This window comes from Castor canadensis, chromosome 4 (genome assembly GCF_047511655.1).
Source record: "Castor canadensis chromosome 4, mCasCan1.hap1v2, whole genome shotgun sequence".
NCBI classification, from domain to species: domain Eukaryota; kingdom Metazoa; phylum Chordata; class Mammalia; order Rodentia; family Castoridae; genus Castor; species Castor canadensis.
In genome coordinates, this window is record NC_133389.1 from 65,918,120 (window position 1) to 66,040,015 (window position 121,896).

Below are 121,896 nucleotides of genomic sequence, written 5' to 3' on the forward strand. Positions count from 1 at the left end.
TCAAAAGAAGCACACTGCATCAGATGTGGATGACTCTCCACCAAACCTAGGCCTGGATTGAGTAATCCTTCTCTTTACATGTTATCACATGCTGATACCTTTGACTCCAGTGCTTGCCTTCACTAGGCTCAATCATATGCTAATTTTAAGAACAAAGCCAATTATTGGGTTTATGGTCAATTACCTATGTTCAGCATCTCTCAGCTTGCTTGGGGACGTCCCCATTACAAGGGTACAATCAGGAAACACGAAACTATATTTTGTCCTGAAAGAGATAATGCTTTGTTAACTTCTGACATTACTAATAGGATACCTTTAATTGGCCTATCAATCAACCTTTTGGTCATTCTAGACATAAATTTATATTTTCAAATGATGCTTAAGTAAGACTATCACTACAAAGGGTAGAATAAATGCCCAAGTATGACTTTACCCACCTTTTGGGAGGGCATATTCCTCTGTTGTGGGACAGACTTATGTGGCTTTCTCCTGGCTATGGACACTTAACTTTTAAGGCTTCCTTTTGTTGGGAACAACATAATCGTACTAAAATGAATCTGCCAAATGACATTCATCACTTTGCATTACAACTTGTTGAGTCCTGTACTTCTATAGCAAATTTTAAAACCTCTGATTAATTCAGAACTGGTTGGGAACAACACCCTGGCATTGATCCGGTAGCACGTACTGGGTCTCAATGTCTCTGTGAAACCAATCTTTGGCCTCAGCTCTTCCCACCCCCATTAACTAGACCCATCTACTTTGGGTTCCCCCAGTGAAATAAGGGGCCCAAAGGGCTATGTGTTAAATGTTTGGTCACTGGTTTTGGTGCTGTTGGGAGGTGGTGAAACTTAAGCAGTGGGGCCTGGTAAGAAGTTAGGTCACTAGTGGTGTGCCCTTGAAGGAAATATGGGATCCCAGCAACTTCTCTGTCTTTGCTTTCTGGCTACCATCAAGTAAGCAATTTCTTCTGCCATGTGCTCCCACCACGATGTGCTCCCACCACAATGTGCTCCCACCACAATGTGCTCCCATCATGATGTACTATCTTACCACAGACTCCAAACTAACAGGCCTACTGTCTGTGAACTGAGACCTCCAAAACTGTGAGGAAAAATAAGAGTTTCTTCATTTTAAGTTAATTATCTCAGGTGTTTTGTAACACCAGAGCAAAGCTGATGGGCTGGGGATGTAGCTCAGTAGTTTAGTGTTTGCCTACCATGCATGAGGCCCTAGGCTTGATCCCCAGAACCACACAGTTAGACACAGGGGAATGTTTGATTCACCCTTGTTATGCCTCCTACCAACCTTCCACTTTTAAGGGCTAGATGTGTTTGATTGATGTTTCAGTGGCATGACCATTGACTTTCTGTGTTTGTCCATTCTTAAAGAAATGATTGCCTTGTAGAAGTAAGGCAGAATAGGGAAGTACAGGTTGGTCAGGAGGAGGTAGAGACTGACCAGATAAAATGACATAAAAGTCCTACTTAGGACATGCCCAAGTCCTGCACAGGACGTGCCCAATTCAGGAAGCATCTGGTGGAGGATTCCAAGATGGCGACTAGAGGGAGGAAGCAGAAAGCATGCCTCCTAAAGTAAAATCTTGGAGAGACACTGGAGATACACCTTACAGGGAAAACCACCGAGAAGAGGCAAAACTTTGACTCCTTCACACCTCCATTCAGTGCATAGCATCTCTACTTCACATTAAACGGAGAAACCAGGAGGGCTCCCACGCTGCCACCAGATGGCAGTGCCAAAACAGCTTGGGAAGATGTGGACCAAAGGTGAGCTAAGTGGTATGCAGTACTCCCACAGACAACCTTGGGCCAGATCAGCATAGCCCCCTGGACAGACCGACCTCCATCCAGGGAAGAAAGAAAAAAACTGAATAATAAGCAATAACAACAAAAAAGGCATGTAGCAAAGATGGCGGGGTGCCCTGAGCACCAAAGATGGGGGAGGGGAAATCCCTCACAAATAAGCCGGCTGGAGAAGGCAGGAGCCACAGCACCCACCCAGCAACCTTGGAGCAGGAAAGCTTGTAAAAGTGGCGGTGGGAGGAAAACTCCACAGGAGAGGGGGGAAGACCCACTTCCCACATGAGCTGTAAATAAACAAGCCGGCCTGAGAAAGCTGGTGCAGTGTCACGTCCCCCAGTGTGCTTGGAAAGGGGAAAGCTTGTAGCAGTGGTGGTCGTGCCCAGGTTAACTCTAAATAAGCAAATCCTGAGAGGCTAGGTGAGTGTTAAGCTCACTCCTGAGATCTGCATGAATAAAGTCTCCAGCAACAGTAGGCTGACAACAGTAGGCAGGTGAGCCACAGCCTCAGATAGCCATTCACAGACCTGTCTCCAGACTCTTTTTTTTTTTCCTCCTTTCCTTTGATGAAACAACCACTGAACTACACCTGCATGCTAAAAAACTTACTGAAACTGTATTGCATTTGAACTTGGGACATTTTGTGGTGTTTTTTTAAATTTTGTTTTGTTTTGTGTTGTTTTGTTTTGTTTTGTTTGGTTTGGTTTTTTTTCCCCTTTGATGAGACAATGAAAGAACAACTTCTGAGACACCATCTCCAGGATTGGAGGCTGAGGGACAAACACCAAAATTATTATGACTGAAACTATTGCATTTGAACTTGGAGATTTTTTAATATTTTTTTAATTCATTTTTTATTTTTTATTTTTTTCAGTCCTCTCTCTGTCTCTCTAATGCCTGTTCAGCTTACTGTTGATTAGTACACTATCTCTCCCTGTTTATATCTTTGAAGCTTTTTTTGTTTCTTTTTCTTTTTTTCTACTTGTTTGTTTATTTGTTTTTCCCTATTTCTTTAACTTCTTTGCTTTCCATCTCCTCTCACCCTTACATTCTAAATATCACCATTGTTATTATTACAAGCTAGAAAATACTTAATTGCACACAGTACAGGGACAATAACAACACCAAGGGCAATGACAGGAAGACAGAAAAAACAGGGAAACCAGTTTCCCCACAGCAAAAAATTAGTACAGGGACCAGAGGGAAATGAAGAAAACAGGTACTCAGATCCAAACTCCAACAAAATGAAGATAAACTATGCCAAAGGACCCAATGAAGCTCACAAGAATAATCTAAAAAAAAGAAATACTACAGGTAATCAATGAGAATTTTATAGAGATGATACTGGATATGGTCAACCAAAATGTACAGGAGACACTCAAGAAATTCCAAGACAACAAAAATAGAGAATTTGAAAAAGCAAAAGAAGAAATAAAATAAACCATAGAAACACTGTATAAACACCAAAGTGAAACAAAGAACACGATTAATAAAGAGATAAATGAACTCAGAACAAAAATACACAACATTAAAGAGGAAATGACCCAGGATATGGAAAACCTCAGAAAGAAGAGTGAAACAGAATTGCAAAACAAAACGGAAGGCCAACCCAGCAGAACAGAATAAACAGAAGACAGAATCTCAAAACTTGAAGATGAAATGGTAATTAAAGGAAAAACCGAAGAACTATTAGTTAAACAACTCAAGACCTGTGAAAAGAAAATGCAAGAACTCACTGACTCCATCAAAAGACCAAACCTGAGACTCATGGGCATTGAAGAAGAAGAGGTGCAAGCAAAGGGAATGTGTAATATATTCAACAAAATAATAACAGAAAATTTCCCAAATCTAGAGAAAGTTATTCCCATACAGATGCAAGAGGCCTCCAGAGCATCAAACAGACCTGACGAAAATAGAACTACCACACAACATATTATCATTAAAGCAACAAATACAGAGACCCGAGAAAGAATACTGAAGGCTGTAAGAGAGAAAAAACAAATAATATACAAAGGTAAACCCATCAAAAACACAGCAGACTTCTCAACAGAAACATTAAAAGCAAGAAGAGCTTGGGGTGAGATCTTCCAGGCACTGAATGAAAATAACTTCAACGCCAGGATACTCTACCCAGCAAAACTATCATTCAAAATAGATGGAGCAATAAAAGTCTTCCATGATAAGCAGAAACTAAAACAATATGAGACCACAAAGCCACCACTACAAAAGATTCTTCAAGGGATTCTGCACACAGAAAGTGAAACCCAACTTAACCATGAAAGGACAGGCAGCACCAAACCACAGGAAAAAAAAAAGCAAGAAAGTAGTGTGTAACCTCAACTTAAGTACACACAATCAAACCTTCAAACAACTAAGACAACTAAATGACAGGAGTCACCACATACCTATCAGTACTAACACTTAATGTTAATGGACTTAATTCCCCCATGAAAAGGCACCATTTGATGAAATGGATTAAAAAAGAAGCAACAAATTTGTTGCTTACAGGAGACCCATCTCACTGACAGAAATAAGCATAGGCTTAGGATGAAAGGCTGGAAGAAGATTTACCAAGCCAATGGCCCCTGAAAACAGGCAGAAGTAGCAATACTTATCTCTGACAAAGTAGACTTCAAACCTACATTGATCAAATGAGATAAAGAAGGACATTCCATACTAATAAAAGGGGAAACAGACCAAAAGGAAATAACAATTATCAACCTATATGCACCTAATGTCAACACACCCAATTTCATCAAACATACCCTGAAGGAGGCTGAAGGTGTAGCTCAAGTGGTAGAGTGCCTGCATTGTAAACGTGAAACCCTGAGTTCAAACCTAAGTCCCACAAAAAAAAAAAAAAAACATACCCTGAAGGACCTAAAAGCATATATTAACTCCAACACAGTGGTCGTGGGAGACTTTAACATCCCATTATCATCAATAGATAGGTCATCCAAACAAAAAATCAATAAAGAAATCCTAGATCTAAAATATACAATAGATCAAATGGACCTGCTTGATTTCTACAGAACATTTCATCCAACTTCTAAAAAATATACATTCTTCTCAGCAGCCCATGGAACCTTCTCCAAAATAGATCATATCCTAGGGCACAAAGCAAGCCTCAGCAAATATAAGAAAATAGAAATTATACCATGCATTCTATCTGATCACAATGCAATAAAACTAGAACTCAACAACAAAAGTAAAGACAAAAAACATGCAAACAGCTGGAAACTGAATAACTCATTGCTTAATGAACAATGGGTCACTGATGAAATAAAAGAGGAAATTAAAAAGTTCCTGGAAGTCAATGAAAATCAAAACACAACCTACTGGAACTTATGGGACACAGCAAAGGCAGTCCTGAAAGGAAAGTTTATAGCCCTGAGTGCATATATTAAAAAGACTGAAAGATCCCAAATCAATGACCTAATGATACATCTCAAGCTCCTAGAAAAACAAGAACAAGCAAATCCCAAAATAAATAGGAGAGAAATAATAAAAATAAGAGGTGAAATCAATGAAATAGAAACCAAAAAAAAAAATACAAAGAATTAATGAAACAAAAAGTTGGTTCTTTGAAAAAATAAACAAGATCAACAGACCCCTGGAAAACCTGACTAAAATGAGGAGAGAAAAAACCCAAATTAGTAGAATCAGGAATGCAAAATGGGAGATAACAGCAAACACCATGGAAATCCAGGAAATCATCAGAGACTACTTTGAGAACCTATATTCAAATAAATTCAAAAATCTTAAATGGACAGATTTCTAGATACATATGATCATCCAAAACTGTCAGCAAGAGGATATTAATAAACTGAATAGATCTATAACACCAAATGAAATTGAAGCAGCAATCAAGAGTCTCCCCAAAAAGAAAATCCAGGACCTGATGGATTCTCTGCTGAATTCTATCAGACCTTTAAAGAAGAACTGACACCAACCCTCCTTAAACTGTTCCACAAAATAGAAAGGGAAGGAAAACTGCCTAACACATTTTATGAAGCCAGTATTAAACTTATCCCAAAACTAGGCAAAGACACCTCCAAAAAGGAGACCTATAGGCCAATCTCCTTAATGAACATTGGTGCAAAAATCATCAATAAAATAATGACAAACTGAATTCAACAACACATCAAAAAGATCATTCACCAAGACCAAGTAGGCTTCATCCCAGGAATGCAGGGCTGGTTCAACATATGAAAACCAATAAACGTAATAAACCACATTAACAGAAGCAAAGACAAAAACCACTTGATCATCTCAATAGATTCAGAAAAAGCCTTTGATAAGATCCAACATCATTTCATGATAAAAGCTCTAAGAAAACTAGGAATAGAAGGAAACTACCTCAACATTATAAAAGCTATATATGACAAACCTACAGCCAGCATTATACTTAATGGGGAAAAACTGAAACCATTCCCTCTAAAATCAGGAAGTAGACAAGGATGCCCACTATCTCCACTCCTATTCAACATAGTACTGGAATTCCTAGCCAGAGCAATTAGGCAAGAAGAAGGAATAAAAGGAATACAAATAGGTAAAGAAACTGTCAAAATATCCCTAGATCCATGTATATCACCCTATACCAATATTAACACAAAATGGATCAAGGATCTTAATATCAGACCCCAAACTCTAAAGTTGATACAGGAAAGAGTAGGAAATACTCTGGAATTAGTAAGTGTAAGTAAGAACTTTCTCAATGGAACCCCGGCAGCACAGCAACTAAGAGATAGCATAGATAAATGGGACTTTGTAAAACTAAAAAGCTTCTGCTCAACAAAAGAAATGGTCTCTAAACTGAAGAGAACACCCACAGAGTGGGAGAAAATATTTACCAGCTACACATCAGACAAAGGACTGATAACCAGAATATATAAGGAACTTAAAAAACTAAATTCTCCTAAAACTAATGAACCAATAAAGAAATGGGCAAGTGAACTAAACAGAACTTTCTCAAAAGAAGAAATTCAAATGGCCAAAAAACACATGAAAAAATGCTCACCATCTCTAGCAATAAAGGAAATGCAAATTAAAACCACGCTAAGATTCCACCTCACCCCTGTCAGAATAGCCATCATTAGCAACACCACCAACAACAGGTGTTGGCAAGGATGCGGGGAAAAAGGAAGCCTCTTACACTGTTGGTGGGAATGTAAACTAGTACAACCACTCTGGAAAAAAATTTGGAGGCTACTTAAAAAGCTAAACATTGATCTACCATTTGATCCAGCAATACCACTCTTGGGGATATACCCAAAAGACTGTGACACAGGTTACTCCAGAGGCACCTGCACACCCATGTTTATTGCGGCACTATTCACAATAGCCAAGTTATGGAAACAGCCAAGATGCCCCACCACTGACGAATGGATTAAGAAAATGTGGTATTTATACACAGTGGAATTTTATGCAGCCATGAAGAAGAACGAAATGTTATCATTCACTGGTAAATGGATGGAATTGGAGAACATCATTCTGAGTGAGGTTAGCCTGGCCCAAAAGACCAAAAATCATATGTTCTCCCTCGTATGTGGACATTAGATCAAGGTCAAACACAACAATGGGATTGGACTTTGAGCACATGATAAAAGCGAGAGCACACAAGGGAGGGGTGAGGATAGGTAAGACACCTAAAAAACTAGCTAGCATTTGTTGCCCTTAATGCAGAGAAACTAAAGCAGATACTTTAAAGCGACAGAGGCCAATAGGAAAAGGGGACCAGGAACTAGAGAAAAGGTTAGATCAAAAAGAATTAACCTAGAAGGTAACACCCACGCACAGGAAATCAATGTGAGTCAATGCCCTGTATAGCTATCCTTATCTCAACCAGCAAAACCCCTTGTTCCTTCCTATTATTGCTTATACTCTCTCTACAACAAAATTAGAGATAAGGGCAAAATAGTTTCTGCTGGGTAGTGAGGGGGTAGGGGGGTAAGGTGGGGGGGTAAGGGCGGGGATGGGGGAAGGGGGGAGAAATGACCCAAACATTGTATGCACATATGAATAAAATAAAAATTTTTAAAAAGTAAGGAAGCATCTGGTTGGGAACATCCTTGGATCCCCTTTTTGTGGTCAGTTCAATGGCCACTGCATCATGATAATGGAGAGTTTTTGCACAGAGGGGAAAGTTCCAGAACTAGTGCTTGTGCTGAGGGTTGGGGAACCTGTGCTCAGATGACATTTGAGTCACAATTCATAGATATGGACTGCCTCTCATGCATGCGATTGTAACAATGCATTATGGGTAGGAACATGTGCAGTCAAAAACAAGTTATGTAACATTCACCTGTCAATCAAAGCTGTCAGTCCTAAGAGGGACACCCCACTCAAGTTCCTTTTCAGTCCCCCTTCAGCCCCAGCTTCATTTTTTTAATTTTATTATTCATATGTGCATACAATGCTTGGGTCATTTCTCCCCCCTGCCCCCACCCCCTCCCTTACCACCCACTCCCCCTCCTCCCTCTCCCCCCTACCCCCTCAATACCCAGCAGAAACTATTTTGCCCTTATTTCTAATTTTGTTGTAGAGAGAGTATAAGCAATTATAGGAAGGAACAAGGGTTTTTGCTGGTTGAGATAAGGATAGCTATACAGGGAGTTGACTCACATTAATTTCCTGTGCGTGTGTGTTACCTTCTAGGTTAATTCTTCTTGATCTAACCTTTTCTCTAGTTCCTGGTCCCCTTCTCCTATTGGTCTCAGCTTTTAAGGTATCTGCTTTAGTTTCTCTGCGTTAAGGGCAACAAATGCTAGCTAATTTTTTAGGTGTTACCTATCCTCACCCCTCCCTTGTGTGCTCTCGCTTTTATCATGTTCTCAAAGTCCAATCCCCTTGTTGTGTTTGCCCTTGATCTAATGTCCACATATGAGGGAGAACATATGCTTTTTGGTCTTTTGCAGCCCCAGCTTCATTTTAAATTACAACATAAACAGGAAAATCAGGCCCTGGAGCTTCTTCGCTCAGGTGCTCGCTCATCCTATATGGGAATGTATTTCCACTTGCAATAAATTTATACTTTGCTTGCTATATCTGTGTGTTTTGTCCAATTCTTTGTTCAATTCACCAAGAATCTGGGCCATTCACACCTAAGAGGTGCCCAGACCTCCCAGATGGTATCAGAAGTATTAACTAAACTAGTAACAGTAATCATGTTAGTATTATTATTATTACTTTTATTCTTTTTATTGTCTGTATTCTTATAAGGTCCTGATACATTGTGTAACTCACTGTTTACTACTTCTCCTGACAAACTAATAATCACACGATGTCTAGAAGCAATCAATCATCCTCACTGGGTATCTGCAAATGAAGTATATTGAGATATTGCCTCAACCCTGCTTCCTGACTGCCTTCTTCCTAGAGTAGCCTTGCACTCTTCATCTGCAGTAACCTCTTTCCCCTCCATGGGAATGAGCCTTGCCAGCTGTGAGGGGCCGGACCTATACAAAGCAACTTACAATCTGAATATTGATATCAAAGCTTTTCCTCAAAAAGGTGTGATCAGAATGCGGGACTATAAAATTAAAAGGGAAAAATCATGATTAAAACAACTTTGAAAGAGTTTTTCAAAACTGAGTCCAGAAGCCATTAGGGAAACAGGACTTATGATATGTCGTAAGGAAACATGCCTGAAATGTGAATTTTTGTCACCTTCACCCCTGACTACGGGCATCTGGAACAACCAGGTAGTTAGACTGTACCCAGGCATTTAAGGTGCTTATCAAGAGGAAATTGGGAGCTGGGAGCTCGTGGCTCACGCCTGTAATCCTAACTACTTGGGAGACTGAGATCAGGAGGATTTTGGTTCAAATGGGCAAATGGTTTGCAAGATTCCATTTCCAAAATAACCAGGGCAAAATGGATTGGAGGTGTGGTTCAAGAGGTAGCGTGCCGGCTTTGCAAGCGCAAAACCCTGAGTTCAAACCTCACTCCCTCCCCGCCCCCCAACACAAAAAGAGTATTAGACTCTGATTTTTTGAAATTTGGTTTATACATTCTTTATCTTCTATCAGACATGTAGCCCCTGTTATGTGTCCTCTCTTTTTTCTTAACATTCGATAGTTTTCCACAGAGGAATTTGCGCCACTTTGCAATACCTCCACACTGCTTGTCCTTCCCCGCCTTCTTTAAAACACTGATTTGGACCTATCTTCACAAATGCAATTCCTAAGACACCAAGTAAAGTTCTTCGTTTCTGAGTTTGATTTTTTTTAAGATGGCGTCTTGCTAGGTTTCTGAGGCTAGTCTGGCGCTCACGATCCTGCCTCAATGCTCTGAGCACAGTTGCTGAGTTTGAGTTGATCAACATTAGCACTGCTTTGTCAATGGCCTGTGTGCAATCAGGCTTGGGCAGGTTAAGAACAAGCAAGTGCATGAGGAATGGCCCAGATGAGGCCCAGTGGGGCCTCAGCCCCACTCCTGCTGCGTGGCCATCCTTGTGCACCTCATTTCTATGGCCTCAGAGGGACCAATTGACTGGGGATTCATGTTTGAGTGCCTTGAGTTTCACTAACATTTATGCTCTGATTGATTGACTGTGAGTGGTCACTATTGATGGCCACTTGATGTGACAGTAATTAATTTTCAGTCCAGTTTTCTCAAACTGGGGTCCTTTGATGCTTTCTGTTAATACATTCAACGCTCCATACAGGACCTCTCATTCGAGAAACACTCTTGGGTGACTTTGTGCTTCTACCCCACTCTGAGCCCAAGGCCTGTTTTTGGTTTGACCTCCAACTCCTATCATCACTTCCCTCAGGAGAGGAGGCCTTAGTCTAAAACACAGTGATTAAATGTGTTTCCCAATTTCATGGATTTGGATTTTCTGTGGGGACTCCCAAACACCAGTCATCTTAACCCTCAACAATGGTGAGAGTTGAAATCATAGCAGGAGTAATAGAGAAATTAAATTTCAATCTTCTGTGCCATTTTAAAAATCATCAACAGTAAGTCTGGCTGTGACTGAGATAATAAAGGCATTAAGAAAACTCTGACTACCAACCGAGTACCATTAGAAACGACTAGAAGTTGATGAGATGGTATGATGAGCTCAAGGTTTTCCAGGGAAGGGCAGCTGACAGGCGGCCAAGTGGCCACCCAGCTTATTATTTTATGGAATTACCTTGGCTTCAAGTCTGTCCCCCTGGCTTTGCCACCCCAGAGATGTCACCTTGTGAGGGGCCTGGACTTCATTAGGGTTATGGTCTTACGATAACCAAACTTACCAAACACTGAGCTTTGTGACCAACTGGGCCCATTTGTGTGTTGAAAAAAATCACCCAGAATTCTTCCTACCTTGGCTTGTAGATTTTTTGCCAGAGGAAGAAAGCTTATGTGAATGTCAGTTAGTGAACATGGAATCAAAATTCATCTCAAATGTTTCCTTGCACCAGGTCCTTTAACCATAGGCCATCTCTGTGACAGGGATGCTCCTGTCACGTAAGACAGACACTTCCTTCGGGGCCCAGCACTGCCACATTCCAGTTAGTATCAACCTCCTGATTGATGCTTTCTTTCTTAGTCTTATTTAAGACAACTAGATTTTTCTAGTGTTTCGTTTTGGCTAAGGAGCCATTTTGTCTCTACCGTCATGTGATGTACAGTTCCGTTTCCATAAAGTAGCAGTGTTCTCTCTTTTCCTAAGTCCTTCGAGGTCATTTCAATAGCGTTTCCATATATTATCTGCAGTAACTCCAGTGAGTTTGACCATGGCCATGGCATCTTCTCCCACAACTGTCTCATACTTGTTCTTTCCTGTTGCAGAAGGTTTTGAGCATGTACTATTACCAAAAATGGACAATTTGGTCTTTTTTTTTTGCCTTATTTTTCTTTCAGTGCTGGAGACCAAGCTCAGGTCCTCACACTTGCTAGGTAAGTGCTCTTCCACTAAGCTACATCCTCAATCCCCAAAATGTATAATTTGAAAGCATAAAAAGAATAATGGTCACATGCATTTGAATATGCAAACATATTTTTTTGAGATGGGGGTCTTACTATAGTCCAGGCTGGCCTCAAACTCATGAACCTCCTGCCTCTGCCTCCTGAGGACTGACATTACAGGTGTGTGCTGCCACACCTGACTAAATAACATTAAATAAAAAATAATAAAAACTTCATTCATTTATTTTTTTCATTCACTGGGTGCTGAAAGAATCAACTATCATCTATTCTGCACTAAGTGTATATAAACTGTATTTCAGAACAACTTCGTAGCAAATTAGGCAAATTCCTCTTTACAGAAGTATCCCAACTAATAACTACAGGAGGAAATGGAGTTAGAAATTTATTATGTTGCTCCCTAAAAGGAAATGATAGCTTTTGTTGGAAGTATACTTTGTAAGAATGGACCAGACTGGGACGAACTGCATCTACCAATCAGTCTTTATGTTTTGTGGTGTGAGGCATGGAAGCAAGTCCTCTATCACAGAACTACACCCAAGGCCTCTCACTGTTTTAAGATTTGCATTTTATCTTCAATGTCAAAGCATGTTATCATTACATACTAAAATCTCTCCATTTTACCCTGCCTTTAGTTTTACTTCAGAAATGAATATATAATTCCCACCAACATTTCTCATATCAATATCTTCCTCATCATTGGCTGTCCAGAAGTCATTCCTGGAAGGCGCCTGAGTAAAAGGTCATACACAAGATTCCCTGAACTCTTATGATCATTTCCAAAGTTAGTTCTATTGGATTTTATATCACATTTTATTCACATGAGCATCTAAATGTGGTATCTAATTTTCTTCTAGCATAAAGTATTGCTAGACTTTAAAGAAAAAAATCCTCTGGTATGTAACCAAAAAGAACCAAGTGGCTTACAAAGGAAGGACAACTAGGTTATAATCAGCATCAGAAATGTATTTATTTGGGTAGTTTTGGGTTGATAATTCTCAAGTGTACTCTCTCAGTATGTAGTTTCCAATATTTTTATTTTATTTCAGGAAACTTTCTTGATTTATAAATTGTAGTGTGGATTTCTTCTTTGGGAGTCCTTCTATCTGTATGTTGGACCTTCTTTGTCTATTTTCAATATAGTCTGTTTCTCTTGAACTTTTTTTCTTTATATTTGAGACAGGATCTCATTATATAGTTCAGGCTGGCCTAGAACTCAAGATCCTCCTGTCTCAGCTTCTTGAGTGCTGGAATTACAGGCATGCACCACCACTCCCAGATCTTCAGTCCTTCAGTTTCTCTTTCTTTTCAATAATCTTTCTATTTCAAAAAGTTTTTAAATTCACAGAAAGTTCCAACAATATTAAGTTCCCATATGCTTTTCTCTCAATTTTACATTAGAATGATACAATCTTACATTAGAATGAGAAGTTTGTCACAATGAATGAATGAATATTGGTCAATTATTATTAACTAACACCCATTCTTTATTTAGAATTACTTATTTTTCTGTTCCAGAAACCTCCCAAGGACACCACATTACATTTTGTCATAACATTTTGCTTTTTTAGGGCTCTTCTTGGATGTGAGTTTCTCAGACTTCCCTTGTTCTTGGCAACCTTGCTAATTTTGAGTATAGCGGTCTAGTATGCTCTCAGTTGGGATTTTTCTGGTGATTTCCTCATGATTAGCCTGGGGTTATATACTTTTGGGAGGGAGACCATAGAGGTTAAATGCTATTCTTACCAGATCAGGCCAAAAGTACATATTATCAACATGGCTGGTGACGATAACCTTGATCATCTGGCAGTACCTGATGTATTTTTATTTTAATATAAATAAGAAAAACATTTTGAATATTTGAATATTAATGAATGTTCAAGTGCTAGATGCTGTTTTAGTACTTCAGATGCATCATCTATCCTTATAAACAACCCTATGAAATACAGAGTTTTACAGACCAAAAAATGGGAAGGTAGAAATTTCACACACAGACTGAGTGTGGTGGCTCATGCCTGTAACTCTAGTTACTTGGGAGGTGGAGATCGGAAGCATCACCAGTCAAGGGCCAGCCCAGGCAAAAAGTTTGCAATACCCAATCTCAACCAATAAAAGCTGGGCACAGTGGTATGAGCCTGTCCTCCCACTACAAAGGAAGTATAAATAGGAGAATCACAGTACAGGTCAGCTCAGGTACAAACGCCAGACTCTATTGCAAAAATAACCAAACCAAGGAATTAGGGAATTGCTCAAGTGGTAGAGCACTTGCTTAGTGAGCATGAGGCCTTGAGTTCAAACCCCAGTACCAACAAAAGGAAGGAAAAAGCCTCCAATATTTACTGCAACTGAAAATTGTAGTGAAATATGCATGATGTAAAATGACCATTTTAACCAATAGTTGCACGGTCGCGTGGCTTTGGTACATTCCATTCTTCTGCCACCATCTCTGCCATCCACCTGCAGGGCGTTTTCATCTTCTTCATGATATCCTTCATCCTTCGTGTGCATCATGACCTTTCCGTCTCTCAAAGGTTAAGTGTTGTGTGTGTGTCCGTCCTGTGTAGGGCATCACCTCCACACTTTTCAGGGACAGGAATAGTATGGCCTAGAATCTTCTCTGCATGGTTGGGTCTAGAGGTTGCAAATGGCAGAAAGGCCTCCACATTTGTGTGTGGGAGTGAAGTCCACCCCAGGGGTGGTTGTGATGTGAGGTGTGGACCAGATGAAACAACCAGATTTCCAGCTGGCTTCAGCTACTCGCTTCGCTTCTTCCCACTGAGAACTGATGCTTGGGAGATTGCCAGAGGCCCAACAGTTACACAGCAACCAGGGAAACTTCTGTAGGTGCTTCAGGCTGGGACCTTGCTGTCATCTCCTCACAAGATCACTCAGCAGGACCATTGCCTGTCTGAGAGATCAGGGCCTCAGACAAGTGGAATTTTTTTTTTTTTGGTGGTGCAGAGGCTTGAACTCAGGGCCTCATGCTTGCTAGGCAGAGGCTCTACCACTTGAGCCACTTGAACAGCCCTTTTTTTGTGTTGAGTATTTTTGAGATAGGGTCTCTCAAACTATTTGCCAGGCTGGCTTTGATCCTCCATCCTCCTGAGCTCTGCCTTCTAAGTAGCAAGGATTATAGGTGTGAGCCACTGGTGCCTGGCCTTCCATTTTGTTTTGACAGAATTTTGCTATGCAGTCCTGGCCGACCTGCATTTTTTGATCCTCCTGCTTCAGTTTCCCAAGTGCTAGGATTACACACATGTACCACTGTGCCTGGCTGCAGTGGGATATTAAGGAAACCAAAATTTCAAGGTAGTTAGTGGCACAAGGCTCTAGCTTTGCAGACAAACCTCCATACACAGAACAATGATGGGGGGAAATCAAAGTGTTTGAGATTGTCTGAGTTTCTCCCTCACTCTTTATGTTTTAAAGTTATTCATGTTAAATTCCAATTTAACAGTTTTTGTGTCAATATAGATATTCATTAACCTGACATTTTATCATTCAAACATCCTCAAAGCCAGTTATGAGTACCAGAAGCACAAGCAAATTAATATTAAGAATTACTTATCTATTTTAGTAACTAGCCAAGCAAATTTTTGGGAAATAATTTCTTTTGATTTATACAGTTTTTTTTTAAACTGCATGGGTTCTACAAGAATTGATGTAGAACATGATGACACTTGCACTTAGGGGTCGCAGTACTCATCTGTGACCATCTTGTATTTCCCTGACATCTATTACTACCCTGCCCCAGTCCTGATCAGAGTTGCAATATCACCTAAGTTTTTCTTATAGGAGAAAATGCAGACCCATCTTAAAGAATTCAGTGCAAGAGTCTAAATCTTTCCATGGAGAAAATGTAGTTTATGCATTCTTCCAACTCCATGTCCTGGGTTTCAGCTCTAGTCTCAGAGATATTAAGATACTTCCCTGTGCTACCTGGGCCACCAGATGGGAAGAGACACTGAGTTACTTCACGCCTATCCAAACACACTCAGCAGACATTCTGCTTCCTGCTCAACTTGGCAAAATAGGGCTGCAGATTTATTTTTACTGCCCACACTAGGTTGTGTGTGTGTGCGTGTACACGTGAACTCCGTTTTAACATAGTGGGAATATGCTCAGTTGACACACTTCCTTGTAGCCATGCCTGTGGCCAAATTCTGGCAAAAGAGTTGTAAGCAGAAGCAGCCCACCAACTATAGCGAAGCCTTTCTCATGGAAGCTCGGTCAGCCACGGGGCACTGCTCTCCTGGAATGTGAGCGTGGTAACAAGAGCCCCAGCAGCTACCTTGGACTTGAGGGAATAATGAGAATGTGAACCATGTATGGTAGAACAGAAAGCTAGAGTGTCAGCCCCTGAGTTGCCCCATCAGCCCTGACCTACGCATAGGTAGGGTTTCTATCTTGGGTAGGCCCGTATGTGGGTAACAGCCAGGACAGCTCCTGTCTGTCACACTACGTGATCCCAGTCGATTTCCACGTCTCAGGTGGAGGCTGTTCCTCTGTATGGAGGCAGTCCCAATCCACTCTTCTGCCACTGTCACAAATGGCTACCAGCTTCCTGTAGCGAGAAAGTCATAAGACCTGGTGTCCACTAAGGGGACTTCACTGGTACCTGCATCAGGAGACTCATTCTGAGCAGCAGCAAGCCTAAGCCTGCTTCCGTTCCTCTCCTCTTAGGACTGGAGAATGCGGGTCTTCTCCACTCCCTGTCATCTCACCTATGTCCTGCCATTGTGTTTCTGGTCGTCTTTCCATCCACTGAGTTGGGCCTGGGCATCTTTGCAGGAAGCTGCATCCAGGAGGTGACTCCATGGCTTGGCGGGCAGCCCCAGGGGACGTCCCCAGAGCTCAGAGAGCCTCACCTGTCCTGGGCCTCTCTCCACTTGCTCTTCTCTCTTCTAGGATCTAAGCAGTAGTGCGGCTCTGCAGCTCCACTTGCTCAAGGGCATGCTTCCTTCTTTTTTTTATTAGATACTCATTTTCTTAATTTCAGTAATTTCGTACATTCTTGCTGATTAACACCAAGAATTTCTCCTTCTGCAATATGAATGATCTTCCTTTTGCTCAGCCCTGTCCACTATATCTGTCCACCACCTGTCACAGGACTGTCTCCACCTTTAAGAGTCCTTTGTCCCTGTAGGAGGAAGTTCATTCTGGGTTTTAACTGGGAGACAGATTAAACCCTCACTGACACACGTAGTGTGGATGGAGCAGCCTGAGTAACGCTGGGTAGCTAATAGTTGAAACTTGGGTGCATTGTAGCGATCTGAGTAAGGATGGGGTAGCCATTGCCCCTCAAATCAAGAGCCCTGAATGCAAGTAAAAGTTCCACATAAATGCAAAATCTGTATCTCTCAGTCAGCTCCATGACTTCTAATGTCTACCATCTTTCTGTATCTCGGTTGTGTCCACCTCAGAAGTTCATTTCTGAGTTAGACAGTGAACTCATAACAATCTCGATACTAATGTAGTATAACACAATGCAAGTTCACTTCTCCTCCTCATTCCTTCTTGGTCCACAAAGGTTGGCAAAGGACTCCAGTTGATAGACACCAAGACCAGTAGACTCTACCACCTTGTAGCTAAACTATGGAGACCACCAGCTTCCTAAATTGCCCTGGGAGAGACAGGAGAATGGTGCCTGGCTGTTCACACTTCATACTGCACTGTTAGAACCCATGCAGGCTAAATAGTGATGTTAAGGCACAGGAAGCAGAGCCAGGAGCTGAGAATAAACACTGTAGTCCTAGGTAACGTGAAGTCTCCCACTTCCCACGGCACTGCAGCAGCTGGTCACGCCTTCAGCCTTACACTGGCCATTTGCTGGACCTCTGGATAAGCACGCCGTGGGTAATTATCTCAGGGAAACATCTGGTAAAGCTCATCCTTGGACTAAAAGGAGATCCTGTTAAAGGAAAGTATGTGTCTCCTAGTGGTGGACTTCTAGAAGAAAGCACCTGGCAGACTCTTGAACTTCCATCACCTGTGTCAACTGAGAAGGCTTGGTCTTTGGGAATCCCAAACTTTTCAGTTCCAGGAACATAGAAGATGCAATTAGAGAGGGTTGTCACAGCAACGATGAACACACCAGATGGTCAAAACAAAGAAGTACACACAGAGAAGAGTAGCCGTGTACCCTTAGACGGACCTGAGCCTTGTAGATGTGCCTCACGCATTAGAAAGACATGGTGCTTCTCCTGTGCCCACAGGACCTCCTGGGAGGTGCTTTCCTGTGCTGCTAAGCAAAACTGCATAAACTTCTCGCCTAACTAATTCTTCCTTGAATTCTTTTCTGTGATGATGTAAAGAACTCAGTTGACATTGGGGACACAACACGGCACACTGTCACAAGATCACAAACTGGGTTGAAGTCATGCTGCCTGGGAACCTCCCTGGGTTTGAACTGATTTCGGTTCCAGCGATAGAACATGGCTGGGCATCGTGGTGTATGGCTGTAATCCTAGTACTTGGGAGGCTGAGGCAGAACAGTTTTAAGATCCAGGCCTGCCTGGGTTACATAGTGACACTCTGTCTCAAACCAAACAAAAACAGAAAGTGGGAAAGGGAAATATTTGTGGGAAACAGTAGTTGGAAAGGAATAAAAGCCATTATCACCACCCCCCAAACTAGAACTGAAATAAGAGTTGTTAAAGTTACAATTAAGTAGTCTTGTAGTCACTTGAAGTTTTCTTTTTTTTTTTTTTTTGCTTGTTTAAGATAGTTGAAATAAGTTCTTTTTTTTTTTTTTTCATTTTTCTTTTATTATTCATATGTGCATACAAGGCTTGGTTTATTTCTCCCCCCTGCCCCCACCCCCTCCCTTACCACCCACTCCACCCCCTCCCGCTCCCCCCCTCAATACCCAGCAGAAACTATTTTGCCCTTATCTCTAATTTTGTTGTAGAGAGAGTATAAGCAATAATAGGAAGGAACAAGGGGTTTTGCTGGTTGAGATAAAGATAGCTATACAGGGCATTGACTCACATTAATTTCCTGTGTGTATGTGTTACCTTCTAGGTTAATTCTTTTTGATCTAACCTTTTCTCTAGTACCTGGTCCCCTTTTCCTATTGGCCTCAGTTGCTTTAAGGTATCTGCTTTAGTTTTCTCTGCGTTAAGGGCAACAAATGCTAGCTAGTTTTTTAGGTGTCTTACCTATCCTCACCCCTCCCTTGTGTGCTCTCGCTTTTATCATGTGCTCATAGTCCAATCCCCTTGTTGTGTTTGCCCTTGATCTAATGTCCACATATGAGGGAGAACATACGATTTTTGGTTTTTTGAGCCAGGCTAACCTCACTCAGAATGATGTTCTCCAATTCCATCCATCACTTGAAGTTTTCAACTTTCTATTTAGAACCTATTCTTTCCCCTCCCTCCCTGCCTTCCTAGAACTGGGGTTTGAACTCAGAACTTCACACTTGCAAAGCAGGCACTACTAACTGAGCTAGCCCTCCAGTCCATTTTGCTCTGATTATTTTGGAGACAGGGGGTCTCCCAAACTATTTGCTTAGGCTGACCTCAAACTGAGATCCTCCCAGTCTCAGCCTCCCAAATTGCTAGGATTTCAGGCATGAGCCATTGGCACCCAGGTAGAAGTGATTATTTTTCCATACAGACTATTAGTTTTATTCCATCTTCATACTGGTTCCTTTTCCTTTCTTTTATTCCTCATTTACTCAGTGCACAACTGACAGAGTTCCACACCTAGCTCTCTCCAACCTCATCTGCTCCTCCAAGCAGCAAGGTTGTGCCACACACGCTCCTCCCTGAGTGTGATTTCCCCCTTGCTTCTGTAGCTCACAGTTTTCTTCCAACAAGGAAGGTGAATGCTTCTTGCCTCCTCTCCCTTCCAGCAGCTATGTGACCTCTGCTTGGATTGCCACTACAGGCCGCTCAAGAGGGTGTCCTTGGGAACTTCCCTTCCCACTGATGAACTTTTGGGGAAGTGTCCCTATGGCCTTGATCTGGAGACACTGGATGTGATGTTTGACTTTGGGTGTCAATTTGACTGGATCAAGGAAGCCATGGGGTGGTACATGGATGATTCTCAGTGCATCAGTAGTTGCTGAGGACCCCTCCCCCGACCCCTTCTGCTGGAAAGGAAACTTGGCGGCTTGGCATTTGGCCAGAAACCCTGGGTGCTCTTGGTGTGTCTGGATAGTGTTTCTGTACTGTTGTGAGAGTTGGTGGACTGAGAGGAGATGTGTCCACAGTGTGGGTGGGCGGTGGCATCTGTTCAGCTGGAGGTTTGGATGAAACAAGGTGGAGAAAGCAGGAGTTTTTGCCCCATTGAGCACTGGGTGCCCCTTTCACCTACCCTGGGCCACTGGAACTTCAGGTTCTCTGTCTTTGGGCTCTTGCAATCTCACCAGTGTTCCCCCAGGTACTTCAGGTCTCTGGCCTCAGCTTCCCTAGGGCTGAGATCCTAAAACTTGGACTGCACTATGTGGGCGACTCCCGTGGCGCTCCACCTTGCAGACAAGCCCTCTCACCTCTCTCTACTCAGACCTTCCTGGCTACCCTGCCTTTACCTCAGCTTTCTCCCACTGTTCAGAGCCAAGCAGAAGTGGGTGAATTTTGCTCTTAATCACTTGCATTTAAGCTGTCTCATGCCACACGCTGTCTGGTTTATGCCTAAGAAGAGTCAGCTCCTTCCTTCCAGGGTCACTCACCCTACCAATCCCAGCAGGACAAGAGCTGCAGCACTTCAAATGGGCTAGAAATTGTCACAGAGCTCCATCCAAGCCCCGCAAGATTGCATTAGTCTTCTCATTCAATTAGTTAAGATGCAGTGTTCTTGAAAGTGGTAAGGTCACGCTGAGCAGCAGGCTCAGCTAAGTTAGAGCTACTTCCTTGGCCTCCAGAGCCAGCTTGGGAGCACGGGCCTCTGATTCTTCCTTGCCCTTGCTCTTCTCAAACTGGAGGATTTGGTGTCATTCCAAAAGCACATTCAGTGCCCAAGAATCTCCGAGTATCTCTGTGGCCTTGAGTTCTGTAAGATCATCTTCTCACATCTCAGCAGGTATCTACTTATTTTTGTCGTGGCACCAAGGACAGTTTTAATTGTGTACCTGCTTGTTTACACGTCTACTGTTTTCTCACACGCCATGTTCCCCTCATCAATGACCATCTAGTCCCTTACACAGTGCCTAGCTTTATGAACAGTCAATAAACATACATCCAACACGAGTAAGGAATATCGCATCGATTCCAAATGGCTGGGATTGCTGCAAGTGAAGATGCCTGTGAAAGACAGGCAGGAATAGCCAGACGACACAGGGCACAAAGTTTGTGAGGCATTAGCTTTTAAAATGAAAGCAAAAATGCTTAGGGTGCCATTAGAGAATCTTGAGGAAGGTTAAGCACTAGGTCTTTAAAAATCTCATGGGAAGCTGTGCAGTGATTTGGTATAAAGGTGCCAGCCTCACACAGGAGGAAAACCCACCCACATCACATGGCTTAACCAAGGTGAGGCAGTGGGAGGCTGCCAGTGAGCAGGATTAACAGGCCTGGGTGACCACACCCCATATGGAGCCTAGGTGGAGTACATGAGGAATTTCAGGTTTCCAGGGAACACAAGAGGAAAATGAAATATGTTCAATTTCAGAGGTAAAGGAACATATGCAATGACCAGTCAGGGAGCTGGTTTATAACTCTAAAGGGAGGCCTGGCTGAGTTTAAGAAGTTGCATGTAATCAGCACAGAGGTATTAGGTACAGACTTGCACCAATGTGTTAAAATTAAAGGCCCAGAGAGTTGGGGATGTAGCTCAGTGGCAAAGAGCTTGCCTAGCATGCATGAGGCCCTGGGTTTGATTCTAGTACCATCAGAAAAAAAGAAAAAATCAAAGCCCCAAAGATGGGGTTTTTGGAAGCTCCAGTGTTTTATCATTTTTGTGGTACTGGGGTTTGAACTCAGAGCCTTATACTTGCTAGGCAGGCATTCTACCCCAGCCCCTATTTCTTGTGCGTTGGGTACTTTCAAGATGGGTCTCTTGCACTATTGCTTGGGCTACCCTTGAGCCTCTATCCTCCTAACAGTTGCTTCCCGATAGCTAGGATAACAGGTGCGAGCCACTGGTGCACAAAGTCCAGGATTTTTAAGAGTCAGGCACAACTGAGGTGAAAAAAACTAAGAGAGGTCTTATGGAGTCTAAGGAGAAAGCTTCAAAGGAATTCCTAGTATTACTGCCAGGAAGTCATATACGGGAAGAGTGACAGCCTTAGTTGATGAGCTAGTTGTACAAGTTACCATGACATTTCTGGCCATTTTGGGAGTGGCATAAAAAGACAACAGGTAACAAGCTCATGGGGAAGCCAGGAGACAGAGGCAAGTAAGGAAGATAACTCTTTCCAGCTTTGCTGGCATGATGGGAAATCAGTGTACTACACTACTTTGTACTGTAATAAACTTTAGGAGTTTACTTACTCCTAAAATGGACCCAGAAAATCTAGCATATAAAGCAAAAAAGGCAAGTTATCTAAGTATTTAGAAGATTAAACAGGTGTCATTTGTGAATGGCATTGTAAGAATTACAGTTGGCAAAAACAACTGACGAGTTATTACACTCATAAAGTGCTGTTCATGTAACATGGAGGCTTGAGTGTCTCCGGACACCAAAAATATTGCCAATAATTTGACAACTGATCCATACACTGCCCAAATCGATCAGTTGGTTGTCCAATTAGATGGCAAAAAAGCCAGAGTCTCATTCAGGAGCCTGTGGCCTCACTGTAATAGGAAACGTTCCAAAGAAACACAACTTCCAACAGAGGAACAACTCTGTAGTTTTAAAAACTGCATTGAATTGCTGTGCTTATTTAAAATTAACTTTGACCATAAGGCAGTAATACTATCTAGATTGGTATTTTCCCAAACGACAAAAAGGAGTATCTTTTCTGTTGTTGCTTTCACCTAACCAACACTACTTGGGACAGAGTGGTAACTAAAAAATCCCAAAGCAAGTGACCAACATTTTGAACCAATTTCAATTTAAGAATCAACCACTAGTTATAAAAATCTGAGTGAACCCAATAAGAAAATATTTGAATCACAGCTGCCCTAAGACAAAGCACACAAACAGTCTATTTAATAAAAATATTTAATGCTGCCAAAAAGTATAAAAATACAGTAGGAATGGCAGTACAATTACAAAGTAGTCTTTCCTAATTTATTTCTTTTACAACTTTCTACATTTCATACACGCATTAAAAAACACTTAACAATACATCAAATTAAAGGGTTCTGAAAGTCTTCTGCTGGTGGGTGCTCTTCGTTCCCTGGATGTAAAGTTTACTTTGTAAACAGACAACTGTGAGGCAATCTACAGGTTTAATAAGCCTCACTTCAGTCTCCGGAGTGGGCTTCAGATCTTGCTTTGCACATCAAAGGTTCAAAATTTATAGCTGCAGAATATTCTCAAGTCATGAATATTTAGGTGTCTGTCAATCTTGGCCTAAAACATAAAATAAGAAGTCATCTATTCAATTCGTATTTACCAAACACACAGACGTACACTGATACACACAAACACAAAAGGACTAACAATGTGCTAAAAAGGCAACCAAAAACCATTCCACCATGTCACACTCAACCACACTAAAGTGCTTCGCTGTTATTTTGGTAAAACTGCTGAAGTGCTGGATTTCCCAATAGAATTAGTGGTGTGAGACTTCACTGAAAACACCATTAACTCATCTTCTTCTTCAAGAATTACTAACTGAACGTTTTAGGTCATCTTGTTTTACTCAAGAAATGACCTAGTAATTAGGTATTGATAGCCTCAAAAGTTTAGCAAGACTATATGGTATATGCTAGACTTACCAATACTTAGGAATTCAATGCAAAAGTCTAATCCAATTTGGACTTCTACTGTCCAGTACTGCTAAAAAACATTATCAGCATAAAGTATGGACATAAAATTGGCTTATATTTTAAAGCAGATTGTTAGCAGACAGGTCCTGATGGACACTAGTGAGTATAGCTACAGAATTAATTGACAGGATACTTAAGCTACTATTAGTGTAAAAGAAAACACAGACATGACTGACAGATTTGTTGTATTTAATGCCAAAAGGTAAAAATATATGAGCTTAAACAAGCAACAGACAGAGGGAATGAGTACTGTTAACGGCAGCAGTGTTTTTGATGCTATTTCACAATTACTTGCAAACAACTAAACTTTGAAGGTTAAAAGCCCCAAATCTAAATGCTTGTCACTATCGCACCTCTATATGTATAAACAGGAAATACAACCCAGATCCACACTATTTGGCAAAACATTTAATCAAAATTCCAAATACTGAGAATCAGGCTCCTTCCTCTGAAGGAGGGCATAACTGACCTGAGCACCTCTGGTGGCCTTTCTGATTTTCAAACACTGATGAAAGTCATCAAGAAACCATCTCATTAGCTGTATGTGTGTCAGAAAGCTACTATGAATGCTTACTCCAGGGATCTCCAGACCCTGAACCTAAGGGTCTGGTCTTCACTGCAGCAAAACAATGTAACAATTCCCATGCATTTAGAATCCGTCCTTACAATAAGACCTATGGAACTGAGTGAGACAATGCTTTGGTTCAGAGAGTATTCTGGTATTCCATTATTTCTGTTTCAGTGGTACTTCAATCCCATTAAGTATTTTTTTCTACACTTGAAAAAATAAAGATTACTTTAGATTTTAACAAATAAGTGGTTGTCTATTATTTCCCTGCTTAAATATATCTTTAAATATTCTTTATCACCACGGTGTGACACAGAGGCTTGGAGTTGTGGTTATCTCAGTTCTGTCCTGCAGGGGCTGTGCCATGTTGGGCAAGTTATTCTTGACTCAGTTGTTCTATCTGAAGACGGGAATGATGCTGTTGAGCAGAGGAGGCTTGCTGCTTAAGTCTAGATCACGTATTTAAAGCAGTTCAACATACACCGTTGTTGTACTTTCCTAGTGGTGTGTTCAAGAATGGCCACTAACCAAGGAATTATTACAAAAACCTAAAGACAGTGAATTTTTTTGGTAAGTATCTTGGGGGGGGGGTTGTAAAAGGATACAATCATTAGGAGGGACAACTATTTTTAACAAAAGACCTTATTTGTAATACTGTAAAGACAAATGGGCTACTTTTTAGAAAATTCTAGTGTATTCACATGAATGGATTTGGCTTTTATTTACTAAAGCAAAAGCAAAGCAAGTGGAATGAGCACTCGCGGTGCTTTCCTTGGCATCCTTGCACACCGCCAGCGGCTCCAGACTGGAGTGTGTAAAGCTGCGTGTGCCCGTGCCTGCACACCTCAGACTGCAGAAAGTCAAACGCATCATGTCGCTTTTGCCACCGTTTTGCCACTACACATTCACACCAATCTACTGAAATGAAAAAAGGCTAATTGCAAACTTCTCTCAGATGAGTCATGCAAGGCCATTAAGAGAGAGGCTTCCTCTCCTTAACTTGCCAAACTCAAAGTATTTATTTAAAAACTAAAAATTTTTTTTTCAGTATGGAGGTTGGAACTCAGGGCCTTACAATTGCTAGGCGGGTGCTCTATCACTTGAGCCATACCCTCAGTTCTTTTTTGCTTCAGTTATTTTTCAGGTAGAGCCTTGCATTTTTGAACAAGGCGGATCTCAGACCAGGATTCCCCTATTTATATCCTCTCACATAGCTGGGATTACAGATAGGTACCACCACCCAACTGCTCAATTGAGATGGGCCCTTTTTCACAACCTGGCCTCGAACCTTGGTCCTTGTGATCTCTACCTCTTGAGTAGCTAGGAATAGCTGGAATTACAGAAATGAACCACCACACCTGGCCTAAGTTTTTAGGCTTTTAAAATAATAATTTAAAATATCAACATCAGGTGCCTAAAAAAATCTATGTCAAATTACAAAAACTATAAAGAAGAATTTTTTTTTGGTAGGTTTGAACTCAGGGCTTAGCATTTGCAAAGCAGGTGTTCTATGGCCTGAGTCACACCTGCAGTCCTAGAAAGAATAATTTTGATGCTTCTTAAAAATGGTCTCTGTAAAGAAAAAAATTCCCATGTAATTTTTAGCAGCCCAAGCTACATAATTTAACACAATACTAGATAGTATCAAAGGAGTCTGTAAGTAATATTCTGACTAACTCTGTAATTCCCAATCTAAAAACCAAGAGTCCAAAAGACAGGAATTCTCCTTCTCCCATGGGACTGCCCAGACATTGTCAGGCTCTTCGAAATGTCTTTATTGTCAGCTAACACAAAGCCTATGAAAGCAAGTAAAAGCATCTCTGTCATGCCAGTCACTGCTTACGCCTGGCAATGCTCTGTGCTGGGATAAAGAGCACATAACAAGACAACAGGGTTGGCTGTGAGAGAGGAAAATGCCCCCATATCTGTAAGGGACAATGGGTCCTTCCAGACTCCACGAGTCAGAAGAGGTCACCGTTTGAAGTGTGCAGCAAGAGCTCTGGTGCAAAATGGCTCAACGTGTCCTTGGAGCAAGGGGAATGTGCTACATGTTCAGAAAATCTCTGCTGCTGAGGGGAAAAGATGACCGTACTCATCCCATTTCCTACATGTTTCCACTTTAAAACACTACCCAACCCCCAAATTTGCAGGAACAATGAAACAGCTATGTTAGAGCAAGGTCTGAGCCAAAGGTGTGTAATAGGGACTAGGACTGGGGGTGCCTTGTAGAGCAAGGATCAAGTAATAACACAACCTGAGTTTCTTCTACTATTAATACACATTTAATGGAACAAGAGATAGCTATGGAGACTCAGTGCTCCTGTTCCATGAAAACTGCTCTGAAGATAGGTGTGAGGAAAAATGGTATCAAACCCAAACAACTGACCTGGGGGGAAAGGTGAATGAAACAGGTCAGCTCCAGAGTAAATCATCCAGGCAATAACCAAGGCCTATCTTTCATGTCATGAGGAGATCAATTTATTATGAGGAAAATTACTACATTTCTACTTTTCAAAATTTTATTTATGAGATTCTATGTCCTTATCACCTAAATAAGTCAAAGCCAAATAAAGATTTCTTAACAGTAAGAGACTTTATTAGCTGTTGATGTATAAATGAGAATGCAGAACAGACTGCTGCTCAGCACTTAGTTCCAAAACTGTGGACAGATGCATCAAGTTCAGCCAGACGAAGGAGGACCTCAGACACCCTTCCTTCCTAGAACACAGCAGACTGCGCAGAATCTATACCCCACCTATGCAGTCTACTCACTCAGGACCCATGTGTGGACCTGCTAGGAGAAAATATAAACCAGTGTTTATATCTTGAAAGGCTTGAAATCTTGCCTAAACATAGAAAGAAACAGAGTATATTGGCTTAAGACTACATTTTTTTTTTTTAAGTCTCTTTCAGATTTGTATTTGAAAGTTGGGTACAGTGGTGTGCACCTATAGTCCCAGTTACTCAGAAGGCTGAGGTGGGAGGATCACTTGAGTCCAGGAGTTCAAGGCCAGCCTGGGCAACAACATAGTGAGAAATTGTCTTTAAAAAAGAAAAAAAGGATTTGTATCTGAAAGTAAAAATCAAGGCAGTCTAGATTTTTACAATAATCTGGCAGGCAAATTCAGGTATATAGGCATTCATTAAAAAGTACACAATGGCCAATAAAAACATTTTTAATACCATCAAATTATAGTTTCTACTTACATATAATCTAGCCAGAGGTATTTTTCTAAGAGGGAAATCAGTTGCAGTCTTTCTTTGAGAATGATCTAACTCTAAAATTCACTACAAATGAGATTTTTCAAGGATAGCACCATGAAAGGATATAGAAACGGTGAGTCTCAGGTCGACCATGGCTTAACAGTAACTATACCTGCCCCGTCAGCATGTTGTGAGGATTAAAAGGGACAGCACCCGAAAGCACTCAGCACACGCTTAGCACACAGCAAATGATCAATAAATGGTGGCCCCGCCACTGTGACTGATGCTGAAAGCAAAAAAGGAGTTGACATAAAAACCGGAAGTCTGCTCCATGTCACCAACTACTTTTTAAACCTCTCTGTATCTTCTGATACATCAGTTCTACATTATTTAAGACAAAGAGCACGAACACAAGTATACACAAGACTAATGCAAGAGTCACAACCCCTTTCTCTGACACACCTGTTAAGCCAGAGCTCTGTTAACAGAAAATGATTAATAGGCTGCTGCTTCTTTTTTTTAAAAAAACTTCCTTTCTCTTTTCACTGTTCATTCTTTAGTAGAAATATTAAAACATAATGAAATGGACCAAAAACACAGGAGAAAGGACCAAGAGGTAGAAAACTGAGAAAATATGCAAAATCTCTGCTAAACACGAGAAATGGTATTTATGTTCTCAAGTTCTTCATGCATTTTTACGTTGCGTAAAAAAACAACTCTAAGAATGCAGAAAATAGATATCAATGTCATCTTATACATGGATAAATTAAACATGGAAATTTTTATTTTTATATTCTTATGTATGTGTTAACACAAATCAAAATGAGCAGTAGGTTAACATGAAACAATATTTGGCTAAACTTGGAAAGGAATATGTAGTTGTTGGTGTGGCCAGTGAACACAGCATTAAACCAAAGGTTATTAAAACAGTTGATAAACTGCTACTAATAAACCAGTTTATAGCAGGGATGGATATGAATGATTCTATTCTGAAAACAAACTCTTTTAAAAAAATCTTTTCCACTCTCTTAATCTACTCAAAATACGTTACCTATTTAAACTCAAACTATACAATTGATTTTTAAAATCTTGTAATTAGAAAATACAATGAAGACTTACGGATAATATTTTTTAAAATGCAGAACCCATCAAGGACCACTAACTTTCTTCCTCAGACTATTTCTGGAGAGGGTGGAAGCCACATGCATCGGACTCTGCGACTAGCAAAGCTCACATAATAAAGGACTGGGATGACGGTCCACGGACACTGCCACCAACTGCTATGTATTAGTACTTGTCACCCATGAAAAAATTGGTACAACCATACAATTAACAAAACCGTAACACTGTTTAAAGTTTCCACTGTCAACACCATCCTCAAAAATGCTCAGAGGAGAAAGACAGACTGGCCCTTAAAGGTGGCCACTGAGTGTTCACTACCTTGTATGTGATTTAAAAAGTAGATGGCATCACATACTACCAAGAAGGACAAAAGTAGATAAAAAAGCAAGGCTCAAATGCTAAAGAACAAGCACAGCCACCCGGCAAAGGAGCCGGACAGTCTTATCAGTGTTTGTTTCCTGAAAGAAGTCTTTATGTTTTTGCTTAAATCAAGGCTATCTTTAATTGGAAATTTAACAAGGCCTGACCACCTTTGACTTGCAGGGTAACATACCATATTTTAGCAAAGCCAACCAAATGCAAATTGGAAAGAAAAATTTTAAACCGGTAACAATCTAAAGTGTAAAGGTCTCGATGCCTAAACACAGGCTTAATGCCAACAGATAAGGAAATGTGCCTCTTACCTCCTTTCCATTTCAAGGTTATAGGACACAGTAATACTGAATCAGGACACAGGCACATGTTATGTAAGTCTTATTTAATATGTAGTACCACCTACATCCTGCTTTTATATTTTCATCATGGGTTAATACATTCAAGACTACTCAAGTCAGTTCAAAACATCTATCTATACCAATGGTTTTCAAACTGCTTTTAAATGTAACTGTCTCCTTTAAGATAGTTAAGACTTATGCAGAAATTTTTCATGGCCTATAAAAGAGACAAAGCAGAGATACTGTGGTTAGTAGCTTGGGATCTTTCCACCACTACTTGGTGACCTTCCTGGAAATCAAATGGGTAGAGTTGGAAAACCACCGAAATGTGTCCTTACAATTAAATTTTTATCATCTACTTAAAGCTTAAGTCAAACAAGTCAAACACTGAATGGAATGCTGGGATTTGAAAAAGGCTAGCATTCAAATGAGCAGTTAAATTCATTACACAATATGCTTTAAAATACTCATTAAGAAGTTAAAAGGACAATGTAAGGTTTGCACATCATTATACTATTTATTGAAGTAGAAAGAACTTGGAAATTTTTTACTTCAAAACTTCAGCGCAATGAACTGAAATCATAATCAAATGCTGTTTCTTTTACTTAACACATCTTGATTTACCCCAATTATAAATTAGGGTAATTACATTGAAATTTTCATGAAAAAAATGAACAGTGTGAGTCATGCATGGGCTTTACAGAATCCAATTTCTTTTCTTTTTCTCTTTTGAGACAGGATCTCACCGTGTTGCTCTCAGGCAGGCCTGGAGCTCACTAGGTATCTCAGGCTGGCCTAGAACTCACAATCCTCTTGCCTCAGCTCCCAAGTGCTGGGATCACAGGTGTGTGCCACCACGTCCAGCAGAAACCAATTTCTTTACAACGTCTTGGACCAACTGTTACTTCACTATCCCAGTAAGGAGAATTTTCCTTCAGAGATATATTTAGGAAAAATTTCTTTCTTTGTTTTTCTTTTTAAAATAGGGAAACTTTAAAAATAAAGGAAATGCAAATATGCAGTAGAAATTGCTTATTCCCAGTTTTAACTGCTCATATCAAACTTCTCTTTAGGAAAAGGGAAAATGTATCCAGTATACAATTGAATCAACATACAATTCTTTTTATGGTAACAGATTTTCAAATTGAGCTTTTAAAAAGTACATTTAACTACAAAAGTAACATTAAATAGGTACTTATAAAATAGCTTTACCCTGAAATGGTTAGGCATATAAAGTGTTGATGCCCATATCAACAGTACATTATACATTACACATTAAAGGTCATTTTCTTTTCATTAATAATGTAGATAAAACCACAATATTTATTGCTTAAGTCAAATGCAGGTTAAAATCCAGATAGCCTCCAAAAACTTATGATAAAGGATTTCTCAATGTTGATCAGGTGGAATATTATGTTTAACATATATGAATACAGTTGCAAAGTGTACCAGTTTTCGACAAGCACAGATGTCTTTATTTTAGAGCCATTTACAGTTTGGGTTTCAGAGGAACCTGCAGTGAAGAGTCCTGAGGTGCTGGGCTTGTGACTGTAAGTGTCACTTATGTGGCTGATGTCTAGTCTACTGCACCGTTTTGGGGACGAGGCATTTGCTGCTAACAGACAAACCCTTGAGGTTAATGCAGCACTGTCAGCTAGCAGTGCAGAAGCTTGCTGGGCAAAACTGTTTGTTTATAGGACATTGTGCTGAAAAAACAGCGTCCAGCCAACCAAAGCGCCAACCAAAATGACTGACACAAACCCCATCTTAGTGAGAATAGGTTGCCAATATAACCACCTTTTTCTTTTTCGTTCAGTCTCATTTAGCCTCTGTTTCATCTGCTGCACCTTCTGAGCTGTGGTAGCCTTTCTGTCCTCTCGAATGCGTTTCCGAAGAATACTGTGAATAGATAAGAACAGGTGAAAGAAGTGTATGCATGGCAAGTCTTAATTATTCTAACACAGAGAACCCGGGCACCAAAACACCACACACATCCACGTAGCTTTCATCTCAAACACTGAAATAAAAAAGGAAAAAGCCTCAATGTCCCAAATGCAACAGAGAGGGTCTCTGATAATTCAGCAACAATTTCTGGTAGCTTTGTATTAAAAAACACTTTAATAGTGACTGTCAGCTTTCCTTCTTTCTTCCTTTGCGAACTATCCAACAGAAGCAGGAGGGAGAAGATAGGAGGTTCTCTAGTTTCTGGTCCGCTTTTGTGCTTGCATTTGATGATTCACAAAGACCTTTGATAAAAACTATCTTTGGTACTTCCATGAATACTGTTTTGAGCACCCAGTCTTGTGTTTGCCCATACATAGTTCTAGCTCCCATTTTTCTTCTTCAATACAGAATTTTGTTTCAATAGAAGCTCTCTGACTCCCAAGGTACTCAGGGACTACATAAAAAAAGAACTGCCAATGGCAACATGCCAGAAACTACTAACTACTTCTTCCCTTTAAAAAAAAAAAAACCTCACAAAATCCATCTCTTCTTTTCACTTATTATGCATGCTATGTCATAAGTCTAACCAATGTTCTGGTCCTTCCAGTCATGTTTCTAAAGCATAGTCCTGAATGCATAGCTTGAGTAAAAATCTCACCCGCCTCTTCAATGTCTACTACATTAGCAGACAATTTTTTCCTAGTCAAAATATTTAACCTGAATTGAACCATAAGAAATAATGATTAGAGAAATCTAAATTAAGGAGAAGTTTAAAAGACAACAGGTCAAGTGAGAGGGGAAAAAACTGAGGAACAAGTCCAGTATACCAAAAATTCACATCAATCAGATGCAATGGGTAACCCTTGATTAGATTCTGAGTTACTTTTTTTACTTTGTTTTGTTTTTTGAGACAGGGTCTCACTATATTGTCTAGACTGGCCCAAAACTCACTATGTAGCCTAGATGTGCCCCAAACTCACAGGGCTGTCCCTTAAGTGTTGGAATTACAGAGGTCCACTAATACTCCCAGCTCTGAATTATTTTCTTAAACAGCTACCGAGGTTGAGATCATGAAAGTGTTCTAAATTCTGGTAACGGTCACATAATTTTGCAAATATATTAAAATTCATCAAATCCGAGATTTAAATTTTATTTAGGCCTTATGCTTGCTAGGCAGGCACTCTACACTTGAGCCATACCCTCTACTTTTTTTTTCATTTTTTTGCTTTACTTTTTGCCTAGGATGTGCCTCATACCTACCACCCATGCTGCCAGTGTAGATGGGACTATAGGCATACACCATTACACTTGGCAAATGGAATTTAAATGAGTGCACTTTATGATATATAGATTGTATTTCCATAAAACTGTTTCTTTGAAAAGCGGTAAGGCAGACTTTTTAGACAACTAGAAAAATATGGGTATGTGTTATACATTAGAATATTTTATCAATGCCACATTTCTTTGGTATATTGGAGCCTTCAGATATTACTGACAGGAATATGGTACAGCTGCTGTAGAAAACTTTCTAACAGATCCTCAAAACATTAAACGTGGAGTTACCACATTACCTAGCAATTCTACGTCTAGCTATATATTCAAGAAAACTGAGAAGCATGTGCATGTAAAAACTTCTAATATACACCTTTGTTCTTGCCCATTTGTTTTTTTTTTTGTTGTTGTTGTTCTCCAAATTTGTTCCTCACTAAAAAGGAAAACTTTTCTTTTCTCTGGTTCTCTCATTTCTACTGTTCTTTAATTCTCCCCCGTCTCATCCCTGTAAGCCCTACTACTCTTATCTCACAGAATTTAATTTATAGTAAGCAATTCATAATTTACTAATAGCTTAGTATTTTGGTGCTCGTTTTATCCTTATATTAGCAACTTGAGGACTATGTTTTGCTTATCTTTGTAAGTAGAATGGCATTTTCACATATTCCTGTCTTTGTGGACTCCATCTGAGTATTACTATCTTGATTTGTAAAAATTATTACTCAGAAATCACTCTCTGAATTGAAAATTCACTGTGACAAATATGCACGTATCTGCTAGGAAAAACATAAAAGCATTAGGGTTCAAGTGCAGGATATCTATCTACCTATCGGAGTTAGCTTTCCATGAATTTGCTTTTGTTAGAATCCTGGGGATACTAATCACAGTTCAATTTATAAGGAATCTTTAACATAGTATTTCATTTTTTATTTTCATTACAGTATAGAAGGCAATTATAATTTGTACCTAAGTCATTTTATTGTACTGTCATTTACCATATAATAAGTTCATTAAGTGATGATTACATAATTAATGCTTCATAAAAGTCTAAAAAGGTTTTTTATGATATTTGTGGAAAAGTTGTTGATTTTGGTTGGGTTGAGAACAGATTTTTTTTCATTTCACATAATGGAATAGAAGTTCTTGATTTCCAAAAAGGCACTGTATAATTCAGAAATGACTATATATAAATACCAAAGTATGGCTTTATTTGGCATAAGAACACAATTCCAGAGAAGGATGGACTACTGTCAATTTGCGGCATAGTAAAATCTTTTTTACCTAAGGAAATTATATCCACGTAATAATCCATCAACTGAAACCTGGCCAGGCATTCTTATATATTTATACAATGCAGGCCACAGACCAACAGGAAATGTCTCCTGTGGACCCCTGTCTGTGGAAGGTTATATGGAATTCCCCATGGTCACACATGCAGCAGGCTTTTTGTGCCAACACATGATTTGGCAGGAACACGCTATACTACATAAATACATAGGAGAAGGGTACAGTGACTAGACTTTTCAAAGATCCAAATTACTTATTCTCCACTCAGTAATTTGGTTTTATGGGTTGTACTGTAATTGAGAACACTGGCTGCCAAACTTAAAAGACTGCAATATACAGTTATGAGAAGGGGGGTGGATATAAGGAAAAGGTAGGGTAGGAGGGTGAATGTGGTGGAAATAATATGTACATATGTATGTAAATGGAAAAATGAGACCAGTTAAAACTATTCTGGGAATGGGGGTAAGGAGTGAATTCAATTATGACATATTATAAGAACTTTTGTAAATGTCACAATGTATCCCCAGTATGACAATAATAAAAAAAATTTTAAGTAGTTTAAAATACTATTTGTGGTATTTGGATATTTTCATTTTAGTCTATTATATTTTCACCTTTAAAAAATACTTTATAACCTAATAAATCCATGTACCCATGATTACATGATTATGGGACTGAACCTTCAATTTGAAAAACATCACTTTGGAAGAGACTCAATAATAAAAATGAATAAAAGAACAAACTGTGTTCTATACCTGTGAAATCTAAAATTCCTTTGATAAGATTTTTATTTTATTAGGGTCTCCCATACAAAGCTATCTATCTATTAGTGTTAGAATTTATTGGGACTAGCTGGGTATGGTAGCATACACCTGTAATTGCAGCACTTGGGAGGCCAAGATAGGAGAGGATTGAGAGTTTGAGTCCACCCTGGGCTACATGGTGACACCCTGTGTATTAAAAAAAAAAAAGATTCCAAAATTTATTGGATCTGAGCAATGAAACTTTAAAGGGTAATCTTACTACATGTTTTTGGATCTAGCTCTCCCCCTTTTTATATATTTCTACAATCTTTCTCAACCAGCCATCTCTCTTAGAATCCTTCCTCTTCTGCTAGGCCCTCCCTTCTCTGCTTTCAAACACCAATCTTATCTACCTCAGAGAAAAAGAAAAAACAAAACAAAACAAAGAAAACAACACGTGAGTATATGTGTATGTACAGACCACATAGCCACTCCATTAAAAAACAAAAACAACTTTCAAAATCTCTCTAAATCCTGAGTGGTTTACTAATTTCCTCTATATGGTAAGATCTGGACAAGGAGAAGCTTTTAAAAACAGAACACTTCTGAAATACTAAGGACCTAATACAGCCATCAAACATGTTTTTCCTAATTCTGCACATAGTACTGGCCAAAAGGAAAAAACAAAACAATATTAGGAATATGAATCTTAGAGATGAATCTTATTATTTAAAAAGTGCAATTTAAAACTATTATTTCCTGACTTAAAAGTATTATTGAAAAAGGAACACATAAGCTGGGTGTCCCTGGCTCATGCGTGCTATCCTAGCTATTCTGGAGGCAGGTATCAGGAGGATCATGGTTTCAGGCCAGCCGAGGCAAACAGTCTGTGAGATGCTATCTTGAAAATACCCAACACACTGGAGAACATCATCTTAAGCAAAGTTAGCCAGGCTCAGAAAGCCAAAAATTGTATGTTCTCCCTCATATGTGGACTTTAGATCTAAAACAAATGCAGTAATATTATTAGACATGGGTCACATGCTAAGGGGAGGACACACACAGGAGAAATAGGGAAAAGTAGGAAACCCAAAACTTCAAAGTGTTTGATGTCTCCACTGCAGAGGAGCTAATACAGTAACTTTAAAGCAACAGAGGTCAATATGGGAAGGTGACTGGCAAGTAGTGAAGGTCAGGTAGAGATGAATCAATTCGGGTTGTAATACACTTGTGCATGGAAGCAATGCTAGGAATCTCTTTGTGCAGCTATCCTTATCTCAACTAGCAAAAATGTCTTTCTTATTATTGCTTATGTCTTCTCTTCAACAAAATTGGAGAAAAGGGCAGAACAGTTCTGCCTGTGGAAGCAAGGGGGAGTGGGGAGGAGAAGGAGGGGGGTGGGAAGCAGGGGGGAGAAATGACCCAAACAATGTATGCACATGTGAATAAATGAATTAAAAAAAACAAACAAACAAACTAAACTACCCAACACAAAAAAGGACTGGTGGAGTGGCTCAGGTGGTAGAGTGCCTGCTTAGCAAGCATGAGGAGGCCCTGAGTAGAAACCTTAGTACTGCTTTAAAAAAAAAAAAAAAAAAAAAAAAGGAACAAACAACCAATGTTTCCTTTTACTTGTCCAAAACTACTAAAACCATAATAGGGAATACCACAGCTAAGATTTGACACATATTCAAATATAAAAACACATGTGTCACACACTAAAATACACTAGCTTTTGTAAAATTTCAGGTATGGTAATTTTTTTTCTTCTGGTGCTGAGGACAGAGCCCATGCTAAGACTGAGTTCTACCACTGAACTACACCACAGTCCCAGGTATGTAATTTTTATATTAGTGAAGCTACAATGTACGGCAAACCCTGATTACTTTCATGGCACACCCCAAGATCCCAATCTAACAAAATACGACTAACCATAAAATTTCCCACAGTAAAAATTATATTTCACAGAAAGAAAATAAAGTAAGTTATTTGGACACAGAAGAGAGGAAGAAAAAGAGCTCAATCACTTTGCTGAGTGACTTACATTTAAGATACCAGCTTCCTCATGTGTGTGTGAGAAAACTGGGAGCCCTGAAATGTAGGGTTTTAGTTTAAAAAGTTTTGAATACTTTATACATTCATGTGAATTCAAAAATCAAAGAGTATAAAAGGGTATTTTAAGAATTTTTGGAGGAAAAGACTTTCTTCCTTCAGTAATAGAAATATGTTTTTTATTAAAGGCACAGTGATAATTATAATTAAAGTGCCAACATTCAATAATTGTACAAATAAAAGACATTCATTCATACCATTTATTTTCTGTACCATACTATTTATTTCAGCACCTTATTATATTAACTTCTGAACTCAATTAGTATTGTTTCTTCAAGCGGTTTTTAAGTATTGGCTTTTTGAAAAGCTGAAAGCTTTTTGAGAATAATCATGTCACCACCACACACTACCTAAAAACCCTTACACAATATAGTTATATTAATTCAATAAACAAAGGGCCTGTATTACTTCACACCCACTGAATTTATTAAAACAAAAAAGCCTCATTTTTCTAAGTAGGAAACTTACCTCTCATTGTTCTCTTCTATAGTATCTTGCAATTTAGAGGGAAGTCCTGTGCACCGGTCACCTGTCAGTTTTTCTTCTTCTGGACCTATTCTGTTCCCATTGTACTTTTCAGTCATTATTTTGTTTGGCGAATGATCAAAAACAGGAGATAAGTCTTCTTTAGAAAGTTCTTTCCATCGTTTCTAGGTAAGCATGAGAAATGAAAAATAAGTACAAACACTAAAAAAATTTTAGTTTTCCTTAAATCAAAAGGATTTATGAATTGAAATTATTCAAGTTAAGTATACCCTATGGTACTAACAGACGAATGAAAATGGGAAAAAAAAAGGACAAATGCATTTTACTGTACTACAGTTCTTATAGCTATCCTTAAGTTCAAAAATAATTTTAAAATAAAGCATTTAAAATGTATATTCATCAGTATACAGCTGTATGCAATCATCTTAATAAAATTTAGTGGACTTTTGCCTACTTGACACATCTTACACTAGGATTTCACTAAAACGTTAGTCTAAGATTTTAGTCAAAATTAACTTTTGTTTTCCCCCTAAGATAGGGTCTCACTAGGTAGCTACCTCAGCCTCCCTAATGCTGAGATTACATGTTTGCACCACAACACCTGGCTTGCTTGACTCAATCCAGTCCTAATCCACAGGTATGCAACACTAGTGTAAAGGCTAAAATGGCCTTTGAATATAATCTGGTACCTTTCTTTTCCTTGCCTCTGTGCAGTCTAAGCAAGAATCAACACTGAGATCTCCGAGCAGGTTCTTTATGATACCAAAAGACTTTAACCTGGTTGTTTCCACCAGGCACACTAGCACACCTAAGGCTTCAGAGTTGAAGACAACAAAATGCAGGATTCAGACCAAGATGAAGAAAAATTTCAGCATTAGGATGTTATCACCTACTTGGGGAACTGTGGTAGTTAATGAGCTGGTGTGGGCCGAGCCTGGCATCATGTCTAGCAGAGGTTAAGTTTCTTGTGTCGTCACTGCCACCATTCATAGGGGCAGTCGGAGGAAGAAGTGCAAAGTGTATCTGGGCACCTGATGAAAGCAGTGACCATTATATTGGCCCAGAGAAGGAACAACCTAAGTCCTGGGACCATGGTCTCTCAAGCCTTTATGGGCTGGGGACAAAGACACCATCTACCACCTGCCATTAACTACAGTGCAAGCAGTAACAGCAATGGGAGCCAATGGCTTTTATCACCGCTGACTTTGACACTAGCCTCAAATGTCTTGGATAGATGGAGGCAGACCCCTTGACATCTTTTCCTGGAAGCAAGGAGTCTTGGATCTAATTAAAAAGGAATACTCTATTTACTCCCAGATGAGCATAATGATTTTAAATGAGATATAATGCTACAACACTCACTTCCCTGAACTTACAAAACATCTGCTCTGGAATTACTTTTGTACAAAATGGTACTGTTAAAAGCAATCCTTGTATATTTAGATTAAATTAAAAAAAAAATCTGAGTTGGGTGTGATGGCACATGGCTGAAATCGCAGCAGCACTGCAGAGGCTGATGCAGGAGCATTTCAAATTCAAGGCCATTCTGGAATTACAGAGTGAGACCCTGTCTCAAAATAAATACATACATACATACATACATAAAAATAAAAATCCTTTTATATTTTCATATAACAGAGGAACTGAAAAATGCATTTGAACCACACTCCACTCAGAAATAGCTATTTTTACTCAGCTGCATAATTCATGTATCTCTTTTTGTCCTATAACGGTTGATTTACAATAGTTGGAGAATGTGCTATTCTATAATTTGCTGTGTCTGGAAGACAGTGAGTAGCGGAGTTTCGTTCAATTTGGCAGGAGGATGGAGAATGTGGAGATATTGAGTCTGAGGTGAGGCTGGAAAGGAAGCAGACCTTAAGGAGAGAAGTCTTGAAATTTAATGAGAAGTAGTGGGTGGAAATAAATAATCCCTAGCTCTGATTGGGCTTTAACCATGTCCAGAAACAGCACTGTGCCAACAGTTAAGAAACAACTAAACAATGACATGTTTTCTCTTTAGATAGCCATGTCCCTTTTCTTTCTTCTCGTTACCTGCTCTCGATAGTACTTTTATAATGAAAAAGACACAGGTGCAACATACTACACTATGTGCTAGTGCTTCAACTATACTAGTTCTTAGGCTTCCTAAGAACCTTAGGAGACAGCACTAATATTACACTACTTTTACTGAGGAGATAGCCTACAGAGCTTATGTGAGTTGCCCAAGGCAAGGGAGCTAACAAACAACAGGGTTAACATGTTAATCCAAACAGTCTGGGCTGGCTATACTATGAACTCCCCATAATGGCCTGGGTCTCTGAAAAACTCACCAATTTCAGTCACTGGATAACTTTTTTTAAAAAAGTACCTAAAAAGGACCGGTGGAGTGGCTCAAATGGTAGAGCATCTGCCTAGCAAGTGTGAGGCCCTGTGTTCAAACCCCAGTATCCCCTATACCTGGAGGAAAAAAACCATACAGGTGCAAGTATTACATTGAGCAGGAATGTGGTGGTGCACACTTGTACATACCTGTAATACCAGCACTCAGGAGGCTGAGGCAGAAGAATCATAAATTCAAACTGAGACAGGACTACAACAGCAAGTTCCATGCCAGCATAGGCTACATAGTGAGGCCCTATCTAAAAAAACTAACAAAGTGTTACAGTGTCTCCAGTATTTATGCTGCTCAATTTTTGAGGTTTCCATTTTTCATTGAGACCTAGTTATAGCAACTTGGCCTTATACTTGAACAACACTCAACAATGTCAATAAATGAGATAATGCCAAAAAATAAGTGTTACTGGACCATTTCCCAGAATAAGCAACTAATTCAGAATCTGTCAGCAAGAAGGGCATCAGCAAAGGGGGTGGAAGATATTTAATGCTAGTGAACTAAAACAACTACAACAATGTCATCATTCTGGCATGACTTTGTGCAGCAAACCCACTCACATTTGCCTTCCCTGTAATAAGCAAGTGAGCAGGCACTCCTGAGTCACCTGCCTCAGCTGTCACTCCTGATGGGTGGAGCTAAGCTACAACCTCACTCAAGTTCTCATGTTGAAGCCTGCCTCAGTTTCATCTTTCTTTCGAATTCTATGCTCATGCTGAACCATACACCCATGTGTGACATAACACATACTGCTAGGGGCATTGCCTCACACAATGCCAGAAACTCCAACCTTGTCCATTCTTTCACTGAAGAAAGCAAAGTGATGAGAGTAATGTGATGCAATTATACTTGAAACTGGTCTAGTTTGTTAAAAGTTTATCATTTACATTTAGGTAGTATCAAACTCCCAGCTAGGGCTCTTACAACATCAGTTCTGAATTGTCAAACTAGATTATTTACTCTGGGAGGATTACTGTCGTTACCAATACTGGCAATGTGTGGTAATACTAACATCTACCTTATGCCAAGAGGCAATTAGATATTACCTGTGTTCATCTAGGCAGGTCAGGGTCACTGGAAGTCTTTAGTAAATGAATACATGGTTATAATTCTATTACATACATTATAGATTTAAGATCCAATCATTTTAGATATGTAATATTAATAGCTCTCCTCTGTCCTAACAGTTCCTATATCACTTTTTATCCACTTATGGAATATCGTCACAGAAAACCCAACAAAAAGATATATCTGATAATGAAAATATCCCTCACATCATATAAATCTAAAATAAAAATGAAGGAAAAGACAGATTGTCCCCTGTAGGAAAAAGTGCCAGAGACAAAGAAGGATCACATGTGTCAAATACTATTGAATAGGAAGACAGTTCCCCTAAGAAAGGAGAGAAAATGATATGGTATATCATTTTCCAACTTTGTTGGCACTTATTTTTGAGTATCAATGGTAAATGCACTAATTAACAGATAAATATTTTCAGAATAGATTAAAAAAACAAGACTCAACTATATAATCTGCATTAATAAACTACCTTTAAAAATATACATAGATTAGGAGTAAATGAATGGAGAAAACCATACCATGCTAATACTTAATGAAAAGAAAGCTAGAGAAGCTATATTAACTTCAGACCAAGAAAAGTTATCAGGAAAAAAAAGAGGGGCATTATATAATGACAAAGAGGTCAATTCTCCAGGACAACATGAAAATCCTTAACATGTATGCACCTAACAGGAGAGCATCAAACTATGTGACAAAAAAAGTGATAGGACTGCAAGGAAAAATGGATACATTTTTATGGCTGGAGATTTCCAGCTATTAAATTTTTCTCTATCAGAAATGGGCAGATCAAGCAGGAAGAAAATCAGTAAGGGCAGAGTTGAACTCAACAATATCACCAATCATATAAAGACACCTACCAAATACTTCATCCAACAACAGAACAATAGCTGATGTGAAATATTCACCAGGAGAGACCACACTGTAGGCCATAAAATACATGTTAACAAATCTAAAAAACAGTGCCTACTCTTAGAGCTCAATGGAATTAAACTAGAAAGATAAATCCCCAAATAGGTAGAGATTAGAAACACATTTCTAAATAACACATAGATCAAACAACAAATCTTAAGATTTATTTATATCTACATTGCAGGTTCAGGTAATGGGATCTGAACTCAGGCCCTTGTGCTTCTGAGACAGGCCCTCTACCACTTGAGTCATGTGTCCAAACCCTTTTGCTTTCAGGATTTTTCTAATAGGATCTCACGTTTATGCTGGCTCTAGCTGGGACCACAATCTTTCTATTTATGCTTCCCATAATAGCTGGAAAGACAGATGCATACCACCATGCTCAGCTTTTTATTGGCTGAGATGGGGTCTTGCTGACTTTTTGCCTGGGGTTGGCCTCCTAAGCAGCAAAGACTACAGGCATGAGCCACTGTGCCCAGCATAAAAGAAATATTTTTAACTAAATGCAACAAAAGTTTTGAGATGCAGCAAAAGCAGGGCTTAGAGGGAAATTTACAGAAAAGAAGATCTAAGATCAGTAATTTAAGCTTTTACCTTAGGAAACTAAAAAAAGAAAAAAATTAAGTAGCTAGAAGAAAAGAAATAGTAAGAATTAGAGCAGAAATTGATGAAAAAGGAAGTCAATAGGGAAAAAAAAAAAAATCCAGAAAACCAAAAGCTGTTTCTTTGAAAAGATCAATAAAATCAGTGAGCCTTAAGTGCAAAGAAAAAACAGAGAACACAAATGGCCAATATCAGAAATGAAAGAAGGGTATCACTATAGAACCCATAGACATTAAAAGGATAAAGGTATATTAAGAACTCAATTTGCTAAAACTCACACAAGAGATAATCTGATATATCTATTTTTAAAAATTTGAATAAGTAAGAACCTTCCAAAACAGACACACTAAATCCCAGATAAATATACTGCTGCATTCCATTCTACTAAACATTTAAGGAATACATATATACAAATTTGCTACAATCTCTTTCAGAGGACAGAGACAGAGAGAACGCATCCTAACTTATTCTATGAGGCCAACATCACCCCAGTACCAGAATCAGAAAGACTACTATAAACAGTTTTCTGGGGACACACAGACTCAAGATTCCATCCCCTTCCCTCCCCCAGCCATTGTTTAATGCCCACACTATAAACTCCCAAGAGACAAAGAAGAGTCTTTTCATAACTGCATACCACATTCTTACATGTCAAACAAGATGCTTTTGGAGGCTATAATTATATTGTAGTATAGTAACTTTAGATCTTTATTCTGTATTAAAGTTTTATGATTTAGGATTTTAAGGAAGTTTACTTTTCTTAAGTTTTGTTGTAAACTAAGGTTCAAACACAGCAGTGTCCAATGAAATACAATGTGAGATACATATATATATTATTTTAAAATTTCTAGTAGCTACTCTAAAAAATACTCATTTTAATAATGCTTTTACTAAAGACACTACCATTTGAACACAGTGAATATCTTTAAACTTATCAGCATACTTTACACTTTTTTTCTGTACTAAGCCGTCCACACCCACTGTGCATTTTGCACTATTAAGTACATCTTCATTCAGACTAGCCATACTCCCAGTACTTAACCAGGCATATGCTTAGTGCCTATAGTATTAGACAGTAGAGTTCTAGGAGGAGAAAACAGAGAAAAGTATCTCCAGAGTATGTGTAGCACAGCATACTGCATAGTGTCTGGAGAAAAAAGAACCACAGTTAGGAAAAACAGGTCCATATTCCTAGAACACACATGCTATGATCTGAATATGTTACCTCCAAAATATATGTTGAAATCTACTCACAAGTGGTATTAAGAGGCTGTACCTTATACTCTGGTTTTTCTTCACATTGCATAAATCTTTCACCTTTTACAAAAGAGGTGAGGCCTTCAGGAGGTCATTAGGTTACAAGGGATCTTTCGTCATAAGTGGGATCAGTGCTCTTATAAGAGGCCTGAGGAAGCCTGTTTGGTCCTTTTACCATGTGAGGACACATACAGATGCCATCTATTAGGAATGAGCCCTTTCTAGACACCAAATCTACTGGCACCTGTATCTTAGACTTCCCAGCCCCCAGAACTATGACTAATAAATATCTGTTATTTATAAATGACCCACTCTAAGGCATTTCATCATAGTGACAGGAATGGACTGAGACAATGTATGTACATTTGGGATGAGTCAATGAGGACTTCCACTTTGTACATGAAATACTTTCACATTCTTTGAATTCTTTCATAGCCAGCATGTCTGCATTCATTATTTGTACTTCTTTTTTTTGCAGTACTGGAGCTTGAACTCAGGGTTTTCACCTTGAGCCTCCACCAGCCCTACTATTGCAAAGGGTTTTTTGAGATAGGGTGTCATGGAACTATTTGCCAGAGCTGGCTTTGAACTGTGATCCTCCTGATCTCTGCCTCCTAAGTAGCTAGGATTACAGGCATAAGTCACTTGCACCCGGCATCATTATTTGTATAATTTTAAAAAACCAAGAACAAAAAAAACCCAACCACACTGCATATATCACTTCTGTGGGAAGTTAACCCCTTGGAAAGGTTAACAGGTTTTTCTGATCCACAAACCTGAAATATAAAGAGACATTTCCAGTGTTCTATCTGGAACAAGAACACAGAATACCTTACTATACCAGATAAACTGATATATTAAAAAAAAAGAAAATCTTCCTAGTTAATAAAAAACTGCACTGTCAGTATAAAGATAACACAAAAAAGAATGTCCAGCTGGGTGCTGGTAGCTCATGGCCATAATCCTACCAACTCAGGAGGTAGAGATCAGGAGGATCATAGTTCGAAGCTAGCAAATAGTTCCTGAGACCCTATCTTGAAAATACTCAACACAAAATAGGGCCAGCTGAATGACTCAAGAGGTACAGTACCTGCCTCGTAAGTGTAAGGCCCTGAGTTCAAACCCTAGTACCATTAAAAAAAAAAAAAAAAAAGTCCTAAACCCACATCTCTGTAATGGAAAAGATCCTCAGAGTAGGCATACATATTTTCTAAAACTAAAGAAAGAAAACTTCAAATAAAATTTAAAAGGAGTGAAGGATATTATCCAAAGGACAGTACATTTTTCCTTAGCTAATTTCAATCAGGAAATAAGTAATGAATGGCAACAGGTTTCAAAGGTGTGTGGGAAAACAAACCTAGTGACTCAGGAGGCACAGATCAGGAGGACTGCAGTCAGGGCAAATAGTTCCCAAGAACCTATCTCAAAAAACCCATCACAAAAAATAGGCTGGTGGAATGGTACAAGGTGAAGGCCCTGAGTTCAAGCCCCAGTACTGTAAAAAGAAAGAAAAAAAAAAATCCTAATCTTAAACATCTGAGGTAACTTTTACTTTATCTAAATCACTGGCAAAGTGATCTCAGCAAAGGCAGTGTTCCTAAAGCCTGATTCTCAAGCAGGTCGTGTGCTTTAGCTTTCTGCATACTCAGTGTTTTGGCACTGAGTAACAATGTTTCTTCATAAAATCTTTCTTTAACGCTATTTAAAGACTTGAACAAATCTTTTACATAAACTTTTACTTATACTTAGTCCTTTATGACACCAATGGTCTGACCTGAGTTATAAAAGATGCTTATTCAGAATTATTTCTATATGGGCTAGTAATCATACAGCTAGCAAACATGTAAGAAACAATGAAAAGAAAGTCTATATACTTACATTATCTATTGACTTATGGTACAGATTGAGTATCCCTTATCCAAAATGTTTGAAACCAGAAATGTCTGAGATTTCAGAGGTTTTTGGATTTGGGAATACTTGCATAGGCTTCACTGGTTGAACATCCCTAATTCAAACATCTGTGTGACTCAAGTAGTAGAGTACCTTCTTTGCAAGCATGAAGCCCTGAGTTCAAACCCCAGTCCCACCAAAAAACAATATACTAAGAAGAAGAGAGGAAGAAAGGAGAGAAGGGAGGGAGGAAGGTAGGTCAGCAATGAAGCCACCTCTGCTGGGCATTAGTGGCTCATGTCTGTAATCCTAGCTACTAGACAGGCTGAGATCAAGGCCATCCCAACTGGATAGTTCTCAAGACCCCATCTCCAAAATAACCAAAGCAGAATGGACTGAAGATGTGGTTCAAGTGAGAGAGCATCTGCTTTGCAAGCATGAAGCCCTGAGTTCAAACCCAAGTCCCACCAAAAATAAATTCATAAATAAATCTGAAATGTGCCAAAATCCAAAACTTTTCAGGATCTTGTAGGTCATGGATTTCAAATCCTCAAATCTCAGATGCTCAACCTAAATCTACTTATGACCAATGTTATGTAGTTAGACCAGAAAGGACATGAGAGGCTGTTGTTACTTCTGTTTCTATTTTACATTTTGCCTTAGTTCATAACACAGATTTCTGATACTCAGTCTTTTGAACTTACTGTCTGTAAATGTGCAATTAAGATATCTTCAGAAGAATAAAACCAGGAACCAGAAAAACATAGAATTCCACTAGTACTTCATCATGTCTGACTTAAATACTAAAGTTATTCATTGTTACAAAGGGAAATATCTAATAACCAAAGTTCCCATAGAAAGGTTTTTTTTTTTTTTTGCTTTACTATTTTTCAAGTAGAGTCTTGCATTTTTGATCATGTCAACCCCAGACCATTATGCCTACCAATGGCCTCCTGAGTAACTGGGATTATAGGCATGAGCCACTGTGCTTTGTTCCCATATCAAATTTTTAATGGGGCAAAAGTTCTTAAGTTTTCTGGTTTATTTCAATGATTAAAATGTTTAAATGCTTCCTTGATGTGGAAATTTCAGTTTCTTCAATGAAATCTTGCTCTCACCAGGACTTTTAAGTAACACACAGGATCTAACGTGAGGCTGAGTATACATGAGTTATGTGAGTCATGAAGTTTACCTGTATATTTGAATCTCCCTTTATACACTTTGCTCCTTCTATTATGGCCATGTAAGAGAATCTGAGTTGATCTGGCGTCTGAATAAGTCCCATTCGATACTTTCTCATATTCAGTAACACTTGTTTAATGTTAATATCATCTCCTTTTTCCATCTGTAAGAAAGGTAAAAATAAGTCAAGCCTTTTGCTATTAGAATCAGGAAAGCAATATAAGATCACAGCTAAGACTTTTGCCATGCATTTGCTCCACCTTAAGATACTACCCCAATCCACTTATACTTCTCATACCTCAACTGTTCACGTAGTAAATGGAGGACTTTTGATTCTCTAGCTGATATACAACTGACTCCAAACCAATCATATTATTATTCACTCTGGCCAACAACTGATCAAAAGAAGGACTTATGATCAGTTCTGGCTAATGTAAGGGTAAATCCACTGTTATTAGGTTTTTTAAGGTCTTTTTGCCCAGTGCCCTTCTGTCCTCTTCATGTCTACCCTATAGACATGATGTCTGGATGTTCAGTGGCCATCTAAAAATGGTTTAAAAGAAGGTCAGAAAAAGCCTCAGCCCACGTATCACTGCTGAGCTACTGCTACAGAACCCTGGTCTACTGACTGGTTTAGAAACCGTCCTGCACCGTAAAGGAAGAAAAAACAGTGGTCTGGGAACAGGTATAAACACATAACGCAGTTTTAGCTTGCTGTCTCTTTTTTAACAACTGAACCTAAGGCTATGCATGTGCTAGCCAAGCATTTTACCACTAAGCCCACACTCCCCACAGCACACACATGCAGTTTTAACATAAATCATTAACGAAACAGAAACCAGATTTCAAAACATGACGATGTTCCCTTTAATGCAGCAATCCAAGTTTTGATTAAACTATACCATGCACAGGCAGAATGGTAATCAACTGTTCCTAATTTTAGCTTTCATTAGAGATACAATATCTGAAATGCACTAACAGTATCATGTATTGATCAAGAATCCTGTTAAAGTATGTGCATTTACCAGGAACAACCTTGTATTACTTTACCTCAGAATTTAACTTTGTGCTAGCAGTCATGTTAGAAAGTGTAAGAACGCTGAGATCAGTGCGATGAAGCCTAACTACATTTTACAGGGATAGCTAGGGACTAATGGAGGAAGGAGACAACACAGCACCTTCAAGTCAATGTTAAGAACACAGTCTACTAAACAAGTTTAGGAAAGCAGAAATTAAATACAGGGAATACTGAAGGAGTAGAAGATGTAGAAATCAAGGCAAAAACATCACTGACGGGCTTGATTCTATAATAAAAAGAGAAAAAGGCAGAAGTTGAAAGGGAAAGGGGCATCAGGAAATAAGACGCTGGCTTATGTCCTACAAAAGGAAAACTGAATGCCCCAAAAGGAAAAAAAAAGGGCTTAAATCCAGGCTGTAGTTGAGAACAGTTCTTGAAATACATTGCATTTGGGTGACCATGAAGGAATCTGGGGAGTAAAAACAATACTGCCCTAACAGTACTTAAAAATACCATTAACTCACTTAATTTTCTTTTAGAAACTGCTACAAGGGAGAAGGAATTCAATCTTATATGTGAATTCATGTTTCAAAGAGAAGGAGGCTATTTATTACATCTGTAATATTGAAGCTACCAGAAGGGTTTTTTTGTTTTGTTTTGTTTTTTTGGTGGAACCGGGCTTTGAATTTAGGGCTGAGCACTTGCTTTGCAAGCCGCTTGAGCCACACTTCCAGTTCCTTTCTCTCATTTTTTGAGTCAGGGTCTAGCTATGTATTCCAGGCTGGCCTTGAACTGATGATCCTCCTGCCTCAGCCTTTATGTGCTGGGATATAAGAAATGTGCAACCATACCCAGCATTGTCTCTTTTTTTCCATCCTGAAGAAAAACTTTTTGGGGATCTTTGGAACCACCTTACACACATCCCCACAAGTCATGAATAAAAGGCAACTGAAAGAGTAGAAATGAAAGTTTTAGGTTTTCCAAAAGAAAGCAGAGGTTTACTTTTAAAAAATTTAGTTCTGGCCTAGCTACTCAGGAGGCAGAGATAAGGAGGATCACCATTCAAAGCCAGCCCAGGCAAATAGATTGTGAGACCCTATCTCAAAAAAAACCCATCACAAAAAAAGGGCTGGTGGAGTGGCTCAAAGTGTATGCCCTGTGTTCAAACCCCAGTACTACAAAAAGAAAGAAAAATTTAGTTCCAGATATGTCATCAGAGCTTACTTATGCCAATACAAACAAATTAAAAAAAAAAAAAAAAAAAAAGCCAAAAAGAATGACATGTGATCACAAGCAACACTTACCAGAACAAGACAGGTGTCTACCAGAGAGAAGGTGCCAGAGCGCCCAATGCCTGCACTACAGTGGATCACCGCAGGCCCATGGTCAGGGTTCAAGGAGCCAGATTCTCTCACTTTAAACAAGAAATTGAGAAATGAAGCTGGTGATTCAGGGACTCCAAAATCTGGCCAGGTAGTATAATGAAAGTGAGATATTGTTCTGGTTTCACCACTCTAAAAATTGAAAACCAAGGGAGGACAAGTTAGCTTTAATATTTTTCTTAAAAAAAAAAAAAAAGTGCTTCAGAAAGATCATGTTTTGCCTAATGCTTTTAATCCTATCTATGGGCTGTTTGTACCATGATTTCACACTTGGTTTCTGACAATCACATGTACAAATTAAAGATTTTCTTTACAGGAATTTGGAATATGTTAATAGCTAACATATAAAAAACATTAATTTGGAGACCTATTCTGAGCTCTTATCAACTCAGTTCCTATGACAATCCTATAACTCATTTTCCTGATGGAAAAACTGAGGCAAAAGTAAGTAATCTGCCCAAAGTCGCAGTGTGAAGACAGCAGAGCCAGGGTTTGAAGCAGCAGAATGTAGCATCTGCATTCTTAACTACTAACTTGTGCCATTCATGCCATCAATCTTTTCTTTAATTCACGTATCACAATATGTGGATTCCTTTTCTCTACCTTAAAAATTTCTACCATAATTTCACATTATTTAAAAAAAGACTTGTAAGCCTTATGCTATAATCTCCCTTTGTATGATTTATCTTTTAGAAACTGCTACAAAGGCACAGCAAAGCAACTCAAGAATTAATTTAAAGGAACCATCTTTTACATTTTTAATTGAAATTGCTCCTCTAATTGCTGCTTTTCTCTATGGTGATAATCTCCAGTGCTAAATCTGTTTATATGCTTTGCTGATGTGCTAAAATGGTTTACCAACATGCTAAATGTTTCCTGTCTCTTAGGCCTGCCTGGCACTCACTATTACTTCCTGTATATTCCTGAAGATCTTTATTTCTGACTCATTATGAAAATGTTCCTTAGCTTTCTGCCAATTGTCTTTTGCCCTAAGGAACACTTCTGTAGCTTACACTCTTCATTTCTGTAAAAGAAGCACTGATCTACTAACATATTTTTGTTCAATTTTTTAATTGTATTGTGGGACACTTCTGAAGGGAGGAGGTTTAGAAGCAATATTTAAAAACCTTCATAGCTGGAGATTATTACCATATCATCTTGGTCCTTAAAAAAACTTTTTAAAATTACAAGTTCACTTTCATTAAAAACAAAAACAAAGAACAAAAAACTTCTCTTGGGCAGGGGATGTTGGACTGCTTGCCTAGCATGTATAAGACCCTGGTTCCATCCCCAGCACTGGGAGTGGGGTGAAAGATTTCTAAATCCTAGAATCAGATATATATAGCTTAACACTGAGTGCAGAAATTACAAAGAAAAAAAAAATCCTACATACTTTAGTATTTATTTACTTATTTAATTATTTGGAGAAAGGGTCAAAATCTCATTTTTTTTGCCCCCCCCCACAGTAGTAGAGATCAAACCTAGGGCATATTAGGCCAGCACTCAATCACTGAGCTACTTCCCCAGCACAGGGTCAAACTCTCAATCCTCCTGCCTCAGTCTCCTAAGTGCTAGGATTATAGAGGTATACCACCATGCCCAAGTATGACTTTATGTTTAACATCTACTTTTAATAATCTCAAACATATTGTGATCAATAGGTTCTCAATGCACTGAAGGCATTAGACTTGTTAGTAATTAAAATGATGACTGTGATTTCTAGATTTCAAAACATTTCCTTTCCTTTTATTTTTTTTTTTTTGGAGCTGGGGATTGAATCCAGTGCTTCACACATGCTAAGCATGCATGCTCTACCACTAAGCTACATTCTCCAACCCCCCAAAACACTTTCTTTTAATTTAATATTATTTTTTGAGACAGGCTCTCAATATGTTGCCCAGACTGGCTAGAACTTGAGATCCATCTGCCTTAGCATCTGAGTAGCTGGGATTACAGAAAACAAACACCCTACCTACCCAGCGTTCCTTTTAAATTGTGAATTTGAGTATGCCAAGTGAAAGAAGTCAGACTCTAAAGGCTATACACTGCATGATTACATTTATATGACATTCTAGAAATAGCAAAACTAATGGAACAGAAACCAGATTAGTGGTTGCCAGGGGCTGGGTATGAGAGATAAGGTTAGCTATACGCAGGCAGCATAAGAAAAATTTTTGGGAGGTGATGGAGGAATTCTGTATTTTATTATGGGTCGGGTCACAGAACTGAGTGCATTGTCTCAAGTCATACAACTACATACACACACATACACAAATCAATCTTACCGTAGGTAAAGAAACATTCCAAATTAAGAAGGCTAAATCAAACTGGGGGCTGGAGGGTCACGCCTGTAATCCCAGGTACTTGGGAGGCAAGATCAGGAGGATCATGGTTCAAAGCCAGCCTGGGCAAATAGATGGCGAGACCCTATCTCAAAAACAACCCATCACTAAAAAGGGCTGGTGGAGTGGCTCAAAATGTAGACCCTGAGTCCAAACCCCAGTACTGCAAAAAAAAAAAAAAAAGCTAAATCATAAGTTCTATCTACCTACCTACCTACATACCTGCCTATTTTTGAGATAGGCTCTTTCTATATAGCCTAGGCTGGCCTTGAACTTTCAATGCTCCTGCCTCAGCCTCCTGAATGCTGGGATTACAGGCATGCTCCACAATGCCTGACATGGCTTCCCTTTAGAAAACCGTAAGTGGACAACCATCACAGCAAATAGTGACGCTGGAATGGAACAATAGGGTTGATCATTGATTAGCCCAGAATATAGTCAACTCAGTCATGATATCCCCTTTCTAATGTAGCGTAAGACTCTGGTACATGTTTTTAACCTCACTTTTTTCCTTACTGACAACTGCCCTACTATGGCCATCAGTTACCACACAGTACCGATCATCTGCAGCAGAGCTGGACTTGGTCTGTATGAGCCTGACTGAACTAGGTCCACTGTGGACCAGTCAAGTTCCCTGGCCCTTGCTTGTGGTTGGTATGTGGCTGTGCTCATCAGACTCTGGTCCAATGTTCCTATCCTGTGCTATGTTCAATTATGATCATTACTTCCTGGCTCTAAACATATAATAACCCCACATTCCTGAGCAATGGCTTGCTTTTCTTTTGCTTATGTAATTTTGGCTCAAGACTAGTGGTGTTTTGATTTTTTAAAAATTCAGGTCATGCTGTCTGGGATACTTGAAGCCAGTTCCCAGAACTGCTTATGATTACTTGTATAATACAGTCTTTCCCGCTAATAGATTTTTGAAAATCAGTGTTCTTGTCCTACAGAACCAGACTAAAGGACCTTTTAAAGCAGTTAATTTTCATTAATTTACTCTTATTTCAAGATCAAAAAAACATGGCTCACAAAAAACATACAATTCTGCGTTTACAAAGAATGATACCAAGGACCAAAACCCGTATGTTTGCTACTCTGGTATAGAAATGCTCATTTGCATGACTGAATCTCTTTTCCTTTTTTTCATGTGGGGAAAAAAATGAGAGGGGAGAAAAAGGGGTTGCCAAAGGATCAAGAGCTAAAACATAATTCACCTTTATTTCAAACAAGACATTGCAACCTTTGACAAGCCTGTCATGTCAAAACTATGGAAACATCCTTTTTCTCACCTCAATCACAAAGGCACACTAGTTTTTCTTCTCTGATTCCCAGCAGTCTCTCCCATTCCTTTCTTAAGGTTCCACCTTGCTCATACCACACCTGAGTTGCATCTCCAATTACAATTATGTGGCTGACCCTGCACACACCCTTCCACACAGGCTCACCAAGTTTTCTTTCTAAAGTTGCATTTTTGGATACCACATTATGCACAAAAATGTCAGTGGCTTGATATTCCTTTTAATGCAAAATTCCATTTCAATTTTTTGAAGGAAAGTCCTGAATGTAAAGTCTTTGAATACAGATGCCAAATTTGCTACACGTAGAGGTCAAGAAGTTGGGTAGGTATATGGCACTGGGGAGAGCTTTAGGGCCTACAGCAATTTAAGTACATGTCCTGTCTAGAGCAATTTATTAGGTTAATATTTACTATAAATACCTAAGATTATAAATTTTCTACTTGTTATTCAAAAGTCTGTATACAGTTGTATGGCTCCAGGCCCAATTGTGGTCACATTTCAGGTAACAATTATGTTTCTAAAAGACTCTCACCAAGCCCTACTTTTGTAATCTGTAAACAGAGTTAATGATAGTACTTACCTTATGAGGCTGTTGTGAGGAATAAATGAAACAATGAATGTAAAGTGTTTATGCCTACATGTGGCAAATGCTTAATAGATACTAGCTATTTCTAAGACAAAAATTATACTCACTAATTGCCCTTGTTGTAGTCCATAAAAGCTCCAATATTTGTAAAATTTAACACATTTTAAACCTTTCACTGAATAGTTAGTTCCTTTACCCCCAAAGAGTAACAAAGTCTGTCAACCTTATCCCCTAACCAGATGTCAAATTTGTATCCTCACTATCACTATCTTAGTTCGGCCCCCTCATTCATTTTTGTCAGGATCATTATATTATCAGAGATACTGTATTTACTGACTATAATCCATTTGGAAAGACGGACACAACTCACCATATCAGGAGTGCAGGAAAACCTAGGCATAGGCTTGTATTCTAAGCAGAAGGAAAAGCAATATACAGAGGCAAGGGTCTCTTAGGAACTGACCTATTTGTGATGTCTAAATCTTTTAGCAGGAGCAACTGATGTCTGCAGGGGAAGGCAGACAAGGAGGCAAGGGCTGGGCTAGGCAGGGTCACGGGAATGCTTCTGTAATGGATGGAGCAAGATTTTTAGAGATGTGTAGAAGGATCACATCTGTGCTCTAGAACATTCACTCAGGTGTAGTGTGCTTGACAATGTATCTGGTGTGGTGGTAGAAAAAGAGTACAAAAGGCAGCAGATAAGAACCCTACCCATGGGGAGTTAAAATCTTGCTATGAAGTCATACACATATACATACTGAATAGGCCAGAGAACTATGATACATTCATCTGTAATAGCTATGACTCTTCTTACATTTCTTTCTGTGATTAAATTTTATCATTTTATAGGCTGAGAAGAGAGAATGATACTCTGTGTTGGCTAAACTGTTTAAACTATTTTGAACCAAATCCCATCTGGATATCATAATAATTAGACACTCATCCTGTTTTGGGTAAATCAACAGAAACAGCAAAATAGATGAGTCAGCATCATGATAGTACTCCTGGAACTTGATAAACATAAAAGCTGGCCAACATATTACTGAAAATACTGAATGGCAACAAAAAAGAAAAATCTGAATGAGAAGTATCTATATTATCATATACTTTAAAAATCCCTCAAAATTATCTTCCTAGCTTAAGTCCAGGACCACTCTGGACGCAGACAGAATCTCTGCCTTAAGAGGCAAAAGTTCCAACTCTCAGCTGTAAGTAAAAACACAGCTCCCAGTACATACTATTGCTGCTCCATTACACTGTAGCTCTCTAAATGAGCAAGGCCCACTTAGACTAAAGCTTTGGCCCCACACTTATTAAAAGATACAAGTCTGATTCCTTTAGAACAAATCAGTTTTCTTAAGCCCAAAGTAGCTCAAGGAAAATCTACAGGACTGGGATAATAGCTATCATTCCTAAAACACCATCACTTTCTATCTTCTTTTCATTGCTCCTGTGGTTCTTTCTTATTCATTACTATTACAAAGGAAACACAAATGTAATTAACAGCTAGTAACTGTGGTCCCAATATATCTTGGGCACTGCCAAGTATTAACTGGCTCAATCATTACAACAACCCTGTGAGGTAAGTACATCATTATCATCATTTTACAAATGAAGAAACTAAGGCAGAGTGAAGTAAAGTAATTCAACTTAGCAAGGAGGCAGTCAGGATTTAAACTCAGGCAATCTGATTCTAGAGTCAGTCTGGTTTTAAGAGCAATTCTGTCTCAAACAAAGAAATGCTACTCTATGCACTTAACATTCCTAGGGTTTCTTTTTTTTTTTCTTTTGGTGGTACTGAGACTCAAACTCGGGGCCTCATGTTTATTAGGCAGGTGGTCTGACATTTGAGCAACTCCACCAGCACATTCCTAGTTCTTAATCAAAATTACATAAACTGTTTCTATTTTATCATAGCAGATCCTAAATATAGGCTAATTAAAAAATCCAACAATCATTTATTTGATTATATCACACAGTTGCTAGCCGTGAAAATACAGTGATTGACTAACACACATGATGGCCTCAACTTCAGAGAGAGACTTGGGAATCAAGCATCTTCCTTTGTAAGCATTCACATCTTTTGAAAAAGACTGATCTTCATTCACAATTTAGGAGACCTGCATTTGACTTCACTCTGCCAGCTATTAGACAGGCACTCTGTCTATGGAAAAAATTCCTAACGCATTTTAAGATTTTTTTTTTTTAAAGAAAGAAGTACGTGATAAGACTATTCAGGATTAAAAGATTAAAAGATATGCATATAGGTCAAAGTGTTTTGCAACATAAGCACTGCATTTTATTATTTTTTTGAGGTATAATCAACTTACTTAGGGCTTCTAATAGCAAGATACGCTACCACTTGAGCTATGTCCCCAGTTCTTTTGTTATTCATTTTGTTTTTGAGATAGGGGCTTCATATGTTTGCCCAGGCTGACCCTGAACTTGAGATTCTTCTGTCTCCAACTGAGTAGTTGCGATTTCAGGTATTCCTGGTTCTCCCTATGTAGCCTTGGTTGGCCTGAAACTTGTGATTCTCTGGCCTCAACCTCCTGAGTGCTGCAATTATAAGTATGCACCATCACAACCAGCTTCAAAGAGTTACTGGTATATCTCAATGAAGTTTCTATGACACAGTAAATGAAACAGTTGGTATAAAATAAGTACAGTAGTGGGAATTTATTTTAAAAACCTTGTAGGGCATGGTAGCTCATGCCTGTAATCCCAGCTAATAAATAGGCAGAGAATAGGAGAACCACAGTTCAAGGGCAGCACAGGCAAAAACTTAGTGAGACCTCAAATCTATCAATAAATTTGGGCATGTTTCCAGCTCTGTGAGAGGCTGTAGGTAGGAGGATCGCGGTCTAAGGCCAGCCCCAGGCATATCTGAAAAATATCTAAAGCAAAAAAGAGCTGGAGGCATGGCTCCAGTATGAGGCCCCGAATTCAAACCCTAGAACCACAAAAAAAATACTTTGTAATTCTTAAGCCTTTTTAGGTGACCGAGAAGATCATATAGTAAGTTTATTCATGGATGTCATGAGAAACTAGAAAGAAGAAAAACCAGAACCTGGGCCTCAAGTACACATCATCCAACTGTGCTTACTCTGTAGTGAAAGACAGTGTAGTATTCTAAGAGATGAATCAACCAAGTATTTCTACACATCTAAAATGTACATATTTACAAACATGCACATATCTTCTCTAATCTATAAAGCCTTTTATTTGTGGTCACATGTTAATCACTTAATGGTTAGTTAACTAAAATGCTATTTCACTTTAAAGACTAGATATATTCATAAGTCATCCTGGTCAAATATTTTCCTATTTTTCTAATTATCCTAGTTTCTATTAGAATCTAATAATCACTCTCATCCCTATTTTCTACCTTATTCTAATTGTAGCACAAAGAAAGCAAAGGAAGTAAATGGGAAAGGAGGGAAAAAAATATCCTGATTCTCAGCTTGACATCAGTAAGTTCACAAGTCACCATGTGTAGTGTCAACCAAGAAACAAGGAACAATTCATGTATTTCTGGAAAAATATCAAAGTAAATATTCTTAAGCTCATATGCTATATTTATTTAACCATTTTTCCCCAATTCAATCAGGATACTTCTCTGTGTGGTAACTTATTTATAATAGTTTAGTGGACCATTTTCTTGACTACTGTGCTACTCTCAACAGTAATAAGTACCAGGAGCTACTGTCTACTGGGGTGTATTCTGCATGGATGCTTTGCATATATACCTTCATTTGTTCACCATGACAGTCTGGAAAGGTAGGTATGATCATGCCCATTTCATTGATGAGGAAAGGCTTAGGAGGATGAAGGACCACACCTCTACTAAGTAGCAGAGCTAGGATTTGAATCCAGGTTTCCCTAATTCTCCAGCTTTCTCTTAATCCTCAAGTTTTGTTGTTTTGGTACTGGGGACCAAACCCAGGGCCTTGGATATGCTAAACAGGTACTATACAACTCAACTACATTCCCAGCTTGTCATATATATATGTATATATATATATTTTTTTGGTGCTAGGGAATGGAACCTAGGTAGGGCCTTAAGCATGCTAGGCAAGTACTCTACCAATGAGTTATATACCTGCACCCCCTCCAAGTATTTTTAATTTTCAATCCTCAAATCAATCCAAACTTTGGAATTATTAGTTTTTAGGGTGTCTTAAGAGTTCTCAAAGCTACAGCGTACAGGAACACAAGGTAAAAACAAATGCTTATGAACAGATACTATGACAGATGTTATCCAAGTGTGTATGTTGTATCAAACTCCAAACCACCATATAAAGTCCAAACTTTTGGGCAAGAAAAGTCTTACATTGATATTTTCTAATTGTAGTAGATGTACTGTATAATATGACTTCACGTCTTCAGACAAGAGCTTCACACTGAATCCTGTTTCCTTAAACAGCATCTCTCGGTCATCTGTTGGCCAGTACTGTGCACATTTAACCTAAATTTAAGAATATTAGTTTATAGGTATTATGAGACCATAATGGCTAAAACAGGAAGATAAACCTTACATATACATGCTATACTTCATTCACTTTGTTTCCAAAAGTATCAAACTCCTGCAAGAATCTTATCTTCAAATAGCACTGAAAAGGTTTTATTTCACAAGTATTTTCCACAATTCACCATGCATTTCCTATTAAAACACTACATATATCTAGAAATATTACACGTTTACTTACTGAATTTAAGTCATTTAGTAATTTACTAAACTTAAACCAGGGGAAAGGAATCAGAAATAACCCTTTAAAAAAAATTTTTTTTGCAGTCCTAGGTTTGAATTCAGGGCCTATACCTTGAATCACTCCACCAGCCCTTTTTTGTGATGGTTTTTTCGAGATAGGGTCTCGCGAACTGTTTTTGGCTTTGAACCCAATCCTCCCGATCTCTGTCTCCTTAGTTGCTAGGATTACTGGCATGAGCCACCGGCGCTCAGTTAATTTTATTTTTTAACCAAGATTGTTACATAGGTTGAGTAACCACTATGAGAAATGCTGAGACCAGAAGTCTTTTGAATTTTGGAATATTTCCATGTATAATGAGATGGGACTCAAGTCTAAACACAAAATTTATTAATGTTTCATATATACCTAATATATACGGCCTAAATGTAATTTTATACAATATTTTTAGGGCACCTGTCTTTTGACTGAGACCTGTCACCTGAAGTATGGTATAGAATTTTCTACTTTTAATATGATGTTGGATCTCCAAAGCTTCAGTTTTGGAGGTAGTTCAGATTTTCAGGTTAGGGATACTCAACCTGTTTAGGAGAACAACTGATATGAGATTCAAATTTGTGACAATAGAAGCACTTTCCCCAAAGCTAAATTATTATAACAACAGACTAAGTGAGGCAAGATTAAACAGTTATTTCAGTAGAAGAAAGTACCAGAAAAATATCTTTTTTTAAAAAAAATGGCCATTTCTCCTTTCCCTCATCCTACAAACAATAAAAATGCCTCTAAAACCAATCCAAATAAGAGTATAAATAAGAATTAGAACTACACTCAGAAACAAGGTGATCCAAAACAGAAAAGAATTAATAAATAAAAGAAGAAGTTGTTTCAAAAATGAAGATTAAACTAAAATGAGGAGTGAGCCTGGTGCTGGTGGCTTATGCCTGTAACCCTAGCTACTTGGGAGGCTGAGATTGGGAGGATCATAGTTTAAGGCCAGTCAGGATAAATAATTTGCTAGATCCCATCTCCAAAATAACCAGCATGTGGCTCAAGCAGTACAGTGCCTGCCTTACAAGCACAAAGTCCTCAGTTCACACCCCAGGCCTATCAAAAAATAAGTAAATAAAATGAAGAGTGAATAAATACAACACACAATACTTAACTGAACAAGGAGGAAACTTTTAAAGCAAAAACAAAATGAAGAAAGATAAATAGGACTAAAGTTCAAGAATGGGACAAATATAAAAGATACAGAAAATTCAACATATGTATAACAGGAAGACCAAAAACAAGCAAGGGAAAAAAAATACTAACAGCTATGATTTAATATCTATTTCTTTAAAAAAGAAAAAATATTTGAAAACATATGTTGAAAGGGCAAACTATGCACCTGTAAAAACAGACCCAGAATGACCAAACACTAAGACATATTTCAGAAAATTAATGATATTTGAAGAAGGTGGGGTGAGGGGGGAATCCTTGGCATAATGTAGGCAAAAAAGAGTAACAGACTTATAAAGGAAACAAAATAAGATGCCCACTGACTCTGATAGTAATTTGTAATGCCTTAGGAAATGAAGAAATACATTTAAATCAGTAAATGAAATAATAAATATTTGGGTTGTTCAAAGAAAAGCAAATGTGAGCTAAGAGTTTTATACTCTGCCAACTGACATTTAACTATTAAACCAGCAAACTGTCACTGACAAGAAATCAGAGACTATAATACACACAAAATCCTTCCTTAGGATTCGCTTAGAATAAGCACGAGAACAAATGAACACATATCAACAAAGACTGTGATGAATATTAAATACACACAGTTGGCCCTCCCTTATTCATGGGTTCTCCCAACCTCAGATCGAAAAAACTTGGGGAAAAAAATGCATCTGTACTGAATACATACAGACATTTTTCTTGTCACTACTCCCTAAATAATACGGTACAATAACTATTTACATAGCATTTATTTTGTAGTAGGAATTATAAGTAATCAAGAGATGATTTAACGTATAAGGGAGGCTAGGCATAGGACCTGTGCTATGGGCTAGGGGCTGTAGAACCAATCTCCCACAGATATGAAGAATGATTGAATCTACATGCAAAAGTAAGATTTAAAGAGGAATGTAAGAGAAAGACTATAGTATGTTATTTTTCAATAATTATTTTGGTAGGAGAGCTGATGGTGTTATTGCAACTGGTTTCTATATGATATAGGATGAAGTAAATGACTCACTATAAAATGTTCTACATCCTTCATGTCTTTGCAAACCAGGATTCTTGGTATGAAAAAAGGAGCAGATAAAAGCTACAGTTCTGAATCTGAATTGGAAATATCAGTATGAACTCTTCAGATAACGTTATCTTAACACACATTTTCTCCTAGTTCTGTCCAATAAAAAGCCTTAAAAGCAATGTAAAAGCTAGTAGCAATAAATATCCTTATTCCTGTAGTTCTCTTGAAAATCATTGTCCATTAAAAGAAACAGGCTCCTCAGAGCAATGGCTGTTCCAGGTGTGGGTTAGTGGTGAGCCTGCAGTCACTGCAGAGAAAGCTATTAAAAACTCTGAGTTATATGTTAAAAGGATACACGGCCTAACCTGAAGAGACTTCTGCTTGGCAATAAAGGAATGACTTAATCGCCAATAAGGTAATATAGTGCAAAGGAGTGAAATGACCTAACATATTTAAGTCCATAGTAATCTAGCCTCTCTTAACACTCACTGTCCAACCCTGCAACTCCCCCCAAAAGCAAGAAACAAACAAACAAAAACTCTAAAACTGGTCATTGGTTAAGGATACTATGGAATAAACTCTATTTTGAAAACTGCTTTTCTATTGTGTGTAAAACTAGTTAACTAACTGGAAAGTTTCTTTTTATAAAAAGTAAGTATTCCAACAAAACTAGAAAAGGAAGGCTAAACTAAAATATCAACCATTTGTGTGCCGGTATAATGGTTCAAGCCTGTAATCCCATCTACTCCAGTGGAGGGATGAGCATGGTTTGAGGTTAGCTGGGGCAAAAAGTTAGTGGAGATTATACTAACAATAAACTGAGCATGATGTGGCACTTGTCTGTCATCTCATCTAACTGGGATGCTACAGGTAAGAGGAGGGCAATCTGAAATATAACTGAAGCGAAAAAGGGCTGGTGGCAGAGTATCTGACTAACAAGTGTGAGGCCCTAAGATCAAACCCCAGTACCACCAAGAAAAATAAAAAACAAAATCACCATTTGTAAGCCTAAACGAGGTAAACATCGACCAATAGCTGTTATGGTCATAAAAAGAAATAAGACACCACGGGCCTTTTGATGAACAAAACATTACCTATGAATGATAATAATAATAAAACCCAAATCTTATTAACCATCTAGATCCACTCTATATAGGTATGAATTCTAAATTTCAGTGGCAGTCTTATTCTATTAATAAAGTAACTGTATGTCAAAGTAAGGGGGATGAAATTTACAAATCATCTAGTTGGAGGCTATGAAAATGCACTATAAATAGCTATATCAACACTATTGGAAATTCTGGTATGTCAATGCTACTTCAGATTAGAAAATTTGTACCATCACTGATGAATTTAGAAAAATTGTAAGAATCAGAAATCCAAAGAAGTAGAACAGTACAAGATGGTAAAACTGGAATATACCTTAGTGACAATTCTTTCTAATTTGCTTGTTTGACAGAAAAGGAATCTAAAGATAGAGCAGTTAAAAGTTTTCATCAAAGTTATACCAGTAATTGGTACTGTGCTTAGACTGCAACTTAAAATTTCAACAAACTTGTGCTTGCCCATATCTATTATCTCACGACCACTACATTACAGCCAACTGCAATTCACACAGATTAAAAAAAGACTATTTTAATCTTTGAAAATTTCCAACACTTTGATAATAACATGAAGATTCTAATAAAGCCTAAGGATTATGAAGAATTACATATCACTACTAGTCAGTATTTATTCCAATCGCTACATCAGCGATTAGTGATCTGCAACTATTATAAAAATATAATAGTTATATAAATTATATTATAAATAAATATAATATTATATAAATATAAATTAAGGTAAGAAAGGAAAAGGATACATTAGTGCTTCTAGTCAGAAACATCCTCACCACTAACCTTTAGCAATTAAAGACCCAAACTAAAGAATGAATACTCCCTGCTGCAATGTAAACCTTTATGAGCTAATGATCATATGCAGTACACCAAATTGCAAATATTAAATATTACTCACCGATTCTTTCTCCACAATTCGGTTTAGCATGACAACTGCTTTGGTCTTTTGTTGCCAAACCATGAGCCAGAAGTGGCAACATGTATTAGGAAGTGGACCCTATAAGAACAGAAAAAGAACAGGTCAGGGAAAGGAGCTGGAAAAGAACAAGGTTTTGAGGCAAACCTTCCTCAAGGATGTTGCTGCTATATACAAATACGATACAGCCAGTGGATTGTGTTGCAACAAATAAATCCAGACTTTAAATCTACTGAATTCAAAATCCAGTTTGTTAAGATTTTAGTTGTAAATACTCAAAACTTTTTACTTACTTAGGTAGAAACGGAATTTTTTAGGGTAGCTTACAGAGTTGAGGGCTGGAGAACTAGGCTCAGGTAGGTACCAAGAATTAAAGTATAGGCAAGATTCTTACCCAAAGGCTGCCAACCTGGGACACTGCTCCTAATAATTCACTATCATCAACTTCCCTATGTTGGCACTACCAAACAAAGGTGGCTATAGTATTCACGCATAACTCATAAGCAAACCAACTCAAAATCATGAGTAGATGCATCTGGTTGGTCATGTTTCAGCTGCAAAGGTTGTAGGCAAAGGAAATTTCTCTCTCCTTCACCCTCTATACCAGAAAGGACCTATCTCATGTGGATCAAAGAAGATAACACAGGAAAAGATACCAGCCCAAGTCAACTACAAAAATTTCTAGAAAAAAATGGAAATCATGAAAGAAAGTACTGAACTACTATTACACTATTAATCTACAAAAAGCACAATATATTGAGCCTCAATAGCAGATGGGCTGGTGAAGTGGCATAAGCAGTAGAGTGCCTGCCTAGCAAGCATGAGGCCCTGAGTTCAAACCTCAGTACTATAAAAAAAATAATAATAATAGCAGAGTTAAAAGGGGGTTGTAATCCGTATTACAATGGTGCCGCGGGGGAAGGAAATCAAATCATATATACTTCCAGGACCTTTATGTTTTGCTTAATGATAACATAGGGCAAAAGAAAAGACAAGACAGGAAAAGGTCATACCCAAATTAACTTTTTTGGTGGGAGTGGGGTAGGGGCTGAGGATGGAACCCAGGGTCTCATGCATGTTTGGCAAATGCTCTACCTCTAAGTCACACCCCCAGTCTAAGTAATTTTAAATGAGCGAAGGCTGAAATAAATGAAGTAACAACATGCAAGCAACTCACAAGCCAGTGTAGCAGAGTGGTGAATATTAGGGAGTCAAAGTCAAGATGCTGGGGGCTAGGGCTGCCCAGAGCTACAGTCCCACATGAAACAAGGGGGTTCAAATGGTTCTAGATTGAAATCATCTTTAGGATAGGTGGACTCGTAGGTATATAGCAGGTGCTCAAAACATATTGCTTAACTAAACAAGGTAACTCTAAGGTTAACTTGTACAAATGCTGGAAATGTATTGAGAATCCTGAGAAATTGCAATCTTATGTTCAAGGATACAATTTTCTTCATTTCAAGGTGTCTATCTATTGCTTAATCTATTTCCAAAACAAAAAGAGCAATGAGAAAATTCCTAGTAAATAAATGTCTTTTTCTTTAATCTTAAAATAAAAAGCATGAAGCAATTCACTGGTAAAGGCACTCAAGTGTGATGCACATGTACTCTAATTCCATCAGTGTTTCTAAAGACTAACAAACATGAATCAGTTGCTATGTATAAAGAACATACAGTTTTTAATCAGAAATGAATCAAGATTCATTTCTCAGCTCTTATACTTAGTAGCCATGGAACCCATTTTTTTTTTAAATCCACAAAATGGATATAATATACAAAGGGGATGACTTAATAAAACCTAACATATCATAAAACTCAGGGGAAAAAATTAATAAACAAACAAAGAACAATCAGAACAACAGAGGCAGTGAACATTCAACATCTCTAGCTTTCTCAATCCTCTGAACTGTTTTCTGAGTATGCGTTCTGTTCCAAGCAATGTGCTAGGTACAAGCACAAAAGCATGACTGAGATGCAGTCTTAGCCCCCAGTAAGCATACCGAGGGGATAAGAAGTACTGCATGACTACTATCAAGTGCCACAAGGGTTACAGCTAACCATCAGGTCACAGGAACAGAAGGGTCTAGGAGAGAAACTCTAGCAACCAGAAAAAGGAGAGTCCTGACAAAGAGACACAATATAAATGGATGGAGGAAATAATGGTCCATTAAGGCATTCCCAGAGTAAGGCAAGGCACATGAAAATTTAGGGCTCATCTGGGAAAAGATCAACAGATCAGTGAGGTGGAAGTGGAGGTACACAGTAGGAAGCGACACCTACAGAGCTGGAGATGATGGTGACAAATTGGAAAGCATTCCTAGATGATGAGGGCAGCTTTAATCCAGATGAGAAAAATAGGAAGGGAGCTGGCTTTTTTTCAAAAAATTAGATACACAATATGCAGATTTTGAAATCCAGATTAAAATATCCAGTAGAGACCTGGGAAATATAGGAAAAAACTCAGAAAAAGAAAATTCAAGAGACAAGCTTCTAAGTTCTCACACTCTAAATGAGTGAAGCTCTGGCTTTTTGAACACATGAAAACTGTCCAACAGGGACAAAAAGGGTATTAGCCAGACAATTTTTTACATAATGGGCTTTTAGATGCTTTATAAAAGGATCACTATTACCATTATTACTTTGACCGTTTTTACTTTAATAAGGACTGAAGGTGTGGCTCAAGTGGTAGAGCTCCAGCTTTGCAAGCATGAAGCCCTGAGTTCAAATTCCAATCCCACCAAAAACCAAACCAAAACAAAACAAAAACCCAGTAACAAATGCCACAACAAATAATACACAGATGTTTACCATAGTGCTGAACACTACAGGAGTTTCTGAAAACATCATTTCTATAGATAGATAAAATAGACAGATAAAATAGATGTAAGTGCTTGGGAGTTTAGTACAGTTACATAGCAATTATAAGGCAGTAGAGCAGAACAATTAAGAGTAGGAACCATGGAGTCTATTGGCTTCAAATTTTGGGATTATTTTACTTGTTGTATGACTTTAGTAAAGTCATTCTTTATAGAGTCCTCCTCTATAAAATAAGGATAATAGTATTTAGCACAGTGAATTGTCCATAGGGTTAAATTAAACAAAACACATTGGCTGGGTGCCAGTGGCTCACACCTGTAATCTTACTCAGGAGGCAGGTATCAGGTGGATTGGGATTCAGAGCCAGTCTCAAATAGTTTGTGAGACCTTGTCTAAAAAAAAAAACCCAACACAAAAATGGGCTGGCAGAATGACTAAAATTGTAGAGTGCCTGCCTAGCAACTATGAGGCCTAGAGTTCAAATCCCATTACCACACACACAAAAAAATAAACAAAACATGTAAAACAGGGGGAAATGTTACAAAATTATTGTTATTAATTTTACTTTCTACTTGAATGGAATAGTCATAATATCAGGGTTTTTCTTAACTTCTTTTTTATTTGAACAATGCCTTGGGTCTTAATGAAGCTGCTGGATGAATGGCCAATGAAGTGCCGGTACCAGAATGTGATCACAGATACTGTTGAGATCAGAGGCTACTCCATCTTTCAGGTTACACAGGTTGAAAAACATGGTCCCAAAAGTTGAAGAGAGAGAGAGAGAGAGAGAGAGAGAGAGAGAGAGAGAGAGAGAGACTGTGTGTGTGTGTGTGTGTGTGTGTGTGTGTGTGTGTGTGTGGTTGGGGGGTAGTAGGGGGTGCTAAATTAGAATCTTGAGAAAGACTTGTTTTTAAGGAATGAGAAAGAACTACCAAGAATTGATACTGGGGAAAAAATAGTAGAAAGAAAGAAAGGGTTATGATTGGATGTGTACAGTAACCATTTGTATGGTTTGGATATGAAATGTCCTCCAAAAGGTTCATGTGTTAAAGGTTTGGCTGCCAGCTGATGATGAGCTTTTGGGAAGTGATTAGATCCTAAGAGCTTTGATCTAATCAATGGATTTAATCCCTTGATGGCATTTCTGGAAGGTGGGGCCTAGCTGGAGGAAATTAATATGGGGGACTGACCACTGAAACAATGAGCCCAAATAAAACTTTCCTCTTTTTGAAGTGTTTCTTTTACAGAGTTGTCATGTTTTCATGTTACTGTTGCTTCAAGTATAAAGTAATTTTTTTAGCTATAAAAACTGGCTTATTAAGAATGTAAAAAAAAAAAACTTTGGCTAGTATTATAAAGGCTGAAAATGACAAATTAAAGTTTCTTCTCCCAATCCCCATAAATGACCACCAGTAATGATATGTGTATGATTAATTCATTTAACTCATTTCAGTCCTATGCTATGTAAATAAGACTGCAATAAACACGTAAACTTATCTTTATGTCTGCTGGTATTTCTCTAGTAGACTTTCTTAATTAGCGTATGTGATCACTGAGTAGTATACATCTTTTTTTTTTAATAGCTCTTCTAAATTTATTGCATGAAGGAGTTACACTAGGTCCAAAATAAAAGCAGATCTCAAATGAGTACATTATACATGCTGTGAGGTTTTTAAACTTGTGACTGGGACAAAAAGGACATTCTACTCACTGCAAGAAAATTCTCACTTATATTAGTTTCAGTGAACCATAAACACAATCCATGAACCTGCAGTTCATCTTCCTTAGCCAGTCTTCTCTACTAGGATTGACATATGCTTTTGAGCTGGTCACTCTGCAGATGAAATGCTTATTTGTATTCTGGGTGCTCAATTATATTATCATTGCAGGCAAATTTCTTATTCACTAATTTCTTTTTTATTGTAATCATCATCAACTCCCTGAATAGTAGTAAGGGTCTTCCTATCATTTTTCTGTTGAATTATTTTCTTAGATATAATCCTCAGCATCAGCAGAAAGCAGGTCATCACCCTTACTCACATCAGCAAAGGGGTCAAAAGAGTGAAGGTTCTGGATAGTGGGCATATGATATAATTCCTTTTCCTTGTTGGAAATAGCCTGCAGCAGGTGGCTTTGGGAGGAGGCTCAAGAGGGAAGCTGCTGAGACCTCACTGGTGGCTCAGTGACTGAGGTCCACTTTTTAAATCTCTGCTGTTGTTACAGGCAAAACCTATTACTAATTTAAAACTTACATTCCCAGTCAGTATCAGTGGCTCATACCTGTAATCCTATTTTTTTGAGAGGCTGAGATTGGAAAGATCTCTGTTTGAGGTCAGCATTGGAAAACAGTTTGTGAGACCCCCCCATCTCCAAAATAACCAGACCAAAATAACTGGAGGCTCAAGCAGTAGAATGCCTGCTTTGCTAGCATAGCCCTGAGTTCAAACCCTAGTCTCACCAAAATATAAATAAATAAATATTTATTACATTCCCTAACTGCCTGGCAAGTAGGTTTTCATGTATATTTTGTTCTTTGAACTCTAAATTGATGTCTTTTGTCAGTTTTCTCCCCATGGATTATTTCTTTTTCTTCTTGATTTACAGAATCTGTTCTACCACAAGTAAAATTTCCTGTGAAATAAAAATAGTCTAATAGCTCATAGTTAATTTGATTTTTTTAAACTACATCAAGCTTTCCAATAGTACATCATTCTGATCCAAGTTAGGGTTTTAAGAATCTCAAATATTATGGCTTATGTCTTGAATATTTAAAAAAATTTAACTAGGAGAAATGACACTGCTGTTGATTAAGTATTCCTTATTTGGTAAAGAATAGCTAGTGTGAATAAACAAAAACTTAGAATGCAAGAAAAGAAGTACTTGCATGTGGGTGTGGCCAATGTGCTCAGAACCAATTGAGCAGAATGCCAAAGGGAGCTTAACAGGTGCTCTGGCCTGTCCTCTGGAGCACTTGGTTTCCATACCCTTAGTGGACCCTGCAGATGAGCCAGACACCATTCAAAACATGGCCACACTCTGAAAATATACGTGAGAAAAGGCTCAAGGGCCTCTGGGTATGCTTCACAGGTTAAGTGAAGAGAACTGGAAGCTGCTAACAAAACAGTAATAAAACCTTTCTGTCAGATACAAAGCAAGGAAGTTAATCTGCCAAACAAGAACTAGCCCAGCAATTTCATAAGAATTTCTCTTACAGAATATATTAACATTAAAAAAAACTTTACTTTTAACATATATATTCAAAGCTTCAAAACTATCATGCTTGCAATTCATTTCATAACCAGAAAAAAACTGAAATAGGACTTCATTTGCAAAAGTCAAGTTATACTTTTAACTATGTTTTAAAGCAGAACCACAAAAACTCCACTTTTCAGGCATCTGCTCAGTATCATACTACTTGCCTGTGTTAAGACGTAACTCCTTTGTGCCTCTTCTATGTCAATTAAGCTGGCATTAATGTAATCGTTTTCAGTATTTTGCAATTTAACACGGCTGTGATCATCTGAAATAGAATGATAAACCATAACTGTAATTTGAAATTTGACATTCCTTTTTGCTTTTTTAGTACTAATGTTCTAAGATATTTATAAATGATAGAAGAAATAAAATAAATGAAAAATAAGTTAGCGCCATGGAGAGTTGAGACAAATCCTAAATTATTCCCCTTTTCTTTAAGGGCATCAAAACATAATCTTATTAACTTGGTATTGAAAGGGAAACATTTCTGTTTGTAGTACACTAGATACTTCACTTGAAAAACTGACTGGAGTGAATGCAGTAAAACAAATAAAGTACTTACCCTAAAAATAAAAAAATAATTTAGATTCTCAGTACTTGATTACCTACAAAAGGATAACTTACTTCACACAGATTGGATTTCATTTTCTTCATTTCTTAATAGATACACATTCAACTATAATTAATTTTAACACTTAACTATGCTTAGGTTAAGCGATAAAAGTATTTGGAACATTCGAATGTATTCTTTAAAAGACCACTGGAAATGCTCCACTACTTAAGGGTGTTAACAGGTTAGATATATTTTTAGTTTTTAAAGGTAAAAATCTCATAGATTCAGAATTTATGCTAATTTAAATATTTGAAAACTTGACCTTGTACCAGTTAGATGAGAAAGAAAAAAAACACTTAACATCAGGATTAACATTAACTTAGAATCCTAAATATATAAATGTCAGAAGCACAAATTGAAAATATGATGTTTGATGTTTAACTCTGGAGAGTATATTCTTTTATAAACTGTCCCTTCAAGGAAATCTACATTAAATATTCACTCTCTCCCCACTTTTAAACCAAAAAAAACTATCCATTCTATCTCCACATGAAAGAAAATGTTAAATGGCTTTCATTTCGCACATCAATTTATCTAAGATGTTTCTGCTGGACTGAACCCAAGACCTCTGTAAATATTACATGTCATTTGCCAACAGGAAAAACTAAGATCTTGTTATAGTAAATCACATATACTAGTGTTCTGGGAAAGATGATGTCAGCAAGCACTTTTTTTTTTAACAGTCACTTTTTTTTTTAACAGTTTAATCACCCTATAACTTACATTATGAGATGGTAAAAAAAAGATCAGCTACCTAATTAACAAAATAAAGACCACATATATTCTAGATAGGATACCAACAGAATAATGTATGCTTTTAGAAAACTATGTGACCCTTAAAATTCAAATCCCACTAAAGTATCACACAAAAGAATGTGTTCTCATGTTGCAATCACAGAAAGAACAGAGACCTAAAGGCTCCTCATATACACTGCATAACTGAAAACAGTGTTTTGGTCAACATGCAACTGGGAAGGTCTATCTCACAGGGCACTGGGAATTCCACCATCCTGCATGGTACCTCTCCAGACCCTGGCACAGCTAGGGAGACGATAATCCTGGAGAAAGACTTCCAGCAGATTGGCTTTAGCAGTACTTGATACCTTGTCCTTGGAACTTTGAACTAGAATTCACTGTTATTTTTCCCTCACATACCACATTACTCCAAAACATTGTAAACGCAGTAATCACACACACAGACTATAAGCACAGATCCACTCCTTTGGAACCATGGAGTACTGGAGGCTACCTGAAAGCCACTTGGAATCCCATAGGCCACAGCCCCAGACAAGGCCCTGCTTCCTGTCTAACATTAATTTACCCAGTCAGCAAAACCAAAGGGACACTGAGTTCTCTCAGGGGAAAAAGTTTTTAGATTTTGCTAGCAATGACGGCCTAGCAAGCATGAAATACCACCAAAGAGGAAAAAAAAAAAGAGAGAGAGAGAGAGAGAGAGGAAAAAAAAGTAATCTTTGTAAAATTCTATTGTTGTCTGAACAGCTACAAATGATGACTGAACCTGTATTTTCTACTCAGAACTAATTAAAAACAAACTTTCAAATATGTATGTGTGTATGTGTGTGTATATATATCACTATTTATTTTAGTTTATTAAGATTAATAAAAAACTTAAAGTATATATAAGAGTTTCTGGTGTTAACTAAAACACATTATTACCTTAAAATATCAAAAAAGATCATAAATATGCAGATTTCAGGAAGTGAAACTACCAAAGCCATTTAATGAGCAACTGTGATTTTATGAATATTCAGGAAAGATAAAGAAGGATACTGTCTCTTTGAAAACTAGGAATCACTTAACATATGGTCAATTTAAAGAATCTGTGAGAGCAGATGCAGACTCCCTAACAACCTGAGAGTTAAATGTCCTTTTCCCACCCCATTACAATCTGTCAGTTCCAATTATATGAACTGTTCATTCAAACCAACTTTTGACTTCTGAATTAGAAAAAAGCAGAAAGTTACATGCTTTGTCCTCTTCCATAGCAGAGGAACCTTTGAAATGAAATTACCAAAATGACAGTCTCATAACCTCTGTGCTACATTAAGTCCCAGTCCCCACAGTCCTTGGTCATCATTTTAAGTTTATGGTTATCTTCCACTTCCTTTTCTTTTAAAAGATCCAATAAAAGGGGGGAAATGAAAATGGTACCAACTAAACTTCATGAAATATCACAAAAGCAACCAAACCACACTTCCACAGGAAATTTTATTTCTCAACATCTAATAACACCAGCAGCAGTACTATGAAGAATACATGTTTTTCTATAGGTCATTATCTACTCTTAATTCTTGTCACTGAAGAAGAAACTGAGTATCTAATGGAGCTGTAGCTTGTAAACCAGATATACATTAAGCCAACTTCTGATGAAGAGTCCCTTTGCCTCCCACCCTCAGTGTTTCCTGAGAAATGGTTTCATGTATCAAGAAATGACTCACTCTTGCTGTGGCCTAAGCTGACAATACAGAGACGCTTCCTCTTTCAAGACTGTCATAATAAACTAACCAAAAAGAAAAAAAAAAAAACAAAAAAGAAAACCTCATAGGTTTCACCTAATTTATCATTGTTGTGAAAGAACCTCATTTGGGAAAATTTTCTAGGTCCAAACAAGGAGGAGGATTCATGTTCACCATAGCAGACAGAGCTCAAGGATAATGAACTTACAAAGTAGACAAGGAGAAGACTAATTCTGTTAGTCCTACATTAACAGTTGACTTTTCCTCTTAGACTTTCCTGTTCTCCACCAGACACAAATAGTAAGTGTTCAAATAGTAATGTCCATACTTATGTGGTACCTCCCCACCCAAAATACAAAGCACTTTATAGAAAACATCAACTCTCTTCAGCGCCAAAAGCAAGTTGTGAAAAAACAAATACTATGAATTTTCTTTCATACTGAGTCAAATGCAAAGCTAGGACTAAAACCCAAGTCACCAAAAACACTACCATATTAATGGAGAAGAAACAGAGAATTAACATTTCATGCAAGACATTTCATTTCAAATAAAAAAACTAACATTTCAGTCATTTGCTCTACAAAGAAAATTCTACTTGATGAATGGTTTCTCACTGACCACATAACCAACTAGAAATACTGTATGGTACACTACACAGTATATATGGAACTTAGTTCCATAGCAGGTCTCCCCACACATGAACTATGGCTTCTACAGGACCCCTGGTTAAAAGGCTACTATTAGGGCAAGATTCTCAATCTCTCAGCCAGCAGGAAAGGCGCCCACCCAGGCTTCCAACCATTAGGGATCCTTTACCCAGGAATAAGCAAGTCCTCCAAGGAATCTCACTCCTGAAGGAATGAGCTGCCCAGGACTCAATTTAAGCCATCAAAACTGGAAACACAGAGACACTGGTATAAACCACAGACCTTATTCTGATTTCCCCAGTTTACAGATACTCATCCATTTGCGTCCAGTTGTTTTCAATTTAATTATGTGTAGATTCATGTAATCACCACCACAATCAAGATACATAACTATGTCATCACCACAAAGTTGCAGTGTACCCTTTGTAGTCACAATTTTTCTCACTCTATCCCTAACCCATTAATCTATTTTCCAACATTATAATTTCATCATTTCAAGAATGTTGCGTATAACCTTTTGAGATTGGATGTTTTTTCACTCAGCCTAAGTCCTTTGAGTTCTAAGTTGTTATAACTATCAATAGTTAGTTTCTTTTTATTGCTGGGTATTATTCTACAATATAAATTTGTTAATCATATACCCACTGAAAACATTTGTTTAGGCTATGACAAATAAAATTGTTATAAAGATCCACGTACACATTTTTGTGTGGATGGTGTTTTCATTTCTCGGGGATAAACACCCAATGCCCAAGAGTTCAATTGCTAGGGCAAGTAAGTTCGGAAGCAGCAAGGGTATATTATCCGCTGAGCCGGCAAGTGAGAATAAAACCTGTTTCTCAAGCCTCCAAGTGCCGTTTGGTTCTTCCCAGTCCTGGTTAATTCCCAAACTCCTGTAACAGCTGGTTCCCTGAATGGGAAGCCCAACTGCGCTGGCCCTTTGTCGCCAGTCTGGGTAAAACTAAAACACTGAGGCAGTGATGGCCTGGGGAAGCTGAGGAGGAGGAGGTGCACTCCGCTCAGCTTTGGCGGTCTCCAATCCGGTAGTCCCCAACCAGCCCTATCGAACTCAAGGAGGCTAGACAGACCAGAGCCAGGTACCGATGGGGGGGAGGGGGCATAGACTCAGCCAGGCCTGCCCAACAGAGATGGATGGAGGGCTTGATTGACCCTCGGAGGTCTACACAGACCTCAGCAGGGGGGCTTCTTAGGAAGCCCCATTAGGAGAGACTTCTCAGGAAGTTCCAATTGGGTCATCAGAACGAGGATTCCCAGGGAGGTAATGTTATAACCTCTGGTGTGTGTGTATGAGTGAGTAGCCTGATTCGCCTATGACTCACGTCTGAGTCTGTGGTTCCACGGCTGAGCACCCTATGGCTATGGAGTCCAAGTGAGCTCATCTGTGACTCTGTGGTGAAGTGCATATGGTCTAGGGCGGCAGTGGACTGGGGTTCCAATCATAAGTCACCAGAAGGCTGAGTCTGCTACAGCTAAGCACCACCTAATCTCTCTTACGAGGCGGCCAGACAAACATCTGAGTGGTTGACTCCTCAGAGGCAACACCCTTTCCTTTGTCTGTCTTGAGACACTGTCCATCACTTGGGTAACATTGGGTCCAATCAGAGTAAGCCAACTGTCTTAGACACCATGATCAGAAATTTTAAGAAAGGCTTTGCAGGGGATTACAGGGTTAAATTAACACCAGGGAAACTCCGAACCACTGAATGGCCATTATTAGCATCCACTGGACCCCTAAAGGAACATTAGATGTGCTCACCATCTGGCAAGTTTGGCAGGCAGTCGCTGGGGAAGACGGACACACAGACCAGTTCCCATACATTGATTCTTGGCTTTAAGTCACCCAGACTCTTCCCCTTGGGTGCAATTTGCTAAAAACAGGCAGAGACAAGCTATGGTCTTCATGGCCACGATACAGATTAGAAGAAGACAGCAGAGAAAGCACCGAAAGTTCTTCAAGGAGACCCAGAAGATGAGCCTCTCCCACCACTGTACCAGGAGTCTACAGGTCCAGCCTCGACAGCTCCATCAATCCGACTGGCCCTAGATACACCACCATCGGTCTACCTGGAACCAGCATCACCAGGGAGTGATACCAGGGGCTCAGTCTCTCCTGAGCAATGCCACCAACCCCTACTGAGCTGCTGTTGCCTGACCCTCTCTCTCCAGGATGTGCTGGTTGGCTGGGCCCCCAGCCTACTGCCCTCCAGATGTCGATCCAAGAAACTAGGGAGCCCCACCCCCCAGAAGAGGAGAGGACGGGTCCCTCCAGCCAGGGCAATCCACGATGTATTACCAACCCTTCACCACCACAGACCTCTACAATTGGAAGCACAATAACCCCCTTGTTTGGAAAAACTTCAGGCAATGGTAGAATCTGTCATCCAAACCCATAATCCAACCTGGGAAGACTGCCAACAGCTCCTCCAAACTCTCTTCAACATGGAGGAGAAAAGATGTATCCTGGTGGGGGCACACCAATACCTAGAGGGAAACATCTGGGAGGGAGTGGCAGACCCTGCCACATGGGTACGAACTGCAGCTCCAGGGAATGACCGGCATGGGACTTTGCCACTGAAGAAGGAAGAGGGCACATACGCCAGTATCAGAGGGCCTTTCTGCAAGGGATACAGGCAAAAGCCAGGAAGCCAATAAACATGACCAAAGTATCATCTGTTTCTCAAGGACCCAATGAGCCCCCCCAGGTGACTTCTATGAGAGACTTTATGAGGCCTACCGGATCTACACCCCTTTCAATCCTGAGGCCCCAGATGATTTACACATCCTTCGTCGCGCAGGCATGCCCAGACATCAAAAGGAAACTCCAGAAACTGGAAAGGTTTGCAGGTATGAACATTTCACATCTCCTTGAAATAGCTGACAAAGTTTACAACAATTGTGAAGAAATTGCAGAAAAGAAGGCTAATAAAAGGATGAAAGAAAAAGTAAACCTCCAAACCAGCCTCTTGGCAGCTGCTCTCCAAGACAGGGGTGTGATGACCACCTAGTGTCCTAACCTGTGGAAACAATCGGATAAGGCGCCTAAAGGGGAAAAACCTTGGGCCCCTTCCCCACCCCCCAACAAGGATCAATGCACCTACTGCAAGGAAAAAGGACACTGGAAAAATAAACACCCCAACCAGGGAGGAAAAAGAAAGGCTACCAAATACAGAGAAGAGCCACAGGCCAAGAATCTCATAGGACCGGCAGGGATAGATTCAGACTGAGGAAGACTGGGCTCTCTTTTCCCCTCAGCCCCCATGAGCCCATGGTCAGAATCCAAGTAGGGGGCCAACCTGTGACCTTTATGGTGAATACTGGCGCAGAACATTCAGTCATCACCATCCCCGTGGCCCCCTTCACCAGCAAGATTGCTACTATCCTCAGGGCAACAGGGACATGGGCCACTAAATAACCCTTCTACCAAGTGCATCTCTATGAAATTGGAGGCCATAAGGTCCGTCACGAGTTTCTGTACGTGCCTGACTGCCCCATTCCCCTCTTGGGCCAGGACATTCTTTCCAAATTGGGTACCCAAATCACCTTCAAGACAATGGGCCATGCCACACTGGAGATTAATCCTGGCTTAGTGGAAAGGGATTCCATCGTTATGGCTGTCATAACGCTGAGGGAGGAGGAATGGAGGCTGTACTGTGCAAAGGACAAAAGCCTCAAACCTCTACAACTCCACAAGGACTTTCCCCTTGTTTGGGCTAAGGACAACCCTCCAGGACTGGCACATAAGAGCCTTCCCATCATTGTGGACCTGATGCCGGGGGCAGAGACAATACCCAGTCTAACTAGAGGCCCGCATTGGGATCCAGGCACACCTGACTTGACTTAAAGAGGCAGGCATCCTAATGGAATGTCAATCACCCTTGAACACCCCACTTCTGCCAATAAAAAAGCCAGATGGGGGATATAGGCTGGTCCAGGACCTCCAAGCTATCAACAAGGTCACTGTCTCTCTCCACCTGGTGGTCCCTAACCATACATGCTCCTGGGACAGATCCCAAGCTTGTCTCGCTAGTTCACCTGCCTGGACCTGAAGGATGCATTCTTCTGCCTCCATCTGGCCCTACACAGCCAACCTCTTTGCCTTCAAAAGGGCCAATCCAGAAACAGGAAGTCAGATGCAGCTGACCTAGACCTGCCTTCCCCAGGGGTTCAAAAACTCCTCAACCTTGCCGACCTTGCTGGCTTCCCATGACAGACGATGCAATACACTCTGCTCCAGTATGTGGATGACCTTCTCTTGGTGAGCAACAGTCAAGACGATTGCCTCTGTGGGACCAGAACACTCCTTCAACTCCTATCCGACTCAGGTTACTGGGTTTCCTGGAAGCAAGCTCGAATCTGACAACAATAGGTACAATACCTAGGATTCCACCTGTCACATGGACCAAGGGCCCTCGGTCCAAAAAGAAGACAGGTAATCACTTCCTTGCCCCAGCCTAAGACGAGATGCACTCTGAGGGAGTTCCTGTGGTCCACGGCTTCTGTCGAATCTGGATACCAGGGTTTTCTGTGATGGCCAGGCCATTGTATGACCTCCTGACAGGGCCCAATCACAGTCCCCTAAAATGGACTGATGAGGCAAAACAAGCCTTCCAGAATATTAAAACAACCCTCGGACAGGCGCCTGCCTTGGGGCTCCCAGGTGTGAGAAAGCCTTTTAACCGGTTAGTCCATGAGAAAGACAAAAATTGCCCTAGGTGTCCTTATCCAGACAGTGGGTCCCTGGCAGAGACCAGTAGCCTATCTGTCCAAGAAGCTAGACTCTGTAGTTGCCAGCTGGCCCCCATGCCTCTGGGCTCTGGCGGCAACTCTCCTCTTCAAGCGGATAAACTCTCCTTGGGACAGTAACTCCATGTTAAAGTCCCACATGCAGTGGTGTCTCTCATGAACAGCCATGGGCATCAATTCCTCTCTAATTCCTGCCTGGTACATTACCAATTCTTCCTCTACAAGAATCCCACAGTAACACTGGAAACAGTCTGATTGCTTAACCCAGTCACGTTCCTTCCCTCAGAAGATGGGGAACCTGATCATGACTGCACTGAGGTACAGACAAGGTCTATTCCAGTTGCCTGGATCTGTGAGAGAATGCAGGGACCTACCTAACAGTGTACTGTGATGGCAGCAGCTTTGTCCAAGAGGGGACTCGAAGAGGCGGCTACGTGGTGACCAGAGAAACCAAAGTACTGGAGGCTAATGCTCTCCCACCAAGAAGGTCAGCTCAGTGGGCTGAACTCTATGCCCTGATCCAAGCCTTAACACTAGGCCAGAGAAAACACATCAACATCTACACTGACTCGTGTTATGCCTTTGCTAAGGTACATGTCCACAGGGCAACTATAAGGAGAGGCCTATTCACAGCTGCAGAAATGACTATCAAAAATAAGGAGGAGATTCTACACCTCCTCAAGGCTATTTGGCTTCCAAAAGAAGTTGCTGTGCTGCACCACAGGGGACACCAAAAGGGAGATAACCCAGTAACCCAAGGAAACCGACTGGCAGATGAGACTGCTAAAATGGCAGCAATACAGGAATACAAAGAAAATCCTACCCTAGCTGCAGCCACAATTTCAGAGGAGCTCCATCTGGACTATACAATAAAAAAAGAGTGGACAAAACAGGAGAGGGCCAACCAACTTAAAGGCAGCTAATGGAGACTCCTAGACAACCAGGTCTTTATCCCAGCTGTGCTGGGGAGACAACTAGTCTCAGAATATCACCAACTCACCCCCTTGGGAAAGACAACCCTAGAGAGTATCCTCCAAAAGGAATTCTGTATTAGCCAGCACTGTGCCAGTCAATCAAAGAACAATGTGTCACCTACACCAAGAATAACGCCAAGTCTGTCCTCCAACCCCCACTGGGAATTCAGAGGATGGGTGCTGCTCCATTCAAAGACCTGGAAGTAGGCTTCACTGAAATTTCACCCACCAGAGGGTACAAGTATCTGCTGTACTTATTCTGCATGGGTCAAGGCGTTCCCATCCCAGACAAAGCAGTCAGGAAGTGGCAAAAACCCTTTTGCGGGAAGTTGTTCCTCAGTTTGGACTTCCCCTAACCATTCACAGCAACAATGGACCGGCTTTTGTAGCAGAGGTCACCCAGACCCTGACCCAAGCTCTTGGCATATCCTGGAAACTCCATACAGCTTACCAGCCCACAGAGCTCAGGAAAGTAGAACTAATGAACCGCACCTCCCCTGCCGGACCTTCTGCCCTTGGTCTTCCTGCGCACCCACTGCATGCCAGGGAGGCTTGGGCTTTCCCCATATGAGCTAATGTAAGACAGGCCACCCCCTTGCCTCAGGAGTTTCCAAGCTGACCTACATCAGATAGGAGATAAGACCTAAGCCGTAGGAACCATTCTTAGGGACCTACAGAAATATACAATAGAGAGAACACTGATTCCCTTAAGAAATCCACTCCACCCCTTCCAGGTGGGGGCCTCTGTATAGATAAAGAACTGGAAAAAGGAACCTCTCAAGCTTCAGTGGACAGGGCCACACATGGTAATATAATATTAACCACTCCTACTGCCCTCAAAGTTGCAGGTATTATTCCCTGGGTACATCACTCCAGAGTAAAAAGGGCCTTTGAGCCCAATGAGACACAGTCAACTGAAAGGTGGACCTCCAGGTCAGATCCCAGCCGACCTCCTCATCTCCGGCTACATCGGGACGTCACTCCCCAACTGAACTCCTGGTTTCCAGATGGCCAGAACACTGAGCCACTGAGGATCTCTAGCCCTGCCCTAGTCACTCCTGGAAGCTGACTGGTCTACACAAGGCAGAAGCTTGAGAAAAACTTCATGTTCTTCCTGCTGTTCCTTGCTGGAGTCTGCCGGCTAACAATCTTCCTGACCATAGGACTGGTGACTATGGCCCCGGCAGATCGGGGTTAGGGTTCCCTCTTGATCTTGCCTGTTATCTGCTTATTATTGCTGGATTATTAGCTGCCAAGTGCTTTCTACAATGACCCCCAGTCTTTCCACCCTAAACCCTATAGTAGTACTAACTTTCTCTCTGACCTTAAATTTATCCTGCCTAGTAACAGGGGAGCCCCGACTGATTATAGGGGGGCAATGGACCTTCCAGCTCATACCCCTCACCCCAACCCCAGGTTTCCCTTTAACGTCCACCACCTGGGACGGGAACACCCCTCTGGTTAAACTTCATTTTGATGGATGTCAGGTCCTCAGCCTCTCTCAGGAGGTCAACAGGCGGTTCTCTTATCACAGAGTCCACAAGCACTACCAGTTGTCAGACATCTTCATCTGTGGAGGACCCACCCCTCTTGCATCAACTACCTGTCCCCAATTCTGCGAGTCATGGTTCGCTTATCACCCAGGTTTTCCCGGATTCACAAGGTGGAGCCCCAAGCTCCGCAACATCCCAATCTCCCCATCTTGAAATGGGTCCAACCCAAACTGTGCCAATAACTAATGTGTTCCCCTTCCTATTACTATTATGGAGCCTAATGCAACCTTATGGACAACAGAAGTCATTCTCCAGCTAGGACAGCATCACCTTGTGGGGACACATCCAATGGTCAAATTCATGATTGAGTCCATATTCACTCCAACTCTTGTGATCTCCTTCCGAGGGGGCTCCTCCCTTTGGTTCCTTCCAGGGCCCCTGACCTACACCCAACAGGATTCTGTAACCCAACTTATGAAGGTAATTAACGCCTCTTATTGGGCTATCAACCTTTCTGACTCCTCCCTAGCATCTGACTGCTGGATATGCATGAAGCCAGGACCCATTCAACACATAGGAGTCATCTTTAACTAGTCATTTGTTCTGTCCCCAGAAAAAGGAACGCACCTACCCCTTCTGTCACCAGTGTCCCTGTATGGAACCTCTTCCTTTCCCATTAAAAACTCAGGCCAAATTTGCACACCTAATGGCACATGTCTGTCCTGTAACAAAGGGGTTTACACCTCCATGACTCCTGGTAACCAATCTTGCTTAGTTGTTAGCCTCATACCTGACCTCTTTGATCCTTTCGGGAAACCGCACCCCCTCATATGGAGGCCCCCAAAACACCAGTGGCGATCCCTGCTGGTCACTGTGCCCTTAGTAGTGGGTTTACTAACCACATCAGGAGAAGCCCTCAGCACCACAGGGCTTGGGGTATCACAGGTTCAATATCAAGGGCTACCTAAGCAGCTCTCCACTGCCATTACCCAATTTGCCCTGGCATTACAATGACAGCTGACTCCCTGGCCTTGGCAGTACTTCAAAACCTTCAAGGCTTTGATTTTCTCACTACAACACAAGGAGGGCTCTGCCTCTACCTCCAAGAGGAGTGCTTTTATGCTAATGAATCCAAGGTACTGCAGGAAACACTGACCCAGATCCAGAAGTGAACAGACCGCTGCTGGGGGGCCCCTTCAGCAAACCACATGGTGGGACTCCTTGTCACAATGGTTTCCTTGGTTTGCCCTGTTCACTGGCCTGCTCCTAATGTTCCTTCTTCTTCTGTGGCCTTCAGACCATGTATTATAAATGCACTCACTAGGTTCATCTCAGCTCAGATAGCCAAGATCAAACTCCAAATGCACCTCACCCCTTATTAGTCCCTGGGGACAATGGAGTGTGATGGTGTCCTCTAGGAGCATCAAGGCGGGGGAATGTGATGCGTAACATGTCTGAACTGGGTCTTTCTGCTGAGAACTTCCTGCTTCTTCCCCAACCCTGTAACCTGTTTCCGTGAATGCCAATTTCCCACCATTCACTGTTATGTATATGGAGGTGACATATACAGAAACCAGGCATTTGATTACATATATGGAAGTGATATACGCAGAACTGGCTACTCAGCCACAAGTATGAAAGCGAAAGGGTATATAATCCCTATGACACTTGTGCTCGGGGCTCAGACCTCCGAAGAGTACTCTGCTGAGCCCGCCAGTGAGAATAAAACCTGTTTCTTCAAGCCTCTGAGTGCCATTTGGTTCTTCCCGGTCCTGGTTAATTCCTGAACTCCTATAACAAGAGTGGCTACAGCATTTTCCATTCTTACAAGCTTTGTGTAAGATTCAGTTCCTCTGCATCCTCAGGGTATTGTGCCCTCTTTATTGTAGCTGCTCTATAAAGTGTGTAATTATATCTTTCCACTGTGGTGTTAATTTGTATGTCTGATAGCTAATGATGTCTTTCATATGCTCACATGCTAATCTGACATTTCTGTTCATATATTTTGTCTAACTTCTAACAGGGCTATTTCTTTTTACTGTTGAATTTATATAAAATGAGTTGTCAGATATGCAGCATACAAATGAGTATTTCCACTCTCAGTCTGTATTCATCTTTTCATTCTTTTATCAAGGTCTTTCACAGAACAAAAGTTAAAAAAAAAATTTTTTTTTTTTTTTGAGAAAGGGTCTTGCTATGTAGCCAAGGCTGGCCTAGAACTTGCACTTCTCCTTCTCCTTCCTGTGCCTCCTGCGTGCTAGTATTACAGGTAGGTGCCACCAAAGTCAGCTAAAAAGTTTTAAATTTTGATTTATTCCAATTTATTGATTTAAAAAAATTTATGAATTATGCTTTTGGTGTCATTCTAAGAACTCTTCATCTAGCCTTAGATCCTGAAAATTCTCTTGTTTCTTTCTTATTTATTTAATCATTTTTACATTTATTCACATGTATAATACATTGTTTGGGCCCTCACCCCCCCACACACCAGTTCTGGGCAGAATCTACTCCAACCTCTTGTTCTCCAATTTTGTTGAAGAGAAAACATAAGAGATAATAAGAAAGACATAGCGTTTTCACTATTTTGAGGTAAAAGTAGCTATACAGAGAAATTCCTAGCATTGCTTCACATGTGTATTACAACCCACACTGGCTCATCTCTATCAGACCTCTTCACTACTTCCAGGCCCCTTTCCATAGTGGCCTCTGCCTATTTAAGATTACTATATTCTTTCCTCTACAGTGAGCACATCAACTACATTCAAGTTTTAGGTTTCCTTCCCTTTCCCTATTCCTCTCTGCATGTTCTCCCTGTAGCCTGTGACCCATGTGACACTACCACAAATGTTTTAGGTCTATAATCTGCATACCAGGGAGAACATGTGATTTTTGGCCTTCTGAGCCAAGCAATATTCTCTTGCTTATCTTCTGTATTATTACTATCTCCCCATTGTATTTAAGTATTATGTAGAGGGATACTTTAAGACTGTGTAAATATCTTGTTCCTCATCAAATTTACCATTCACTTTAGTATTTATAAGTTGATACCCTATACAAACGTGAAACCTTCCCTATTTCCCACCTATTTTTCATTTGCTTCATAATATTAGCATAGACTCACTAAATCATTTATTCAATGGATTATAATTGTTGCTTATTTTAAGGCTTAAATTATCCCAGTTGTGGCCAGTGAGCTTCAAACTGTCTTCTGACATGCCCTCATCATTTTGTTTAACATGTCCTTGCTTTCTAGCACTTTAAGATATTCCAGGCTCATCTTATAATTCCTCGTACCAGCTTTGGAATAAGTTAGTTTCTCCAAGGAGCCCTGTCTCCTCTGAGTGGAGAATGAAATTTGGATATCAAAAGCTAAGCATACCCACAGCTAACAGAGTACCACTGCTCTCAAGACTTCTCAGTGGATAGGGTTAGGAAACATATGCACATGAAGATCTTATAGGTACCTGTATATCTACAATCACTGAAAACCATGTCCTCACATTCCAATATAGTGTGCTAATCTAACATTACAGTGCTCACTATAGTTCTCTCCCACCTGTCTCACAAGGTCTCTCCTTTAACAACATTACCACCCTTATTTATATGCCTTTTACATGTGAACTCAAGGGCTTTAAGACTGAATTATTCAGGGAGTAAGAAAGGGAAGTTTAATGATATCTTTAATATCACCTCTACTACCCCATTATTCAGAGATAGAAGTAACACATTTTTAAAATATCAATAATGCTTTAACTGTAAATGCAACGAAAATAAGTGGAGAGTAATTTATAATAAAGGAATACCTATTTTAATGTATGTAAACAGTTGAACTAAACTACTTGAGCAGAAAAAAAGCCCCAACAAATTTCCAACATGTTCCTAGGTGTGGGTAAACTCCCCTGTTGAGAACCACTGCTCTACACAGTAAATATAATCAGAAAGCAGCAAGACTAGTGTCAGAATACAGGGAACACTAGAATCAAAATAGTAACTTCTAGGGACACATAGACTTTTCAGAAGTGTGATACCTGAAAGACTGAACAGTGAAGTGGGAATAGTAAAGTTTGTGCTTACTATGCAGGAGGTCTGGGTTGAATTTCCAGCAACTGTCCCCGCCTCCAAAAAAAAAAAATTAGAAGAAAGACTGAACAGCATAACAGTACTTCTTTGGGCCTGGGGGAAGGGCAGGTAGTTCAGTACCAAAAAAAAACTGCACCTGTTCAGGAATCAACAGTGTTAAGACAAAAAGGTGAATGGGGGAAGGTGAAAAGGGACAAATAAGTAATATATTCACAACTGTTCTCTAGAAGATCTTTGATGAGAAATCCATAATCTGTATGGGTAAGCTACAGTAACGAGCATACTGGTTCATACTGTTCATTTGTAAATTTACACAGTTCTTGAGAGTTAAAAAGAGTCTGCCTATGCTGACCTGAAATCCAACAATGGTGTTATTCATCCATGAACTCTAGTTCCATGATCTGAACTTAACACAGGATAATTTTGTGTTTGTCCGGTGCCAGTGGCTCATTACTATAATCCTAGCTACTTCAGGGGCAGAGATCAGGAGTATCAGGGTTCAAAGCCAGCCCGGACAAACAGCTCATGACCCTATCTCAACACCCCCCCCACCGCCCCACTACACACACACTCACACTCACACTCACACAAAAGGGCTGGTGGAGTGGCTCAAGGTGTAGGCCCTGAGTTCAAACCCCAATATCAGGAAAAAAACAACAAAGAATTTCTTTCTCCATGTAGAAGTTCAAGTATCTAAAGTCAGCTATATGCTGCTCTATTTAGGTTCTCTCTTTTCCTACATAATCAGTTCTGGCTTGTTCACGATCTAATTCTTATTCCTCAAATCCGTTCCAGTACATCGATGCCCTATAAAAATAAATTATTAAAAGCACAAATAGCTTTGACTCAGCCTTGATTAAAATTGAAAATTAGAGCTTGGCGCCAGTGGTTCACACCTGTAATCCTAGCTACTTGGGAAGCTGAGATCAGGAGGATTGATGTTTGAGGCCAGCTCAGGCAAGACCCAATCTCCAAAATAACCAGAGCAAAATGGACTGGAGGTGTGGCTGAGGCAATACAGTGTCTGTTTTCAAAGTGCAAAGTTCTGAGTTCAAGCCCAGTTCCACCTAAAATAAATAAATAAAAATAACCTGAAGATTAAAAACACCAAAAACAACTAAAGATAGAACAAAGTAAAAAAGCTGTCAACAATGATTTTGAGAATGTAAAGCACTAAACTGACAGTTGATATTTATTGTTAAACTTTAGATGGGATAAGGAAAAGGTCAGCAAACAACCACCATAAAATTTAAGTCTCGCGGCATGGCTCAAGTGGTAGAGTGCCTGCCTAGCAAGTGTGAGGCCTGAAGTTTAAACCCTGGTATCACCACAAAAAGAAAAAAAAAGTTAAATACACATTTATTCTGATTATTATATAACTGAATTTAGGTAAGTCCTAGAAGAATGTGCTTTTGCTATGTATTTTTTTTATTATATTAAGAATTATATTTTCCCAATCTTCTATTATCCTTTGAAGAAAATGAGCCAAATTTTTTATCTGTTCTTTTTTTAAGGGGGGGGAGTAAGTGGGGCTTGAACTTATGGACTTGTGGTTTGCTAGGCAAGTGACCTACCACTTGAGTCACACCCCCAGCCTGCTTTTGCTTTTATTTTTCAGATGGAGTTTCATTTTTTTGCCTAGGGCCAGCTCTGGACCATAATCCTCCTGCCTATGCCTCCCACAGAGGTGGGATTGCAGGCATACACCACCATGTCCAACTTATTTGCTGAGAGGGGATCTCACTGACTTTTTGCCCAAGCTGGTCTTGAACCATGATCCTTCCAATCTTCATCCCCAAGGGGCTAATGGAATGGCCCAAGTGGTAGACTGTCTGCCTAGCAAACATGAGGCCCCAAGTTCAAACCCCAGTACCACCAACAAAACCCGCCCCCCCCCCAAAACCCAATCTTCATCATGCTTGCTAGGCAGGCTCTCTACCACTTGAGCTACACCTCTAGCCATTTTTTTGTGTTGGGTTTTTTTCAAGATAGGGTCTCACAAACTATTTGCCCAGGCTGGCTTCGAACTACATTCCTCTGATCTCTGCCTCCTGAATAGCTAGGATTATAGATGTGAGCCAACAGCGCCCAGCTTGTCTCTTTCTCTTTAAAATGCTTACCAGACAACTAATCTCTGGCTCACTGATTCTCTACCATATATGGAGAGAGTGAAGGGACACCTAAGTCTAATTACTGCTTCATACCTCCAGTCCCTGAACATACACCCATCCACACCAAAACTGCCACCATAGTAAGCCATAGGCTTCAGAGGAAATCTTCAAGGGTGTTGCACTGAAGAAAAGTGGAAAATTCTAGCTACTTACATTTCTAACTGGTAAGGAAGAAAGCATCTAACAGAAACATAGTATTTTGTAAGTAATTTATGATAAACAAAATATTTTAAGAGACTGCTTCTCATTTGATTTGCTCAAAATCAGCCAATACAGTTCATGGAACCACACTTGGTCAACATAAACGAAAACATTCTGTTTGTGTAAGAATTAAAAGTATGGCAGGGTGCTGGTGGCTCACGCCTGTAATCCTAGCAACTCAGGAGGCAGAGATCAGCAGGACTGCAGTTGGGGCAAAAAGTTCCATAAGACCTTATTACAAAAATAGCCATCACAAAGAAAAGAAAGAATTGAAAGTATGGATTTTCTTTTCCCCACGAATTGATGCATTCAGATCCTAAATATCAGTGGTACATTCAGATCCTAAACATTTTGCCTATAATCAAGGGATACCATGTTAATAAAGCTGTATAATACATGGCCTTGACTAGAGTAATTCAGCCTATACAGGAAGCTTAGCACACCAACAGTACACCCTAGTCAACTAGGAAAGGAATGAGAAACAAATAGAAACCAGAATGTGACCAACTTATTTGTTTGTTATAAAGTCCCTATTAAACAATTAGATCTAAAAAGAAAGGATATGTTTAGCCTGCTAAAATAAAACGCAGGGGACATGCTGGACTAGGAAGGCAGCCTGATTTAATATCAGTTGTGTCAAGAGAACAAAAAAATACAGTTTAAAAACCCTGGTAGTATAACTGTTTACAAAATGTGTGTGTGTATGCTTACATGTAAAAGCCCAATCACAAGGAATTAAAAGGATGGTATATCAAAAGCCACTAAAAAAACTTTTTTAAAATAGAAAAATGTTTACCATACATTGCTAAATAGGAAAAGAGCTACAAATTAGTGCATGCTAGATTCTAATTTTTAACTTAAAAGAATATTATGTGTTTACTCAGAAAAAAATACCAAAAGTCTATGAACCCAGTAGTTACTGTTTATAAAAAAGGTTTTTTCTTTACACTTTTCTATGTTTTACAAATTTTCTGCAGTAAATACACATTACTTATATAACTGGGGAAGAAAGGGAACTAAACTACACCAATAAATATTTTAAGCAATACTTACAAAGATCATGGAATAATATGAAAATGAAATATATATGAATATATAATAAACATAAACATAGAATGATTATAATTACTTTACAGAAAGAAAAACTGTACATAAGAAAAAAGACTGGACTGGAGGAGTGGCTCGGCAGGAGAGCGCCTACCTAGCAAACATAAAACTCTGACTTCAAATTCCAGTACATGAGAAAAAAAGAATATGGAAAAAAAAATACAAACTCCAGTACAGCTAAACAAACAAACAAAAAAGACTGGCAAGAAACAGAACAAAATATTGGTAGCTGTGTTTGAAGGATACAATAATCATGGGTAATTATTCTTTCTTAAAAGCTTTAAGACTGTATGTTATGTAAATCAAAAAATTATTATATTTATCAACATGATCCCAAACCCTCCTAATACTGTATACTGCTTCCTAAACAAACCAGAAATATGCACACGAACGCACAGTACTGTTTGTTTGGCCATATCCAACCACACCTCATGCCTTCAGGAGTACTTTAGCATTTCTAATAAATCACTCTTCAATTTTTTTTCTTTTTGGCAGCACTGGGGTTTGAACTCAGGGGCTCATGCTTGCTAGGCAGGTACTCTTACTGCTTGAGCCACTCTATCAGCAATCACTCTTTACTAAACAAAAAATTTTACAATACTTACAGGGGCTTACATCTCTGTATCTGTTGCGATCTCTGTTTTCTGGAAATTTGGCCACTCTATGAGGATAGTCATGGGATTCATTTCGAATTTCCTTAAAAATAACAAAAATATATTTTAATAACCCTCAAATTTTATACTTCAAAACATTTTCCCAGTCAGTATAAAATATCAAGCACTAAAAGCACACTGCCTATCTCATGTCACTTAATCCCTGCAACATTAATGAAAACAATTCTGCTCCCCATTTCACATGTGAGGGATGACGAGTTTAAAGAAATCAAAACATCCATCAAAGGTCAAACACCTAGTGAGTGGCAGCCCTAGGACCAAAGCAAGGACCTTCAGACATTAACATTTGTGCTCTTTCTCTACCTTACTGCTTATTAGTATAGACTCTATTATTATAGGCTCTATTAAATACCAGTCAACAAGCATGGAATATGTTGTGCAACAGAATTAATGCAATGGAGGTATTAGCCCATTATATTCAAATAGGGATTAAAAGTCTTATGACAGCTCCCTAAAATTTGCAGTATCTATTTAAAAATTTTACCTGTTTCTTCACTTTCATGCCATGTAATTGTTACCATGAGGGCAGAAATATATCCAGAACTTATTTCTAGAGCCATAAATGATTAGCAACAACAATGGACAGTCCTATGTATCACTTCAGGGCCCTTAAGGTTCCCTGTTCCACTATGGAAGTAATTCTATTAGGAATGTCTGCACTAACGACATGATCCTATACCTTAAAGACCCAAAAAACTCTACTCAGAAGCTTCTAGACATCATCAATAGCTATAGCAAGGTAGCAGGATATAAAATCAACATAGAAAAATCATTAGCATTTCTATACACTAACAATGAGCAAACGGAAAAAGAATGTATGAAAACAAGTCCATTTACAATAGCCTCAAACAAAATCAAATACCTAGGTGTAAACCTAACAAAAGATGTGAAAGACCTCTACAAGGAAAACTATACACTTCTGAAGAAAGAGATTGAGGAAGACTATAGAAAGTGGAGAGATCTCCCATGCTCATGGAGTGGTAGAATCAACATAGTAAAAATGTCGATACTCCCCAAAGTAATCTACATGTTTAATGCAATTCCCATCAAAATTCCAATGACATTCATTAAAGAGATTGAAAAATCTACTGTTAAATTTATATGGAAACACAAGAGGCCACGAATAGCCAAGGCAATACTCAGTCAAAAGAACAATGCAGGAGGTATCACAATACCTGACTTCAAACTATATTACAAAGCAATAACAATAAAAACAGCATGGTACTGGCACAAAAACAGACATGAAGACCAGTGGAACAGAATAGAGGATCCAGATATGAAGCCACACAACTATGAGCAACTTATCTTTGACAAAGGAGCTAAAAATATACCATGGAGAAATAGCAGCCTCTTCAACAAAAACTGCTGGGAAAACTGGTTAGCAGTCTGCAAAAAACTGAAACTAGATCCATGTATATCACCCTATACCAAGATTAACTCAAAATGGATCAAGGATCTTAATATCAGACCCCAAACTCTTAAGTTGATACAAGAAAGAATAGGAAATACTCTGGAGTTAGTAGGTATAGGTAAGAACTTTCTCAATGAAACCCCAGCAGCACAGCAACTAAGAGATAGCATAGATAAATGGGACCTCATAAAACTAAAAAGCTTCTGTTCATCAAAAGAAATGGTCTCTAAACTGAAGAGAACACCCACAGAGTGGGAGAAAATATTTGCCAGCTACACATCAGACAAAGGACTGATAACCAGAATATATAAGGAACTTAAAAAACTAAATTCTCCTAAAACTAATGAGCCAATAAAGAAATGGGCATGTGAACTAAACAGAACTTTCTCAAAAGAAGAAATTCAAATGGCCAGAAAACACATGAAAAAATGCTCACCATCTTTAGCAATAAAGGAAATGCAAATTAAAACCACACTAAGATTCCACCTCACCCCTGTTAGAATAGCCATCATCAGCAACACCACCAACAACAGGTGTTGGTGAGGATGCGTGGAAAAAGGAACCCTCTTACACTGTTGGTGGGAATGTAGACTGGTACAACCACTCTGGAAAAAAATTTGGAGGCTACTTAAAAAGCTGGACATCGACCTACCATTTGATCCAGCAATACCACTCTTGGGGATATACCCAAAAGACTGTTACTCCAGAGGCACCTGCACATCCATGTTTATTGCGGCACTATTCACAATAACCAAGTTATGGAAACAGCCAAGATGCCCCAGCACAGACGAATGGATTAAGAAAATGTGGTATCTATATACAATGGAATTCTATGCAGCCATGAAGAAGAACGAAATGTTATCATTCGCTGGTAAATGGATGGAACTGGAGAACATCATTCTGAGTGAGGTTAGCCTGGCCCAAAAGACCAAAAATCGTATGTTCTCCCTCATATGTGGACATTAGATCAAGGGCAAACACAACAAGGGGATTGGACTATGAGCACATGATAAAAGCGAGAGCACACAAGGGAGGGGTGAGGATAGGTAAGACACCTAAAAAACTAGCTAGCATTTGTTGCCCTTAATGCAGAGAAACTAAAGCAGATACCTTAAAGCAACTGAGGCCAATAGGAAAAGGGGAACAGGTACCAGAGAAAAGGTTAGATCAAAAAGAATTAACCTAGAAGGTAACACCCATGCACAGGAAATCAATGTGAGTCAATGCCCTGTATAGCTATCCTTATCTCAACCAGCAAAACCCCTGTTCCTTCCTATTATTGCTTATACTCTCTCTACAACAAAATTAGAGATAAGGGCAAAATAGTTTCTGCTGGGTATTGAGGGGGGGGAGCAGGAGGGGGTGGAGTGGGTGGTAAGGGAGGGGGTGGGGGCAGGGGGGAGAAATGAACCAAGCCTTGTATGCACATATGAATAATAAAAGAAAAATGAAAAAAAAAAAAAAAAAGGAATGTCTGCACTAAACAGCCACTTGGTGTGGCCAGTAAGGTAAGTTTTTATCTCCCAAATGAAACATTATTTTAAGAATTCATAAAGTAAAAACAGAAACGTTACCTCCAAAAAAATTAAACCCCAAAAAAGTGTGCTTCAACAGTAAAAATTAAATCGGGCTTTTACTTATGCTACCACATAGAAGAAAATACATTTTAAAAGTTAGGTTATCCGTTATTTGTATCCATTAAACATAAATTGTTCAATTCATTTCTTGATGAATGCCCTTCCTAAGGATTCCTTACTCTCTTGTCTGTAACACCCCACAAGCCTGTATGCAGGTAACTTTCTAGTTTTTATCTTTACCCTTTGGGCCTTCGGCAAAAACCCTTCAGGGACAAGCAAAAATATTCTCTGCATATATTCTATTAAACTTTCACCTAACTTTAAGGAACCCTTAACTCAATAATTAGTTCCTAATAAGTTTTGCTGGGGGAGAGAAAAGATACAATTTTAAGAGATAAAAAAAATTTATAATAATCTGGAATGTAAACAGGATGCATATAAACTGCAATTATACCATAAAACTAAGAAACAAATTGAGTGCCCAATGTTTTAAAATTTTTGTAATTAAAAAAAAAAACATTAGTCTTTCCAAAAACTACTTGTTGATGTTTATGATACTATTTTATCTTTATTTTCTATTTCTGTCCTTATCTTTGTTTCCTGCTATTCTTTCTGGGTTGGTTTGATTGATATTTTATATCATTCCCCCCCGCCCAAGATTTTACTGATGGAGCACGATGCACAAATCACTAACCTAAATTCAACTTTTCTGGAAGTGAACAAAATGGTAAGATACTCTTGCAAGATATAAAATACTATTATCAATCCAAGAGGTACAAGAGGAATTTAATCTTATTCTTTCCAAACATAGTTACTTGACTTGATACCATTTATTAATTTTTGCATTTATCAGTTATACCTTGTCTATCATAAGCTGAATTTCCATACCTGTATGTTCTAGATCCTGATTCTATTTCAAAGACTCCTTTGTTTACCACAGAAACAGTAACAACTTTTAGTTGCTAGAGTCTAGCATTAAATCTCTCTATGTAGAGAAAAATAAATGGTCCTATTTATTCTCCCCATTTGTGTTAGTAGTTTGTAATATACTAGTTCATTTTGTAATTTCCTTCAAGAAAGGTATGCTAGCCAGGCATGGTGATTGAAATCTATAATCCCAGCTACTCAGGAGGTAGAAGGAGGATCATGAGTTCGAGGGCAACCTGGGTAAAGTTAGTGAGATCCTATCTCAAAATCAAAACTTTAAAAAAGGCTAGGGACATGGCTCAAATGGTAGAACCCCTGCCTAGCAAGCCCCAAGGCTCTGGGTTCAAACCTCCACACCCCCAGTACCACAGGGAGACAGAAAAAGAAAACAAATGAAAAAAAGATAAAGGTTTATTCTGAGAAACCTTATAGGCTTTGCTGTTAGTATAAATGGGATTTTAAAAAAATCATTACTAGTGTAAAGGAAAGATGATGATATTTTGGAGAGGTATAAAACAATGGGCAGAGGACAGAATTTCTTCTGTGACATCTTCAAGTGAATTCTTCTACTCTTCTGTTACAAACAACTATTTCCCACAGTGAAGCCCATCTGTCAGTTAATGATTCCTATTTTTTCTAGCTAGAGAAACAGTTATTTGTGTACACTGTAACAAACGGTGAAGTAAATAGAGCCTCAAGTGTAGCAGTAAGGTCAAGATTTAAAATTTACAAAACACAATGGAATAGGTAAATCCCATTCCAAGTCCTTGGTTTAAGAAATAGTCAGTAGGGCTGGAGGTGTGGCTCAAGTGGCAGAGCATCTGCCTAGCAACCAGAAAAGAGGGAGGAAAAGAGGGAGGGAAGGAAGGAAGGCAATCATAATTTTATTTTCTCAGCTAATAATAAAAAAGAACTCTTTCATTGAGTTCATTCTGTCCAATTTCCAATGTACTACTTGTTCTCTAAATCTTTCCTTAATTTTAATGAATTTAATAAGATTTAATGAATTTACAAATACCAGAAAACCCAAATGCTTTAAAAAGCAACCCTCAAGAGATGCATGCTAGCTGCCTATTCCACTGTCCCTTCTTTCTTACAAGTTTCTGCTTTCAATGTCTGACTTGTAATAAGCCCATCTAAAAGCCTCCCTTTCAAGTAGGAATAGTCCTGTTGAAACAATCAGCCAATGGGAATAAGCAGAATAATGCCTGTGTTACAAGAAAAGGTTTTTAAATGAGGACTGTTGATTCATGTTCCTATAGTGCCAGCTACTCAGGAGGCTAAGATTGGGAGGCTCACTTGAATCCAGACATTTGAGACCAGCCTGGACAACATAGTGGAGGTCTCAAAAAATCAAAACCCAATAAAAAGACTGGCTCAGCAGACCCTTGTCCTTCTCACTTTGGTCTGTCTGGAATACAGCTTTTGAAGTCTAAGGATAAAGAATAGGGATAAGCAGAATCCATTCTGAAACCACAAGGTAAAATGCACATTCCAAGAAAAGCTAAGCAGAAATAGAGGATGGGTCATCTGTGACATGAAGTCACAGGAAGAGCTCTAAACTCCAATCTCCAGAAATCTCATCACAGAGAAACATAAACCTTTAAGTGTTGAATCAGTTATTGCTTTATTTCCCATGCAGCCAAAAATCAGGTCTCTACTAATGCACACCATGACCAAATTTCAACCATAACGACATCTGACACTGATAAGGCATTTCCAGCAAGACAGGATTTTATAAGCACTTTGTGTATCAATAACAGTGTTTCTAAAAATGAGACTGAGAAGGAAGGCAGCTGAGCTATTCTCCAGATCTATTCTGCAAACCGTTCTGATGCTAAAACTTTTTTCCCTTCTGCAGCAGATAAAACTCATAAACTGTGCTCCTAAATACTACATCAAGGTTTGTTTCCCATCAGCAGTAAACCTGATAATCCAAGGTTTCTCAGCCATCAACACTACTGACATTTTGGGTTTGATAATCCTTTTTGTGGGAGCTGTCTTGTGTTCTGTACAATGTTTAACAGCAGCATCCCTGTTTTCTACTAGTAGTTGTCAGTGGCACCCCTTCCTCCAACTATGACAACCGAAAATCTCTCCAGATACTGCCAAATGTGCCAGAACAGCAAAATCAACCACAAACTCCCACCAACACCCAGACAAAAACCACTAATCTAATCTAACAACAAACCATTACCTTTAATTAAATTTAAATGGCAAAGATCTGTTTAATTTTACCAAAAAAAAATTTTAATACAATTTCTTTTTTGCTGAAAAAAAAGCAAGAAATCATTGAGTTACTGTTGCTTCTTGCTTTACAAGTAACAATGACCCAAAACATAGGTGACTCATGCACAAAGATATTGTTCAGTTATTTACAATGCTGAAAAGCTACAAGCCTCATGCCAGTGGCTCATACCTGTAATCCTAGCTACTTGTGAGGCTGCAATTGGAAAGACTGCAGTTTGAGGCTAGCCCAGGCAAATAGTTTGCAAAATACCACCTTCAAAATAATCAAGAGAAAAATGGACTGGAGGTGTGGCACAAGCGACAGAGCACCTGCTTTGCAAGCACAAAACCCTGAGTTCAAAATCCAGTCCCACCAAAAAGAAAAAAAGCTGGCTAGGTGCCAGAGGCTCACACTTGTAATCCTAGCTACCCAGGAGGCAGAGATCAGGAGGATCGTGGCTCAAAGCCAGCTCAGGCAAAATAGTTTATGAGACCCTATCTCAAAAAAACCCTTCACAAAAAAGGGCTAGTGGAGTGGCTCAAGGTATAAGCCCTGAGTTCAAACCCCAGTACCACAAAAAAAAAAAAAAATGCTGAAAAGCTAGAAATAATGCCTAAGGACAGAGAAAAGATGGGTTGAATAAATTACAGCACATTTAACTGAGTACTATACAGCCATTCTAAAACAAGCCACCATTTCATGTGAGTAGTACCATAAACTCACATAGTCTTTTGGGAGAATAATGTGTGATATGGACAAAGGAATAATGTAACAGTAAATGGAGATACCAAATGCTATTTGGTAGAAAAGTCCAGTTAGTCCCCTCGCTATATTTGAAATGAATATACACACATAAATTGAATGCATTAAGAATGTCCAACACCTTTTCCAAAAAAGCCTACTTTTTCAAACATAATGAAATGATCTACTACAACCAATGGCCTCAAAGCTTATTTCTAGACTAAAGATACTAAGTTTAAATCCTGCTCATATCTCCTTTCAATACATCTACTTTCCCCTTCTTGTTCCACCTCTTAATGTTTTATATCCATAACATTTAATCCCTCTTGAAATTAATTTTTTATGCCAGTGGCTTATAAGGAGCTATACTGACTCTACTACAGAAATAATTTTGCTGGGTTCAAATAATGCTGGGTTGAAATGAAAGAATAAGACATTTTCTTGTTATTTATCCAGCTACTCTTCATTTTTTAAGTAGTAACTGTACCTAAATAGTACTATTTAAGATACTGGATATTCTCAAAAATCTCAGGACTTATGCTTAAGAAATTTCAACATCTACTTAGAAGGTAGAAATTGGGAGCCTGGACAAAAAGTTAGTAAGATCCCTATCTCAACTAAGCTGGGCATACTGGTACACAGCAGGAAAAATGCAAGAAAGCCTATCTCAAAAATAACTAAAGGAAAAAAAAAAAAGGAAGGGAGGGAGGGAGGGAGGAAGGGAGGAAGGGAGGGAGGGAGGAAGGGAGGGAGAGAGGGAGGGAGGAAGGAAAGAAAGACTGTACCTGAAAAATAAATAAAGGGAAAAAAGGACTGGGGATACAGCACAAGTGGTAGAGTGCCTGCCTACCAAGCTTGAGGCCCAGTTCAAACTTCAGGACTATACCCCCCAAATAAAAGAAATTTCAAAAGTTTACTTCACATAACATCATCACCATAATTTCAGTTTTTTGTACAAACCAGACAGTAGAAAATTCTTTCATGAAGGTCATAGAATTGATAGTCTTCTTTTAGTAGACATTTACAGATTCCTCAAAACAATTTGCCATTCTAAGATGGTCTTTAAAGAAACAGATCCAGGAAGGTCTGCCTCATGAGTGTTGTTTTTTGTTCCTCACTAAAAGTCTCAAGCATTAAAAACAAGCAATGCTCAGTACTCAAGTTAATCATGTCTATTCTATAATCAAGTCAATACATTCCCTATTACACTCCTTATTTCCAAGGGGGCGGAAGTACATAAATACATCAAAAAAAGACAAGCTTATAGATTTATTCAAAATACCAAAACCTGAAGGAAAAAATCCAAATGTGCATGGACACAGATGAACTGTAAAATTGCCACACACAATGGAATACGACACAGCAATTAAAAATTAATAATCAGGCTACATGCAGTAAGGGGTGAATTTCGTACACACTATGGAACAAAAGTCAGACACAAGAGAGAACATACATAAAGTTTCTATTTATTAGAACAAGCAGGAAAATTATTCAATAGTGACAAAAGTCAAAATAGAGGTTACCTATGGAAGGGCATGAGAGAACCTTATGGTGTGGAAAGTGTTAATGTACTGATTTGGGTGGTGATTATAGAGATGTATACACTGTTAGGAATTCACTAAGCTGTCTGCTTATAATTTGTGCACTTACATTATGCCTCAGAAACAAGATTAAATGGGTACAACCACTTGGGTAAGACAAATGCCAAAGAGTTAACATATCAATCAGCTACTCTATTCCAAGACAAATACCCAGAGAAGTGAATACATCCGTGCACAGAAAAATGTGTGCATAAATGTTCACAGCAGCATCACTTATAATAGCAAAAAAGTAGAAAGTCTAAATGTCTATCAATTAATGAATAAACAAAGCATGGTATATAGCTATAAATGGAATCATATTCACCTACAAGAATGAAGTAATGACACAGGCAACAACTTAAATGAATCTTGAAAACATTAGGCTAAGTGAGAGAAGCCAGACAACCAACCAAACATATATTTTATGATTCCACTTAGGTAGGATGTACAGAAGAGGCAAATCCAGAGACAGAAAGTGGATTAGTGGGACAAACCTGGGGCAAGAATGGAGGTAAGAATGCGGAATCACAAGTAACGCATCCACAGTCTCTTCTGGGCTCTTGAAAATATTCTAAAGTAAAGACTGATTTGCACTTCTATAAATATATTAAATCTGTAACTGTAAACTTTAAATGGATAAATTTTATGGTACGTGAAATATCTCTCAGTAAAGTTGAAAAATAAGGAGTTGAAATGAATGCTTTGGTAAAATACCTGCTGTTTTTGCTTTTGGATGCCTACTAGTCTACAGCTAAAATAAAAAAACATAATAATAATAATAATAATAATTATGTAAAAAACAAAAACCAGGGACTGGAGGTATGACTAAAGCAGTAGAGCACCTGCTTAGCAAGTGCAAAGCCCAGAGTTCATACCCCAGTACCACCAAAAAAATTTTTAATTTAAAAATTAAAAAGAAAAACAGGTCATAATCTTACTGGCAACAAAATAAGGCAACCATGTTATGCTCCCATTACACCAATGCTGCCAAATTCACTTGGCTGCACATTTGTATGATGGACTTACAAACTTTAAAACTGTATTAATATGCCTTAAGGGTAATGAATTTTCCATAACCCATTAATAACTAATATGACTTATCTATCCTTGATGTGCCCTTGACAATAGTTATAAATCCCACATAAAACCATCCAGCTCAATAAAAAGTTTACTTTCCTAGATATAAAATGCTAACATGTTTAAGACAAAAAATGGAAAAATTGTTTTAAGAACTATACATTTTCTAAGATCAAGAGAACAAGAAATCTGTAAGTGTAAAACTAAGCCATGTTTTGTATTTGTGGGTGAAAAGTGAGACAGAAACATAGATTAAGTATCCTTTATAGACAGCTCATATAATTAACTCCATTAATATGAAATGATGTCTGGTCTGAATTACAAATTCTCTGGGAAAAAAAACTTTCACAGCAGTGCATAGAGAAACTGAAATAAGCAAATACTGTTATTGCTAAGTATCTTTATAGATGCTTTGTAACATATTTTGAAATTTAAATTTTCAACTTTAAGTGAATGTGACTATAAAATCTTAAGTCTCATAAGTGATTGAACATTTTCTGTACATAGTAGTAACTCAACTGGGCTAAGATTTCATTCATCTAGCCTTAGCAGAGATTATTTATAAAGTAAATTTTCCAGATAAATAATACTTCTTAAAGTGCAAAATATTTACATTTTAATAGAAGTATTTCTAAAATGCATTCCTTATCTTCTAAAACAAGAATATCCTGAACAACACTTGACATTTTCATGAGTCATCACACACATTAATTTAGTATACTCTAACACAGCTAGAGCCTCAGAGACTGTACACATAAACAAAGCTTTTGCTGCTGCTGTTGGCAACACTGCTGGGATGTAATCCAGGGTTTTCTGCATACTAGGCGAATGTTCCACCACAGCTACATTTCCACTGTTGGTTTTTTGAAACAGGGTCTCGCTATATTCCTCAGGCTGGCCTTAAACTTGTGATCCTCCTGCCTGATTCCAGAGTGCTAGGATTACAGATGTGTACTACCACACCCAGCTCAGTTCTTTATATGAAGTGCAAGAGTGCTTTACTTTGGTTTTTTTTTTGGTATGTGATTTTGCTTGGGAGAAAGAAAAGTACTTTTTACCTTTTAATAAATACATTCATTGTTAGAACTAAGGATGCTATAGATCAGCAGAAAGGAAAAATGGGGAAGAGAGGAGAAATGGCCCAAACAATGTATGCACATGTGAATAAATGAATTTAAAAAAAAAGAAAGTCTACCACCACACAATTCAAAGATAACCTGAACTTTCTGGGTGAGTTAATATAAATATATACAGTAGTAGCGCCCCCACATCTGTGGGGATACATTCCTAGAATCCCAGTAGATGACTGAGACTGCAAACAGTATTGAACCCTATAATGCCTTTTCCATCTGCACTACGCACTGATGCATATGGCTGCAATTTTTGCGCTATGGGGTACAACAGCAAAATCAGCACGAATTTCTTTTTCATTCACAATTTCACAGATGGAAGACCTGTCCTTATCATGAATCTTAGTAACCTCCACGGTTTTGTTTTGTTTTGTTTTTGCTTTCCTTAAGTCAAGAACTTTCACCTTTTAAATGAAGCTCTTTGCTGGTGTAGTGGTTCAAGTGATAGAGTGCCTGCCTAGCAAGCACAAGGTCCTGAGTTCAAACCCCACCCCAGTACTTCTGAAAAAAAATAAGAAAATAAATAAATTATTTTCTTTTTGATGGTATGTTTTCCTCTACTTAAAAGCTCATTATCAATTTGGGGTTATCTTAAAGTCCTACCTTTTTCTTATAAGATTAACACATTCTTTTCTGACTTCCTAAATTCCTATCTGCTGCCATTTTAACAGTTCAAGAGAAAATACTCTACACTGCAAAGCTGTAAAGTTTCTATACACAATATAAATTATAAAACTGAGTACCAAATCTAAAATATTATTTGATATTATGGAATTAAATAGTGCAACTATTTCACTTGGGAAATCATGGGTTACAAATGATGGGCAATGACTATAACAGAGATTTTTAGAATTAAAAAAAAACTAAGATTTGAAATGTGAGCCTGTATTTTGCAGTTTCACTTGTAAAAATATAAATCAAAGCAGAATCAGTTCCAAATGTTATAGAGTAAATGTAATTTTCCAAGGCCACCAATATCCCAGGCCCTTTACTAGGAAGAGAGGCACAAACTCTGAGACCCATATAATCTGAATTCAACCCACCAAAAGAATTCCTGGAAGCACTATAAACGATAAAGAATTGATAGGCCAGGTGCAGGTGACTTACACCTGTAATCCTAGCTACTTAGGAGGCAGAGATCAGGAGGATCATGGTGCAAAGACAGCCTGGGCAAATAGCTCTTGAGACCCTATATGAAAAAAAGAAAACAATCACAAAAAAGGGCTGAAGAATTAGCTCAAGGTGTAGACCCTGAGTTCAAACTCCAGTGCCAAAAAAAAAAGAAAAAAGAAATCAGCAGTGTATCACAAGTTCTAATTTACAAGCTGGCTTAAATATTCTACCGTTTTCAAACAACAAACAACCACATTAATGGAGCATTAAGTGGAACTACAATGCAGGTTTTAGGAAATCTAAATATCTGAGAAAGTGAAAGGCCACCTACATTAATTTTAAGTTTACTTACCTAGACCCTATCTGTCCATACCTTTGGTTTGGACAGACTATTTTGAGAGTCGAAGGAAAAAAAGTAAGGAGAAGAAAATGAGCAGAGTATGAGAACAAAGAGGAGGCAGGGTAATATTACAGCAAATTGCCAAGAGCTGTTATGGTTCTCCAACTGCGGCTCAGGAATTCTCTGGAGAGCAATGACATGGGAGAAACCAAGGAAGAGCTTTTTCAGAGGCAAACTAGAAAAGCTAAGGAACAAATGCAACTATCTGGATTATCATTATCACAAGTATCAGTAAACTACAGGACATATATCAAAGGATAAACTATGATTTCAAGGTGTATATTCTCTATGAGCACCATTCCAAAGGCCTCTATCCCTTCAAGTAGTGGTTCTTATCTTTTGCAAAGTCACAGATTCATTTAAGAATTTTACCAAAACCACAGAATCACTTAGAAACTAAAAAGCTGTGCACACATACAATTTAGCAAAGAGTTTCCAAAGGGTTGAAAATCTTTTTCAAGTCTGATCCATGGGATCACAGATACTGTTCTAAAGACCTCAGTCCCAAAATGACCCTTATTATTATGCTACATTCTACTCCCTCCTTTCCATCAAAAATTAAAATGATTCCATCCATCATTAATCTCAAGTAGATGGTAAGAAAAAAGCAATATAGGTAGTCACTCTGGCAAATTAGGACAGTGCTAAAATGAGACTGGCTTTGGGTCATTTCATGTCAACTAACGGATATTGTAATGCTACATAATTCACAACTTTGTGTTAGACCAGTGTTTCCTCAGCCATGACAGGTTTGATGACATCTTTTGAGAGGAACAGTACTTCTGTGTTTAGTGAATCTTACTGAGCATCAGAGATGCTTTCAAGCCCTACAGGCTGGTGGTGGTGATACAAAATACAAGGCCACCCTAAAGAAACGAGGCGGAAAATCAAGCACTGTGATTCATACTTGAAGGAACATATAACTTTGCCTAAACAGACTACAATCTAGTCTGGAAAATGATTCCCAAACAGGTAATGTAGGCTCAGAGTATATTTAACATGTAGACTCCAACCAAAGTGAGAGAGCCGATTTTCAGGGGAATCCAAGGAGTGTTTGTGCAACCATGTAAAAGCACTAAGCATTAAACTTGGACAATGGGGGAGGGAGGGTTGGCGGAGTGGCTCAAGTGGTAGAGTGCCTGGCCTAGCAAGTATCACCAAAAAAAAAAAAAAAAAAAAAAAAAAAGATTGGGAGGAGAATGTGTAAGTAGTAGGCAAGGGGGAGTGTAGGATAAAACAGCTTTTTTTATTCATGGGTCAAACTGGCTGTGCAACTTAAGTATAGGTTAGATATATTTTATCCAATATCCAAAGTGCTTTGGACCAGAAATGTTTCAGATTTTGAACTATTTTGGATTCTGAAATATGTGCATATTCCTAATGAGTATCTTAAGGGTAGGACCCAAGCCAAAACATTTCAGTTATTTCAAGTATGCCTCATACACATAGGTAACTATATTCAATGTCTTAGGGTACCTGTGTTTTGACTGTGACCCATCAAATTAGATCAAAGTATAGCATTTACCACCTGTGGCATCATGCTGGTGCTTTAAAAGATTCAAATTTTGGGTCATTTTGAATAGTTGGATAAGGAACACTAACCTACACTAGAAAAAGAGTGTACTTTTTATCTGACTTCTCAAAATTAGCTGGCTCAACAAATGGTAACATGTGTACTAGGCATGGCAATATTTGACCTACAAATTTCTAATAAATAATCTGTTAAGAATTCCATGGTTCATAAACCCTGATTAAGTGACCAAATTTTTTCTGACCTAGAAACTTACTGGAAACTTTCAGTGACTTAGCTTTTGCCATTTCTCTACAGTTTTACTCCTTTCTGTGACAGGTTCCACAAAAGTCTTATTTCTTTTCTCTGCCCTTATGCCCTAGCCTGATTCAGACAGCAATCAGAAGTGATTAAAGAAAGGCAAAAAAAGCAATCATGAACACTGCTCAAAAAGTCAGATTTAACCTCAGACTACACTGGATTATTAGTTTGTCAATCAGACAAAATTAGATTTTTCCAGAAATCTCACTTGTGCCAACTGTATTCTTTTCAAGGCTAATTCTTCCACCTGTGTACTCTTGGTCCCTTTTGGCTCCTAACTTCTGATGTTTCTGTTCCAACAGTCACCCCTTCTGTTTCTTCAATTCCTTTTACTCCAACATCTCTTTCTTTAGACTCACTGTTCAATCACATAAATATATCAAGTTGCCCTTTTCTTATAAGAAGTTGTTTACTCAACAAATATTTATCAAGAGCTTACTAAGTGCCTCTTTCTGTGCAAAGCATTGGCATTGCCTTCTTGAAGCTCTGGCAAGATAGCAAAGAAGTCAGGCTCCAGGGGCTCCAGTGGCTCACACCTGTAATCCTAGCTACTCAGGAAGCAGAGATCAGGAAGATCATGGTTGGATGACACGCCAGGCAAATATTCTGTGAGACCCCATTTCGTAAAAACCATCAAAAAAAGGGCTGGTGGAGTGGCTCAAGGTATAGGCCCCAAGTTCAAGCCCCAGCACTGCAAAAAAATAAGTAAATAAAAAAGATAATAAAGATAAACCTGGAGTAATTGTTTTGCTTCAATTTAAAAATTCATTCTTAAGAAAATTCCTATTATCAAAAGCCATGTTCCAAAAGCAACTGTTTCAAACTCAAAATAATTTGTCCTATAAGAATTTTGATAAGGTATATAAAGTCAAAGTTCTTATACCACCTCAAGTCCAGCTTTTAGTTATATCTGATTTTTGCTCAAGAACAAAGTCTTTCTTTCCTAGAGCAATTAGCATTACCAAAAAAAAAAGGGCACAAACCTAATAAACATTATCACAAATATCACCCGTTGTTGTAATAAAGAAAGCCCACTTAACACTTTTTTTTCCTGCTCAAGTAGTAGTATTTTCAAAAGTGATTTGCTTAATGCAAACTATGTTCCCAAAATAAATAAACAGCTGCTGTATTATACCCAATTTACCACTATGAAAGGGGAAGTCATGGTATGCTATACAAGTTTTTAACAGGGGTTCATACACAGCATGGGCCAGTCAGGAAGGCTCCCCAAGGAAATGTGGATGAGTAAGAGGTATTAAGTAAGAACGGAAAGAAAAGACTTTGGGAAAACTGTGCCAAGGCAAAGAAAATTACAGCTTTATAGGCCCACGCAGAGAATGGACATGCACATTTCCAGGAACAGAACATAGTGGGAAAAGAGGAAGGAAAATGAAATGGGAACCAGGCATGGTGGTATACAGCTGTAATCCCAGCACTCACTAGGAAGGCAGAGGATGATTGCAAGTTCTAGGCCAGCATGGGCTATACAGTGAGACACTGGAGAGAGAGACAGACACACACACACCTGTGAGTCAGAGGAAGGGACTGAATTTTACATTACAAATGGGAAACCATTAAAGGGTTTCAGTAGAGAAATTAAATAATCATGTTTCATGTTAGCTACCTCTCCTCACTCCCTACAAACTGGACTTAAGTCTGCACTTCTTCCTACCTTCTCAACTCTGGGGATCTGTAACACACTGAAATTGTTACTTTTGTTTGTTTCTGGTGGCACTGGGGTTTGAACTCAGGGCCTCACCACTTGCTAGGCAGGCACTCTACCACTTGAGTCACTCTGCCAGCCCCCAAAATTGTTCTTTAAATAGAGAATCTGTTGATCTTCTGGTTGCACAATTCAGGGGGCCCTTTTAGACGTGATCATAATTGTCTCATCTGCATGTGCCCCTACAAACTATCAACTTGCCCCACATTCTTCCCACTTTTCTCCCCTTCTTCCTTGTATATTCCTCTCCAGTCTTTATTGCAAGCTCCTCTTTCTCTACTTACTCTCATAAGTGATGCAGTCTGTCAAGAGTCTGTCCATGGCTGGGTGCCAGTGGCTCATGCCTGTAATCCTAGCTCCTTGGGAGGCTGAGATAGGGAGGATCGAGGTTCAAGGCCAGTATGAGAATCCATCACCAAAATAACCAGAAGAAAATGGACTGAGGTGTGGCTCAAGTGGTAGAACATCTGTTTTGCAAGTAAGAAGCCCTGAATCCAAACCCCAGTTATACCACAAAAAAACAAAAGAAACAACAAACAAACACCACCTGCCCTTAGCTTTCAGCATTTCCAAACCCTCTACATCTTACCTGGGTGATTAGTACCTAGATATACCTCAAAAATCACCTATGTGCTCATGATTTCCAAGATTATATTTACAGCTCAGGCCTCTCTTTTGAACTTCAAATTTGTACATTCAACTATCCATTTCAGTGTTTCACAGATACCCCAAACAGAACTGAACAGTTTAAGTCAAACACATCTACTCTTAACATTGAGAATCTATTTCCTTTCTCCCTCACCCTTCCCGCCACAGCCGAAGTTCAGAAGCTCAACATTCATATTTAGTCCCATCCAACCCACTAACAGAATGATCTTGTCAAGAAATAAATATGATCATAGTACTTCCAGGCTTAAAATTCTTCAGTGAGTCCCTAGAAACCAACTCAAATTCTGATATACCTTCTACATTATTCTCCAGCACCTCAATTTCACACCAAACTCAGCATCCGGCTAAACCTTTGCCAGTTCTGTCTCAGCATTCTACACTGTGCCTTGCACAGACTGGTTCTTTCCCTGGAACACTACTTCTATCCCCTTTCCTGGTCCTCTTCAACAGGCCATTTGTCCTTCAAGACTTAGGTAAGTCCCTCCCTCCTTCAGGAAGCTTCACTAGAACTCCCCAGTGCACCTCTCTTTGGGAAATATAGAACTCCTAGGTATTCTCTCTCACAGCACCTAGTGCTTAACAGTAGCTTTACACTACTTACTTACATGTTTTCATTTTCTTACCTATTTACTACTCCCCACTAGGTTGGATCTCCAGAGCAGCGACTCAAGTGTGTAGGCAGGTATCTTCAGTGCTTAACACTGGCATGTAACAGGTATGTGTGTTATGAGAGAACAAATGAAAATATGTACTTGCAATGAGGTCCTCAAGACTCCCAGCAAGAGCACCTCAGCAGCAGGAACCTTGTCAGTAGCCTTCTCCGTAGATCATCCAAGGTTCAGAGCAAAAGCTAGCATGCCACTGAAGGTTAGTACATGTTTGTGGAATACCTGAATGGATGTCCTAGAATCAGAGGACTTTTTTTTTTTTTAGCACTGGGGTTTGAACTCAGGGCTTCATGCTTGCTAGGCTGGTGCTTTACCACTTGAGACACTCCACCAGCCTTAGAATCACAGGAAAACAATCCACTCTTCCAGACTTGCTTTCCATCATAAACTACAGTGGTTTGTGACATACTTTTATTGTAACACGAGTGTGCATGGCATGGTTTCTATTGACCAAACTAATGCTCTTGCTCATTAGAAAAAAAAGTAATACCAGAATTAACCAACCAAGTAAATTACAGGATTCCTAGCTACTAGTCCATGGAAGGATATCCTGAACTCCTTGCAACTGGATGTGGAATGCAAGTATGTGCATTTTTCTGGCAAAAGGCATCACAGCTTTATTGAATTCTCAAGGTTATTAATGATACAAAAAAAAAATCAAACTGCTTAACCGAAATGGTAAGCTAAATTAAGAAGAAGCATTCACCTCTCCCTTTCTAAATCTATTATTTCCATATATCACTTGCACCTCTGAGGCAGAATCTGCTAAAACAAATGTATTGGAGAAGTTGCAGCTGGGAGACTGCACCTAAAATTTGCATCTGATTTTGCATTTCCTACTAGAATTTGCATTCAAGATTTTCTATAATTGGCAGAGTCCTTACCAGCATTGTTTAAAAGTTAGTACCCATGTGAATCTAATGTGTTCAAGAAAATACTACATTCCAAACATCGTGACAAAGGAAATATTTTTTACTGTCATCTAATTAAATGGAATCCTGGGTTTTCCCAGGGATCATCCAGATTTACAGGAAAGTTGTTTTTTGTTTTTTAAACTGTTACTAGGGAGCCAAAATTCAGGAGCATTTAACAACTCAATCACTAAATTCAATTTTGGAAATAATAGATTAATGATTAAGCAGTAGGAGAATAAACAATTGAATCATTTTTAAAGAAGTGAAGCAAAGTTTTATTTGAATTAGAATGCAGGCCACTGGATGTAAAAGAAACTAGTCACAAAAGCGTACATTCTGTAGATGACACGTCTAGCAGGTGAAGGGACAAGACTGTTTCGTGGTGACAAAGAGAGCAGCGGTGGGTGCCTTCTGGGCGGAGGGCGGTTGAGCGGTACTCACACAGGCGAAGACATCTGCGAAACTTCGTCAAAGGCATTCGTAAAACCTGGGATTTACCGTATTAAAGTATGCTCGGCGAAGGAAACTGAAAGACGACGGCCCACACCACGGCCAGGACACGCTAGGCCGCCCGAAGAAAACTGACACGGCGGTCCCGGGGGTTCCCGCCACCTCAAGAAGCCCACGGGCTGCCGCAAACGGCCCGGGCTCTGCCAGGAGGGCCGCCGACCGGGGGCGTCCGCAGCCCCCGGGGGATGAGGGCCGGAGGGACCCACCCACCCCGACCCCGACGAGGGGCTCTCGGGCCCGCCCCGCCCCTCGAGCACCCACACTCCGAGAACCCGGCGGCCAGCGTGCTCAGCCGTAGGGCACCTGGCCGGCAAAATACGCGTCCGCGAGCAGGAGCCACGCGCAGAAGAACGGGGGCGACAGTGAGGCCGCAGCCCTGCGCCCCGGATGACCCCCACCCCCGGGCTCCTCCTGGAGCCTCTCGCGTCCACACCCACTCCCTCCAGAGCCCCCCTCGCCCGCACCGGAGCCCCCGGGTCCACCCCGCGCGGTGTCGTGGTGGGGCCCCATCCACGCCGCCACAAGGCGCCGCTGTGGGGCCGCCTTCTAGAACGAACTCCACGCTTGCGCTAAGGACGAGGCCTCCCAAGCATTTCTCTCAAAAGGAGCGCGTGAGCGTTCCGCGCAGGCGCGCCCCTGACGCGGCCCGCGCGCCGCCACTTCCGCCCCCAGCGGGAGGCGGGGGAGGCGGGAGGGAGCCAGCAGGCGAGAGCCCAGGTCTTCAGAGAAGGACGGTGGCTGCCGCTCAGCCCCTGGGACTCACCAGGTATAACGGCTGCCAGCGACACTGAGCATCCAGCTCTTCGAACTCCTGCTCGATGGTGGCAGACATGGCGGCGAGAAAGCGCTGGTGCGAGCGGAACCTCCGCCGGCAGAGAGGCTCAGGCCCCGCACGATCAGGGGAGAGCGCTGGCGCCGCAGCGCATGCGCGCTCCGAGTCTCTCCCCGCCCCCACGCCGAGCCTGGCCGGCCTTGGGGAAAGTACCTGGAGCGTCGAACGTCAGCGCGCCGACTCCGCGCCCTACGGGTGGGACGTCATCGGGGCGGGCGGGCACTCGGGAGGCGTGGTCCGGAGGGCGCCCAGGTGGGAGGGGCGGGGCCAAGAGACCACCCAGGAGTTGCTGTGCGAGCCTGTAGGGCTGCAGGATAATTAAGGACTGGCGGGAACCAGGGGATGAAACTCTGGGTTAGCTGTTTTGAACCTTCAGTGAAAGTCCACTGAAAGTTACCGGCACGCCCCGCCTTCCTTGCTGTCCCATTTCTTTTGTCCATAATCTTCATTTTTAAAAATGCACTATTTGAATTTTAAACATCATCAAACTCAGTCTAGTGGCCCGTGTACAACGAATCGTTTTACCAAACAAACTTCATGGCTACAGAAATCATCTTGCTTCAGATTAACTCCTGGGCCTATATCTTAATATATCATCTTCATAAGAAATGCAAAGGGATAGGAAAGTCCTAGTTATGTTGTCCAATATTGAAATTTTAATTTTAATTTTTTTTTTTATTTTTTTGGTGATACTGGGGATTAAACTTGGGGTCTTGGGCTTGCAAGCCTCTGTCACTTGCCAGTCCTTTTGCTTTTAGTTTTTCAGGTAAGAACTTTCACTTTATCCCTGACCAACCTTGCAGTAAATGTTAGGTGTAACCGCCAGGCCTAACAGCTGACTGAAATTTTAGGTTTTAATTGAACTTAGGATTCAGTTCTGGAGCTTGGGCTGTAGCTCAGCAGTAGAGTGCTTTCATTCCAGCCCCAGGGGGGAAATTTAAAAAAAAAACAAAACGAATTCAGTTCTTCAGTTACTAGCCACATTTTAAGTGCTCAGTAGCTACATGTGTTGGTGGCTACTATATGGCAGAGAGCAGAAGTAGACTATTTCTGTCATGGAAGAAAGTGCTTTGGATTGGGATAGAGCTACCTAAGTGCATTAAAATACTAGGGACTGAAAAGTGTCCTTGATCACATAAAGTAATGAACACACTGACTAGAAAAACCAAACAGTAAGCTGTGGGAGCTAGAAAAAAATCATAGTAAAATTAAGCACTCAACAGGTTCTCTCTACTCACATAGTGTAATTTAGGACACATGAAAGATCACCTCCAAAAAACCTTAACTCGCCAGTTGTCCTGGTTTCTCAAATTCTGTTGTTGAAACTGATTATTTGATGAAAGACTTTTTTTTCAGTACCCTATAACTGGGCATCAGTGGGATTGCTGGATCATGGCTGTATGTTCAGTTCCACTCTGTTGCTGAACAGTCTTATGAATGATTTTGGCCCCCTTTGTCAAAGGACAAGACGTCCACATGCCTATCCAACATGGTATGGCCATCGCAACAAGTGAGGAAAAAACAAGAAATGGTGAAATGATTGTGAAGGATAAAACAAAGTTGGTATTACAGCCAATATATTGCACTACTATACATAGAAAATCCAAAGTAAGCTATTATGTGAATAAAGTGAATTTAGCAACATCACTGAATACAAAGCCAATATAAGAAAAAAGCAGTTGCACTTCTACATAGCAACAACAAATAGAAAATTTTTAAACTGTAAATTATTCATGAAAATTTTTGACAAAATATTATCAAAAACTGGGAAAGTTGAGGCAGGAGGATGGTGAGTTCAAGCCTAGCCTGGGCTACCTAGTAAGACCCTGTCTTAAAAAAAAAAAGATGCTATCACAAACTTGAAGCTGAATATCACAAACTATTACTCAGAGAATCTAAAGAAATGGAAGAATATATATTAGTGGCTTAAAAACTTTAGTGTTGTAAAGAAGCCATGTGCAGTGGCTTGTGCCCATAATCCTAGCTACTTGAGAGGCTGAGGTTGAGAGGATCATGTTCCCTGCCAGCCCAGGCAGAGTTTGCAAGACCCCATCTCAACCAATATCTGGGCATGGAAGTGTATGCCTGATATCCCAACAGATGGCGGAAGCTTAACATAGGGGATCATGGGCTGGCAGAGTGGCTCAAGCCTTAGGAGCACCTGCCTAGCAAGCGTGACGCCTGAGTTCAGACCCCAGTGCCACTGAAACAAAAAAGAAATCATGATCTAGGACAGCCAGGGCAAAAAACATGATCCTATGTCCAAAATAACTAGAAGGAAAAGGGTGGAGGTGGGGGTTAAGCAATAGAATGCCAGCCTCACATGCACAAATCCGAGTTCAACCTCAGTACTGTCGGAAAAAAAAAAACAAAAAAAACCTTTAGTCTTATAAGTTACCAATACTTCTCAAAGTAATGTACAGATTCAATGCAATCTCAATCAAAATGTCACTAGATTTTTTTTCTTTTTGGTGGAAATTGACTAACATTTTCCTTTTGTCAGTACTGGGGCTTGAACACAGGGGCTACACCTTGAGCCTCTCCACCAGCTCTTTTTCGTGAAGGGTTTTTTCCAAGATAGGGTCTTGCAAACTATTTGCCCCAGCTGGCTTTCAACTGCGATCCTCCTGATCTCTGCCTCTTGAGAAGCTAGGATTACAGATGTGAGCCACTGACGCCCGCTGACAACATTTTCATAAAAATGCAAGGAGCCAAAAATAGCCAAAATAATCTTAAAGCAAAAACTGGAGATTTTACTCTACCAGATATTAACACTTATTTCAAAGTTGCAATAATTAAAAGAGTGTGTTTAATACCGCAAAATAGACAAATAGAAGAATGGAACAGAATGGGATCCAGAAATAAATTCAAAGAGCCAAGAATAGCCAAGAAGAATGGATCTGGAGGACTTTATCTCTCCAGATTTCAAAATATAGAGGCAGCATGGTCTCTATGGAAGAAGAAGAATAAGTCCAGGAACAGGTTCACATACATAGTCATCTGATATGTGTGTATCACAAGGGCTGACACTGGTACAATGGGGAATGATGGTGTCTCCCTTCAAGGAAGGATTCTCCCTAACTCCTTCCGAGGGAGCACATTCCTGCAGACACCTTGATTTTGGACTTCTGGCCTCTAGAACTATGAGAGGATAAATTGCTGTTACCTTAAGCCACCAAGACTCATGATTTCCTATGGCAGCCAGCTGTGCAGGATTTCCAGCAAGTTCACCCAGGGCACCACCACAGGGATTTGTCTGCAATTTAAGGAGTTAGGGGCATGCCCTCTCCACAGAGGTCTCCATCTCAGCCCTGGTAGCCTTGGATTGGGAATGAGGGGAGGAATGGGGCACTAGTCCCAGGACACTCAGCTAGAGGGATGTTGACTGCCCCCCCATACATATTACCATATTCCTTAGAGTTCTCTGAACTTTTTACTAGTAAATCCTTGCTACTCCAACCTACTGTAGTTAATAATTCTGCATATTAAAGTTTCTGTGTGTTTTCTCTCAAGTTTTAGAATATATATATGTATATATTTTAACATATAAATATAATGTATTCTGTTCCGGGCACCAGTAGCTCACAACTGTAATCCTAGCTACTTAGGAGGCAGAGATCAGGAGGATTGTGGTTCAAAGCCAGCCTGGATAAATAGTTCACAAGAGCCTATCTTGAAAATACCCAACACAAAACAGCACCTGGCAGAGTGGCTCAAGTGGAAGAGTGAGGCCCTTAGATATATATATATATATTCTGTATGCAAGTCCTTTATTAGCTAGAGGATGCCAGTTTGTTGCTTAGCTTTTCTTTCTTCTTTTTGATGGTAGTGGGATTTGAACTCAGGGCCTCACACTTGCCAGGCAGGTGCTCTACCACTTGAGCCACTTCACCTCCCACTTTCTCTCTTCTGATTAGACTAACACTCTGCCTACTATGAAAACTCAAACAAATACAACTCTTAATTTAACTTCATGAAGAAAAATCCATACTTTCTTCTTGATATTTTGATATAAATATTTAATTACTGATAAAAGAATGATATGCACCTTTCTGGAATTCACCTATCCAACCTTATATACTCCCTACCCAAATAAACAACCCTATTAAAAAGGGAGGAAGAAGCCTGGTGCTGGATGCTCATGCCTGTAATCCTGGCTACTCAGGAGGCAGAGATCAGAAGGATATTGGTTCAAAGCAAATAGTTCAAGAGATCCTATCTCAAAAAAACTCATCACAAAAAAGAACTGGTGGAGGGCTTAAGGTGTAGGCCCTGAGTTCAAGCCCCAGTACCACAAAAAAGATGGGGGGAGGAGGGAGAAAAAGCATAAAATAAATGGGGCCAAGTCCACTGAATTTACATATGGAGACACCCCCCCACCTACATTACCCCATAAACAGTTTAAGTGGCCTGGAGAGCTAAACATGAAATGTGAATTAGTAAAGCTTCTAGAAAAAAGACACATAAGAATGTTTTTATGTATGATACTGGGATTTGAGTTCAGGGCCTGAAACTTGCTAGGCAGGTGCTCTACCACTTGAGCCATCCCCCCAGTCATTTTTTGCTTTAGTTATTTTTTCAGGTAGGGTCTCACCTTTTTTGACCAGTCTGGCTGCAGACCTTGATTGGCCTACCTATGTTCTCCCACATAGCTGGGGTGACAGGCATGTACCACCATGCCCAGCTTATTCATTGAGATGGCCAGTTTATTCACTAGCTTTTTGCCTGGGCTGACCTCAAACCACTATCATCCTCATCTCCACCTTCTATGTAGCTGGGATTGTAGAAGGGATCTACCACACCTGGCCTCATGAGAATATTTTTACAACTTTTTTTTTTTTTTTTTTGGTAGATCAGGAATAGGGCTCTGAGGATGTCAAGCTTGAAGAAAATGGATCTGATACTATTAGCGTTTTCCCTCAGGGTCCACGCCAAAGTAGGCCTTCCCTCAGCTGCCTCAGCTTGCCAGTCAAGCAATTGGTAAGGTTGTGCCAGGAGCAGGTTATACTTGAAACATGTTTCACCATGCTATGCCTTGGTCCTATCAGATCAGCTTTGCTGCAGTTTTAGCTGATGGGGCCTCAACCATAGCAGAGAAGTTGAGTTGGAGTATAATAATGCTTTTAAGATGTGCCAGGGTGTGACGTAATTAATTAGGTTGCTTGGCTCCAGAGTTAACCTGCCAGGAACACATGATACTCTTACACTGCAAAACATTGGGAAATTATATTACTTTAAAATATGTATCACAGAGTCATGGAAAAACAGTTGTGAGTGTGGAAACCCAGGGTTTATATCTCAGATCTGTCTTATATGAAATATGGGAAAAATATTTCCACTCTTGCCATAAAATGGAGCTAAAATCTAGCACATCTTATGTTATTATTCAAAGAATTAAGCAAAGTAATAGTTTTTAACTTATAATTCTATATAAATAAAAGAAGTTATCATTTTTAAAAGGAGATGGCAAGCCATAGAATAGAGGTTTCATAGTGGACACACCCAGAAGTGGAATCATGTCCAAAATGTGTGAGAAATGCCTACAAATAAATGTGAAAAAAGACAGCCCAGTAGGAAAATGAGCAAGATATTTAAATAAGAATTTTATGAAGAAGCAGTCGACAGATGAACCTCAATCTTATTAGTCACTAGGGAATGCAAATTAAGACTACAATGAGATAATGCATGGCCTCCAACAGTATGGCAAGAATTCAGAGCAATGGCATTTACTACTTGTGCTCATAGGCTTTCCATTACTGTAACAAATACCTGAGATAATTGACTTATAAGAAAAAAGGTTTATTTTGGTTACAGTTTTAGAGGTTCTAGGCAATGATCTATTGGCCCTGTTGCTTCAGGCCTGCGGCAGCACATCAGGAGAGGAGTGTGTGGTAGAGCAAAACTGCTCCCCTCATGAATAAGAAGTAAAAGAAAGGAAACTGACTTCCCAGTAGGCCCCCCCCTTAAAGATTCCACCACCACCCAATTGCAACAAGTCAGAGACCAAGGTTTTAACATGTGGATATTTGAGGGACATTCAGATCCGAACCTTAGCATTATACCTGCTGGAAAAGTGTGCTTTGACTGCAGAGGAAATAAGGTTCTAACAAGTCCAGCCCTATTGAATCATTCCAGAGGACAAAGGGTGTCACAAAAGATGCCAGAGATGCACAGATATACAGTTTGCAACTTATTAGGGTAAATGTCACAATTTTGCCTTGATTCAGTCTTGGAAGGAAGAATAATGGTTAAGGAAGTTGAAATGATCAGGCATAGTGGTACCTGCCTTTAGTCCCTGTTACTTGAAAGACTGAAGCAGGAGGATCATGTGAGCCAGGAGTTGAAGGCTAACCTAGGCAATATAGAAAGACCCTGTCTCAAGGAAGGAAGGAAGGAAGGAAGGAAGGAAGGAAGGAAGGGAAAGGAGGCAGAGAGGAAGGAAGGAAGGAAGGAAGGAAGGAAGGAGACTTTGATGAGAATACTAAAATGACTTTAAAAAAAAAAAACTTTACTACAATCATGTCCCATTGTATGTGTTAGATGGTCCTCAAGTCACTTTAATTACTGAAATCTGGGAATTTTGGTAACTATCAGTCTGTAGCCATCATTGTCCTGGTAGAAAATAATTGGTACCCTTAAAACGGATTACTAAAGAGAATTTTAAAACAGAACAGTTTGCAAAGTTTGGACACGATTTTTAAAAATCACTAAAACTGGGTGAAATACCTTGAGTTAGCACCAGTGGAGAAACTCTTTATCCAAAGTTCTGATGGTACAAAGGAAGTGAACAGTTTCTAAAACCCAGAGAGAGGGCCAGGGGGGCAGCCAGATGGAGGGCTGTGGCTTTCTTTAAAGGAATTCAAACACTCCAGTCCCGTGACTTCCACAGGAATACACACTGCATGAGTTTCCTACTACTGCTGTAACCAATTACCATAAACTTTATGGTTGAAAACAGCACAAATTTACAATCCAGAGCCTGCAAATGGGTCTTATGAGGTAAAACTTAAGAGTCAGCTGGTTGCATTCCTCCTGGAGGCTCCAGGTGAGAGTCTAATTCTTCCCTTTCCCAGGCTTTGGATGCTGCCTGCATTCCTTAGCATCTAGTCCTGGTATAGTTTGGATGTTGAGTGTCCCTTGAAGGTTCATATGTTAAAAACTTGGTCTCCAGTGTGGCATTATTGGGAGGTGATGAAGCCTTTAGGAGGTGGGGTCTAGTGAAAGGAAGTTAGATCTTTGCGGGGGGCTGTCCTTGGAGGGGCTATTCAGGCACTAGTCCATGTCTGTCTCTGATTCCCAGCTACCAGGAAGTGAATAAGCCTCTTCCGCCATGATGATCTGCTGTGCCACCACAGGTCCAATGCAGCAGAGCTAAGCAACCATGAACTGAAATCTCTGAAACTGTGAGCCAAAATTAACTTTTCCTCCTTAATGAATTAACCATCTCAGGTATTTTATCACAGTGACAGAACTGACTAAAATAGGCCCTTCCTGCAATTTTATCAGTCTGACCTCTGTCACGTTGCCTTTTGATGCTGACCTTTCACCTCCCTCTTCCAGCTTTTTAAGGACCTTCTGCTTACATTGGGTCTACCTGGATAATCTTCCTATCACAAAATCTAATGAAAGTCCTTTTTCACCATATCAGGAAGCATATTAACAGGTGCCTTCCTCTAAACTCTTCTAGGATTTGTTTGTATAATCTAGTTCAGAGGAAAAAGGCAACACTCAGAGAAGGCCACAACTGGGGGCTTTCCAGAGTAACAACATCAGAGTCATTAGGCTCATTAGTCCCAAGTCTACCCTTCTTCTGGATGCCCAGTTATGTGAGCTAATATATTTTCTTTTTGTTTAAATTACTTTTTATTTGTGTTTTCTGTATGTGAAAACTGTAGCATGCTGAATGATACAATGCCCTAATACCTAGTTATAGATGAAGACTTGGGGTTTTGTTTGTTTGTGGTGCTCAGGGCCTACACCTTGAGCAACTCCACCAGTCCTTTTTTTTGTGATGTGTTTTTTTGAGATAGAGTCTCTCAAACTCTTTGCCCGGGCTGACTTTGAACTGAGATCCTGGGTACTTAGGATTACAGGTGTGAGCCGCAGGCACCTGGCTTGTTTTGGTTTTGGGGTTTTTTTTTTGTTCATTTTTCACCAGCACAAGCTGGTCTTGAATTCATGATCCTCCTGCCATCACCTCCTGACTGCTGGGATTACAGGTGTATACCACCATACCCAGCCAATGAAAGTTCACCTACTTAATCATACCACCCCAAAAGGAGAAGAGATCAACTATGGGTCTTGTGCAAGATGGAGCTCAGGCTACTCAGAAGAACCATAAAGGAATTCTGAATAGAGCTTAAGTGTAGCAGACATACTCTGTGCCTTTAGGATTGCTTTGTACTGTGATCGCCTCTCTCTCTCTGCCCACCATCCCACATTTCCACAGAATTTCAAGCACAAGAAACAGGCAAGGCAGCAATAAACTACATTTCCCAGGCAGCAACGTTAACTTCCTTCTATGGGGGAGATGCATTCCCACTGACAAGGTATGGCCTGCCATTGATATTTGAAGGTCTGGTGGGGCCTTTCAGTTGTGACACAGTCAATAGGATGGCACAAGTGGCAAAGCGAAAATGAACAGAAAGAGAGAAATTGGGTGACCGAAGTCTGGGATGAGAAAGAATGGGACTTGTTTTTATGACCATGGAAACTTGAGAGGAAGGAACAATGTCCTTAGAAGATTTCTGGCAATATTTCTGGGATGTATATTCTATAAATTTCTGGAATGAGGCTTTTTAAGAAATCCTATGGCTGTGGTACAGCACGTCTGTAGCATAGAAAAGGCCCTGTGTTCAATGCCAGCTAAAAAAATCCTGTAAAAAAGATTAAAAGTCTTTTTCAGTTCTTGTATAGTGCCAGTTCAGGTGGTTCACACTGGTAATCCTAGGTACTAAGGAGGCAGATATCAGGAGAATCAAATTTCGAAGTCAGCCCTGGGCAAATAGTTCATGAGACTCTATCTCAAAAATACACAACACACAAAGGGCTGGCAGATTGATTCAAGCAGTAAAGTGCCTCCCTAACAAGTGTGAGACCCTGAGTTCAAATCCCAATACCGTAAGAAAAAAAAATACTTGTATAGTTAGGTTTTTGTTTCCTTTTGAGGTTTCATTAAACTTTAGAGGTTTGGGGACCCTCATCAATTGTCAAGTAGAATGAGAACCCTTAAAAAACTCAAATAATGTTAAAGCATTCTATTAAAGCTTCTTAAACTCAATGCATCAACTCTGAATTTTTAAAATCTGTTTTTAAAACCTGCTTCTCCTAAATTCCCAAACTCTCTTTATATTTTCTTTTTTGGCAGTACTGGCATTTGAACTCAAGGCCTCACACTTGCTAGCCAATGCTCTACCACTTGAGCCACTCTGCCAGCACCTGAATTCTCTAGTTAATGACATTACTTATTCACCCACACTACAAATCAGAACATTCTCTTCAACACCTCTCTCTCTTCTTTTTCCTTAACTAATGGCTTGCCTGGTTCTGTTGATTCTGTTGACTCTCGACTTTCTTAGAAGAAATGTCTCACATCTGTATCTCTCTGTCTCTCCCTGTTGCCACCTTAGTTCATGTTTTGTTCTCTTCCTATCCATCTCCTTTTCTGTCCAATTGTATGACATGCCATTAGACATCATAAGTGCCAATGGTGCCCAACATGCAGTAGATGTAAAATCAATGCGTTTGAAAGAATGACTGAATGGATCTTTGTTGGCCATTTTAACTAGCCAAATTTTCCAGTTACAGGAAAATGTTGTGATACCCTTTTAATAAATACACAGAAGTGGAATTACTGTGGCACAAAGGTATCACTGTTATTTCCACTTGAGTTTTCCTAGCAGCAAACTCTGAGATGGAGATTTGAGTGCAAGTATTTTATGTGGGAGGTAATGCCAGGAAACACTGGAAGTGAGGAAGGGAGACGGGGAAAGCAAGGAAGCAATAAAGGTTTCACTTAGCAACCATGTAGGCAAGTGAATTTCAATTCCAATGGGGAACCCTGAGAAGCAGCACAGAACATACTGTCAAATTTTCCAAACGAAAGGGCAAGGGAGTTGGTATATTATCTATCAACACCCTCCCCCACCCCCGTTGTCATGGTTTGAATAATTCTTACAGAGCTTATTAGCTCTCTGCAAGCCTAGCTTGCCCTGAATGTAAGCTGAGCTTGTTTCCATGGCCAGAAAAAAATGTTTAACCAGAAAATAACCTCTGAGTGTAGAGATGAATATGGACAGGCACTTAGAGCATCTGCTACAGATATTTTTAATCTTTTTAAATCACCACTAACTTGCTTTGTGAAAGAAGAGAGCCAATATGTACTGTAAGTAGCAATTTGAAACTATGTGAGTTTGCCCATATCTCTTTGACCTTGGTAATGGTAATTAATTTTAACAAACAAAATATTCATATGCACTTCATTTTTTTCCTTTGATTTCTTCTTATCTACAACATTCTTCACTGCTTACTATTTTAGCCTTGTATGCATATTGGTCTGCTTCTAAAGTAAAATTATATTCTAATATAAAATCACAAAAGAATAGATGTTGTTGCAAAAACACATCTTCTCCCAAGTAAAACAGAGTCTAGCAGTTTTGATTAATATTTCACTGAAAGTTTTGTATGAAGTATAAATATATATATATATACAATATATATTGTATATACAATATATATAATATACAACATATTTATATATATATATATATTTGCAGTACTGGGGCTTAAACTCAGGGCCTTCATCCTGAGCCATTCCACCAGCCCTATTTTTGTAAAGGGTTTTTTGAAATAGGGTCTCATGAACTATTTGCCCAGGCTGCTTCAAACTGCCATCCTCCTGATCTCTGCCTCCTGAGTAGCTAGGTTTACAGGCGTGAGCCACTGACGCCTAGCTGAAGTATATTCTTATTATGGATAACATATTCAAGTCCAGGAATTTTTTTCTTTTTTTTTTTTTCATTTTTCTTTTATTATTCATATGTGCATACAAGGCTTGGGTCATTTCTCCCCCCTGCCCTCACCCCCTCCCTTACCACCCACTCATTTTTTTCAAAATAGTGTCTTGCTATGTATCCCAGGCTGGCCTTGAACTCTCCATTTTCCTCTGTCATTTGAATGTTGGGATTACAGGCATGAACCACCACACCCACTTGAGCGCTGGGAATCTTCATGAACTCATAGTGGTATGAATAATAACTCCTGAGCACCTTTCATTTCCTGCCCTAGGACTTCTCTGATACAGTAGGAGGCAACACCTTAACAATCACACCATTCATTGAAATACACACCACTTGGAAGTGAAGGGAAGTTAGCAACAATGAGTCCACTCCCCTCCAATGATGATTTCTCCTTTCAGCCCACTCCCAATCCCAGGCAGGCATTTCATAAAGGCTCCTTAGAAAGTCCCCATTGGAATAACTGCCATTTGTATATGGCTATGAAAACACAGTAAGTCCTATATGATGCTTAATTATGGGTGTCCACCAGACCAGACTAAGAGATCCAAACATTACTACACGGTATGTTTGTGAGGGTGTTTCTAGAGAAGATTGGCCTGTGGGCCAGTGAACTGAGCAGGGAAGACTCACCCTCAATAAGGGAGGGTCCCATACCCTACGCTGAGGACCTGGATGGAACAGAAAATTGGAAGAAAGGGGAAACTCTCTGGTCTTCCTTTCAGAGCCAGAGCATTTCTCCTGCTGCTGCTCTGGGTCTTCAGACTCTAAGTTATTTGACCTTTGGAATCTAGGACTTCCACAGTGGCATTTCAGGGGCTTTCAGGCCTTTGGCCTTGGACTGGGACTGCACCATTGGCCTTCCCGTTTCTGAGGCCTCTGCCTTTTTGGATTTGACACACTACCATCTTCTCTAGCTCTCCATCTTGCAGGCAGCCTACATGAAACATTTTATCTTCTGTGGTCCTGTGAGCTAAACTGGTAATATATTCCTGCATATATCTGTATCTATAAATATTATAGCTATTTATAGATAGATAGATAGATAGAGTGAACATAGGGCAGCCATGTTAAAACTAGAACCCCACACCTCACAGGTGGCTTACTGGAAACTCTACCCAGTCCTAAAGAATGACAAACATCTACCTTTAGTCACTTACTAGAAACTCCCCACCTGCCTCCAAGAATGGCTCGCCCTTAGGCCATTATCTCAGGAGGGTCGGAGTGCCAATTGAGGATTTTCTCATCCAGTGACCTTCCTGGAATTTCTCCACCAACTTCCAATATCTACCCCTAGTCTGTAAGCATCTTCCACCTCTAGTTTGCTTGCTGGAGACACCCTCTGTAGGTTTCTTCTCCCCAGTAAAGCTTGTGCTAATGTATTGAATTGTCTCCCATCTATCCTTCTATTCCTCTTTTCAGTCTAACATCAAACAGACATTCTATTGGTTCTATTTCTCTGCAGAACCCTAATAGAGATTGTGTGCATGTGCGTGTGCGTGTGTGTGTGTGTGTGTGTGTGTGTGTGGACTGGTGTTTGAACTCACTTTGAACCACTCTACCAACCCTTTTTTGTGCTGTTTTATTTTTGTTGTTCCCAAGGTAGAATCTTGCAAACAAGTGGCCTGGGACTGGCTTTGAACCTTGATTCTCCTGATCTCTACCTCCTGAGTAGCTAGAATTACAGATGTGAGCCACCGGCATTGGGCTCCTAATACAGAATTCTTACCTTAGGTATTAGCCTTTTCTCCTCACCTGTCCATTCTCTCCATCCTGCACTACTGTCCTCTACAATCACTTTTCCAAGTAAAGCACCAGCACACCAGCTTGTCTCAGACTGTGCTTTCAGGGAACTTAGACTAAAATACTTAGTCTCAGAAGTGACCCTGTAAAGCAAACTCTAAGGATGGGATTTTGTAGTTGGGTCACACAGCAATAAGGAACCTTTGCTGGGTGTGAGTAGCATGCAATAACAGCACAATTGCTGAGGAACCCACCTGTGTTGCCTTGGAGTCAGATGCGCTACCGTTGCGCCACGAGGCCCGTCCTGTGTTGCCTTGGGATGAAGTGCAAGTGTAAGGTAGAGTATTGGATCATGCGGCAACTGTTACACTTATCATGGAGATTAAGCCCTGAGCATGCTGGATGGAAATCAGGCACAAAACTTCATTATAAAGAAAATAGACACAAAGGAGAATGCATGCATAGTCATAAAAGGCCTTGCCATGAAAATCATTGCTCTGAGAAATGATTTTGAATTTGTATTGGCCTGAGATTTGGCAAATCCTGGCTTTTGGATCTTCTAGGCCAGCTGATACATATCCATCATTCCTGCTGGGTTCACTGAAGCCCTCACCTGAGAAGGCATTACGATTTATACTATACTTCTCAAGATTGACCCAGGCCATCACTCATTAACTCTAAATTGACAATCACAGTCCACTCTCAGCACATCATGAGTGGGAAAAGGTCTATTCTCTAGGAAGAAAGCTTATACATCAAAATAATTATAAGACCTAGTCAGTATGAACCAAAAGGGAGGAGGGAAAAACAGACATTTGTAAATCTTAAGGTATTGGATTGAGGAAAAAGCAAATATAAGAATGGGTAATGGAGAATTTATTGATATAGGGACACACCCCATTGATTTGGAAGTCCTGGTGAAGGCATCTGAATCTTTTTTTCACTGGACAGGATGATGACCTTCAGTGAATGAGGTGAAAATGCTTGAATTTCCTTAGCAGGATACTAGAAGGGCCCAGGGAGGTCAGAAGCTAGAATGTACTGGACTGCAGGATCAGAGAACCAACCCTCCCCCTGCCTACATTCCTTGGGAGAATGCAGAGGAACCTCCCTTTGTAAAGCATAAAGATTACTGGATAGAGTGTAAGGTGAGCTCCTGCTTAGCAGGGGCAAAGAAAAATATTACACTGGTAAATGGGCATCTCTGAGAAATTTGGTAGAAATGTCCTTTGTAGGTCAGAGCTGACCAGTGGAAGATGCTACCAACAGGATGCTAAGTATCAGTGGGGATGACAGGATCCTGAAATGTGGGGAGTGGATTATGAAAAGCCTATGATAACTTGCATAAGCACAGTTGTGCTCAATGATCTACAGTCTAAGTTTGGCACGGCCCCAGCTGCAGAAGAGAGTGAGAGGCAAAATGCAGCACAGCTGCTTTTCCTAAGTTGTTTATGTTCAGAGAAAGAAGTAGGAACACAGGTTTCTCTTGTTACAATGTCACACCCCCTCCCTGAGAACTGTTGCTCCACCTGCTTTTTTACCACTGGGTATAAAAGACTCACTGAAGGAAGACAGGAGGTTTTTTTTTTTTTGATGGGAGATGGACTAGCTTGTGAGGGGACTGCCGCAGAATGACGCTGCTGCTGCTGCTGCTGAGTTATGCTAGAGATTAGAGGAAATGGGACAGTGCAAGTCTGAGCACCGAGGCTTTAAGAAAGCTTAAAGAGAGAACATGGGACAGTGCAAATCTGAGGGCAAAGACTTTAAAAGAGATTATGCTAAAGAAAAGCTGAGAGAGAACATGGGACAGAGCAAGTCTAAGGAAAGAGACTTTAAAGAATAGAAAAGAAGACTTTAGAAGTAAGGTTTTTAAGAATAAGAAAAAAGAAGCAACGAGACTGTTGTGTGTCTCCATCTGAGCACCCAGCACACCTGGCCCCAAATTTATGCATATTTGTCTTCTATCATTTGTCCTTTCTGCATCTCCAGTTGCTCCCAGTTAGGTTTGGGAGAAACAGGAGTGTGAAAAAGGCTCTCTACACTGAAATAGCAGAGGGGCAGCCACAGCATAAGGGAAATGGAATTGCCACAATGGGCAGTAAGGCCAGAATGGCAACCAGACTGCCTCAGCCTTCAAGGATCTACATGATGTCCACGTGGTTGACTAAGAGATCACAGTGCTGTGTTCGAAGAGGGGAAGTAGGTGGACAGATTATTAGGATGTGACCTGACTTGGATAACTAATTTAAAAAATCAAGTGTTGTATGCAATTTCATGGGTGCATTGTAAAAAAGAAAGTAAGTGCTAGAAAACTGAAATTTGAAAGTCACCAAAACAATGGAAAAATCACAATCCTTCATTCAATTTCCAAAGCTAAGTCAGTTCACAGATCTAAAGCACATTGATTGATGGGAAGGACTCTGTAACACCACTAACAGCATATATGATAAACACTACTGCGGTCCTTCCTCAGTGGGACGTATAGCCATTTAGTAGATATAATGATGCCTAAAGAAATGGATAAAGGAGCAGGTGTGGTAGTGCACACC

General features: G+C 39.6%; 1 protein-coding gene, 1 long non-coding RNA gene and 1 pseudogene across 6 annotated transcripts; all 3 read right to left on the reverse strand.

The window, feature by feature from the left end:
- Positions 1-22,823: 22,823 nt before the first annotated feature.
- Ptpn2 (protein tyrosine phosphatase non-receptor type 2) lies at positions 22,824-106,721 on the reverse strand. 5 transcript variants are annotated; one of them, XM_074070375.1, is made up of 10 exons: positions 106,521-106,717; positions 87,188-87,278; positions 68,220-68,320; positions 61,966-62,064; positions 57,341-57,475; positions 48,704-48,913; positions 46,392-46,544; positions 37,048-37,229; positions 31,019-31,120; positions 22,824-23,195 (listed from the first exon to the last, which is right to left on the reverse strand). In XM_074070375.1, exons 1-10 carry the CDS (start codon positions 106,587-106,589, stop codon positions 23,174-23,176), a joined length of 1,164 nt encoding a protein of 387 aa, XP_073926476.1. In that variant the 5' UTR covers positions 106,590-106,717; the 3' UTR covers positions 22,824-23,173. The 5 variants fall into 5 exon arrangements, with proteins under 5 accessions (XP_073926476.1, XP_073926475.1, XP_073926477.1 ...); XM_074070374.1 differs by lacking the exon at positions 22,824-23,195 and having other exon boundaries at positions 23,202-31,120; positions 106,521-106,718; XM_074070376.1 differs by lacking the exons at positions 22,824-23,195; positions 57,341-57,475 and having other exon boundaries at positions 23,202-31,120; positions 106,521-106,721.
- Positions 62,073-68,206, reverse strand: LOC141422535 (eukaryotic translation initiation factor 1 pseudogene; annotated as a pseudogene).
- LOC141422536 (uncharacterized) lies at positions 105,499-106,512 on the reverse strand. The gene is made up of 2 exons (XR_012447155.1): positions 106,222-106,512; positions 105,499-105,734 (listed from the first exon to the last, which is right to left on the reverse strand). It is a non-coding gene; the product is annotated as an uncharacterized lncRNA (long non-coding RNA).
- Positions 106,722-121,896: the final 15,175 nt, after the last annotated feature.

Excerpts from the sequence above, each read along its gene's own strand:
- Ptpn2 (XM_074070374.1), bottom strand. The coding sequence starts at position 106,589 with ATGTCTGCCACCATCGAGCAGGAGTTCGAAGAGCTGGATGCTCAGTGT. Across the intron at positions 62,065-68,219 it reads GGAGTTACGTCTTAACACAG|GGTCCACTTCCTAATACATG; the intron begins GCAAGTAGTATG and ends CTGTTCTTATAG. Across the intron at positions 57,476-61,965 it reads GAATTGTGGAGAAAGAATCG|GTTAAATGTGCACAGTACTG; the intron begins GTGAGTAATATT and ends TCTTAAATTTAG.